The 143383-nt window shown below is 43.8% G+C and overlaps 7 protein-coding genes across 13 annotated transcripts; 2 read left to right on the forward strand and 5 right to left on the reverse strand.

Annotated features, from left to right (window-relative positions):
• Positions 1-937: 937 nt before the first annotated feature.
• On the reverse strand, positions 938-48928 carry LOC109908880 (protein jagged-1b). 2 transcript variants are annotated; one of them, XM_031796116.1, is made up of 13 exons: positions 48081-48928; positions 42310-42642; positions 13067-13124; positions 10034-10288; positions 9081-9141; positions 8860-8990; positions 7884-8003; positions 7514-7627; positions 4693-4806; positions 3419-3532; positions 3111-3334; positions 2875-3025; positions 938-2752 (listed from the first exon to the last, which is right to left on the reverse strand). In XM_031796116.1, exons 1-13 carry the CDS (start codon positions 48228-48230, stop codon positions 2307-2309), a joined length of 2271 nt encoding a protein of 756 aa, XP_031651976.1. In that variant the 5' UTR covers positions 48231-48928; the 3' UTR covers positions 938-2306. The 2 variants fall into 2 exon arrangements, with proteins under 2 accessions (XP_031651976.1, XP_031651977.1); XM_031796117.1 differs by lacking the exon at positions 48081-48928 and adding an exon at positions 45146-45364.
• Positions 48929-65477: 16549 nt separating this feature from the next.
• Positions 65478-68408, reverse strand: LOC109908878 (U1 small nuclear ribonucleoprotein A). The gene is made up of 7 exons (XM_020507636.2): positions 68273-68408; positions 67835-67910; positions 67540-67712; positions 67221-67397; positions 66876-67043; positions 66611-66699; positions 65478-66364 (listed from the first exon to the last, which is right to left on the reverse strand). The coding sequence occupies exons 2-7, from the start codon at positions 67905-67907 to the stop codon at positions 66205-66207; spliced, it is 840 nt and encodes a 279-aa protein (XP_020363225.1). The 5' UTR covers positions 67908-67910; positions 68273-68408; the 3' UTR covers positions 65478-66204.
• Positions 68409-72226: 3818 nt separating this feature from the next.
• On the reverse strand, positions 72227-93307 carry LOC109908877 (inositol-trisphosphate 3-kinase C-like). Of its 2 annotated transcripts, XM_031796118.1 has the most exons (8): positions 93130-93307; positions 85567-86935; positions 77811-77907; positions 76835-77048; positions 76524-76728; positions 76200-76301; positions 76003-76074; positions 72227-74343 (listed from the first exon to the last, which is right to left on the reverse strand). In XM_031796118.1, exons 2-8 carry the CDS (start codon positions 86764-86766, stop codon positions 74134-74136), a joined length of 2100 nt encoding a protein of 699 aa, XP_031651978.1. In that variant the 5' UTR covers positions 86767-86935; positions 93130-93307; the 3' UTR covers positions 72227-74133. The 2 variants fall into 2 exon arrangements, with proteins under 2 accessions (XP_031651978.1, XP_031651979.1); XM_031796119.1 differs by lacking the exons at positions 85567-86935; positions 93130-93307 and adding an exon at positions 81054-85527.
• A 2122-nt stretch (positions 93308-95429) lies between these two features.
• Positions 95430-107333, forward strand: gfm1 (G elongation factor, mitochondrial 1). Its single transcript, XM_020507633.2, has 18 exons — positions 95430-95938; positions 96107-96259; positions 96403-96535; positions 96722-96926; positions 97021-97137; positions 97295-97445; positions 97599-97753; positions 97964-98048; positions 98195-98332; positions 98589-98690; positions 98819-98875; positions 99016-99153; positions 99344-99426; positions 105452-105614; positions 106011-106155; positions 106261-106421; positions 106544-106597; positions 106782-107333. The coding sequence occupies exons 1-18, from the start codon at positions 95864-95866 to the stop codon at positions 106911-106913; spliced, it is 2247 nt and encodes a 748-aa protein (XP_020363222.1). The 5' UTR covers positions 95430-95863; the 3' UTR covers positions 106914-107333.
• On the reverse strand, positions 102090-109906 carry lxn (latexin). 2 transcript variants are annotated; one of them, XM_020507634.2, is made up of 7 exons: positions 109664-109906; positions 104728-104892; positions 104398-104457; positions 103539-103713; positions 103256-103392; positions 102887-102949; positions 102090-102800 (listed from the first exon to the last, which is right to left on the reverse strand). In XM_020507634.2, the coding sequence occupies exons 1-7, from the start codon at positions 109814-109816 to the stop codon at positions 102681-102683; spliced, it is 873 nt and encodes a 290-aa protein (XP_020363223.1). In that variant the 5' UTR covers positions 109817-109906; the 3' UTR covers positions 102090-102680. The 2 variants fall into 2 exon arrangements, with proteins under 2 accessions (XP_020363223.1, XP_020363224.1); XM_020507635.2 differs by lacking the exon at positions 109664-109906 and adding an exon at positions 105124-105249.
• Positions 109907-116036: 6130 nt separating this feature from the next.
• LOC109908874 (coatomer subunit delta-like) lies at positions 116037-123325 on the reverse strand. Of its 2 annotated transcripts, none has more exons than XM_020507632.2 (10): positions 123086-123325; positions 121652-121915; positions 121205-121384; positions 120886-121091; positions 119662-119823; positions 119325-119490; positions 118918-119065; positions 118714-118822; positions 117873-118077; positions 116037-117733 (listed from the first exon to the last, which is right to left on the reverse strand). In XM_020507632.2, exons 1-10 carry the CDS (start codon positions 123086-123088, stop codon positions 117644-117646), a joined length of 1533 nt encoding a protein of 510 aa, XP_020363221.1. In that variant the 5' UTR covers positions 123089-123325; the 3' UTR covers positions 116037-117643. The 2 variants fall into 2 exon arrangements, with proteins under 2 accessions (XP_020363221.1, XP_020363220.1); XM_020507631.2 differs by lacking the exon at positions 123086-123325 and adding an exon at positions 122941-123025.
• Positions 123326-128866: 5541 nt separating this feature from the next.
• hmbsb (hydroxymethylbilane synthase, b) lies at positions 128867-142626 on the forward strand. 3 transcript variants are annotated; one of them, XM_020507628.2, is made up of 14 exons: positions 128867-129089; positions 133788-133841; positions 134283-134355; positions 134511-134560; positions 134722-134777; positions 135375-135452; positions 135688-135765; positions 135871-135946; positions 136106-136219; positions 137998-138036; positions 138215-138334; positions 140122-140175; positions 140274-140360; positions 140485-142626. In XM_020507628.2, the coding sequence occupies exons 1-14, from the start codon at positions 129066-129068 to the stop codon at positions 140656-140658; spliced, it is 1077 nt and encodes a 358-aa protein (XP_020363217.1). In that variant the 5' UTR covers positions 128867-129065; the 3' UTR covers positions 140659-142626. The 3 variants fall into 3 exon arrangements, with proteins under 3 accessions (XP_020363217.1, XP_020363216.1, XP_020363218.1); XM_020507627.2 differs by lacking the exon at positions 128867-129089 and adding an exon at positions 133467-133599; XM_020507629.2 differs by lacking the exon at positions 128867-129089 and adding an exon at positions 133513-133589.
• The last annotated feature ends 757 nt before the right edge of the window (positions 142627-143383 follow it).

Consider the following 143383-nt stretch of genomic DNA (forward strand, 5'->3'; position numbering starts at 1 on the left):
ACATTAAAACCACCCTCTGTGATTTTAACCTTGACCCCCCCCAGTTCATGGATTCAAAGCTGCAGGGGCGGACATACAGGCACCAATGAGACACCAAGTGGACAAATTCTCACTCGCGTACCAGTACACACAATAGGATACATCACCGTAAATGGAATGTGTGATATATACCCTGAAATAGTATGATAGCAAAAATTAATGGATGATTGATGAACGAGGAACTTAAAACTTTGTACAATGAGGAACTTTGACCTTTGCTTGGTTGATGATGGGTGGGTTATGGAGTCATCCTGAGCTGCACAGCAGGTGTGAAGAGGTCTCTACAATGCAGTGGTTTTGTGTGTGTGTGTGCATGCGTGTTGGGTAGAAACTCTATTTCCTACATTTCCTTGTGGCCAGGGTGTGGACGGGAAGCCCATGGTCATTTCCACCCTTTAGCCTGTCTGAGAAGGGCAAAGGTCACATTCGTCATAGCCATAAGCCTGCTCACTAACTGCTCTGACCTCTCACTCACTTTCTCACAACATACACACATATATATCCCATATTAATTCTCACTATTGTGAACCCACTTACAGTATCTCTTGCTCTCTAACATAAACATGCAGGGACTTACACACTAACAATGTCCCTCACAGGCAATTCAATCAAAGCCGGTCAGGTGTTTGTGTGTTGTGTGACCTCGTGACACGGTCGTGGTGGCTTAGAGCCATGCTCTTCATGATGGAATATCCTCTCTGGACTCCCAGTACTGGTGGAATAGAACAGGCGCTACTAGCCATAGAACTGCATGACCCATTCGAACACTTTGAAAATGTCTTTCCTTTCTACCTCCCGTGATGAAAGATCTGCCGCGACAGGATTGCTGAAAGCTACCCGTTCCCCCGATCCATTCGTGTTGGATCTGAGACATACAAATAACTCTGCGACACAAACGTGGATTTGGAAGGTAAATGCACTTTAATTACAATCCACACCCGCTGGCAGCCCCAGACGAACGGAAGGAGAGAGAGGACAAATAAAGCAAAGTAAAACAGCGACATTCAGAGACAAACCACAGTACAAAAAAAAAACATATCAATATGTACAACATATATACACAACAGAGCTATTTTACACACAGGTATAAAAAAACATCTTACATCTTTTGACAACCGCAGTGTGTTACAGAGACCGCACAGGCAACAGTGTCATGTTTTAAATGGATTGGGGTCAGGCTCTACTCTCTTGTCGAACCTTTCCCTCTTTTTTATCTAAAGGTTGCATTTATTGATTCTTTTTTTTCCTCTTTTGTGCCTTCAGTCATTTTCTCTCTTTCTCCTGGCAACAGGCATGAAGCTCTGTAATGCTTATCACACACACACACACACACACACACACACACACACACACACACACACACACACACACACACACACACACACACACACACACACACACACACACACACACACACACACCTCAGACTGACACACGCTGTCCGCCTGTGTCAGAGACACACAGAGACCAACACACACCTCACACAGACACACGCACACGCACACACACACACACAAACACACACACACACACACACACACGCACACGCACACGCACACACACACACACACACACACACACACACACACAATAATTATACCACAGTTTATCCTTCAATAATTAATGTGGAAATGGACTAATTGGAATTAAAACCACTTTGCCCTTCCCTCACATCCCCTGTCGGTTGCTGCCGCCCAGAAGGAAACAGCGCAGGGCTGGAGTTCCTGTAGAGGTCCAGTTACATATGTCGGTGACAGGCCATCCAGGCCTTCCAGGGCAACCAGGGCAGTGGGGTGCCTACAGAGGGACATTAAAACCTGGGGAATGGCTCACAGGGCTCCTCACAGTTGTTCCCGTCTACATGAGTCCCCGTACAACACAGAGACACTTAGACACAGGCCAGACTCTTAACTCAAAGGCCAACCCTCATAAGATTAGCTCCGGGGTCAGCAGTTCAGAAGGGCATGATGTAAAAAGTTCCCCGCCATGCTGTTTCTGGGTGTTGGCAAGGTCGGTCCCTAAAATAGATCTGCTTAGCTACCTCGTAGGCCCAGCATTCTACAACAATAATTTATGCCAATTAGCAGATGACAATATCAGCTCACAAAAGATGAGGAGTCAACTCACAGAGGGATGGGTCGGGGTGAGGTCATCACCACAGGAACCTGTGCAACATGCCACGGCGCCGGGGCCCAGGCCCAGGGCCCGGTCAGAGAGAAGCGGGCGCAAAATAATAAAAGCCTCTAGACAGTTGAAAGGTCCAAAGGTCACACCTCCAGTTCCTGTTTGTCTGAGTAGTGGAAGCGGTTGAGCTTCTCCCTCTCACGGTTGGAGATGTCCTGTTTGGGGGCGTGGTTTGATGGTTTGAGTGCAGGGGAGGGGTGTGAGGGGGCCGGGGAGGGGGGCAGAGTGAGCTCGATCTCTTCGCAGAAGCGAGGTACAGGGACAGGGACAGGGGTGTGGGCGGTGGTGTTGGGGGTGAGAGGGGGCAGGAGGGGCGCGGGGCGGTCCAGGTTTCGGACGAGGGTGACGAACTCTCTCTGGTTGTTGATGCCCTCCTCCTGGGGCCCGCCCTGCATCTTTTTCCGTCGTCGGTGGAGACGGGAGAGGAGGAGGGCGCAGGCTGCGCAGCCGCACGCCGTTACTAACGCTGACACTCCCACCAACACCATGTAGAGATGGACCCCTCCACGAGCCGGGTCTGACATGGCACCTAGTGAGAGACAGAGAGACAGAGAGAGAGGGAGGCATGTTAGTTAGTTAACAAATACACCTGTACACACACATAATGTGAAAAATGTAAATTAAAATCTCCGTAGTCCCACTACGACTCACCTGGACAGTGTTGGCCATGACAAGGGTCCTTAAGGCTCGTGCACTCATTACCATAGTAACCCTCGGGGCAGGCACACGTGTACCCCCCGTCGGTGCTCTGACAGGGCACCCCCTGCTGGCATGGGTTGGGATTGCACAGATCCACCACCATCTGGAAAATATTAACAAGAACAAAATATGTGAGGAAGATTCAGAAAACCAGTAGGAAGATGACGAATCTGAGAATGGAGTCTGACCTCGCAGTACGTCCCTGAGTACCCCATGGGACAGCTACACAGCTCCGCCCTGCCCTCCGTGTCCACACACTGGCCTCCGTGCTGACAGGGGGTGCTGTCACAGGGACTGGGGCCAGTCTGGCAGTGCTTCCCAGAGAAACCAGGCACACACAGGCAGTGTGAGCCTGACACAGAGTCCTCACAGTGACCTCCGTTTAGACATAACCCCTGGCAGCTGCTGTTCCCTACAGAGCAGAGATAAATACAGATGAGCGCACGCACACGCACACTGGCACACATCTTGCTCCATCCTCAAACCTCATACTCACTGACGTCACAGGTATGCCCCGCCCAGCCTGGCAGGCAATCGCACAGGTATCCACCAATCAGATTACGGCAGGAGCGGGCATGGACACACACACCCTTGTCACACTCGTTGGTGTCTGTGGAGAGAGATGGGAAGTAGAGAGAGAGAGAGAGAGAAAGAGAACACATCATTAAAAATGCCTGGTGGGGTCTCAGGAAAATCTTGTAGCTTGGGCCAATTTACAGCAGCAGTCATTTTGTAAGAGCCTGGCACAACTCACACATATGGAGAGCAACATGTATGTCTCTGCGTGTGTGTGTGTATCTGTGTGTGTGTGTGTGTGTGTGTCTCTACATGTGTGTCTCTACGTGTGTCTGTGTATGGGCGTCTCAACTCCTACACGAGACCCCAGGGAGCTGAACCACTTCCTGTGTGGCTATAGAAGTACTCGTGTCTCTGTCCCCTCTGCCAGACTCCAGAGTGTTGGAGCTGAGAGAGGTCTCTGATAGTAAGGCGGAATGAGGGTGTGACACCATCAAATCAGGAGACAGGAAGCAGTCAGGTAATAGAAATCCTGCTGCTGTCAGCCCCATAAGGATTTTACCACCAGGGATGAGAAAGAGCAGAGAGACAGGGAGTGTGGACCTTTGTAGGAACAGCCTGAAGGCAGGGGATTGCCACTGATTCAGCCAGTGAAGACTGGGAAGGAACTCAGAGACAGAACTATGTCAAGTATATTCTCTGTGTGTGTACTGAGTCTGTTTTACCCAGATTTGAGGGTCAGGATTTTGGGGAACCTGTCCTGTGGGTCGGAGTTAAAGCCTGGGCTGTGGTGTGTGTGCGTGTGTGTGTTGAGTGCAAAAAAGTGAATGTGAGCAATGTACCGCGCGCACTGAAGTGGAACTGTAGGGGATTATCAGGTGTCAGTGTGACATATCACTTCAACACAGAGGGATATAAGGAGACTGTCAACCTGAAATATGTCTCCACGGACCTTATGAGCCCCAAGCCTGTCTGTGTGTGTGCGTGCGTGCGTGTGTGCGTGCGTGCCGACCCCCTACTGAAATATCATCTGTCATTAGAACTAATATGCATCAGGGCTTTGGGGAATTTCTTCTCAATACGAGAGTACTGGGGTCTAATGGACACAGTGTAACATTGTACGCATACAGAGTTAGATCTGGTGGCCTGGATTCTCTAGCTTGAAGTGCTTTGTGTGGACATACTACGTATCGACGCCGAAGAGGGTCGCTCTTGCGGACGACTAGTGTTCCATAGCGTGTCCATCTCACTGACCTAGTTGGCAGGTTCTGCCAGTCCAGCCGGGGGGGCAGAGGCACCGGAACCCCTCTGGAGACTCCTGGCACGTCGCCCCGCGCCCACACGGGTTTGAGTCACACTGCCGCGCCGCTAAGAGGAGAGAGAGAGAGAACTCAATGAATGAACCGATCAATCAAGAACATATGTTGATTATACAGCAAACAATAAAATAACCAGTAACTCACACCTCAACATCCCTGAGAAGAGATGGAAAAATATGAATCCACCTAACAACCGACCAATTAATCGACCAACCAATTGGTGTGTTCACCGTGATTCTTACCTACCCTTGTTTGTCCTATTATTGCTTGTTTTATGTGCGGGGGGGGGGGGGGGGGGGGGGGTTCTCAGCTTTCTTATTCGCCCGCGTAATGAGTCGTTCTAGATGACCCGGATATAAATGTTAAAATGCAAATGTGTGCACAGTTGTATGTGCATCAGCGATGCATGCGTGTGTTCCTAACCGTCGCGCTGGTATGTGGATGCTCGCGGCCGGGTTTTCATCCCCCTGTTCTCTTGCTCTGGTTCCTGTGCAATGTTCACACCTCACCGGGTCTCCTAAGCTCGCTTTCCCATCCGGGGATAGGGGGATAGGGGAGCGAGAGATAGGGAGCTAGAGAGTGAGAGAGAGAGAGAGAGAGAGAGAGAGAGAGAGAGAGAGAGAGAGAGGGAAAGGGGGATAGGGGAGCGAGAGATAGGGAGCTAGAGACAGAGAGAGAGAGAGAGAGAGGGAGGGAAAGGGGGATAGGGGAGCGAGAGATAGGGAGCTAGAGAGTGAGAGAGAGAGAGAGAGAGAGAGAGAGAGAGAGAGAGAGAGAGAGAGAGGGAAAGGGGGATAGGGGAGAGGGGGGAGCAGCCACGCCTCGTTCCACTTCTCTGGAGAGTAATTAAAAACTGAGAAAAAAAGGAGGAATATATGGAGAGAGGATGATGGAAAGAGAGAGAGGGAACGGGTAGAAACGACAGGCTGGGAAGGAGGTAGGTAGGGTGAACCCATAGGCTAACATGGCATATTTGTTTAGTAATGCGGTCACTGGTTTTTTCTCTCTCTCTCTCTCCATGCAGAGCCACTGTGGCGTACATTTCTCATCAGTCAGCACCTCTCTCATAGCCCTTTCCCATTTACCTAACCCCATAGTCATACCAGTTTCCATGATCCTGACCCTTACCCCAACCCTGCACAATAAACCATTCAAAGCCACCGCAGCCCAGGGGGCGAGTCAATAGCAAGCAAAGTACCCTCTAATTAATGTCCAGTATATAAATCACGTCGAAAAACTGAGCTGTGTTGTGGTTCCGACATCCATGCCCGAGTACCAGAACCGACAGTCTGTCCCCCAGGGTGTGTGTGTGTGTGTGTGTGTGTGACTTCGTGCTCCCACCCAGTGACAAACAGTAGATAGATAGTTCAGCTGTTTGCCATGTTGTCAACAAACGCTCAATGAATAATAGCATTCTAATTGTCATCATTACTACAATGTAATTGCCTTGAGAATTTCTGTTGAGGGAGAGAGAGAGGGAGAAATTGCTTGAGAGAGAGGGCGAGCGAGAGAGAGAGAGGAATAAATAAAGAAAGAGAGAGAGAGGGAGACAGGGAGGTAGAGAGGGAGAATGTTCTTGTAAACACGGTGTCCATTGAAAGAGAGAGAGAGAGAGAGAGAGAGAGAGAGAGAGAGAGAGAGAGAGAGACAGAGACAGAGACAGAGAAAGAGACAGACAGACTAAATTGCCTTCTTTCTTCGCACACAGCCAGACTCTCATACTTTCCCACACACGTTAAAAGAAAATAAGCAGTGATAGAGACAGGGAGGGAGGGAGGGAGAGTGAGTTTGTGACCTGGGGCTATGGTTCCCCTCTGTCCTCACTGAGGAAGGGAGAGCACCTGCGGCACAGTCATTATTTCCCGCGAGTGTATCTGCTGTACCTGTCTGACTGTCTGCTGACCTACACCATAAACAAACATGGGGGTAAAAAGAGACTAAGTGGAACCCTGCATGTTTCTACAGATAGCGCTTAGAAATCCAGATGTAACATTTATGAATGCATTACTAAACCACTTAGGACAAAAGCGTCTGCTAAATTACAACTATTTGATTATTATTATTATATATATTATCTTACGCTGTGTCTGCGTCGTGCACACGCGCACACACACATACGCAACACACAAACACACAGACACACGCGCACACACACACACACACACACACACGTGAGATCACTAGATCTTTTGATTGTGGCCTCAGAATCAGAGGCCGGACCAGACTGACCCTGTAATCCACCCAAACACTTGTGACCTCAATGCCCTCCCCCCCCGTAATGGTGAAGTGGAACATTCTCCAAGCTGTGTGGGCCCCTGTTAACTTGTGGGAAGAAGGGGGAAGGTAGTCAGTGGTGATTGGTATTCTAACTAAAGACCAAGCACTCATCTTAACTTAAATGCTTAAGGCTGTTAGCTAACTGGCTAATCGGCAAAGATCAAAATACATCCTCCTCGGGCCCTCATATACCCCAAACACACCCCATGTTAACCTGCCCAGCTTAGCAAGCTCTACCTGTTTTGAAGCAACACGGCCAGGGACACACGGAATGGGTAACGGGTGCATGGGGGGGGCATGGTTGACTCCACGTCGTTAATGTGTTTGTACCAGTGGTGTAATGGCTTCTATCTGTATCTGATTACTGTGTCGCTTATGTTCTGTGCAAATCAATCTCATCCTGGACACTGATTAGAATCTTGGCACTGGCTCGGCTCCAATCGCGGGTAATCTCAGCCGTGCTGATTGGCGCTAATTACCGTCGGCGCAGGTGTGTCCGGTCCAGCTGTCCGCACAGACACAGCTGAAACCCGACGGTTCCTCCGCACAGGTGGCCCCGTTCGCACAGGGGGACGAGAGACACGCATGCTCCACTGAGGAACGGGAGAGAGGGGAAGGGAGAAGGGGAGAGAGAGAGAGAGAGAGAGAGAGAGAGAGAGAGAGAGAGAGAGAGAGAGAGAGAGAGAGAGAGAGAGAGAGAGAGAGAGAGAGAGAGAGAGGAGTCAAACTCAGAACCAGGCAAATTCGGTCATGAATCTGGTCACTAAGTGCCCACGTGCTCCAAGTTCCTTCACGCTGATATTATTCTCAAGATTCTCTGCAGAAGTACTGCAGCAGCAAAGAACTCACCGATATCACAGTTGCGCCCGCGGAAGCCCTCTTGGCACTCACACTGGTACTCGTTAGGCTCTGTGTTGGAACAGGTGCCCCCATTCTTACAGGGCCGGTGGGTACCGCAGTAGTTCAGATCTGAGAGGTAAAGGGAGATGGGGGAGACGGCAAGGGGGGAGGGGGGGGGCAGCAAGAAAGAGTGAGGATAGGTAGAGTGGAGGGCAGTTGAAAAAGTGACGGAGAGGGAACGGGGTGAGGAAGAGGGAGAACAAAAGAAAAAGGAATCATCTCCAACCCTTCCTCTTTTCCCGTGTCCTTGAGCCGTCTGGCCTCAGAAGCGCAGAGCGGCACTGCCACGTTAGCGCAAACACACACACGCAACAAAGCGTTCCGCGGCAGTTGACACTGAGGCGTCCTCATTAGATACATAACATTAAACTGATAAAGTTTTATATAAATCACAACCCCCCCCCCCCCCCCAGAGTGAGTGAGTGAATCCATGTCAGTGTGGTACAGGAGAGCGGCTGCCTGCCTGGGGCCCGGGTGTGGGCCCTGTGCGTGGAAGAAGGCAGAATTAAGCCCTACTTTCTAAAGATCTCTCTCTCTGCAGTGTTCGGCTCTCTTTGTGACTGAGCCTCTTCACAGACGACCTGAATGGAGGGACAGGGAGAGGCTCAGTACCCCAAATAGCTAAGCAGGACCCAACCCAGCCCAGCTCACATTCACTTTACCCAAGGCTATCGCCTTTCCCCTCACAATGCTCAGCTGCTGGCCCCTCATGTGGCTCCCGGAGGTTCCCACACTGGGGCACAGGAGGGCAACATTGGGGAATTGTTTGTACAATGTTGCGGTAATGTCACCCATTCCCTCACACGCGGTCGAAAACAGACTGATGCACAAGCACTCTCAAAGCATGACCTTCTTCTGATCGATGGCCTACTCTTCTTTATTCCAACGCCGGTACTGCGCGGACGCAAACACACACAAAAATCACCTTTGTCACACAGCAGGCCTCCCCAGTTGACGTCACACACACACTGCCAGGGTTCAACGCAGCTCCCGTAGACGCAGCCTGGGAACGTCATACAGCGGTGACACAGAGCACCCTCATAGCCGTAGTGACACCTGCAAACACAGAGGCGCGGGGGGGAGAGCTACATGGTAAGATACATGGAAGCCTTTGAGAACAAATGTTATTTTCGACGGCAGACTCACTTGCATTCTCCAGGCACAGAGCAGGAGCCATGGATCTGATGGCACCCCTGTCTGCACACCGCTGTAACACAACACACACACACACACAACATTACGTCACCGTCTGTCAGGTCAGAGGCAGTCCACTGACACTGGGGACCTGCAGTCCCTACGTGCCGACCAAGAGTACAAAACAACACGGTCATCAAAGAAACACAGCACACAGAACCGCAACAGCACACAGCATCACGGACGTCAGGTGGGGTAGTTCCATTTATGGTAACGTTCAGTGCTCGCCACCCTCTACGTCTCTCTGGGGACAAACTCCACTGACGGCTCTCAACAAATGGATGTCTCCCTTCCTGTATCTCTCCGGTCGAAATCAGCGCCCTGCTGAGGAGGAAGTGAGATGAGCCAGAGGAGGGCAGTAGCGGGAGGGAGGGCCACAGGATGTCATTACTCCAGGCTCATATCCTCCAGGGTTTCCGCCATCATTTCCTTGATTTAGTCTCACCTCAGCAACCCTGCTGCTTCAGGTCAGAGGTCAGAGTGTGAGGTCGCCTTAATGATGACTCACGAGCCGGAATCATAAAGTGACTTTGAAAAAACTGTTTTAAGGGGATTTTCCAGGCTTGATGGTTATAACCTTGGTTATTACCTTGGTTATTATCTTGGCATAACATACTAAGAATAGGAATTGACACACAAAGAGCCACGAGTCACAGGCAAGGAGGAGCCATCACTTGGATTCCATCCAATCATTTGTGCTGACCCTAATATGTCTGTAGTCTATAACACCAAGTCCCTAATGCAGGCAAAGCCTGAAACGCGTTGGTTTCCTCAATAAAGAAGCGTTTTCTATCAACTTCCACTGTCCTCTAGGAGCTGCTGAAGGTCCTCTTCACTACCGGAAGTCCAACACAATATCAGACACAAAACAAACCTTTGCCCAGCACCAGGTAGCCCTCGCTCACCTTCTCGACACTCCGGTCCGGTCCAGCCCTCCTTGCAGACCTTGATGCCGCTGACGTCACAGTCAAAGTGTCCGAAGAAGTCGTCCCGGGGCCGGCAGAACTTGTTGCAGAAGGAGCCGTAGTAGTTGAGGTCACAGCGGTACCGCAGGCGGTACTCCAGGCTGAGCGAGCGTCCGTGGTGACGGTACGTCTGCCACTGCTCGCCGGGATTCAACATGGAGGACAGGAGGACACGCTCGATCAGACCAGCCTGACCTGGAGGAGAGAGAGAGAGACAGAGAGAGACAGAGAGACAGAGACAGAGAGAGACAGAGAGACAGAGAGAGAGAGTTAGATTTGCCCTGAGAGAAAGACAGTAGAGAAGAGACGGCGTGTAGGTAAAGAGAGCAGCTAAAGGGCACAGGGTCGGTGTGGCTGCCCTGAAAGAGAGAGAACGAGAAGGGACAGAGTCTCGCTCCACCCTGTATGGTGGCGACATGTTGTGAGAGCTACTGGTAAGGAGGAGAGGACAGGGTGAGGGCAGAGGTGGCAGACAAGAGACAGGGTGAGGGAGCAAAGGGCACAGAGGGTAGAGGGGGCACAGATGGGTAGAAGGGGCACAGCGTTTGGGTGGTGACATGGTGAGAGAGCTGCTGACCCCGGGGGGATTTCCCAGAGAGGCTGTCATCTCCACATCAGTTATAATCCCCCTGACAGGGTATTAACCCACACAAAGCACTGTGTGTGTGTGTGTGTGTGTGTGTGTGTGTGTGTGTGTGTGTGTGTGTGTGTGTGTGTGTGTGTGTGTGTGTGTGTGTGTGTGTGTGTGCGAGAGAGAGAGAGAGAATGTGAGTGGCGAAACAGTGTACTGTGTGAATGTGTATTTAAGAGACGGGGAGATGGAGCAAGAGATAGAAACAGAGAGAAAGAGGGGGCCTGTAAGTGAGTGGGAGAGAGAGAGCATTAGGGAGGGAGGGAGGGAGGGAGGGACAGGGAGGGAGAGCTAATAACACACATAGCAAAAGTCCTGATGGAGGGATGAGATCATCTGGGTTTGAAACAAAAGAATGAAAACAGGGGCACATATTGGCTGTGGGGTTGGAAGGGGAGAGGGAACACAACGGACACTAAGGGTGTTATCCCCCCATTCTCCACACGTGCGGCCATGTGTGTGTGCGTGCGTATTTTGAACTTGCAGCTACAACAGCATATGTTCGTTCCTTACTTTGACGCCTCCGATGAGTCCAACAGCTCATTTCAACGCCCACAGTAAAGTGCTCTACCAGAGAGACAGAGTCAGAGAGGCTGTGTTGTGAGCGAGTGTACAGTATGACTGTTCCGCTGTGGCGAGTTGGGCACAGTTAAGACAGGGACAGGCGGAGAGAGAGGTCTCAATGAGCGAGAACCCACCCAGACAAGGATCATGTCTAGTCTCTAATCCCTTGTGATTGTATCCCACTGCTCTGTATTGGATCTGAAGTGTTTGCCCTTGACCGTGTCTGTGTGTGTGTGTGTGTGTGTGTGTGGGGGGGGGGGGGGGTAGACCAATCCCAGTCAATAGATCAACACACAAACACCTTTTATACCTGTTTCCAAACACACATTAAAAGAGGTTAGGGGGAGAAAGACAAAGGAAGAAAGAGAGACAGAGAGAGACAGAGAGAGAAAGTGAGAGAAAGAGAGAGGGACAGAGAGAAAGTGGGGTGCGGTTGGTTGTTCAAAAAAAGGGGGGGGGGGAGTAGTATTGTTTTTTATTGATTGTATTGCCTTTCATGTGATCCAAGGAAAATGTATTGTTCACATAAAAAAAAGAGGGAGAAAATCACCGGGGGAACACAACTAGCTCCAGAGTCGATGAAGGTCATTAATGTTTTACAGCGTTGTCACTATGTTCTCCGTCTCTGTCCAAGGACTCTGTAGCTCTGTGTTCGACAGATACATTACAGTGTTGTAATCCATCCTGATTAGAGCTGTGGGCCTGTAAGTTGGCCCTGACTGCTCTAGGATGTCTGTTTTTTATTTATTTAGCTAAGCTGGGAGCCAGGAGAGAGGCTTTAAACCCAATGTGGTAAAAAGAGAGAATATTTCAGGAGCTCAGGAAGAACGAGGGATGGCGCAAACAAGACTTACGGCTAGAGCTGTGGAGGGCAGAGGGAAAGAGAGATGGAGGGAAGAGGAAAAAGAGAGGGAGAAGGAGGAAGAGGAGGAGGTCTGGGGTTTGGGACCCAGTCTCTCATTATCTCTCCACTCATCTTTTGGCTGAGTCTGTCTGCAGCCTTTTACTGGGCAGGAGGGGGCAGAGGAACAAGGGAGACAGGATGAACGGGAAAGGCTGGGGAACGAGAGGAATGAGGAAGGATAGTCGCATCTTTGTGTTTGTGTGTCTTAGTGTGTATGTAATGATTATTGAAGTGTTGATTTTGGTTTATGTGTGTGTGTGTGTGTGGTCTATATCTGTCTGTTTTTAGAGAATGCTGCTCACATTCCCTATCTCTGATTATGAGCAGAAACAATAAGCGGAGTGTGAAATTAAAGGGTCTGACTGGGAGACCCTTACACTGAAACACACACACATGCACCAGCACACGCACAGGCACAATTAGAAGCACATGCAGACGCACACACACACAGACAGGCTTGGGGCTCATAAGGTCCGTAGAGACATACATACACCCACCCTGTACGCACAACCACAAAGGCAAACAAATTTTCTACACGGCAAGTGCAAACTGATACACATTCAAAACAGACAGACACACTGGTTTTGCCTCCTTTTCAAGACAGCAAGGGGACCCAGTGAGGACAGGGGGGAACCATAGCCCTGGGTCACAAACAGGAAGGGGGAGGGGCCACATGCACTCTATGTCCCCCTCCCTCCCTCCCTGTCTGTATCACTGCTTATTTAGCTTTTAACGTGTGTGGGAAAGTATGAGAGTCTGGCTGTGTGCGAAGAAATAAGTCAATTTAGTCTGTCTGCCTCTTTCACTGATTCGCTCTCGTGCACACGCACACACACACACACACACACACAGGAAATTCTCTCTCCAGCCTTACCTGATTCGGATGTTTTGTTGTCATGGTCCAGAGCCTCTAACACCAAGGAGAAAGATTTCTGTGGAGGACAAAGAGAGAGAACAAGGTTCAATCAATTCAGTTTAATCTACGTACGTAGTTCAGATCCAAATGGATTTGTCACAAAGTGCTGAGCCACAATCTGGCGTGAAACACCCAAAAGAGCTAGCCAAGAACACGTAGCAGCTCACAGTAGTCCTACTGATGAAATGAAACAAACACAACCTTGCAACCTCACAGTGTGAAGAACAATGTCATTTTTTGACTCACTCCAGAAACGTCCATAAAATCCATAAGGCAGATGGTGATGGTCACGGAATTTTGGATGATGGTAATTGGCCAGCCAAATGACCGTGGTCACCGCAATAACAGTTTGAATAGCATTTTTTAAATGTTTTTTAATGAAATAATAATCCAATTAAATAAATCCTGACAAACATGTTCTCCTATCCTCCGCTCCAGATAAATAGAATGAATAGAACAGGCGTTTTCATTCTAGTCAATGATGGCATAATGGGTGGACTGGCTAACATTGCGAGTGTACCGATTGCAGAGATGGACAGACCATTTTTTCTGGTTCTATTACAGTCAATGAACAAAGTAGGCCACACAAAGCTGCTATTGCACTGGAGAGCCAGAACCTTAAGGACACCGGAACTGACCATTCTTAAAAAAAAAAATGGTAAACAGAGTCTTAATTTATCCACCATCTTTGGCCATAGGAGCAAAGCAGGAAGTAAAAAGCAGGAAGTGTACCCATCAATGTGTGCTGTGATTTGTTGATTCAACTCAGCTGACATTCCAAAAAAAGACATGAGCCACTGAAACGGACGCAACCTCGTGAAACAAAGTGCTCACATCCCAAAGTATAACACTTTTTTGGTTATTACATGATTCCATATGTGTTATTTCATAGTTATGAGGTCTTCACTATTATTCTACAAGGTAGAAAATAGTACAAATTAAGAAAAACCCTGGAAAAAGTAGATGTGTCCAAATGTTTGACTGGTACTGTACATGTATACAGTGTCAATAATTATTGGGAAAGGGAAGCATTTTTTCATCTTTTGTCTCTGTACTCAAAAAGTTTATATTTTAAATCAAACAGTGACTATGAGGTTAAAGTGCAGACTACTTTAATTTGAGGGTATTTTCATCCATATCGGATGAACTGTTTATAAATTACAGCACTTTTTGTACATAGTCCCCCCATTTTAGGGCACCAAAAGCTTTGGGACAAAATCTTATACTTATACAGTTCATTCAGAATGTATTCAGACCCCTTGACTTAAAAAAAAAACTTGCATTACAGCCATATTCTAAAATTGATTAAACATTTCCCCCATCAATCTACACACAATACCCCAAAATGACAAAGCGAAAACAGGTTTCATTGAAATGTTTCTACAACTTGATTGGAATCCAACTGTGACATGATTTGGAAAGGCACACACCTGTCTATATAAGGTCCCACAGTTGACAGTGCATGTCAAAGCAAAAACCAAGCCATGAGGTCCAAGGAATTGTCCGTAGAGCTCTGAGACAGGATTGTGTCGAGGCACAGATCTTAAGAAGGGTACCAAAAAATGCCTGCAGCATTGAAGGTCCCCAAGAACACAGTGGACTCCATCATTCTTAAATGTAAGAAGTTTGGAACCAACAAGACTCTTCCTAGAGCTTGCCACCAGGCCAAACTGAGCAATCGGGGGAGAAGGGCCTTGGTCAGGGAGGTGACTAAGAGCCCGATAGTCACTCTGACAGAGCTCCAGAATTCCTCAGTGGAGATGGGAGAACCTTCCAGAAGGACAACCATCTCTGCAGCACAATCAGGCCTTTATGGTAGAGTGGCCAGACGGAAGCCACTCCTCAGTAAAATGTACACAGCATGCTTGGTGTTTGCCAAAAGTCACCTAAAGGACACTCAGGCTAACGACCCTAAGTACACAGCCAAGACAACGCAAGAGTGGCTTCGGGACAAGCCTCTGAATATCCTTGAGTTGCCCAGCCAGAGCCCAGACTTGAACCCGATCGAACATCTCTGGAGACTGAAAATAATCGCTGCAAAAGGTGCTTCAACAAAGTACTGAGTAAAGGGTCTGAATATTTATGTAATTGTGATATTACAGCTTTAAATTGTAATAAATATGCAAAAATGTCTAAAAAACAGTTTTTGCTTTGTCATTATGGGTATTGTGTGTAGATTGATGAGAAAAAACGATTCAATTTTAGAATAAGGCTGTAACGTAACAAAATGTGGAAAAAGTAAAGGGGTCTGAATACTTTCCGGATGCACTGTATGTGTATTAAAGTAGTAAAAAGTATTTGGCCCCATATTCCTAGCACGCAATGACTACATCAAGCTTGTGACTAAACACATTTGTTGGATGCATTTGCTGTTTTTCTGATTATTTTGTGCCCAATGAAAATGAATAGTAAATCGTGTATTGCGTCATTTTGAAGTCTGTTTTATTGTAATTAATAATATAATATGTTTCTAAACACTTCTACAGTAATGTGGATGTTACCATGACTACGGATAAGCCTGAATGAATAGTGTATAATGATGAGTGAGAAAGCTGCAGACACACAAATATCATACCCATAAGACATGCAAAGCTCTCACCATTACAGTAACAGGAGAGGTTAGCATTGGGGGGAGGGTGCGTCTGTTGTTATTAAATTATTAGAGATACACAAATTGTTTTTTTGCACCCACCGTGCGTCATGCCCGCAATGGTCATATGAGGTGAAATGCGTATATTTTGGGATGTGAGCACTCGGTGTGTTTGACCGGACGAAGATCCGTTTGGGATGGAAACGCTGTCAATAAAGCGGTGAATTGGGAGCTTCAACGGCGTGCGGGCCCTTCTTGTACGACCACAAACTCTTCTCTAACTATGTAAAGAAAAACGTATTTAATAAGAATATTTCATTCAGTCAGATCTAGGATGTGTTATTTTAGTGTTCCCTTTATTTTTTTGAGCAGTGTATATATTTTTATATATTTATTCTTTTTTTTGTTTTCAATACGGTTATTTTATTTTCATGACGATCTTCATCCATAACCATCGTTTACACGGTTATACGGTAATTATGCCAGCCCTATAAAGCAGCACTGATGTGATTTGCCAAGCTAGGCTACCTCAAGGAAGCCGTGCTACCCACATCTACGGATCCTAGATCAGCAGATCCTAGATCAGCACTCCTACTCTGAGACGTTTGTGGATACGGGCCCAGGTACAGTATGCCTGCATGATACGACAGAGTGGGGGGAACCCTTAGGAATTCAGCACCTTACAAACAGCAGCAACACAGAGAGAGACACACAGACATAGAGAGAGAGAGAGAGAGACTGTAGTACTGTATAGACTACTACATCTGGCTACAAAAGGGCCTGTACAGAAGACAGGGACAAACAGCAGATATCTTACGATTTAGGATTTACAAAGATTCTTAAATGTTTTTCCCGCTCAACCTGTCTTTTGGTGCAGATCAGCAATGAATAATTCAGACCCATGTCCCCCCTCCAAAACACACCAGTGGCTGCCATGCAAATCACCCCGCCGTGCATTGTGGGCCGGGTGTCCTCCTAAAGGGCTGGATGGATGTGCAGTCACGCCTCTGCTCTAAGGGCCCACCGCTGAGGGGATGAGTGGAGCGAGGGAGGGAGGGATGGAGAGGCGGACGACGAAAGGTGAGTTTAGATTGAAGAAAAGAGGCCGGAATATAAGTTAAAAGGTAGTGCGCGGAGAGTACATGACATGTGGAAGAATGACGGCAGGATGAAGGGGAGAGGGAGCGGGTATAAAAATGTGTAGAGGGTAGTTAATTAGAGGTTGGGGGGGGGGCATTCAGGAGTGTGGAGGGGAGAGGGAGCGGGTATAAAAATGTGTAGAGGGTAGTTAATTAGAGGTCGGGGGGGGAACATTCAGGAGTGTGGAGGGAAGGACGAAGGGAGGGGAAGGTGCACTTGGAGTGTAGACGCGAAGAGCGCGCGCACGCGTGTGAGACCCGAGGTGAGGGTTGGGCATTGAATAAATAGGTTGGTGGGTCTTAGACCGGCCAGGCATTCAGAAGAACAGGATATAGGAGGGAGAGAACGGGAGGATGGAACTCTGGCGTGGTAGAGGAATAGAGGAAAGTGGAAAGTGAGGAGTTGAAGGTCGAGGGGAGATGTTAGATAAAGAAGGTGCGGAGAAGAAAAGTGCTAGAACAATGGATGACAGCGTAGAGGAGCGGTAAAGAAGAGGTGGGGGGGCGAGGGGGGAGGTGTGGATGTGGAGAGCAGTGCCGAGAGGCGCGCGCGCGCACACACGCCGGATTAGAGAAGAGTGAGACATCCCTCTCTCTATCGGAGTTTTCCTCAGTCCGCCTATTTTACCTGTGGTGTTTACAATCCACCCCCATTCACACACACACACACACACTGAAAAAATCCTTATAGACTGGCGACAAATTAGGATTGAAGAACAGCGACCGTTCTACCTATTCTATTTCTATGTGAGAGGGGACTAGGGAGGGGTGAATATGGGCAAAAGTCATCATTGGTTTGGACATCCTGTCAAAGAACTTCTGGGTAGGAAATGATGCAGCGCCCAACACACACACACACACCATTACCTCAGTGTTGGCCTGCTCCCTGGCTACTAGCTAAGGACACCTTTCCCATCCAATTTCTCTCCTTATCTCTCTCTCTCCCTCTGTTCTCCAACCGCTGCCCCACCCCCTCCACCACCCCTCCCCCATTCTCCCCCACCCTGTACCTGCTCCCATGCCAGCAGCAGGCTACGACCTATGGGAGGCCCATGTGACCCACAAACACACACATGCACGCAGAGCCCAGTTCACACACACACACACACACACACACACACACACACACACACACACACACACACACACACACACACAGCCAGGTGACACACACACTCAGGAAGGGTGTACCTGTGACCAAACCTGTTGCTAAGGCTGGGATCACACCCAGGGGACCAGAGTAACCATGGTTACTCATCATGACATCTGTACACTCATTTCTTTGTTGTGCAATATTTTAGCCCTGCTATTACATTAATTGTTATTTTATTGCTACTGGACATTTTCATGTAAAAGGATCAATGAGCACCAACATGTGAAGTTCATAGGAGCATTCAGTGTCAAATTAAAACTAATAGTCTATATTTTTGAGAAATGAAGAAATCATTTTCCAATCCGAACAACTTGGAATAAGCAAAGGCTTTGATTTCTGGGCAAACAGATGGAAAAGGGTTCTAAGACAACATCTAACATAAAAAGTATTAAAAGGAATTAGAAATACATAAAAACACAATAATGTTGAAGACCCCTGCCAACTAATATCAACACTTATATTTTGTTTTGGAGATATTTCTCTGTATGTTTAAGAAACATTGCCTTACCAAAACACAAATATTTTGAGATATTTTCTACTGAACTCTACTGTAATGAACTCTACTGAACTCTTCTATACTCTACTGTACTCTACCGTAGCGTACTCTACTCTACCATACCCTACTCTACTCTACCATACCGTACTGTACTCTACCGCACTGTACTCCACTGAACTCTGCTGTACTGTACACTGCTGTACTGTACTACACTGTACTCCACTTAACTCTACTCTACTGAACTCTACTCTACTGAACTCTACTGTACTGTACTCTACTGTACTGAACTGTACTGAACTCTACTCTACTCTACTGAGCTCTACTGTGCTCTACTGTGATGTCCAAACTTGTGAAAAATACACTACCGGTCAAAAGTTTTAAAACACCTACTTATTCAATAGTTTTTCTTTATTTTTAATATTTTCAACATTGTAGAATAATAGTGAAGACATCAAAACCATGAAATAACACATATGGAATCATATAGTAACCAAAAAAGTGTTGAACAAATCAAAATATATTTTATATTTGAGATTCTTCAAATTGCCACCCTTTGCATTGATGACAGCTTTGCACACTCTTGGCATTCTCTCAACCTCATGGAGAATGCCAAGAGTGTGCAAAACTGTCATCACGGCAAAGGGTGGCTATTTGAAGAATCTCAAATATAAAATATATTTTGATTTGTATAGCACTTTTTTGGTTACTACATGACTCCATATTTGTTATTTCATAGTTTTGATGTCTTCCCTATTATTCTACAATGTAGAAAATAGTAAAAATCAAGAAAAACCCTTGAATGAGTAGGTGTTCTAAAACATTTGACTAGTAGTGTAGATGTCTATGATTTGTACAGAGTTGGTCCTGTCCGGACCAACCACATTTGGTCTTGTTTGGAGGCGGAGCTCATTAAAAATAATACCCAGTGTGTAGAATAATACCCGAATATGCAAAGGCGAATATTGCATATTTATACCTTTGTGTACCTTTTCAGAATACATCGCCATGTAGAGAACGACATTCATATCCATAATAATGCATTTCTGTGTAGTACAGATCAGGGACCCATGATGAAATTCTGATACCACAATTCCATTACCATGTGTAAATTCACTTCACTTCCTGTAGTTCAATAACCAAAGCGATTTTTTTCAAAGTCAATGTGTCATGTCTTAGCTGACACCCCACTCTTTCTGCAGACATTGTTGAATCTTAATTCAGAGCAGATATGTAACAGAAAATAGAAAAAACGGAGGGAGATTTGACCAAAATCCTGCTACCAAACTTTGCATCTGCACAGTTCTTCCAGTAAAAGTGTTTTTGTCAACAAAACCTGCGTAAATTGTTGAAAATAGTCATTGCGCATAGAGTTGTAGGGTTTGGTAAACATTGAAATGAAATGGTTTTAGTTTGGCATATATTTTAAGTGAAGAATCTGAGTGTCAGCGCAATTCCGTTACCATGGAATTGCCCAATTGTTTAATTTTGAAGGTCTTGGGACTACATTTTTGTATGAACTGTGCTATAAAGGTCATTATAAAAAAACGTATCGCATCATTTTCCAATAATGCCATACTACAAAACAGATACACAGTCCAACACACTTCAAAATGTCATCTATCAGTAATGCAATAAAACACAGATATGCAAAATCAGATGCACAGAAGCATACCAACGTATGCCAAAGTATACACACAACAATAGGACAAATATAAGCACCAACCGAATCATTATTATGATTGTTAAACCACAATAATCTGATGTGAAATATATACTGCAAATTAGAGGTCGACCGATTATGATTTTTCAATGCCGATAATTGATACCGATTATCGGAGGACCAGAAAAAGCCGGTACCGATTAGTCGGCCGATTTTTATATGTATTTGAAATAATGACAATTACAATAATACTGAATGAACAATGAACCCTTTTATTTTAACTTAACATAATACATAAATACAATCTATTTAGTCTTAAATAAATAATGAAACATGTTCAATTTGGTTTAAATAATGCAAAAACACAGTGTCGGAGAAGAAAGTAAAAGTGCAATATGTGCCATGTGAAAAAGCTAACGTTTAAGTTCCTTGCTCAGAACATGAGAACATATGAAAGCTGGTGGTTCAATATTCCCAGTTCTTCAATATTCCCAGTTAAGAAGTTTTAGGTTGTAGTTATTATAGGAATTATGACGCGTCAACTATTTCTCTCTATACCATTTGTATTTCATAAACCTTTGACTATTGGATGTTCTTATAGGTACTTTAGTATTTCCAGCCTAATCTCGGGAGTTGATAGGCTTGAAGTCATAAACAGAGCTGTGCTCAAGCATTGCTAAGAGTTTCTCGCAAACGCAGTAAAGTTCTGTTTGAATGAATGCTTACGAGCCTGCTGCTGCCTACCACCGCTCAGTCAGACTGCTCTATCAAATATCAAATCATAGACTTAATTATAATATAATAAACACACAGAAATACGAGCCTTTGGTCATTAATATGGACAAATCCAGAAACTATCATTTCGAAAACCAAACGTTTTTTCTTTCGGTGAAAGACGGAACGATTCTGTATTTTGTCGAACGGGTGGCATCCCTAAGTCTAAATATTGCTGTTACATTGCACAACCTTCAATGTTATGTCATAATTATGTAAAATTCTGGCAAATTAATTGCGGTCTTTGTTAGGAAGAAACACAGTTCGCAACGAGCCAGGCAGCCCAAACTGTTGCAAACCTTACTCTGCTTGCACTGAACGCAAGAGAAGTGACACAATTTCCCTAGTCAATATTGCCTGCAAACATGCATTTATTAGAAAATATGCAGGTTTCAAAATATATACTTCTGTGTATTGATTTTAAGAAAGGCATTTATGTTTATGGTTAGGTACATTTCTGCAACGATTGTGCTTTTTTGGCGAATGCACTTTTGTTAAATCATCACCCGTTTGGCAAAGTAGGCTGCGATTCGATGAAAAATTTACAGGCACCGCATTGATTATATGCAACACAGGACAAGCTAGTTAACCTAGTAATATCATCAACCATGTGTAGTTAACTAGTGATTATGTGAAGATTGATTGCTTTTTATTAAGATAAGTTTAATGCTAGCTAGCAACTTGCCACGGCTCCTTGCAGCCACAAGGTCCTTTTGACGCTGCACTCGCGTAACAGGTGGTCAGCCTCCCACGCAGTCTCCCTGTGGATTGCAATGTAATAGGCCTTAATCGGCATCCAAAAAGGCAGACTACCGATTGTTATGAAAACTTGAAATCGGCCCTAATTAATCAGCCGTGCCAAATACACACACTCCTAGCACCCGCACATATATCCACTCACTCTCTTACACACTGACAGAAACATACAAACAAACTTTCTTTGACACACAATGTGTCCCTCTCTCCTTGTCACTCGACCCTGCAGCTCCACCACAGCAGACTGGTTCCACTCGCTCTCTTACAAGTCAGGATAGAAACACACAGATACGTCGCTAAGGTCGCTAAGGGGGAACGAAACAGGCATGACTGAGTACACAGTGTGTGCGTGTGCGTGCCTGCGTGTGTAAACAACAGTAATGAGACACAGGGTCACTGATGACATCAGCGACAATGACAATAATGCAGGGATATTTCTACCTTTAGTCACCAAAACAACAACATTGTGATATTTGCGCTATTTGGGACAATAACAGCAGGAGGGATGACAGAGCCGGGGGAGTGACATGCGTGTTGTTTATGTCTGAGAGCGTGGTGTGTGTGTGTGTTTGTCAGGGTGCATTGTCGTTGTGGGAGTGTGTGTGGGAGCGCAGTGTTGTCCGGTGTGTGTACGCAGACTACCACAGTGTGTTTTGTGTGTGTCATTTCATTGTTCACTGTGTGTGTGAGCATGTGTGTGTGTGTGTGTGTGTTTGTGTGTTTGTCAGGGTGCAATGTCGTTGTGGGAGTGTGTGTGGGAGCGCAGTGTTGTCCGGTGTGTGTACGCAGACTACCACAGTGTGTTTTGTGTGTGTCATTTCATTGTTCACTGTGTGTGTGAGCATGTGTGTGTGTGTGTGTGTGTTTGTCAGGGTGCAATGTCGTTGTGGGAGTGTGTGTGGGAGCGCAGTGTTGTCCGGTGTGTGTGCACAGACTACCACAGTGTGTTTTGTGTGTGTCATTTCATTGTTCACTGTGTGTGTGAGCGTGTGTGTGTGCGTGCGTCGTCTAAAGCTGAGGAGAGAGCTCAAAGCGTGTCACGGCAGTGAGTTGAGAGGCTGGAAAAAAGAACATTTAAAACATTTAAAATGTAAGATGATTCGTTCAAGAGGACACTCAACTGGACTTTCCTAACCTCACTATTTCCCCCAGAAAACATCCATGGAATGTCTATCATCTCTTGCAGAACTGTCATTTGTTTCATCTTCTCTTAAACCAGTGTTCTGGAAACATTTGACAAATGTTACCCCTCGTAACCTCTCCATCCGCAACAAGTCTGGGGTTGATGTTGCTGTGGGCTGGAGGGATGGATGGGGCCTTTTTCCATTTGGACATACCACAGCTCCACAGTTCCAGGTCTCTCATGCTATGCCCTCGTTGACCACTCTTCTTAACAGGCTGTGTTAGCATGGAGAGAGAACGAGAGGGAGTTCCCAAAACAAGACGCAATAACAACAAGGAAATGAAACAGCCATAAATCGCTGGAAACTGTCTGATTGTTTCTCCCTCCCTTCCCCTTCAGTCTACCATACATAAAAGAAGGCCTAAGTTAATTATGCCCAGACAGATCCCCATTAATGCCCACAATCCTACGCCTCCACATTCCTTTTCCTCAAAGCTCATGGAGCCAGGTGTGCCCCTCTCTCTCCATTTATCCCTGATGTTTAGTCTCTCTGCCTTTCTCTCTCTCTCTCTCTCTGTTGTGTATTTTATTCCTCTCACTCCATTTAGGATGGGCACCATGACCCTCCCCCTCCAGTCACTCCCCACCTCTCTCTCAGACATGGGCAGGGAAGGATATCCCGGCTGAGCCAGGCTGTACAAACACAGCTCTACGACAGGAAGGACTCCCAGCCCCGAGAGAGGAATTTCCCTTACACACACGCGCGCGCACACACACACACCAAAAGTGCACATGAGAAATATGACAGTCAAAACTATCGACTATAACAGTATTTTTCTCTCTCTCTCTCTCTCTCTCTCTCTCTCTCTCTCTCTCTCTCTCTCTCTCTCTCTCTCTCTCTCTACCTCTCCACCTCCATCACCGCATTTTCTACATGAGCAGCACACCAATCATTCTGCTACCAGGCCCATTACCATGAAAACCCCTCTCTCATACAGATGGCACCACTCTCCTGAAGTATCAATAGCCCAACTGTAATTATAGACACACACACACACACACACACACACACACACACACACACACACACACACACACACACACGCCCCCTCAGTAACAGTGTTGTCATGACAGCGGTGCTTGAAGCTGGATACCACCACACCAGCAACACCCGAATGGAATCACAGCAACAGTGGGTCCATCCCAAATGGCACGCTATTCCTTATATAGTGCACTATACCCTATGGGCCCTGGTCAAAAGTAGTGCACTACGTATGGAAAATAGGGTGCCATTTGAGACACAGCCAGTTTTACCTTTCCAAGACAGACCAACCCGCTAGTGTGAATTTACAACAGGTACATGAATAGAAGGGGTTATGTTAAATAGTAGTAAGAATATGGATTCGCCAATGAGGCAGCAGCGTAGCCTAACAGTGAGAGTGTTGGACTAGTAACCAAAAGGTTGCAAGATTGAATCCCCGAGCTGACACGGTACAAATCTGTCGTTCTGCCCCTGAACAAGGCAGTTAACCCACTGTTCCCAGGCCGTAATTGAAAATAAGAATTTGTTCTTAACTGACTTGCCTAGTTAAATAAAGGTAAAAAAAGAAAATGAGAGTACATCCTGGTGAATTGATTTTGGCACAGCTTTGATAGGCATTTATAATACTGGCTGGAATACTGGCTGCTTTCTAAATAACTTAGAGCATAGAATTAGAATGACTTCTAATCTGACTATTTCTAAAAGAGAGAACCAACACTGAATGTACAAAACATTAAGAACACCTGCTCTTTCCATGACATAGACTGACCAGGTGAACCCAGGTGAAAGCTATGATCCCTTATTGATGTCACCTCAAATCAGTGCATATGAAGGGGAGGGGACCGGTTCAAAAAGGATTTTTAAGCCTCGAGACAATTGAGACACGGATAATGTATGTTCTAATCATATATATGTTTCACCTTTATTTAACCAGGTAGGCCAGTAGAGAACAAGTTCTCATTTACAACTAGAGGAAGAGGGCTCAGGGAAGAACCATATTAAATGCTATCAATATCATAATACTTGATCAAGCCTTACAATAACAGAGGGAAAACAAATCTATGCAGTGTGTGTGGAAATGGACATCCCTCTCCCTCTATTACAAGTTCATATATTGCTCTCATACTCTACCAGTTCCCTCTCCCTCTTTCTCTTCCCTTCCTCATTACGTACTGTGACACGCAGCTCTTCAGGGAAGTTAGGAACCGATATACACAGGCAGTTAGGCAAGCAAAGGCCAGCTTTTTCAAACAGAAAGTTGCATCCTGTAGCACAAACTCAAAAAGTTCTGAGACACTGTGAAGTCCATGGAGAATAAGAACATCTCCTCCCAGCTGCCCACTGCACTGAGGCTAGGAAACAATGTCACCACCGATAAATCCATTATAATTGAGAATTTCAATTAGCATTTTTCTACGGCTGACCATGCTTTCCATCTGGCCACCCCTACCCCGGTCAACAGCCCTGCACCCCCCACAGCAACTCACCCAAGCCTCCCCCATTTCTCCTTCATCCAAATCCAGATAGCTGATGTTCTGAAAGAGCTGTAAAATCTGGACCCCTACAAATCACCCGGGCTAGATAATCTGGACCCTCTCTTTCTAAAATTATCGGCCAAAATTGTTGCAACCCCTATTACTAGCCTGTTCAACCTCTCTTTCGTATCGTCTGAGATTCCCAAAGATTGGAAAGCTGCCGTGGTCATCCCCCGATTCAAAGGGGGAGACACTCTAGACCCAAACTGCTACAGACCTATATCTATCCTACCCTGCGTTTCTAAGGTCTTCGATAGCCAAGTTAACAAACAGATTACCGACCATTTCGAATGCAATCTGGTTTCAGAGCTGGTCATGCGTGCACCTCAGCCACGCTCAAGGTCCTAAACGACATCATAACCGCCATCGATAAGAGACATTACTGTGCAGCCGTATTCATCAACCTGGCCAAGGCTTTTGACTCTGTCAATCACCACATCCTCATCGGCAGACTTAAAAGCCTGGGTTTCTCAAATGACTGCCTCGCCTGGTTCACCAACTACTTCTCTGATAGAGTTCAGTGTGTCAAATTGGAGGGCCTGTTGTCTGGACCTCTGGCAGTCTCTATGAGGGTGCCACAGGGTTCAATTCTCGGGCTGACTCTCTTCTCTGTATACATCAATGATATCGCTCTTGCTGCTGGTGATTCTCTGATCCACTTCTACACAGACGACACCATTCTGTATACTTCTGGCCCTTCTTTGGACACTGTGTTAACTAACCTCCAGACGAGCTTCAATGCCATACAACTCTCCTTCCGTGGCCTCCAACTGCTCATAAATGCAAGTAAAACGAAATGCACCTGCCAGCCCATCCAGCATCACTACTCTGGACGGTTCTGACTTAGAATATGTGGACAACTACAACTACAAATAAACTATGAGTTTACAGCCAACTGGTTAAACTGTAAACTCTCCTTCCAGACTCACATTAACCTCTCTAGGGTAGGGGGCAGCATTCGGAATTTTGGATGAAAAGCATGCCCAAATTAAACGGCCTGCTACTCGGGCCCAGAAGATATGATATGCATATAACTGGTAGATTTGGATAGAAAACACTCTAACGTTTCCAAAACTGTTAAAATAGTGTAAGAAACTGTTTTGGCAGGCGAAAATCTGCGAGAAATCCATTCTGGAAGTTTTTTTATTTTCATTTTGTAGTTTTCCATTCAATGCCATTACATTGACTTAGGACTCAATTTGCAGTTCCTATACCTTCCACTTGATGTCAACAGTCTTTAGACATTGTTTCAGGCTTGTATTCTTATAAATAAGGGAGTAAGACCAGTCTGAATGAGTGGACCCTCCCGTGTCGCAGAGCTTTTTCATGCGCAATCCCGAGAGAGTGCATTTCTTGTTTACCTTTTATATTGACGACGTTATTGTCCGGTTGAAATATTATAGATCATTTAGGCTAAAAACAACCTGAGGATTGAATATAAACATCGTTTGACATGTTTCTATGAACTTTACGGATACAATTTGGATTTTTTTGTCTGCCTGTTTTGACTGCATTTGAGACTGTGGTTTACTGAAGAAAACACGCAAACAAAACAGATGTTTTTGGATATAAAGAGACTTTATCGAACAAAAGGAACATTTATTGAGTAAATTCATGTCTTCTGAGTGCCATCAAAGAAGATCATCAAAGGTAAGGGATTAATTTTATCTATATTTCTGAGTTTTGTAACGCTTTTGCTTGGCTGGTTACTGTTTGTAATAATTTGTCAACTGGGCTATGTTCTGGGCTAGGTATGTTCTGGGCTAGGTATGCTTTCGCCGAAAAGCATTTTATAAATCTGACACCGTGGTTGGATTAACAAGAAGTTCATCTTTAAACCTATGTAAAACATGTTTTGTTTTCTGAATTTTTATAATGAGCATTTCTGTATTTGAATTGGGCGCTCTGCAATCTCACTGGATGTTGGCCAGATGGGACGATAGTGTCCCACATACCCTAGAGAGGTTAAGCATCTCCAATCCAAAATTAAATCTAGAATTGGCTTCCTATTTCGTAACAGAGCATCCTTCACTCATGCTGCCAAACATACCCTCGTAAAACTGACCATCCTACCGATCCTCGACTTTGGCAATGTCATTTACAAAATAGCCTCCAACACTCTACTCAACAAATTGGATGCAGTCTATCACAGTGCCATCTGTTTTTTCACCAAAGCGCCATATACTACCCACCACTGCAACCTGTACGCTCTCGTTGGCTGGCCCTCGCTTCATACTCGTCGCCAAAACCACTGGCTCCAGATCATCTACAAGTCTTTGCAGCTCACAGATCACTGCACCTGTACATTGCCCATCTGTAAATAGCACATCCAACTACCTCATCCCCATACTGTATTTATTTATTTATCTTGCCCCTTTGCACCCCAGTATCTTTACTTGCACATTCATCTTCTGCACATCTATCACTCCAGTGTTTAATTGCTATATTGTAATTACTTCGCCACAATGGCCTATTTATTGCCTACCTCCCTTATCTTACCTCATTTGCACACACTGTATATAGATTTGTTTTCGACTGTATTATTGATTGTATGTTTGTTTATTCCATGTGTAGCTCTGGGTTGTTGTATGTGTCTAAATGCTTTGCTTTATCTTGTCCAGGTCTCAGTTTTCAATGAGAACTTGTTCTCAACTAGCCTAGCCTGGTTAAATAAAGGTGAAATAAAAATGGCTTCTCTCGCACTACCTCTTTCTTTACACATTGTTATCTGTCTCTCAAGCAGAGGATGGATGGAATTGGAGGAGACATACAGGGAGAAAAATACAAAGAGAGTAGCAATGCATATACACTGCGTTTCAAAGGTTTGGGGTCACTTAGAAATGTCCTTGTTTTCCATGACAACATACATGAAATGTGTTGCAAAATGAATAGGAAATATAGTCAAGATGTTGACAGGGTTATAAACAATGATTTTTAATTGAAATAATAACTGTGTCCTTCAAACTTTGCTTTCGTCAAAGAATCCTCCATTTTCAGCAATTACAGCCTTGCAGACCTTTGGCATTGTAGTTGTCAATTTGTTGAGGTAATCTGAAGAGATTTCACCCCAGGCTTCCTGAAGAACCTCCCACAGTCAAGCTGCTCCCACAATGGCTCAAAGGGGTTGAGATCAGGTGACTGTGCTGGTCACTCCATTATAGACAGAATACCAGCTGACTGCTTCCTCCCTAAATAATTATTGCATAGTTTGGAGCTGTGCTTTGGGTCATTGTCCTGTTGTAGGAGGAAATTGGCTCCAATTAAGCGCCGTCCACAGGGTATGGCTTGGAGTTGCAAAATAGATTGATAGCCTTCCTTCTTTAAGATCCCAGTAACCCTATACAAATCTCCCACTTTACCACCACCAAAGCACTTCAGACCATCACATTGCCTCCACCATGCTTGACAGATGGCGTCAAGCACTCCTCCAGCATCTTTAAAAAAATTTCTGCATTTCACGAATGTTCTTCTTTGTGATCTGAACACCTCAAACTGAGATTAATCTGTCCATAACACTTTTTTCCAATCTTCCTCTGTCCAGTGTCTGTGTTCCTTTGCCCATCTTAATCTTTTCTTTTTATTGGCCAGTCTGAGATATGGCTTTTCCTTTCCCAGCCTAGAAGGCTAGCGTCCGGGGGTTGCCTCTTCGCTGTTGACGTTGAGAATGGTGTTTTGCAGGTACTATTTAATGAAGCTGCCAGTTGAGGACTTGTGAGGCGTTTGTTTCTCAAACTAGACACTAATGTACTTATCCTCAGTTGTGCACCTGGGCCTCCCACTCCTCTTTCTATTCCGGTTAGAGCCAGTTTGCATTGTTCTGTGAAGGGAGTAGTACACAGCGTTGTACGAGATCTTCAGTTTCTTGGCAATTTCCCGTATGGAATAGCCGTCATTTCTCAGAACAAGAATAGACTGACGAGTTTCAGAATAAAGCTCTTTGTTTCTGGCCATTTTGAGCGTGTAATCGAACCCACAAATGCTGATGCTCCAGGTACTCAACAAGTTTAAAGAAGGCCAGTTGTATTGCTTCTTTAATGAGCACAACAGTTTTCAGCTGTGCTAACATAATTGCAAACGGGTTTTCTAATGATCAATTAACCTTTTAAATTATAAACATGGATTAGCTAATACAATGTGCCATTGGAACACAGGAGTGATGGTTGCTGATAATGGGCCTTTGTACGCCTATGTAGATATTCCATTTAAAAAATCTGCTGTTTCCAGCTACAATAGTCAAGTACAACATTAACACTGTCTACACTGTATTTCTGATCAAATTGTTGTTATTTTAACCTTTCTGCAAGTAAGGCTAGTTTCCTGAATTTCCTCCAGTCTGACGTGCCCAAAGTAAACTGCCTGTTACTCAGGCCCAGAAACTAGGATATGCATACGAAAACACTCTGAAGTTTCTAAAACTGTTAAAATAATGTCTGTGAGTATAACATAACTGATATAGCAGGTGAAAACCCGAGGAAAATTGATCCGTAAATATTTTTTGGGGAGCTCAGAATGACTTCCAATGCAATGCCATTGAAAGATCTAATTTCCGTCTCCCAGATTTCAGTTCCCATGGCTTCCAGTAGATGTCAACAGTCTTTATACAAGGTTTTAGGTTTAAGTATTTGTAGTCGTTCCAAGTTGAGCGCCAGGGCAAAAGTAGTGGGCGCGCTCTTTGTTCTTTTCCTTTGCTATTGAACATAGTAATCTCCGTCTGAAATATTAGCGTTTATTTAGATATTAGATAACCTGAGGATTAATAAAAAACATTGTTTGTCTCGTTTAGATGAACTTTGCTGGTAACTTTTTGGAATCCTTTGTATGCAAGTTGAAGGACTGGATTATTGAATTCAATGGCGCCAACTATACAGCGTTTTTGGGATATAAAGATGGACTGTATCGAACAATACAACCATTCATTGTGTAGCTGGGACCCTTGGGATTGCAAACAGAGGAAGATCTTCAAAAGTAAGTGATTTATTTTATCGCTATTTGTTATTTCGTGACGCCTGTGCTGGTTTGCAATATATGTTAATGTGAGGTGATATCCTCAGACAATCGAATGCTATGCTTTTGCCGTAAAGCCTTTTTGAAATCTGACAACGCAGTTTGATTACCAAGATTCTAAGCTAAAGAATCATGTATGACACTTGTATTTTCGTGAATGTTTAATATTATGATTTTGTATTTTTTTTTTATTTTACCTTTTTATTTAACTTTATTTAATTTTGTATTTGAATATGGGGCACTCCGATTTCACCGGATGTTGTCGAATTTGATCCCGCTAGTGATGGTGTACACAGTTGAAGTTTACATACACTTAGGTTGGATTCATTAAAACTCACTTTTCAACGACTCCACAAATTTCTTGTTAACAAACTATACTTTCGGCAAGTCGGTTAGAACATAAACTTTGTGCATGACACAAGTAATTCTTCCAACAATTGTTTCACTGTATCACAATTCCACTGGGTCAGAAGTTTACATACACTAAGTTGACTGTGGCCTTTAAACAGCTTGGAAGATTCCAGAAGATGATGTCATGGCTTTAGAAGCTTCTGATAGGCTAATTGACATCATTTGAGTCATTTGGAGGTGTACCTGTGGTTGTATTTCAAGGCCTAACTTCAAACTCAGTGCCTCTTTCCTTGACATCATTGGAAAATCTAAAGACATCGGGGGGGGGGGGGGGGGGGAGCATCGTGACCCTGTCCATATAATTACGCCTCTGTTCCTTTATGCTTTCCACTTTTTGTTTTTCTTTCATTCAGGACATGATTAGTATCAGACTCTTCACCCCCTCCCATTCCACCCCTCCTCCTCTCTCTCTGTCTTTGAGTAACATTCTTAGCAGGTTAATTGGCTTGACAAAGGTATGTGATTCCAGGCTACTTCAAATGCTCTGAAACAACAGAGCCCTTGCGGCATTGGCATGTTCCCTCCCTGACTCACCCTCATCTCCCCATCGTGTCCCCCTCGCCTCACCTCCCCGGCCCACAGCGAGACGCCCCCTCCGGTTTCCGCAGGAAATTACCTTGTCTGGTCACTTGGCTGCTAAAAATCCACACTTGTGTGTTTAGTGTGAGGCACGGCGAGTGAGAAAGTAGGTATGGGGATGGGTGTGTGTGTGTGGTCACTGGATGGCCTCTCAAAAGTTCTCCAGTTTCTACTTTCTCAGTAAACCGGATTCAAGGTTGTGGAGAGAAAAAATCTGTTCATCCCAAAAATATAGACATCTACCCTCAAGTACACATCCCACACACTCTCTTTTCCCAGAGATGAGATGTCAGGTTAGTGAGTCAATCAACCACAGACCGACAGCAGAACAGAATGAGAGCAGTGTTCGTGTGTTAATCATGAGTAGTATGTGTGAAATGCTAGTGTATGTGATGTAAACAGAGAAGTCTACTTTCTTGGGGACCTGAATATTGACAGGTTTTCATCAAGCTGTACACTGAAGAGGAAGCTTCTTACTGTAAACAGTGCCTGTAATCTGGATCAGGTTATTAATCAACCTACCAGGGTGTTTACAAACACTACAGGCACAAGATCATCCACATGTATTAATCCCATTTTTACTAATGCTGTAGAACTTTGTTCGAAAGCTATATCCGTACCCATTGGATGCAGTGATCACAATATAGTTGTTGATAAACATGCGCCTGTAAAGAAACTGACTGTTAGAACTGTTAAGGCTCCATGGATTGATGAGGAATTTAAAAAACTGTATGGTTGAAAGAGATGGGGCAAAAGGAGTGGCTAATAAGTCTGGCTGCACATCTGACGTACTGCAAATTGAGAAATTATGAGACTAAACTCAACAAAAAGAAGAAGAAACGTTATTATGAAGCCAAGATCAATGATATAAAACACTATAAAGTACTTTAAATTAAACTAGGGACAGAAAGACAAATTAAACTCCATCTACCATCAAATCAGATGGCTTATTCATTATTTTAATGATTATTTCATTGACAAAGTGGGCAAATGTAGGCAGGAAATGCCCATGACAAACAGTGATTAATTATATTCATGTATAAAAAAAACGAATAATGATAGAAAAGCATGGCAAGTTTGAATTTTGTAAAGTTAGTGTGGGAGAGGTGTAAAAAGTATTGTTACCGATCAATAATGACAAACCTCCTGGCATTGACAACTTAGATGGAAAGCAACTGAGGATGATTACTGACTCTATAGCCACTCCTATCTGTCATATTTTTAATCTGAGCCTAGAGCAAAGTCTTTGTCCTCAGGGCTGGAGGGAAGGCAAAGTAATTCCGCTACCCAAGACTGGTAAAGCGGCCTTTACTGGTTCTAACAGCAGACCTATAAGCTTGCTGCCAGCTCTTAGAAAACTGTTGGGATAAATTGTGTTTGACCAAATACAATGCTATTTCTCTATAAACAAATTAACAACAGACTTTCAGCATGCTTATAGAGAAGGGCACTCAACATGTACTGCACTGACACAAATGATTGGTTGAGAGAAATTGATAATAAGAAGATTGCAGGAGCTGTACTGTTAGATTTCGGTGCAGCATTTGAAATTATTGATCATAACCTACTGTTGAAAAAAGTAGTGCTATGGCTTTTAAACCTCTGCCATATTGTGGATTCAGAGCTATCTATCTAATAGAACTCAAAGGGGTTTATTTAATGGAAGCGTCACTAATGTCAAACATGTAAAGTGTGGTGTACCGCAGGGCAGCTCTCTAGGCCCTCTACTCTTTTCTATTTTTACCAATGACCTGCCACTGGCATTAAACAAAGCATGTGTGTCCATGTATGCTGATGATTCAACCATATACACATCAGCAACCACAGCTAATGAAGTCACTGAAACCCTTAACAAAGAGTTGCAGTCTGTTTTGGATTGGCTGGCCAGTAATAAACTGGTCCTGAACATCTCTAAAACTAAGAGCATTGTATTTGGTACAAATCATTCCTTAAGTGCTAGACCTCAGCTGAATCTGGTAATGAATGGTAAGGCTGTTGAACAAGTTGAGGAGGCTAAATTACTTGGCGTTACCTTAGATTGTAAACTGTCATGGTCAAAACATATAGATTCAATGGTTGCAAAGATGGGGAGAGGTCCAGCCGCAATAAAGAGATGCTCTGCTTTTTTGACACCACACTCCAAAAAGCAAGTTCTGAAAGCTCTAGTTTTGTCTAATCTTGATTATTGTCCAGTCGTGTGTCCAGTGCTGCAAGGAAAGACCTAGTTAAGCTTTTTGGGATAGGGGGCAGCATTTTCACTTTTGGATGAACAGTGTGCCCAGAGTGAACTGTCTCCTACTCTGTCCCTGATTCCAATATATGCATATTATTAGTTGTATTGGATAGAAAACACTCTGAAGTTTCTAAAACTGTTTGAATGATGTCTGTGAGTATAACAGAACTCATATGTCATTCGAAAACCTGAGAAAAATCCAACCAGGAAGTGGGACATCTGAGGTTTGTAGTTTTTCAAAGCTTTGCCTACCGAGTACATATTGAGCTATGGATGAGGTTGCACTTACTAGGGCTTCCATTAGACGACAACTGTCTTTTGAAAGTTGAATGAGGATTCTACTATAAAGGAGGGGCTCATGAGCCCTGTTTGAGTCAGTGGTCTGGCAGAGAGCCTCGGTCTCATGACGCGCTCCCGACAGAGTTACCTTGCGTTCCAGTGCTTTTTCTGAAGACAGGAATTCTCCGGTTGGAACATTATTGATGTTTATGTTAAAAACATCGTAACGATTGATTCCATACATCGTTTGACATGTTTCTAAAGGACTGTAACAGAACTTTTTGAGTTTTTGTCTGGATGAAATGCTCGCGCCTCATGAAGATGGATTACTGGGCTGAACATGCTAACAACAAGTGGCTATTTGGACATAAATGATGGAACTTTATGGAACAAATCAGTCATTTATTGTCGAACTGGGATTCCTGGGAGTGCCTTCTGATGAAGATCATCAACGGTAAGTGAATATTTATGGTGTTGTTTCTAACTTTGTTGATTCCAAAATGGTAGCTATTCCTCTGGCTGTTTTGGGTTATGAGCGCCGTTCTCAGATTATGCTTTTTCCATAAAGTATTTTTGAAATCTGACACAGCGGTTGCATTAAGGAGAAGTCTATCTTTCATTCTGTGAATAACACTAGTATCTTTTATCAATGTTTATTATGAGTATTTCTGCTAAAATCACCAGATGTTTTGGAATCAAAACATTACTGCACATAAGCCGCCAATGTAAACTGAGATTGTTGGATATAAATATGCACATTATCGAACAAAACATACATGTATTGTGTAACATGATGTCCTATGAGTGTCATCTGATGAAGATCATCAAAGGTTAGTGATTCATTTTATCTATATTTCTGCTTTTTGTGACTCCTATCTTTGTCTGGAAAAATGGCTGTGTGTTTTTGTGACTTGGCTCTGACCCAACATAATCATTTGTTGTGCTTTAGCTGTAAATAATTTTTGAAATCGGACACGATGGGTAGATTAACAAGATGTTTATCTTTCATTTGCTGTATTGGACTTGTTAATGTGTGAAAGTTACATATTTCGGAAAAAATAAAAAATAAATTCGCGTGCTGCCTTTTTAGCGGAATGTTGTCGGGGGCTAGAAAGGTTAAAGTGCAGCTGGCCCAGAACAGAGCGGCACATTTTGCTCTTCATTGTAATCAGAGGGCTAATATTAATTATACGCATGCCAGTTTCTCTTGGCTAAGAGGAGAGGAGAGACTGACTGCATCATTTTGATAAGAAACATGAATGTGTTGAAAATCCCAAATTGTTTGCATAGTCAACTTACACACAGCTCTGACACAAACACTTATCCTACCAGACATACCATCAGGGGTCTTTTCATAGTCCCCAAATCCAGAACAAATTCAAGAAAACATACAATATTATATAGAGCCCTTATTGCATGGAACTTCCTTCAAAATCATATTGCTCAAATAAACAGCAAACCTGGTTTCAAAAAACAGATAAAGCAACACCTCCCGGCACAACGCCTCTACCCTATTTGACCTAGATAGTTTTGTTGTATGCCATTGATATGTAGGCTACGTGCGCCTTTTTAAAAAGGTATGTAGTTCTATCCTTGAGCTGTTCTTGTCTAATGATGTTCTGTATTGTGTCATTCTGTATGACGTATCATGTTTTGTGTGGACCCCAGGAAGAGTAGCTGCTGCTTCTTGTAACAACTAATGGGGATCCTAATAAAATACAGAATACCAAAGTTAGAGACTGTGGCTTCCAAGGCGCCATAGAGAGATTAAAAAGAAGGATATGACTTGGAAGATGACATATAAAGGACAGGGAACTCCACTTGGGACCCAGGGGTTTATCCAATTCACTACGTTGCATTCACTGTGTCCCTGAAAAGGGATGCCCCCAGGGAAACCGTTAATAGTATGACCATTGTTCCCTGCTACATCTAATTCCCACCGCAAAAGAAGCTACAGTGAGCTCCAAAAGTATTGGGAAAGTGAATTTTGTTTTGCTGTTATGGTTCTGTACTCTAGCACTTTGGATTTTGGATTTTAAATGATACAATAGCTTTGAGGTTAAGTTAAAGTGCAGATTGCCAGCTTTAATTTGAAGGTATTGTCATCCATTTTGGGTGAACTTACAACACTTTTTGTACATAGTCCCCCCATTTTAGGGGACCAAAAGTAATGGAAAAATTCACTTATATGTGTATTAAAGTTGTCAAATGTTTCGTATTTGGTCCCATATTCCTAGCACGCAATGATTACATCAACTACACAATTGTTGGATGCATTTGCTGTTCGTTTTGGTTGTGTTTTAGATCATTTTGTGCCCAATAGAAATGAATAGTAAATCATGTATTGCGTCCTTTTGGAGTACCTTTCTTTGTAAATAAGAATAGAATATGTTTCTAAACACTTCCTGTAGATGCTACCACGATTACGGATAGTCATGAATGAATCGTGATTAATGATGAGTGAGAATGTAACAGAAACACAAATGTCATACCCCCCAACAAATGCTAACCTCCCCCGTTGTTGCAATGGTGAGATGTTAGTCTGTCTCGTGGGTATGACATTTGTGCGTCTGTAACTCTCTCACTCATCAGTACTCACGATTCATTCAGGACTGTCGTAGTCGTTGTATCACTTCAAATTCATATGCTGGAGTACAGAGCCAAAACAACAAAACATTTGTCACTGTGCCATTACTGTTGGAGCTCAGTGTATGTGGTTTAACATCAACAGAGGGACAGAAATGAGAGCAAGAGCAGTAACAAGCAAAGGAATGGGTTTCCATGGGGATAAAGAACAGAGAGAGAGAGAGAGAGACAGTAGGAGAGAGAGAGAGTATGAGAGATATGGAGAGAGACAGTAGAAGAGAGAGAGAGTATGAGAGATATGGAGAGAGACAGAGAGAGTAGGAGAGAGAGAGAGAGAGAGAGAGAGAGAGAGAGAGAGAGAGAGAGAGAGAGAGAGAGAGAGAGAGAGAGAGAGAGAGAGAAGGAGAAAGTGTGTGGGAGTGTTGACAGATGAGTGATTTCAGAGGGGGTGGACACATGGGATGGAGGATAGAGTAGTAAAGGTAGAGGGACAGAAAAATGGAGGGGGGTGCTAGAGGGAGCTGGGTGAGGAGTCAATACACTTCTGTAATTACACCTGCTCAACTACTTACAAAGCTGTGTTCCCATGCACTTCTTCAAACACAGCATACTCAGATGAACGCACGCACACGGACACACACACACACGGTCCCTCCAGGATCTCCAAGGTGATCTGCTTCCCCCTCCTAATATAGAAACTCCCATTTCAATCCAATTTGCACACAAATGAAATCATTAAAAGGCTGCCTCCCTAGAGAGACTTGTGTCCTCCAGGTTATTAACTTATCTCTAAAAAACACAAGGCTCAATCCCTGACGGAATCCACTTTCTCTGTGTGTCATGATACACTGCGAGCATGGGGTGCTAATTGACAGCATGCATGCCAGTCGATTTGTGCCTGCGCTCCTGCGCTGTGTGGCTACAGAAGCATATACAGTAGGGGAGTATGAGAGGGCGAGAGAGGAGTGTGTGTGTGTGTGTGTGTGTGTGTGTGTGTGTGTGTGTGTGTGTGTGTGTGTGTGTGTGTGTGTGTGTGTGTGTGTGTGTGTGTGTGTGTGTGTGTGTGTGTGTGTGTGTGTGTGTGTGTCCAATGTCAGCCCCACAGGTGAGCGTGTATGGGAGAGTCAGTGGCGGACAAAGGAGAGGAAAGCACAAAGGAGGAGTAGAGAAAGCGAGTGAAAGAGAGGGAGCGACCCAAATGAAAGAACGCTCCAAGTGAGCTCTCTGTCCTCCTCTCTCCTCTCATAACCCCTTGGTGACTGGGCCAGCCTGACTACCCACACAACGCCAATGCACAGGTAAACCCGTGGTGTGTGTGTGTGTGTGTGCGTCCGAGCGTATTAGAACCAACCTAGAACACAGTAGAGTACTGGCTGAATGACATGTGCGTAAATCCTCTACTTTGCGTGTTTGACAGCAGGGCCATTTTTAGTTTGATATATTTAGACGTTTTAACCACTAACTCTCACGAACCCTTAGTTAACAAATAGTAGTCCTTCCTCAACAGTTCTGTGGATATATGCCTCTTTGTCCGTTCTAGCGTGGCCATCTATTGACAACCCTGAGAACCCTAGTTTGGGAACTATGAGACATATTTCAACTATGACCTTTGACTGCTGACGGTTCCTGGTACTACAGCCCTCACAAGACTGGCCCATATTCACGAGGTTAGTCGTGTAAACAAGTATGTGTGGCACGGAAGGTCTTTCACTCTACAACCTGAACATACAACACAATACTGTACAAGCATGTCTTTTTAAGTAAACTTTATGAACAAATAAGGCAAGTGGTGGGAGAGAATGAAGAAAGAAAAGAAAGAGAGTGAAAAAAAATGGTATTATTAAAGATGATATGGTTACCGAAACACACACACCACACACACATACACGCACGCACTCTGAACGCGAGTCCCGACAGCTGAGAGCTCTCTCCCTCTGGCAGTGAACCTGACCTGGAATCAGATTTAGGGGCTTTAACACTTGAGGTCAGGATTATGAATGATTGACCTAAGATTGGCCTAAGATGAAGAGATGGGGACCACAGCCCGTTCCGTTCTTTTTAATGCCGTTTGTTTAGTGCCTATCACAAAGTCATTTGTCACAGGACTCTTAACAAAAGACTAAGCCCAAGCCCTTCCTCTAAAGCCAGCCCAAGGCAACAACAGCACGATGGGAGAAGTTGTTGGGAGTAGACAGCAAAGCAGGCCACTTAAACAGTTCAGTGTACATCATACTGTAACATTGATGTCAACGGGAGCCCGAAAGTTCAAGTCAGGCAGAGCAGATCTAGAGATATGATTCTTAACTGACTTGCCTAGTTAAATAAAGGTTTAAATACAAATAAAAATACATTTGAGAGGAACAAGACATTAGAGAGATTAGAATGCACCTTTGTCTAAGAGCTGCCTGGCAACTCCTTCTGGTGTACCGCCTATTCACTCCTTCCATTCATTCAGAAACAGTGTAAGTTTCCTCTGCCACATAGACAACGACAAAAAGACAAACCCCACAGACCCCCCCCCCCCTCTTCCACCAATCAGATATGAGGTTGGAAACAACAGCAGAGACCGTGCGACTTGAGAGAGACGACCTCACGGTTCTAAAATGCTTTGATATTTTATATCTGAACGGAAACGCCTTGGCTAAAACGTCCCAGACCGGGCCGCTAGCTGTCCCTGGACTTGGGAGTCAAACTGCAGCCAAATACTTCAGTCCATATGATTAGACAGTGAGGGGCTGGGAGACACATGTGCGCACACAAACACACACACACACTTCCCTGAATAGATGAGTGGAGAGAAAGAGCAAGGGCAGGAGATAAAGAGAGCTCACCTTTCCTCATAATGACTGTGCTCACCTGTTCATCCCCCTCACCTGGGGCAGAGGGATCAGAATACTGCCTGAGCACCCCTCCCCCCCCCCCCCCCGTCTCCCCCCTACGGCCTCTCCCCTACCTCCCAGAGATGGCCAGGTCTTTCGGAGCATGCAGTTGCATGGTTTGCTAACTATCTGTCTGATAGAACTCAGTGCACTCAATTTGATGGGCTTATGTCTGTTAAATTGTTTGTCTTGAATGGTGTGCCCCAAGGCTCTGTACTTGGTCCTCTCTTATTCACTATCTATATAAAGTATTTAGACAAAAATGTCCAAAATGCACAACTTCATTTTTATGCTGATGATACTGTTATTTACTGTTGTGCCTCGTCTCTTACAAAAGCTTTCCAGAACATGCAAACTGCTTTTTATACCGTTCAACATACCTTGTGTCAATTGAAGCTTATCCTCAATACTGAGAAAACTAAACTAATGGTGTTTTCTAATGCAAGAAATAGACCTTTGAACTTTTCACCTATTATTACCTGTCCGGGCAAGGAGATTGAGGTTGTAACCTCATATAAATATCTTGGAATTTTAATTGATGACGGCCTCCCTTTTAAATTGCATATTCAACAACCTACAAAAGATTTGAAGCTGAAATTGGGATTTTATTTTCGGAATAAGGCCTGTTATTCTTTTGAAGTCAGAAGGAGGCTAGTATCAGCTACATTTATGCCTTTACTAGACTATGGGGATATTTTATATATGAATGCTTCCGCTCAGTGTTTGAGATCAATTGACACTCTTTACCATGGCACTTTGAGATTTATTTTAAACTGCAAAACCCTTACGCACCACTGCACTTTGTATACCAGGGTTGGCTGGCCTTCTCTAGTCACTCGTAGGCTCAGTCACTGGTATACTTTTATTTACAAAGCTATTTTGGGTTTACTACCTTTTTATTTGTGCATTTTTATGTGGTGGGTACTCTCTTCGTTCGCTGGACTTTATCCTGCTAACTGTTCCAAATGTCCGAACTGCATTTGGTAAAAGGGCTTTTATGAACTCTGCACCATCGTCTTGGAACGCCTTACAAAATACTTTTAAACTGGAAGAACTTGTCCCGATTGGTGTTTTTAAATCACTGATGAAGGATTTTGAGGCTGATTCCCAGACCTGTCAATGTTTTTAATTTACTGTTTTATACTCTTGTGAATTCAATGGTTTTTACTAGATTACTTGTAGTTTTTCATGTTGTCTGTCCGTAATTTTTTGTAATGACTTGGTGCTGCCTATCTTGGCCAGGGCGCTCTTGAAAAAGAGATTTTAATCTCAATGAGCCCTTCCTGGTTAAATAAAGGTTAAATAAAAAATAAAGCCATCCCCATAGAGATGCTGGCCTGCCTCGGAGTCCCCCCCCCCCCCCCCCCCCCCCCCCCCCCTCCTTCCCCTGCAGCACAGCCCGCCCCACGGCCAGGTCCTGAAACTGTTCCAGACAAGACTTTCTGCTGGAGAATTTTCTCACACTCATACCTGCCACTCACACGCCTCCCCAACATGGAAGAGAGTCACTGATACGGACCGTGTATGAAGACACACTTCCACAGGCGAATGGACTGATACCGATTAACGTGAGGCGGATAAACGCGGAGGCGCTGCGTGCGTGCGCGCCTGTGTTCCAGATGCCTGAAGCCAGGACACACAGACCTGTGCGATCCAACACCAGACCAGCTGGTGAGCATGACCAGCCTTATTCCCGGTCCGCCTCTAAATCTCCACCAGGGCTTTGCACAATATTAAAAACATTATTACTAGGCAATATGAATATAATTACAACCATACCGTCAGCTCTCGTTCCCCATTACTATAATACTTTCATTATGAATAACCATTCAACCTCACGGAGGAGGTCAGAGACGAAGCATTCCAGACCTTAATCAAATATAGGCCGCTCGCATTGAGACAGCAAACGTTGAAATAAACAAGCGCTCCCATCTCAGGAAGGAAGACAATGTGGATCAGTCGTCCTGCGTGTGCCAAGTCATCTAAAAGGGATACTCGCTGTGGCTCTGGCCCTGAAACGACTCGGGCAAACAGACATTAATTATGGTAAAAAAAAAAAACAGGGAACTACTTCTAATGGGCGTGGATGAAGGGATGGAAGGACGGAATGAAAGGATGGAAATGGGGCTGCTCGTTGAGGACTTTAGTGCTCTCTACCACCAGCTAAAAGCGTTCACCCCCCTCCAGATGTCTTTCCAGTCCCTTTCCAAACCTCCCACCTCCCCCCCTCTCACCCCCCTAGCGAACATCTCAGGGCTTAGTAACAGTCAAATAGAACAACATATTTGTGAGCAGCAGCAATACACAAACCTATGTGAGCCAGAACCAACAGACTTGGACAGTCTTTGGTCAGGGGGCTTTTCTATCCCCCCCTCAAGCCCTCCACTCAACCTCAAGGCTTCAAAATTACTCTTTAATTGTATTTGTTGTTTCTATTTTCCCCTCTTCCTGTATTGTTTGGGTCCTCCTTATGGGGGACGGAAGACGAGAGAGATAGAATTGGATTATTGATGGGTCTAATGTGCGATTAATAGGCCTGCTCTTTAATGAGTACACGAGTCGTAGCCCCCAGCCTGGACTCCGTATCTGATACAGACACAGGTAAGTCGATACACGAAGTCAGACAGAGAGGAGCGATATCAGGGACTTTAACGGAGAAAAAAAACGCAACAGGGAAGAGTTTAGGAGGAGAGAGAGAAAGGGATGGATAAAGAGAGACAGAGGGAGAATGAGGGAGAGAGAGAGAGAGGAGGGAGAAAGAGCATCATCTCAGCATCGCACCCAGTGCCCGTGTTTAGACGAGCAGAAAACTGCCACTAGCTTGTGCAAATAGGAGCAAAGCCTCTTGACTGAATGCTAAGAGCTAGTGTCAACACTGTCACAGGTCTCTGTGAGTGTTGACCTACTTGAACCGCAACACGTTACCATGGTAACCACATTGTAGCTCCACTTCTATACTCACCGGCCAGGCGTATTTGAAGGGAATGACAATGTGTCCTGTAGTGACCTCCCCTCCTCCTCCCCCTCCTCCGTCGTGACCTCGATGACGGAGGGACTGGGTGTTGCCCCCCAGGACGGTGGTGCTGCCCGCCCCGAAGGTGCAGGCTCCGGTGGGGACGACGCGGGCCTGGTACTCCTTGAGGCAGGCCTTGAAGAAGGTGTCACACTGGTCCCTGAGAGAGCAGCGCTGCCCCTCGGTGGCCTGGAGGTCACAGCACTCTCCACTCTGCAGCACACCTTGGGGGTTCTGGAAGTGACGGATCTGCAGCTCAAACATCCCCACTGCACACACAGCCTGGAGAGAGAGGGAGACAAGAGAGTTAGGATGAGGTATAACTCACACACACACACACAGCCTGGAGAGAGAGGGAGACAGGAGAGTTAGGATGAGGTATAACTCACACACACACAGCCTGGAGAGAGAGGGAGACAGGAGAGTTAGGATGAGGTATAACTCACACACACACACACAGAATCATTTATACCACCCAAAGAGAGGGTGAATCTACGAAAACAAAAACAACTGGTTTGTTGAAAAAACGTTAATGAATGTGATGAATACACCTGATCAATGGGTGGAGTATCGCATTTCATCCCAGTGCTTTCCAGCAATGGGATTCTATGGATAGCATTTTCTCTCTCTCTCTCTCTCTCTCTCTACTGTCATCCTTTTCTAAGTGGTATATAAAGAGAGGGTGATTGAGAAAGGAAAAACAACATTGATTCACACACCCCATCAATCAAATCCCTTCATCCCAATGGAGAGACACGCCCCCACTCCAGCAATCCCCCCCCCCCCTCTCTCTCTCCGTATCTGTCCATTTATCTCCCTCTATCTGTCTCCATCTTTCCCTCCTAGCTTATTTACCCTCCTCCCTCCCTCGCTCTCTTTATCTTCCTCTTTCACCTCTCCCCTCCCCTGTGTCATGCCCTTCCTACACCTCTCCACCTAGCGCCTTCCTTTCTTTCTTCTCCTGTATCAGTACCCCTCCCTTCTTTTCTCTCCCTCTCTCCCCAGTGGGACTCAGACACTGGGAACCTGGCCACGGTTTCTCGGTCCTTCTCCTCCACTTCCTCCTCTATCTGGGAACAGGCTGCAACTCTTGCCCTCGCTCTTTCTCTCTGCACCAGCTCTTCTTCTCGGCCATTCTTCTTTTCATCTCTTTTTCTCCCTCTTTCTCCCTCTCTCTGTCTCTCTCGTTCTCCGTCTCTCCCTCTCCCTTTTCCCAGAGCCTACAGAGCATATTCTTCTCAGCTGGGGGCAGAAGGGGACAGACAAGCTGGTAGAGCTAACAAGCCCCCCAGAGGGACAGGTGTGTGTTTGTGTATGTTGGTGTGTTGTAGTATGGCAAGGAAATAATGGTTACGATTTCCAACCACTATTAAAGCACAAACCACACACACACACACACATCAAACACATGTCACATACACACACGTCTCACATACACACAATGAAATTATGCAATACCGAATAACGGTGTAATAGTCTTGACAACGTGACTAAAGCCAGTTAGAAGAATAGCTGGTAAGTCAGCCCATTGTGCTGTTGTATTCTGTCCCTCACCTGCCCCTGTCCCTGGGCTAGGGGGCTAAACTCTCCTACATCAAACAGCCTGTGGAGATACAGGCCCACTCATCACTCTGCATCCTCCTTTCTTCCTCTCCCCCCCCTTCTCAGCCATTCCGGGCATACCTGGGTTTCAGCGCTCCATCTGACCGCTCCAAGTGCTCAGCCTCGAGCATCACCATGGAGAGCTGTGGTAATTAAGTCCCCAATGAACCCAAAAACAGGGTGAGACCAGGACCACAACCTGACCCTGGATGAACCCAGTTGGATTGTACACTTACTAACGCTATTGTTAAAACCTCTTAGATGTAATGGCAAAATGTAGATTTTCGCCTAAATAGACATACTCTAAAGTAACTGCTATTCGTGTGTAATTACATGATTCTGACACGCCAAAACGTATTTTAAAGAAGACATCTGGGAGACGAGGAAATGATCAGAAGATAGGAGTTACATAGTTCAGAATACACAAGATCAAGCACACACAAAATAACAGTTTTCTTTTTTCATTTTAAAGTAATCTTTCATTGACAAGCTATAAGTGAATTATTGATGCCCAGAGCTGGAAACACATCAGACGGCTTTCCACAACATGTGAGCAATATCAGAGAAAAAAAATGTGATTGATCGACCTAACAACTAGAAATGGACAGATGTTTTAGTAAGTGATGTCAGGTGTGGACAAGGGACGTTTCCAAGTGTCGCTAAACCTCTCCAAAGTGGCATATGTGTGTAAATTAGATCATTCCAGTGCTATCACATATTTGCAATCCCTAAATGCTATTTGTTCAGTATGAAAACACAATCAATTACCATAACAACCTCCCTCAAACATGGTGGTGTTATGAGGTATCCAGGGGACATTCAAGTGTCCTTTCAACATCTCCAAAGTCTCCTAATGTGGTAATTACACTGTTTTTGCACGCACTGGATATGCCTGAAAAGGTATTGTTCACAATAAAATAAAATAAACTACAGTTCTACAACACCAACCTCTCTCAAACATTGTGGTGGTGTCGGTGGGACATTACAGGGGATATCCAAATGTGTTCATCATATTTTTCATGCGCAAAGATATTGTCACTCGGTCGATATTCGATATTCGTTGCCATCAAGTCATACATCATCAGATAACATTGGAAATAGGCTAGATTTGTTCCTACCAACGTAAGGATTGTCATACCACCTTTGTCGCTATAGCTCAAGCACAGACCAAGTGGAAGCTTACCGTGTAAAATGATGGCTGATTGGTGAAAACGTTGAGTAAAAAAAAAAAGTACTCTCGGGGCTGGTGATCCAAAACGGTAGGTTACGGGTAGGCAAATAAGACATCCTCATGATCTGTGGAGTCCCGGCTTTCGGTGTGAATCCACGTATTAGGTCTTTATTTCGTTTGTGCTTCACAAAGCTAACCCGAATGAAGTTAACAGCCATCTTGAAATTAGGTATTTGGCTCGGCCTGCCCTTATACATTTGTATGCCCATATATGGTAGTAAGTCACACCAAAGATTTTAAGGCACAGATCAATAGCCAATTTATTAAACTTTCCGCAGATACCCTGATTTTGCAGATAGGGGCTACCGTTCTCATAAAAATAAAATAGGGGGTTTAAGAGGTTTTAAACACTTAACTTTTAACACTGTTAAATATGGCACTATCTTGACTGTTCTGTAATAACAGAGTAATATCAGAACAACATAATACACTGTATCAAACAACATTAATATATCATCCGGAATGCTCTTATCTGCATTGCACTGAATTTGACACATCCCCAGACCTCTACTGTTACATGTTATAGTATCTTCAATGCTGAAATGGATGCAGTATATCAACTCTCCTGTGCTGATCCTACATTATAAATGTCCCACAGCACAGTAGAAAGGTCTGCATCGTACTGCAGTAGGGGAAGGGATGTTATATTAGTGAAGAGCTCCAGAGCTGGGTGCAGAGATCCATGTGGATCATTCACATGCCCCAGTGCTACACGGCTGTGGCCGCCGGCCCAACACACACACCCCAGTCCATGAGTCCACACACACACACGCGCGCGCGTGCACACACACACATATGTACGCACACACACACACACACACACACATGGGCATCTCATTTCACATAAATGCACACACACACACACACAGAACGTTCTAATCTTGCCCCTGCACTGAGGGCTGTGTCACTCCGCCAGTTGGGGGCCCTTTTAGGCCGACAACCATAGCCTGGGGGTGGGTCTGGGAGTGGAAGAGTAGAGAACACATTCAGACAAGCGCTCTACCTCCAGGCTTTCCCTCTTGGTCTGTGTGAACTTAAACTTGAATGTGACAGGCTTATGTCCAATTTGACTGAATGTGAATTGGTTTTCTATGTGGTCATAGGGGTTTGAGTGTTGTGTTTTTGAATAAGGTAGCTTATAAGGTAGTTCCTCGGGGTACACATCAGTGACAAACTCAAATGGTTCAACCATTCAGGAGGCTGAAGAAATTTGGCTTGGCACCTAAAACCCTTACAAACTTTTACAGATGCACAATTGAGAGCATCCTGTTAGGCGGTATCACCAGCTGGTACGGCAACTGCACCTCCTGCAACCACAGGGCTCTCCGGCGGGTGGTGTAGTCTGCCCAACGCATCACCGGGGGCAAACTACCTATCCTCCAGGACATCTTCAGCACCCGATGTCACAGGAAGGCCAAAAAGATCATCAAGGACAACAACCACTCGAGCCACTGCATGCACTCGGCTATCATCCAGAAGGCGAGGTCAGTACAGGTGCATCAAAGCTGTGACCGAGAGACAGAAAAACAGCTTCTATCTCAAGGCCATCAGACTGTTAAATAGCCATCACTAGAATATTACAGGCTGATGCCTATATACATAGACTTGAAATCACTGGCCACTTTAATAAATGAAACACTAATCACTTGAATAATGTTTACATATTTTGCATTACTCATCTCATATGTATATACTGTATTCTATTCTACTGTATCTTAGTCTATGTCGCTCTGACATTGCTTGTCCATATATTTATGTATTTTAATTCCACTTTTACTTGGATGTGTGTGTGTATTGTGTGTATTGTTGTGAAGTTGTTAGATGTGACTTTTTAGATATGACTGCACTGTTGGAACTAGAAACACAAGCATTTCGCTACACCCGCAATAACATCAGCTAAACACGTGTATGTGGAGGCGAAAGAAATGCACACCTATTTAGGCGAGGTGCTGGCTGGTGACGTAGAACACTCGAGAAATGAAAGGAGAGCCGCACACTCGAGGAAGCTCAGACGCAATAATTTAATAAGACGCTGGTAAGACCTGACAAGACAAGACGAACGGGTCAACACGTGTACGTGACCAATAAAATGTGATTTGATTTAGATGTATACTATGCTGGACTATTCCTGGTCGTCTGCAGAGCTTTTACATACTGTAGAGAGAGAGGATGGACTACATTTGTGTGAAGAAAGGAAGGGAGGCACTGACTGTAAGACACGTGAATAAACACACACACACACATTACAAGTACACCCACGCAACACACACACACACACACACAGACTGACCAACAATTCCCGTGAATCCCCTTTCATCGTGTGATCGTGTTCATAATGTTCACAAGGTTGACTTTTGCGTGTACTGTAGTAGTAAACACATAGAAGACAGCCTTACTCCATCCACAGACACCATAACGTTTAGCTTGTTTATCTCCCATAAAGGATGTATTTTTACACCATTAGAGCCCACAGGAGACTGTGTTCAGAACATTTCCCTCTGCAGGTTCTGGTTTAAACAATGCACCTCGTGGATGGGTCTTCTAGCATTCTTCAACAGGAAAACAAATCAATTGCAGTGTAATAGTCTTCGAATGCCAATAGCAAACATTGGTGTAATGAAAGGTCATGCTTGGTGAAGGTTTGATCATGTAGCCTATAGAGGAAAGGACACGCCCATGGAGCAACAAGTGGATGACCAAACAATTAAGACGCACAACAACAGGTGGGCACCGCGCTATTAGAAGCAACGGTAGACATATTGACCAGATAAACAGGGAAATAGAATGTGGGCAAAATGATTGACTATGTGGGAAGAAAACACCGACTGTAAAAGTCAGGGCAGGTTTAAACAACGGCCAAAAATAGCGCTTAATCGGTGCGGCTTACCTGCGGCTGCAGAGCGAGGGCGATGAGAAAAATCACGGTCCACTGCTGTCTCCAGCGCCGATCTCTCCTCATCTCCGTCCTGGCGCAGCTCCTCGCACCTCCGCTGCAGCAATCAACCGGATTTCGTCCGTGCGCTCTTTCTCTCTCCATCTCAACGTCACAGGATCGAGGACAAACAACGAGGCAGTATCCCCTCTTCTCTATAATATCCCTTTCTCGGCTATCTTTAAGCGCCAGTTCATCGTTTCGTACTAGGCTTGAGAGAAAGCATTATTGCCTAACTTGTATTGTTCCCCTTGTGGAGTTCCTCCTGCCTGCCCGCCCCGCCTCGACCCCTCTCCCCGGCTTCTCCCTCTTGGTGCGGTGTCCAGGGTGGGTCTCTCCTCCTCAGAAAAAAAACACTCTCACTCCACCAGGTCGATCTTCCCTCCACCTGCCGTTAAGAGGCTTTGAATGTCAGACCTGCTGGCTCCCTGACTTGAGCTCTCATCCCAATTACACTCTCCCTATGCGCAACGCACTCGCCCTTCAAACTAAACCCATACGCATACACCCTTTCCTTCTTTGCGCCACGGACTCAAATTGATACCCACATGAAATAGGATCTCCCTCTCTTCCAATCCAGACTCTACTCTCTCTTGTTTATCCACTGCATGCTGCGTCCCTCACTCTTTCCGTAGGCTTTCCAACCCGGTATGGTCACTTCGCTCAGGGCTACGGATCCGAATCACCCAGGTCCTGGGCAAGGCTCTGTGCGTATCGGCTGTGGGAAAGAACTCGGCGAACAAGGATGCCAGCCAGTGACGAGAGGCTGTGTGTGTGGGGGGCGAGGAGGGTGTGTCCTCAGGCAGGGGATATCCGTCTTCTCTTTTTATGTGCACGCGGTCTGTGCGCTTGCACTCCTGGACGGTTCCTATGGGTTCCCATCGTTGCTGGAATGCCTGTCCTCTCCTTTCTGTCTCTCACCATCTCACAGAGCCATTAAACAAAGGAGTAGGTAGGTATTGATTAAAATTATACTGTTTTAATTACCTTTGTAGAAAAGTGTAACTGCATGAGCAGGCTTTTGATAGCCTATAAAAAAAATGGGCATATTGAACCTCTTTTCAAATCATTTCTCTCGCCTATTTGACCATGAAATTAGATATTGTGTAATTCAACTAGACTCTATAATAGAATAATGGGCCTAACCCCCGTTTCGGGCCTCGGTTAATCCGGTATAGATCAAAGCGCCGCTGTGCCAATTAAGTAGGCTATCGGCCATAGTCTGCACTGTCTGTAACTGGTCGGGAAAACTGAAATAGTTTCTATGGGACTACCTCAGCGCAATTAGGAGACCACTTATTATGGTAGTGGAGAATGTATTTACTAACAGAATCCAATCAGGCCGGTGTGCAAAACAAATCGGAGAGAGAAGAAAATACACGAAAGTTTGAGAGTGGCCAAACGGGTGGCAAAGTATGTGGTGTTTATGCTGTGCTATTCTTACATAGCCGGACCGCAGCTGACGATTGGACGTTTAAAATCGTTTGATTATGCGTGTACACGAAAGGACATGACATCATTTCTTCCAGCTTTGGCCGTCTCGTGTCTGTGTGTGTCACTGCGTATGCGCATTTACAATTAAACTGGACGACTACACAGATTCCACCGGTTCATTATACGGTCAACTGTAGTTGCCATATAGCCATAACAAAAGTGAACAAATCATTTCCTCTAAAATGAAATAAAAAATAAAAAAAACTACAGCCTAGTTAAAATAAACTCTGTCAAAGCAACTCAAAATGTTATATGGTCACCTTCAATTTTGAGTTTATATCCAATTTAATTAAGAGTTTCATGCATTAGTGCCTTGACTTTGCCCTCTGTTGTTACATTATAATTTAGGTTAATGTAAAGGTTTATTGATTCCCAAATAGACAATAATGTTGTTGGGGTTTTTTTTCAAATGAAAAACACGATGTTCTTGATGATAACCAAGTGTCTTGCTATTACATTTTGGGTAAGATTCACAGTGATTACACTAAACCTTGATTAAAAAGCAATGATCTTACTTTATGTATTACCATAATGTTATCTGCTTCATGCTTAACAATTATTTTAACATTTTGTCCAAGACAACAAGTTTTTTTCCTTTAATTTGGGCTATTGGCTTCACCCCATAAGACATTACGTCCCACCGATGGACAATACACAAAAGACAGTCAAAGTGTACTGTTTAAACATAACTAATGACACATTCAGAAGTTTCTGACCACTGTAAAAATTCTTCAAACATCCGTTCTAAACATCCGTAATGGATCCTCATTAAAGGATTTGAAGTGAAGCCTACTCGTTCCAATTGCAGGAACACAAAAGAGTCCTGTTTTGTTATTTTTTCGCCGCTACCTCCCTGAAGCAGGAGTGGATCATTTGTGTGCCTGCTACCTCCCTTGGATGTGGTAGCCACTGCGAAATCTAACCCTGATTCCCGTTACGCATGGTCAGCACAGAAACTCCCATTTAAAGTTGATAAGGCACACATTCCAATGATAAGCCTGTGCCAAAAGCGAGAGCACCCACGTCTGCATAGCCGCAGGAGTAGAGGTGCTGAGAAATGCTGCAGTACCACCTAAAATAAATTATTTTAAATATTTAAAAAAATTCTCTCTTCACAAAAGTAGTGCACTGTGCCTTTGCTAGTCCTGTATTAGCGGACCAATATACTGCCCAACCAAGCAAAAAGGCAGTAACTGCTCATATCATGTAACTGAGAAAAATGGCTTTTATTTACCTTGGTTTCACAGTAACCTTATGCAGTTACTGCAAACATGACCCCCATTTTGTCCAAAACACAACACCAATAGAGGCAGGATACTTGTCCACATGATTAAGCTTGCATGTAATGTAGAAAAAATGACTAATTTTCGACCAAATGAGAAGTTACTGCCTTCTTGCTTGGCAGGGCAGTATAGCTGTCTGCAGTGGACAAAAAAATAAAAACAGTGATGGAGGACACCCAAGCTCACGTGTGGGCAACCGAGTGGTAGGCCCCAAACAACCCACAGCTGAAGCCACTCAGGAGGTGTTCTATTGGAGAGTTTATGGAGTATAACCCCCCCCCCCCCCCGCAGGCAATGTTGCGTAGGCGTGCCATGCCCCACACCTGAACGCAATCAGAGGACCATGAGACAGACGGGTTGACTGGGTCTTGCTCGGAATGAGGCCAGCCGGGTATATTGGAGTGCAAGGGGGAAGCTGACGGGGGCCCTCCCGAGGTGGATCACGTAGGCCAATAGGTCAGGAGGAGTGACACTGGTAGGATAGACAGAGAGGGACCAAGGGGATGGATGGTCTAATGCAGGCAGTGAGAACCAGGAATAGGAGCACCACAGCCAGCCCCCAATATCTGCCTGCACCATCACTGGGGCCAGGTAAAATAACTAGACTCTACCCAGAGGGCAGAGACAGATCCAGAGGTCAATGTTCACCTGCCAAGAGTGAGAAACCAGGCGTGGGTGAATGAATACATAAATAATGCACTCAGAACCACTTAAAAGGATAAAAATTGCAACAGAATACAGATTTATTTTATTAATTGGTTATGTCCCCTGGATTGACAGCTATTTCCTCTGGTGTGACACCAACTTCCTTTCACACCAAGCAAACAAAGCGGTCACACTGTTGGAAATCTCAGGCCGTATGGTCCATTTTTGGGTCTTATTGTTTTTTGGGTCTTACAGTACAGCCACTCATTTGACAATGCAGCCATCCACAACATGTTTCCATTGTTTTTTATACTTCAATTGTCCAAAAAATAAATAATGTTATATATACAGTACTAGTCAAACGTTTGGTCACACCTTCTCATTCAAGGGTTATTCTTTATTTGGACTATTTTATACATTGTAGAATAATAGTGAAGACATCAAAACTATGAAATAACACATATGGAATCATGTAGTAACCAAAAGTGTTTAACAAATAGATTTTATATTTGAGATTCTTCAAAGTAGCCACTCTTTGACTTGATGACAGCTTTGCACACTCTTGGCATTCATTTCAACCAGCTTGGCCACTTTAATAAATGGAACACTAGTCACTTTAATAATGTCACTTTAAAAATGTTTACACGTCTTGCATTACTCATCTCATATGTATATACTGTATTCTCTACTATTCTACTATATCTAACAATGCTGACCACACCACTCGAGTGCCGTACATGAGAGTTGCAAAAGTTGGAAGTTTACATACACTTAGATTGGAGTCATTAAAACTAGTTTTCAACCACTCCACAAATTTCTTGTTAACAAACTATAGTTTCGGCAAGTCGGTTAGGACATCTACTTTGTGCATGATATTGCTGCACTGTCGGAACTGTTGGAACTAGAAGCACAAGCATTTCGCTACACCCGCACCAACATCTGCTAAACACGCGTATGTGACCAATAAATTGGATTTGGTGTGCCATGCCCCAAAATCTCAAATTTGGACTCATCAGACCAAAGGACAGATTTCCACCGGTCTAATGTACATTGCTTGTGTTTTTTTGGCCCAAGCAAGTCTCTTCTTATTATTGGTGTCCTTTAATAGTGGTGTTTTTGCAGCAATTAGACCATGAAGGCCTGATTCACGCTGTCTCCTCTGAACAATCGATGTTGAGATGTGTCTGTTACTTTAACTCTGTGAAGCATTTATTTAGGCTGTAATTTCTGAGGCTTGTACTTCAAATGAAATTATCCTCTGCAGCAGAGGTATTTCTGGGTCTTCCTTTCCTGTGGACGTCCTCATAAGAGCCAGTTTCAACATAGTGTTTGATGGTTTTTGTGACTGCACTTCAAGAAACTTTTAAAGTTCTTGACATTTTCAGGATTGACTGACCTTCATGTCTTAAAGTAATGAAGGGCTGTCATTTCTCTTTGATTATTTCAGCTGTTCTTGCCATAATATAGAATTGGTCTTTTACCAAATAGGGCTATCTTCTGCATACCATCCCTAATTTCACGCATCACAACTGATTGGCTAAAACGCATTTAGAAGGAATGAAATTCCACAAATTAACTTTTAACAAGGCACACCTGTTAATTGAAATGCATTCCAGGTGACTACCTCATGAAGTTGGTTGAGAGAATGCCAAGAGTGTACAAAGCTGCAAACAAGGCAAAGGGTGGCTACTTTGAAGAATCTCAAATATAAAATGTACTTTGATTTGTTTAACACTTTTTTGGTTGCTACATAATTCCATATGTGTTATTTCTTAGTTTTGATGTCATCACTATTATTCTACAATGTATAAAATAGTAAAAATAAAGAAAAACCCTGGAATGGGTAGATGTGTCTGTCACGCCCTGACCATAGTTTGCTTTGTATGTTTCTATGTTTTGTTTGGTCAGGGTGTGATCTGAGTGGGCATTCTATGTTGTGTGTCTAGTTTGTCTGTTTCTGTGTTTGGCCTGATATGGTTCTCAATCAGAGGCAGGTGTTAGTCATTGTCTCTGATTGGGAACCATATTTAGGTAGCCTGTTTGGTGTTGGGTTTTGTGGGTGATTGTTCCTGTCTCTGTGTTTGCACCAGATAGGGCTGTTTAGGTTTTCTTGTTTTGTTTTGTTTTGTTTTGTTTTGTTTTGTTTTGTTTTGTTTTGTTTTGTTTTGTTTTGTTTGTTTGTTAGTTTGTTCATGTGGAGTTGCTTTATTAAAGAACCATGAATAGAAACCACGCTGCATTTTGGTCTGCCTCTCATTCACCGCAAGAGAACCGTTACAGTGTCCAAACTTTTGACTGGTACTGTACATTCAAAAACTGTCACACTAAGAAATGTACCCTTTTATGACAATGGCAGATAAGTGCAATATTTTGCTAAATATTTCTTATAAAGCTTACAACCTGTTCATGCCATGTGCTCCAGCCATCTGTTCTGTACTTCTGTCTTGCAAGAGAACCCTCCCCGGTGCAATGGTGCCCAAATGCTGACTTGTTAAATCACAGAATTGTGTCACACACCAAGTGGACATTACTTTTAGGGTCAAAATGTTATCAATCAGAACTATTTGGAAATGTCATGAATAGACTCTCTTGAAATATAACTATAAAATGGCAACTGAAATGGTGAAGGGAATGTTATTCATTTAAAATAATATAATTTACTTAAGTTCAATGTTCCAAAACCTTACCTGGGACAGTCACACCATTGGACAATTGTCAAGTTTGGTAAAAAAATTGTTAAACAAATAATGCATGAATTTACAAATGATCCAAATGATCTTTTAGTATTATAGGCTATTGTAATTTTAGCCAATTTAATTTGTTATATTTGTGTTTGACATCATGGTAAAAAAAAGGGGTGTCACGTCAACTACCCAAAGCATCCAGTTTCCTGTATGTGCATAAAGGTAGCGTTGTATGTAGCCATCTTGACATTGAATACATGTTATACAAATGGATGAGAAGCATAAAATGAAAGAGAAGTGTGGGTTGCGTCTTTTTGCATTTTGGCACTAGTTCCAGTAAATATTTTCCACTGTCCATCTAGTTCCTGTCCGCGCGTCCGTTGGAACCAAGACTACAGGACAATGTGTCCGCTTCATGCCTGAAATATAATGAGCCAATTTTAGTGACCCCAGTTCTCCCCCTCTCTTTCTCTCCCTTCTCTGTGAGAGCAGGGATGGACTTGTTGCTTACGCTGACGCCCCTGGCAACCAGTAGGCCTAGTATCTCCGTTGCCACGTGCTGCGCCGCGACCCGTGGACAGAACAGAGGGCTCTTGAAGCGCTCTGTGCTCATTAGCATAGAGCAGCAGTGACCCCGAGACATGTGCTGAATTTGAATCATCCTCCCTCCCTCCAGAATGAAGCGATCTGCAGGTCGTTTCTACATTGTTGGCACCTGGTGAAGAGTGAAGGGCCTGTTGTTATCATCTACACTGCCAGCTGAATGTACAAAGTGACTCGGTCAATAATTGCTTTGAATACCCAACATTAGTGGTTGGGTGGTTGGTGCCATCTGATGGTGACCGTCTTAATGACACATACATAAGTAATGAGAGATCATCAAGGGGCCCTTGACTATCTACGACTTGAACCACATAGTCATTCTAACTGATGATGTTTTAAGACATTTGATGGGCACAAATGAAGGATGTGTATATATAGGGTCCATGCATCATTGGAGGCTGTTTTCAACAGGATCTAGGCTATCCTTATAATAGGTCTAGTTGTCGCTAAATGACCATTCAATTATCTCCATAGTCTACTTCACTTCAAAGCAATAACAAATGTGCACAATCACATTAGCCAGTTTACTGTTAAGTGTCAAAGCATGAGAACGGCCAGAGAGCTTTAAAGAGGGCTACAGCCACAGATAGATTTACTCTGGATAGTGAGTGATGGCCAACCAGTACTCCCCAATGATACAGCAAGCCCTACAGAGATGAGCAGTAGGCTTTGTGTGAAAGACCCTTCAACAGGACAGGAGTAGCCTACAGTAAACACCCCTTAAACATAAAAAGGTGATTTACTTAATTCAGGGTTAGCCTAAACTGTTATTGTCTTTGGAATGCTATTGATGTTCTGATCTTAATATACGTAGATGTGCTTGGAGATGTCCCACGCAGATGGCGGATAAGTTGCCTCAGTTCCCTGGCTGAAAGATCCCAGTGTAGTGAATAGGGAGTGGCATGTCGCCAAGAGCATGGGACACTGACACACACACACACACACACACACAGTGCCCGAGCGGCTAAGGTCAGCGCTTTCTCAAGGCAAAATAAGGGAGTGTGGAAAAGCTTGGGAAACTGCAGAAGAATAAGCATTTTGTGTACACTGAAGAGCTGACCGAAAGACAATTATTCAGGGAACAGTGGAAGTCGACAACAGGAGGCCCTTGTTTGCACTGGATACGGTTGATGGTACAGGCCTAAATGAACCCTTTCAAGCCTAATTCACAAGTCGCTCTGCTCTCCCTTCTTAAATCCATTTGGAGAGGGGAAGGTGCTCCTTCTTGACTAGCAATTACACTCCACTATCTTTTTAAGGGCCTGCTATGGCTAAACCAGGGAAAAAATCATGGGTCCACCAATTCTAACTCATGAATAAACAAACTTGGGTAACTGATATGGTTCATAACCATAAATGTGTCATAAGCACAGGTAAAACAGTGTGGTTGATGTTGCCTTGGAATGATCTAAAATTTAACCACAAGCACTTAAGACGCTTAATGAACTACACACTTTGGAACAGCTATCGTTAAAGATAGAGAGCAGTGAAACATTTATAGTTTTGCGGGAGCAAAGCTGTCCTGGAAAGAAAACAAATTATTTATTGACAGTAGGACACCAGTACAAAGCCAGTGACCACCGGTGTGCTAAAAATACCCCTTAAAGGCCTTGTCTGGCTAGCTCCCAGTGCTATGAATTAATAGTGTTTAATTAGGGGTTCACCAATTATTATTATCTGAAATCTCCATTTTTTTGACATGGTCAAATAACCAAAGCATAGATTGGTAACCTTTTTTCTAATTCGGCACACAGAAACTAGAGGCCATGAGCAACTTCGTCAAAAAGAATGGAACTGAAACGGAATATTATCAATTCACGTTTTGACTATGTAACACTAATGCTTAAAAGAATCATAAAGAATCATCTTCTCATGGACTGAAAGTTAGATTCACTCCGAATGTGGTCTTTGGACACAATAGTCCCTAAAGAGTTTGAACAAAGAGTTTGTTCATTTTCATCTTCTGTTACATCTTTTGATATGTATCCAACATAGATCTAGTTTTGTCCCATAGGAAAAAAATATGGTGGATCTAAATGTTTGTCCTCATAATCCTGGACTATCGGACCAACATCTTACGTTTGCAATCGCAACAAATAATCTGCTCAGACCCCAACTAAGGATTATCAAAAGTCACTCTATAAATTCTCGGACAACCTAAAAATTCCTAGATGCCCTTTCAGACTCCATCCACCTACCCAAGGACATTGGAGTACAAAAATCAGTTAACCACCAAACCGAGGATCTAAACTTTGCCTTGCGTAACACCCTAGATGCAGTCGCACCTCTAAAAACAAAAAACATTTGTCACAAGAAACGAACTCCCTGGTAAACAGAAAACACCCGAGCTCTAAAGCAAGCTTCCAGAAAATTGGAACTGAAATGGCACTCCACCAAACTGGAAGTCTTACGACAAGCTTGGAAAGACAGTAACGTGCAATATCGAAAAGCCCTCACTGCTGCTCGATCAAACAGCATTTAGTTTTGATACTGTCGCAAAACTGACTAAAAAGAAGCATTCCCCAAGTGTGGATGGCCTTCACTTCAGCAGAGATGAGTTCATGAACTTCTTTGACGAAAAGATAATGATCATTAGAAAGCAAATTACAGACTCCTCTTTGAATATTTCTCTAAAACTCAGTTGTCCTGAGTCTGCACAGAACTGCCAGGACCTAGGATCAATGGAAACACTCAAGTGTTTAATATCCTGTATCTCTCCACACATTCACGAAAATAATCATGGCCTCTAAACCTTCCAGCTGCCTACTGGAACCTGTTCCAGCTAAACTACTGAAAGAGCTACATCCTGTGCTTGGCCCTCCTATGTTGAACATTATAAACGGCTCCCTGTCCTCTGGATGTGTACCAAACTCACTAAAAGTGGCAGTAATAAAGCCTATCCTGAAAAAGCCCAACCTTGACCTGGAAAAAAAAATAACATTGTCCTACAGTACACTGAATCTCCTATTCCTCTCAAACATTTGAGAAAAAGCTGTTGCACAACAACTCACTGCCTTCCTGAAGACGAATAATATACACGAGACACTCCAGTCTGGTTTTAGACCTCATCATAGTACTGAGACCACACTCGTGAAGGTAGTAAATTACCTTCTTCTGGCATCAGACCAAGGCTGTGCATCTGTCCTACTTCTCTTCGACGTTAGTGCCGCTTTTGACACCATCGATCACCACATTCTTTTGGTGAGATTGGAAACCCTAATTGGTCGACACGGACAAGTTCTTGCCTGGTTTAGATCTCACCTGTCGGAAAAATATACATTTGTCTCTGTGGATGGTTTGTCCTCTGACAAATCAAAGGTAAGTTTTGTTATTCGTCAAGGTTCAGTGTTAGGGCCACTATTGTTTTCACTGTATATTCTATGTCAACTTTCACTGCTATGCAGACGACACACAGCTGTACATTTCGATGAAACATGGGGGAGTCCCAAAATTGTCTACCTTGAAAGCTTGTGTTTCAGACATAAGGAAGCGGACGGCGACAAATGTTTTCATTTTAAACTCGGAGAAAACAGAGATGCTAGTTCTAGAGCCCAAGAAACAAAGAGATGTGTTGTTTGATCTGACAATTAATCTTGACGGTTGTAGAGTCATCCCAAACAAAACTGCGAAGGACCTTGGCATTACTCTTGACCCTGATCTCTCTTTTGACGAACATCCCTAAAAACATTTCAAGGGCATGCTTCTGTCACTTCTAGATTAGGCTACAGCAATGGTCTACTCTCCGGCTACATGGATAAATCACCAAATAAACTTCAGTTAGTGCTAAATAAGGCTGATAGAATCTTGACTAGAACCATGTGATCATTATACTCCAGAGCTACCCTCTCTACACTGGCTTCCTGTTAAAGCTAGGGCTGGTTTAAAGATTTTACTGTTAACCTACATAGCGTTACATGACCTTGCTCCTACCTATCTCTCTGATTTGGCACTGCCGTACATACCTATATGTACGCTATGATCACAAGACGAAGTCCTCCAAATTGCTTCTAGAATTTCTATGCAAACAGCTGGAGGCAGGGCTTCCTTTTATAGAGTTACATTATTATGGAATGGTCTGCCTATCCACGTGAGAGGCGCAGACTCGGGCTCTACCTTTAAGTCTTTACTGAAGACTCATCTCGAACCACCCTGTCTCTGCCTGGCTGGGCTCCCCTCTCTCCACTGGGATTCTCTGCCTCTGACCCTATTATGAGCGCTGAGTCACTGGCTTACTAGTGCTCTTCCATGCCGTCCCTAGGAGGTGTGCTTCATGTGATGACAGGATTTTTTCGCTATACTCGACTTGAGTGGGATGAGTCACTGACGTGATCTTCCTGTCTGGTTTTGCTCCCCCTCAGGCTTGTGTGGCGAGGAAAATCTTTGTGGGCAATACTCAGTCTTGTCACAGGTAGTAAGTTGGTGGTCTGTTGTTGATATCTCCAGTATCTACGCTGCAATAGTCTACGTGCTGGGGGCTAAGGTCAGTCTGTCCAATTTGGTGTAATTCTCCTGTCTGATCTGGTGTCCTGTGTGATCTTAAGTACTGTATGCTTCCACTAATTCTCCTCTCTCTCTCTCTCTCTCTCTCTCTCTCTCTCTCTCTCTCTCTCTCCCTCTCTCTCTCCCTCTCTACCACACCTACTGTCTCGACCTCTGAATGTTCAGCTATGAAAGGTCAACTGACATTTACTCCTAAGGTGCTGACCTGTTGCACCCTCAACAACCACTGTGATTATTATTTCACCCTGCAAGTCATCTATAAACGTTTGAACATCTTGAAGAACGATCTGGCCTTAATGGCCATGTACTCTTATCTGGTGTCCTGTATGTTCCCTCTAATTCTCCCATCTCTCTCTCCCTCTCTCTCTCTCTCTCTCTCTCTCTCTCTCTCTCCCTCGCTCTCCCTCTATTCCGCACCTGCTGTTCTGACCTCTAAATGGTCGGCTATGACAAGCCAACTGACATTTACACCTGAGATGCTGACCTGTTGCACCCTCTACAAGCACTGTGATTATTCTTTGACACTGCTGGTCATCTATGAACATTTGAAAATCTTGAAGAACGATCTGGCCTTAATGGCCATGTACTCTTATAATCTCCACCCGGCACAGCCAGAAGAGGACTGGCCACCCCTCAGAGCCTGGTTGCTCTCTCGGTTTCTTCCTATGTTCCTGCCTTTCTAGGGAGTTTTTCCACCGTGCTTCTACATCTGCATTGCCTGCTCTTTGGGGTTTTAGGCTGGGTTTCTGCATCAGCACTTTGTAACATCTGCTGAAAAATACATTTGATTGATTTGATCGATATACTGTTAGCCTGACACAAGATACATTTCTGAAGTCCTCAAGATGTTTCCTAATCATACAAAAAAGCTAATGTTAACATATTCACATGAGGCATGTCACACCTATTTGTGTACACTGAGTCAAAACCATATTTTCAGAATGCATTTGGTAGACTGGGATAGCAGGTTTGATAAACTGGGACACCATTATTATATTCCTAAATGTACCCAAATGACAATTAACTTTTGTGTGATATGGACACATCTGACTATTTCAGAAATCTATCATGTTTTGGGCTAATACAGTGACTTCAGAAAATATTCATACCGCGTGACTTTTTCCAATTTTTTTTTGTTACAGCCTGAATTAAAAATGGATTCCATTTATATGTTGTGTCACTGATCTACACACAATAGCCCATAATGTCAAAGTGGAATTAGCTACAGTACCAGTCAAAAGTTTGGACACACCTACTCATTCAAGGGTTTTTTCTTTATTTGACTATTTTCTGCATTGTAAAATAATAGTGAAGACATCAAAACTATGAAATAACACATGTGAAATCATGTAGTAACCAAAAAAGTGTTTAACAAATCTAAATATATTTGAGATTCTTCAAAGTAGCCACAAGCTTCACGAGGAATGCTTTTCCAACGCTCTTGAAGGAGTTCCCACATATGCTGAGCTCTTGTTGGCTGATTTTCCTTCACTCTGCAGTCCAACTCATCCCAAACCATCTCAATTGGGTTCATGTCGGGTGATTGTAGAGGCCAGGTCATCTGATGCAGCACTCCATCACTCTCCTTCTTGGTCAACTAGCCATTATAGAGGCTTGAGGTGTGTTTTGGGTCATTGTCCTGTTGAAAAACAAATGATAGTCCCACTAACTGCAAACCAGATGGAATGGTGTATCGCTGCAGAAAGATGTGGTAGCCAGTCTGGTTAAGTGTGCCTTGAATTCTAAATAAATCACAGACAGTGTCACCAGCAAATCACTCCCACACTATCACACATCTTCCCCCATGCTTCATGGTGGGAACCACACATGCATAGATCATCCGTTCACCTACTCTGCGTCTCACAGATGCAGCAAATACAGGTGTGCCAAGCTTGTAACGTCATACCCACGACGGTTGGAAACAAAAATCTCAAATTTGGACTCATCAGAACAAAGGACAGATTTCCACCTGTCTAATGTCCATTGCTCGTGTTTCTTGGTCCAAGCAAGCCTCTTCTTCTTATTGGTGTCCTTTAATAGTGGTTTGTTTGACCATGAAGGACTGATTCACGCAGTCTTCTCTGAACAGTTGATGTTGAGAGGTAACTCTGGGTCTTTCTTTCCTGTGGTGGTCCTCATGAGAGCCAGTTTCATCATAATGAAGAAACTGTTTTTTCCCACATTGACTGACCTTCATGTCTTAAAGTAATGATTGACTGTCGTTTCTCTTTGCTTATTTGAGCTGTTTTTGACATTATATGGAGTTGGTCTTTTACGAAATGGGTCTATCTTCTGTATACCAACCCTACCTTGTCACAACACAACTGATTGACTAAAACACATTAAGAAGGAAATAAATTCCACAAATAAACTTTTAATAAGGCACACCTGTTAATTCAAATGTATTCCAGGTGAATGAATACCTCATGAAGCTGGTTGAGAGAATGCCAAGAGTGTGCAAAGCTGCAAGGAAAACAGTGGCTACAGTGGCTACTTAATATAAAATATATTTTGATTTGTTTAACTCTATTTTGGTTACTACATGATTACATATGTGTTATTTCAGTTTTGATGTCCAAACTTTTGACTGGTACTGTATATATATATATATATATATATATATATATATATATATGTCCTTGAGTGGTCGAGCCAGAGCCCGGACTTGAACCTGATCGAACATCTCTGGAGAGACCTGAAAATAGCTGTGCAGCAATGCTCCCCATCCAACCTGACTGTGCTTGATCTGCAGAGAAGAATGGGAGAAACTCCCCAAATACAGGTGTACCAAGCTTGTAGCGCCGAGGCTGTATGGTGCCAACGGTGCTTCAACAAAGTACTGAGTAAAGGGTCTGAATACTTTGGTAAATGCTTTTTTTTTATAAACTAGCAAGCATTTTTTTAAACCTGTTTTGGCTTTGTCATTATGGGGTATAGATTGATGTGTAGATTGATGAGGGGAAAAAACGTTTTTATCAATTTTATAATAAGGCTGTAACGTAAGAAAATGTGGAAAAGTCAAGAGGTCTGAATATTTTAGTAGATGCATATTAGCACATATGCTAAAATGCTAAAAAAATATACTTTAAAATACTTATTCTCGTGACCCAAATAACACCAAATTGAAATGTAGGCCCAAGGTACATGTCTTAACTTAGTTTGAGAAAAACTAAGGGATTGGTCGAAAGATGGCTGAGTTAATGACAAATCAAAAATCAGATTTCACATGTCCATTGAAACCACTGTAAATCCACTTCCCAGGGCCCTATCAACTTGAAACTTGCAATCACTAATATGATGAACCACCCTGAATAAAGGTATTGATATATAAAAAAAGGGAAACTATTAACAACTCTTTCTTTGCATATGTAACGTTAATGCTCAAAATCATCTGCAATCATCTTCTCCTCATGAACCATACTTCAGATCCACTCAAGATGTTGTATTTAGACTCATTACATCAGTCTTTAATGGTTTATATATTTTTTGCTGCACTCAAACATGGCTCTATAGATGCACATTAGCACATATGCTAATGCTAAAATAACTGTTTTCTTTCTTATTCTCATGACCCATAAATCAGATTGACTCCTGAATTGAGAATGATTAGTTGTTGCATTCAAATTTGGCCACGGTACACCACAAGGTAGCACCATATAGGGCTATAAGGGGTGAACCGATGGACATGAGGCCATGACATTTGGAGTGTAAAACGTATGTATATGCGTTTAGAAGATCACCTGCCGCGTTCAAAGATAACCAACCTACAGCACTGGACTAAAATGCATATGTGTTGTCCTTGTAGAATTGAGATAAACACGGTCGTGCTTTCACTCATTGCACGTATAGGAAGAAGGTTCGTACGTGATAAAGTGTTTTCTTTGTTATCCAACTGTTCTTCTGTCCTTTCTGTCATCCTGTGAACCCAACTCATTACTTTCTTCTTATCAAGACCTTTCAGATCAGCGGTCATTAAAGGCATTAATACGACGTTTTGGCAACTAAGACCTTTTTTCGACATACCCAGAGTCAAATGAACTTGATGAGGACCACAATGGAAATAATTCTCTGGGCTTCATTGTGTTTTTCTCCTCGATAATGTTTAAATGTGTGTAATGTTGTCTCTGGCTGGAGCAGTCTACTGCTTTTAATTGTGTAATAAACTCCATCAATCATTTTTATGTCACTGAATGCAAGTTTGTAGAAAGTTGAAGGTCGTTTCTGGAGCCAAGGCTAATAGTGTTAGCGCAATACTGGAAGTCTACAAGAACAGCTAGCAGTAGCTCTAGAAGCGACCTTCAACTTCCTGCAAACATGTACATATTCCCAATTCTAGCTCCAAGACAGCGGCAATTTGAAAAAATGAAAAAGTAGGTTGTGCTGATTTATCGGCTCACAATCCCACAGACACAATCAATGCTAAAGACATTCAAAGAGGAAACGTCTTAAATTAAATCTCCAAAACGTCTTTAAACGAAGTGAGCACAAAGGGAAAATAGCATTGATGAAATGGGCTATCCAGGCATTGCTGTCCGATTCATGCTAGGAATTAGATTAAACTGCAGTGGCTGAGGCCAGAAAGGGCAGAGAGTGAGTCAGCAATGATGATTTACGTGGTAGCACAGAGACATTTGATTATGACACAACGCTCCAGAAAGAAATCGCATTACTTTATAGGTTATAATAATCAAATGGAAACGTTATCCCAAATAGTTTTAATTGATAGCAGAATTATCAAGGGGAGTGCACAAACTCAAGTTCTTGCAAAAGTGTAGACAAGAGGCCAAATCAAAGTTTGGACTACAGTCTCACCAGTGTGCCTACTGCAACATGTTGGTTAAAGCATAATATTTCTCACTGCATTAGTTAGTTAGACACATAGAGGACACAACATTGTATCTGTCCCAGTATAGTGTCTGTGAGAGCATGGGCATCGACATTTTGATGTAGTCTATCTTCTTCTTCTACTACTACTTCTATGAGATGGTAAACAAACTGAAAGGGTACATATTGCCAGCTGGAGTGGGATGTTTGAACAGGTATGAAGCCACGGTTGGCAATTTACTGCCACCTGCAGTTACGGAAGGTTTGCTCACAAGTATAATTCATTGGCTGATCCACAGAGATGGAAAGAGGCCTCATTATTATATCTGTGCCATTGTAGTGTCTGTGACAGCCTGAAAGGCGCTGCACATCCTATCTCCATTTTGAAGTGGTCCATTTTCTACTTCACAATTGGCTGATCCCTCCTGATGACCCAGTTGGACATGCCTCCAACAGGGTCACCAGGAGGAATCAGCCAATGAAGTTGGAAGTCCCACCCAGTTGACTACATTCAAATGGTGGAAGCCTTCAATGGCGCTGCCACTGTTAAGTCTTTTGGCCACTAGAGGCCTTGATCATTCTCTATAGGCTGATCCCTCCTGATAACCTGGATAAAATTATGTTATCCTTCCTTAACCCATAGGAAGGCCCACCCAGTTCACTACTTCAAAATGGTGAAAGACCTCAATGGCACTGCCCATGCTGAAACTGGCTTTTGGCATGAGAGTCCATCATTCAATGTGGTTACAGACACACCATGGAAAACTCAGATAAACACTGCCCTCATCAGGGTGTTAATCATCATTGCAGCAATAGTGGTGGTTTTGATACTGAAACAATGGTTCAGTGAAAGATGTTCATGAAGTTACAGTAGGCCATTTGAAATCACTATAGATATAATTACATCCGTCTCATCTAGAGACATTAATGCGCAAGAACCCATATCTGGGGCCATGTGTAACAAACATCTCAGAATAAGTGTTCGGAACTAAGACCAGGGGCTGTATCCACAAAGCATATTAGAGTAGGAGTACTGATCTAGGATCGATCCATATAATCATAGTCATGATCGAGAAGGAAAACCTCACCCCAGATCAGCACTCCTACCAAGATGCTTTTGTGGAGTTGCCCAGGTCCCTCTTCATGTAATATTAAATTGTGCTCGATTAGGAAAGGCTTAAATCATAAGACAAGTTGGCTGACATTACAAAAAAGATGCGTGCGTTGATGGAGCCGGCAGACATGCGTTATGATTTTGAACAGTCAGCCAGCAACAATGAGACGCTGCCATGTAGGGAATCGTAGGTGGCTCATTTCAATTGGTTTGGAGGCGTTTATAATATACAACATTTGCTAGTTAACCAACAACGTATTTGCGAGAAGTGCACATTGAGCAGAATGTATTTGTTTTCAATAAACATTGACACAATATATAGTTGTCAATCTAAAGCCAACCCGGCCCGGTTTGCTCCATAGTTTTGTTTACAATACAGCCCCTGGCGTCTCCCCAGACATAAAAGCAGAAACCACCCACAGCATTAGACATTAGAAAAGGCAGGTTTTAATCAAACAGAAACGCTCCAGGTACAATGTCTGGGTGAAACAGACCCCGGGTGCAATGCTTTTACAACATACAAACAGTAAAAATGTAAATATACTTACGAACACCAGATATTATCCTCAAAGAATGGGTGCAGAAACTGACTGAATTAAAAATGTTCTCAACCAGAGCTATGGACACGCAAATGTTAACACCAAATCACTATACCAATATATTCCTTACACGTTATCGTTTGAGCCTAGCGCCAGCATTGCAATCATCAAAATGCTGACCTGTCTACGCCTGTGCTCTAAACCGTCGGTACCCTACAATCAGACACAAGGTAAGTCATCTCCAGTTATTCTGTGTGTGTGGACAAGTAACGCACTGCGCCTTCTTGGCAAAGGACAGGTTAGTAGTCAGCTATGTGCTGGTATAGTGTAAGGTGAGGAGGTCTCTCTGGTGTGTGTGTGAGATTGTAAACCATTTAGGAGCGTACTGATGTGTTATTTCTTGGCGAATGAGATCTTCATGGCATTGGTCTGGGTGATCTTGAAGCCCTGTAGTGCCTCCCTGGCCGCTCCAGCCTGCACGTCATTATCAAACTCTACAAAGGCGATGTCGTGGCGACCAGGTACCAGACGCACCTCTTTGAACCCAGGGAACCTGAAGTGGGAAAACAGTCAACATCAGGACAGAACTTCAGGCAGACTTGTTAAAGAGACACACACATCAAGGGTCTATACTTGTCAACATTCACAAACACTAGTAGATAACATAACCACAATATTCAAAGCTGCAAACAGAACAGAGGTGTTCCAATACTACAGAACATGGAAAAATAAACATTACATTTTCACACTGCACCAAGGAGTACATGAGCAGGGGGGAATACAATGAAGAGGTACTAACTGGTTGAAGAGCATAGACAGCATGAGCTCGTTGGTCTCCTCTGGGAGGTTGGTGAGGAAAAGGATGTGGTTGGGAGGGTTTTCTGCAACCTGGAGGTAAAGAAGATCACATTTATCAATGTAATGAGTTAGTGAGATTATACAGTAAGATGAACTTCAAACAAATTCATGATTACAGCTTTCCACTAAACAGATCCGCTGTTTAGTTAATAAAATGGGCGCTGACAAGATATAAACTAACACTGATAAACACACGTGATCCATACCTGGGCGTGGGGCATTTGCCCTGGCATCATCCCACCCGGAAGCATGGCACCAGGGGGCATCCCCCCAGGGCCCATCCCAGGAGGTGGCATCATCCCTGGCGGGGGCATGTAAGGGGGCTGCCCTGGCATTTGCATCATACGAGGAGCCCCGCTCATGGGTGGCATTCCCTTCAGAAAAAAAAAAGAAAAAAATCATGTTCAATGAACTCAGCCACATTATCAATTAGCGATACATGTGGAATAACAATCTGCCATTCTAGATAGACATGTCTTTAAGAAAACATGTTACGTGCAATGGCTAACAGTGGCTACAAAGGTGGTTCTGTCTCACAGTAGAACACTTACAGGCATGGGTGTTGGAACTCCTGGGCCCATGGGTACTACAGGGGTTCCTGGCACACCCTTCTTGGCCCCTGCAGCCTCTGGGCCCTTGACCCTCTTCTCCTTCTTGCGGTCGCGCTCCACGTAGGTGCCCTTCATTTTAGCGATGATGTCAGAATCCCCTTTGGCGTACCCAATACGCTGTGACGAGAAAGAGGTATAGTTGATGACAGGACTATTTAAAGGACAGGGCTGCATTACTGGAGAATCATCATTCTCTAGATAAATCATGTGTCAGGCAAAAGCTAGCTGATCTGTACCACGTGTATTGGCAGTAGCTCACCATAGGTTTGTCATAGAATGGGAACCCCTGCATGGAACGCAGAGCATTGGAGGCACTGTTGACCTCCTTAAAGATGACAAAGGCCTGACCCCTCATCTTCAGGGAGCGGGCAACCAAAATGTCAAGGATTTGACCAAACTGAGAGAAAATGGCATACAACGACTTCTTCAGTTCTGGGGGACAAAGGGTACAAACAAGACATGTTTAGGCAAGGAGCCGTCGGCATGGTTGATGGGTAAACAAATAGACACGAGGGCAAAATAGTAACAAAAATGAGGGGGTTGCCAGATCTAACCATCTTTTTTAATCTTCTCGTTGAGGTTGTTGATGTATATGGTGTGGTTGAGACGCATATCCGGAGCAGCCATCTTCTGTGAAAAGAAACAAATGGGTCATTTAGAACACATGTCAACTAACGATACTTTTAGCGCCCTATAAGCTCCTTAAAGTAGCTAGCTAACTTACGTAGCTATATGTAAAATAAGTTGGGAGCTAACGTTAGCTAGTTTTAACCATTAACCACGTGTTTTACAATTAAAAAGTAGACAGTTAACTAACTAAAAAAGATAACTAGCTAGTTACCATTTGTTAATGTTAGCTGCTGGCTAAGTTAGCTACTACAGATAAGTTAACGTTAGTTGGCAGACGCAAGCCATCAATGTCCACTCATTTTCCCAAACTGGTGACTTGCATATTAGAATAAATCAATCAATAATTGAGACGTTGTATTTACCTTTCAGTACTGAAATGCACAATATAATCGGCCTCGAAAGAAATGAATGAAACGAGTACCCGACAACCCACTTTTTTATTTCTGCTGGAACTTGCTACTAGCTAACATCGTATACGTATAAAGCCTTAATAGCCAACAATGCCAAATATTTTTGATTGGCTGGTGTAATTTCCGGATCCTGTCCAGAATAGCTTTTCATTGGATTATTTTAGCCACCCCGTTAACATCATTGGATATGATGTGCTAAATGTCAGACGCTCCCGCCCATTGGTAACATTGCTGCTCATTCACGAGAGTCAACCTAAGCAAGATGCTGCGCAGATGCTCAAATCTGTAAATCATATTGATTTACTTTTACACATCCATAAAATATCCTTATGATATTATCATCGTGCAATCTACTGCGTTTGAGAGCAATCTGTATGTTTCAAACAGCTATTATTCGCTTCAAAAGATGAACTACTTTTCAATTATTTTGTTATTGATAGCTAGCTAGCTAAGTAGTTCTTCTGTTCTGTAAACCTACTGTAGGAAATGCCACATTGTAGCCGCTTTCAATGAAAGCCGTGTGTGTTACCAAACATGGCTTTATTCAGCTACCTAGCTAGAAGCTACTAGTCCTAACGTGTAACAACTTGAAAATAGCTCTCAGGTCTGCACTTGAAGTCGTCTCATTACTAAACTCAACTAAAACAGACATGCAATAAAGTCAATGTTAATCAAACTGCATGTCATATGCACATATTTCAGAAACGTTTTTTGCAACTTTAGTCATGATGTAACATACAGTGCATTCGGAAAGTATTCAGACCCCTTCCCTTTTACACATTACATTACTCCTCATTCTAAAGTTGATTATTCTTTTCCGTCATCAATCTACACACAATAACCCATAGTGACTAAGCAAAAAAACATTTTTTTACAAACAGAAATACCTTATTTACATATGTATTCAGACCCTTTGCTATGATACTCGAAAATGGGCTCAGGTGCATCCTGTTTCCATTGATCATCCTTGAGATGTTTCTACAACTTGATTGGAGTTCATCTGTGGTAAATTAAATATATTGGACATGATTTGGAAAGGCACACACCTGCCTATATAATGTCCCACAGTTGACAGTGCATGTCAGAAACAATGTTCTCTGGTCTGGTGAAACCAAGATTGAACTCCCTGGCACCATCCCTACGGTGAAGCATGGTGGTGGCAGCATCATGCTGTGGGGATGTTTTTCAGCGGCAGAGACTGGGAGACTAGTCAGGATTGAGGAAAATATTGTTTTTTTGTAAGGTTCACCTTCCAACAGGACAACGCAGGAGTGAGTGGCCTTGAGTGGCCCAGCTAGAGCCCTGACTTGAACCCGATCAAACATCTCTGGAGAGACCTGAAAATAGCTGTGCAGCAATGCTCCCCATCCAACCTGACCGTGGTTGAGAGGATCTGCAGAGAAGAATGGGAGAAACTCTCCAAATACAGGTGTGCCAAGTTTGTAGTGTCATACCCAAGAAGACTCTGGACTGTAATCGCTGCCAAATGTGCTTCAAGAAAGTACTGAGTAAAGGGTCTGAATACTTTCTGGATGCACTGTATCTAGACATTAGATGTAGAAGCTCTGACAGTAAGTTAAGCAATAAGGAGCTCAATTAATAGGCCTCCTACACAGTAAGGTTTTATTTTTTTATGTACACAAATTAAGCAAATTTCACTAAATCATTAATGCAACTTTACTGTTTCTGTCCATGAAAGCAGCACTGTAGTGATCATGTGGGAGTTGCCACTACAAATAGAACACAAATGCAAGAAAAGAGATGACGCTCTGAGCTATCCCATCAAGACCAAGCTACAGACTACTGTGATATATCCATTGTTCAATAACTCATTTGTTACCAGCTGGCAGTAAGAAAGTCTGTTTTGTGGTGTGGCTGACTGTTTACTGGTTGATGTAGTTTCAGGAAAGACCTGCAGTGGATGCTGTTCAACAAGTATGTGCCTTCCCTCATCCAAGACAGCCCACATTAAGTCACGTAAAGCTTGATTTTGTCTTTTCAAAATGTAGCATTCCTCCATTGAAGGAATCACTGATCTAATACGTGTGAATGAATCTTTCTTGATGTCTTTTGTTGGTAGTTTTGTCATTAAATGTGATGTTATACTTCCTAAGGTACATACCCCTGTCTGAGGTGTGTGTGTGTGTTTTTACGTGTAGATGTGGTCTGGTGGATCTATGGATGGCAGGTCACCTACCACAGCCCCCCCAGTGTTTCCATGGAGACCATAGTCCAGACAGCGATGGACAGGGGCTACACAGTACAGGGGGAGATGTTCTCAGGTAATGCTTTAGCCATCTGTGCTGCATACACTGAACAACCGCAGAGCTGTACTGTATTAGTGAGGCTAGTGTGTGTGCTTTATCCGGGGTTACAGCACCCTGGCTTCCCCCCCTGTCTGCACTCACCTCTCCCAAGGTTCCGTTCACTTGGTCCCCAGCTGCTGACTGGGCATTCTGGGACCTCAAGCTCCGCTTCTCCCGTCGCCTAAATGCCAGGAGAGGAACTACGATGTGGGGAATTGTGAGCTTCTCGCGGTGATGATGGTGTTGGAGGAGTGGAGACACTGGTTGGAGGGGGCGGAACATCCGTTCATTGTGTGGGCGGACCACAAGAACACGTTGAGCGCTTGTTGGCTGCGTTTCCTTCACTCTGCGGTCCATCTCATCCCAAACCATCTCAAATGGGTTGAGGTCGGGTGATTGTAGAGACTAGGTCATCTGATGCAGCACTCCATCACTTTCCTTCTTGGTCAAATAGGCCTTACACAGGCTGGAGGTGTGTTTTGGATCATTATCCTGTTGAAAAACTAATGCTCGTCCCACTAAGCGCAAACCATATTGGACGGTGTATCGCTGCAGAATGCTGTGGTAGCCAGTCTGGCTAAGTGTGCCTTGAATTCTAAATAAATCACTGACAGTGTCACCAGCAAAGCACTCCCACACCTCCTCCTCCATGCTTCATGGTGGGAACCACACAGGCAGAGATCATCCTTTCACCTACTCTGCGTCTCACAAAGACACGGCAGTTGGAACCAAAAATCTCAAATTTGGACTCATCAGACCAAAGGGCAGATTTCCACCGGTCCAATGTCCATTGCTTGTGTTTCTTGGCAGAAGCAAGTCTCTTATTAGTGTTCTTTAGTAGTGGTTTCTTTGCAGCAATCCAACCATGAAGGCTTGATTCACGCAGTCTCCTCTAAACAGTTGATGTTGAGATGTGTCTGTTACTTGAACTCTGAAGCATTTATTTGGGCTGCAATTTGAGATGCAGTGAACTCTAAGGAACTTGTCCTCTGCAGCAGAGGTATCTCTGGGTCTACCTTTCCTGTGGCGGTCCTCGTGAGAGCCAGTTTCATCACAGCGCTTGATGGTTTTTGCGACTGCTCTTGTAGAAACTTTCTGGATTGACTGAGCATCATGTCTTAAAGTAAAGGCCTGTTTATCTTTGCTTATTTGAGCTGTTCTTGTCATAATATGGACTTAGCCCTATTTGGTAAAAGACCATCTTCTGTATACCACCTCTACCTTGTCACAACACAACTGATTGGCTCAACACATTAAGGAAAGAAATTCCACAAATTGGCACACCTGTAATGGAAATGCATTCCAGGTGACTACCTCATGAAGCTGGTTGAGAGAATGCCAAGAGTGTGCAAAGCTATCAAGGCAAAGGGTGGCTACTTTGAAGAATCTAAAATAGATTTTGATTTAACACTTTTTTGGCTACTACATGAATCAAAGTGTTATTTCATAGTTTTGATGTCGTCACTATTAGTCTACAATGTAAAAATAAATAAACACTCAAATGAGTCGGTGTCCAAACTTTTGTAGGGGAGTGTAAAAACATTTTCTATCAATACGATTCATACTTCTGATGTTTGGTGTTGAATGAGACGACACAGGGTTTCAGATTAGAAAGACTTGAGCTCTTAGTTCCAGTTTATTGCAATCAATGGTATTCTAGACAGAGAGCAGGGACCAGTCTCAATCCTCTGAACATTCGTATTTGTGATCTTGCAATGCACTGTCTCCTGAAGTACAGCACAGAGGAAAGGCTTATCCAAACTATAACATCTTAGGCTTTCCCAACCCTATTACAGTCCAGCGCTCAGCCTCACACAAACAACCCAAACAGTCAAAGCCAGTAACTATCAGGTTAAGATGAAGAAGAGGATACATGGTACGTAAGATATAATACTTTGTAAACAATATATTGTTCCAGAATGTGTTTTTATGGTGTGAGATGTCAACAGAAGAAACATAATTCCATGATGTCAATGCTGACGGTCACACACAGAGCGCCTCCATTTTCTAGACATAGAAATCTACACACACACCATAAATACACAAACAGTGTTGTCTATGTAGGAAGACTTGGATGGGAATGTTGGCTGACAGATCTACAAATCCAGTGACAAGTCTGACGTGTGGATGAACGTGTCATAACAAACAGTAGGTCATTCATTCCAGTTTCAGGTGACTTGTTCAAATAGTCATTTCAGTTGTCAGGCCAATCGTTGCCCATTCCAGAAAAATGTATGAACCGAACTGAAGGAATAAATGGTCACAACTATGCAGATTGATTAACTTCCATTCACCAGAAAATGGTTTGCTTATAAGAACCATGGACACTAGAGTGAATCCATATTCAGAGACACAGAGGCAGGGCTAGCTTTGTTCAATGGCTTTTGTGAGGAACCCATTTGTGCAATACAGTCTAGTTAGCCATGACCACCAAGTCATGTGCCCACTAGGAGAGAAAATAAAGAAAAAAAACATTAATAAGATCCATTAGTCCAGTGGTTCCCAATCATTTGCGGTTACTATAGCAACAGCTGAATTTTGCTCTGCCCAGAGTACCCCCTCATGTACTTTTTACCAGTAAGCCTATGGTAAAATATTCTCAAGTACCCCCCTGTGGATTGACCAAGTACCCCCAGGGGTCCTAGTAACCCTGGTTGGGAACCACTGTTAGTTTATCTGCTGGGTCAACTCTGCCAAATCAGACACCACACGGGGTCAGACAGAGCCAATCAACAGTCTCCAGGTTTCACCAGGTGTCAATCCAACTTACAAAAAACAAATTGTTACAGACTTTGGGTCAATTCTCCAGCAAACTTTGGAATGATATCTAAAAAAAAATATCTGCCTCCAATCTCAAAATCTAGGCACAGAAAAAGTACAAAGTGTAAAGAGGCTACTCGTGAAGGGAAACAGATTAAATAAAACTGTATTTACATTAAAAGGCGAAGTACCAGATAAAGTTTACATATACCGCTTTTTTTCCAGTGTTTCTAGTGTTGACAAATATATAAAAATTGTTTAAAAAAAAAAAAGCATAAAGTCAAGTGGTCCATAATGAAAATAAAAATGTTCTCCATTGGTCACTTGAGGAGGATATATCCCATTGGAAAGGTTCAGTACATTATCATCATACTCGTGATAATATGAAGGAACAGTAGTGTGTCCGTGTGTGTGTCCGCGTGTGTGTGCTGCAGTGATAGTTGACGTCATAGCTCTTATAATGAGAGAGATTGAGGGATGACAACACTAGTTGTGTGGACAGGTTTCCTCACTCTGACTAAAGAGTGTCCACCATGTTCTGTGCGCTCCTCCATTTGCCTCTCTTTCACTGTCATCCTTCTTTCCTTTCCCCTCAATCTCACATCTAGTTTGGGTAATGACCCTTTCCATTTGTTCTTCCCCACTTTCATTCTCCATCTGTGACTAGGATGAGAGTGTTCTCTCCATCCTCCTCCTCTCTCTCTTCCAGGCCATCCTTTTGTGCTCTCTCACACGGCCCGCTCTTTCTCAGCGGCTGGAGGGGAGCATGGTACTGAGAATGTCTATGAGGTTGTCCAGACCCCACAGGTAGCCATCCTCGCAGTTGCCCTCGATCCATGGGGTCCGGTGGTCCAAGGTGAGGGGGGCAGGCAGGGGCACCGTTTTCCCAAAGTCTATCATCCACACACGGGCCTGGCCTGACGCATCGTGCACAAACAGCAGGGAGCTGCCCACCACCTGGGAGAAAACAGGTCATTTGAGTTCAGTCGGTCAGTGAGAGTGTTTGTTTGTTATTTAAAGCTGCACTACGCAGAAATCGCTCCGCCATGTCCTGGTTACTAAAATTCTAATAGTTCGCTTAATTTGGAAGACACATTTCAGTTGAATGCATTCAGTTGTACAACTAACTAGGTATCTGCCTTTCCCTTAATTAACCTCTTGAAGCTAGGGGGCACAATTTTTATGTTTGGAAAAATAACGTTCCCAAAGTAAACTGACTATTTCTCAGGACCAGATGCTAGAATATGCATATAATTGACAGATTGGGATAGAAAACACTCTAAAGTTTCCAAAACGGTCTAAATATTGTCTGAGTATAACAGAACTGATATTGCAGGCGAAACCCTAAGAAAAATCAAACCAGGAAGTGGCTTCTATTTTGAAAACTCCATGTTCCATGGCCCCCCATTGCTCCATTTAAAGGGATATCAACCAGATTCCTTTTCCTATCGCTTCCTCAAGGTGTCAACAGTCTTCAGACATAGTTTCAGGCTTTTATTTTGAAGAATGAGCGTGAACGACCACATTGTGTAAGTGGATAGGTGGGGGCTCTCAGATTGAATTGTGCGCAAAAGAGAAAGGCGGCCATTGTTACTCCCGGTCCTAGTGAAAAGCCAACTGTCCCGGTTGATATATTATCGAATAGATATTTGAAAAACACCCTGAGGATTGATTATTTAAAAAAAGTCTGACATGTTTCTGTGGACATTATGGATATAATTTGGAATTATTGTCTACGTTGTTGTGACCGCTCTTTCCGGTGGATTCCTGGGCATAACGCACCAAACTAACGGAGGTATTTGGATATAAAAAATATCTTTATAGAACAAAAGGAACATTTGTTGTGTAACTGGGAGTCTCGTGAGTGAAAACATCCGAAGATCAAAGGTAAACGATTCTTTTGATTGATTTTCTGATTTTCGTGACCAAGTTACCTGATGCTAAGTGTACTTATTGTTTTTTCGAGCGATCGATAAACTTACACACGCTTGTATTGCTTTCGCAGTAAAGCATAATTTGAGATGACAGGTGGATTAACAAAAGGCTAAGCTGTGTTTTGCAATATTGCACTTGTGATTTCATGAATATGAATATTTTCTAGTAATATTATTTGACTGTGGCGCTATGCTATTCAGCGTTGCTGATGACAATTATCCCGGATCCGGTATGGGTGGAGACAAAACAAGCATGTATAGTGTAGAGAATCATTGTAGCATCTAAACCACTGAAATATATTGTCTATAACCAAAAAATATTGTATTTTAAGCTGGTGTACAAAACTGAAAGTAAAAAACTAAATTTAAGAATGGGATGCATCAAAATAGAGCACGTAGAACAGATCTACCGCTTCTTAGACTTGCTTTCAATGAGGATGACAGATCTATAACTATTTCTATTTGGTCCGGCAGCCCATAAAGTAACATATTTCAGGTTTAATAAGGAATTTGAATCATGTTCATATCAATCACATTTAATCATAATCCAGCAAACAAGTTTGTTGAGGGAAAGTACTCATGCCAAACTTTACTATAAATATCGTCTTCAAGTAAAGCAGAGTACTATGGGTACAGAGAAGTGGGAAGTAGTATAGGATGTGAGTGAGTTTGTGTGGGTTACCTCATGTGTTCTGAAGAACTGTGACTTCTCCAGCACAGATCGCAGCTCCTCCAGACGTTGCAGGTAGACTTTCTACCAGAGAGAACGGGAGACAAACAGTCAAATAGACAGTCAATCTGAAGGGACTGAGTAGGTCCCCCTAGAACTCAAGTTCCCTTATGTGCCACCCGACTAAATGTCCCTCTAGAAACACGTACCAGGATCTGAATGTTCCCATCAACAAAATCTCCCAGGGCCTGCATGACCTGCTCCCGGTGTTTGGTCTTCTTAAAGTTGGTGTTGCACGTCCCATCTGCTCTCTGCAGATAACAAAATACACACAAGTAATTATTGATGAAGTGAAACTATTATTCGTTTTTTTAATGAAGTAAGCTTTATGTGACATCTTTTTGAGTGCTGAACCATCACACCCATTTCCTTGTCTCATTGTTAATTTATTTTGCCCATAAGTTTGAAACACGAAAAATAATTTCTCAATCCCCTCATTTAGACCCCGAGTTGAACCCAGTGGGCCCCCTGACCTTGATGCCCTCGATGCGGAAGCCCAGGGTGGCAGTGGAGCTGAGGGTCTCTCTCCACTGCATGTATCTGGGCTTCAGGATGCCTTGTTGGGCCCTCTCCTGATCCGTAGGGGCCCCAGGGTCCACGGCCACCATCTTCTCATACATGTCCCTGCGGAGCCGTGGACGCTCCCTGGCCTTCAGTAGCTCCTCCGCCAGGTAAGTCCTGATAGGACAGGGAAGACCGGGTTAGTGAGCCAGTTAATCATCTAACAGCGGAGTTATCCAACAATAGTAATCTCCTCTCCAGCATTGGTCCTGGAGAGCCTCACCTGCTGCCCATCTTGCAATCCATGATGGAGGGAGAGTCAAAGTCAGCCAGGAGGTCGTCCATTAGGTTGTAGTCCTGTTCGTCCCTCTGCACCACGCCGTAGTAGCCAGGGACATAGGGCCGCAGAATGTCCCCCATCAGCTTAGACAGGCACAGCTGCTCACACTCACAGTAGCGCTTCAACAAACGCCCATACTCCCCCGCCTGGAAGTTACCTACGAGACAGAGGGAGGGGACAAGTGAGTGACAGAGGAAAAGAAAGTAAGAGAGAGAGAGCAAGAGAGAGAGAGAAAGTGAGAGCTAGAGAAAGAGAGAGAGCTAGAGCAGTAGAGAGAGAGAGAGAGAGAGAAAGAGCACTAGAGAGCGAGAGAGAAAGAGAGCTAGAGCGAAAGAGAGCTAGAGAGAAAGAGAGCTAGAGCGAAAGAGAGCTAGAGCGAAAGAGAGAGAGAGAGCTAGAGCACTAGAGAGAAAGAGAGAGCTAGAGCACTAGAGAGAGAGCTAGAGCACTAGAGAGAGAGAGAAAGAGAGAGCTAGAGAACTAGAGAGAGAAAGAGAGAGCTAGAGAACTAGAGAGGAGAGAAAGAGAGCTAGAGCACTAGAGAGAGCTAGAGCACTAGAGAGCTAGAGCACTAGAGGGAAAGAGAGAACTAGACCACTAGAGGGAAAGAGAGAGAGCTAGAGCACTAGAGAGAGCTAGAGCACTAGAGAGAGAGAGAGAAAGAGAGAGCTAGAGAACTAGAGAGAGAAAGAGAGAGCTAGAGAACTAGAGAGGAGAGAAAGAGAGCTAGAGCACTAGAGCACTAGAGAGAGCTAGAGCACTAGAGGGAAAGAGAGAACTAGACCACTAGAGGGAAGACAGAGCTAGAGCACTAGAGAGAGAGCTAGAGCACTAGAGAGAGAGCTAGAGCACTAGAGAGAGAGAAAAAGAGAGAGAGCTAGAGCACTAGAGACAGAGTGTGAAAGGGAGTGGTGTATACCTGCATGCCCGGCGAGCTGCACCCAGGGATAACGCTTGTTCAAGGACACGAAGGGAGACCAGTGCACCATAGTTTTCAGCTTCTGCCATTGCTTGGTCTGGGAAGGAGAGAACCAACAAAATGGGTTACACACCACCAGTCAGCTAAACTAGTGGTTTACATATGGTCATCCCGACTCATTCTTACTTGGCCACAGCAGACAACTGGATAGAATTGTTGCATCGCTTATCAGTGGGTCATAAGACCATTTGAGGTTGATCTAAAAGGACAGACACACACACACACACACACACACACTCACACTCGACCGGAGGCACAGAGTGAGGTCCCCCCCCCCCCCCCATATTCGAAAACATTGACCAGAAACGTCACACTGGTTCCGCGGTAACAAAAATATAACGTTCCTGGCCTACACAGGAACACTATGTGCGAGTTTGATTGAGTAAGTGAGTGAGTCTGCGGATGTGTGTGTGTGTGTAGTTAGTTTATCTTTATTGGAAAAACATAGCAAGGTCACTATGCAAGAGAGTTTGACGCAAGCAAGCAGAGAGGAGAACACACAGCATCGATTGCACACACACACCACTGATTAGGAAATGATACTATGTGTGGGAAATCACTGGAAGGAGACAGAGAGAGAGAGAGAGAGAGAGAGAGAGAGAGAGAGAGAGATAGGGACAGAGAGACAAGGAGAGAGCAAAGGTAGGGCATAGACAAAACGTTTGAGGGGAAAAAAAGAGAAGAGAAAGAAGATGGGAGGCAGAGGTCATCATAGAGGTAATTGAGTGGAAGGACAGAGCGTCATAAACCCATATTTTATGATCATTTACAACCCTCGGACTGCTAAAGAATGCATGCCCCACTACACTCCAGCCCAGTACAACCAACCAACCCCAGCCAATGTTTGTCTGTCTGCCTCCTCCGCACCCACACATTCTTTACACTGGACTGCTGAAATGTTGTGCTGAATACAGAGCGAGGGAAGATGAGAAACACAGGCCAGAGGCCGTGTTCATTAAATATCTGAGCAGCAGTGCTGATCTAGGATCTGTCCATATAATCGTATTCATTATTAAAATCGGAGTCGCTTTGTGGATACGGCCCCTGAAGTTGTGCTGAATACATGGTGAAGAACAGAGACAGCGCAGGCTAGTAGTTTGAGTCCCGGGTCAATGTCAACAGAGACTTCCGAGCTCTAAAAGCTCTTTACCAGCTTAACCCAAACATAACCCTGACCTCAGAGCAGAAACACACAAAAGTGTGCAGTCATCCACAGACACACCTGCCAGACTGAAAACATTGCAAAATGAAGACAAAGCCCAGAAGGAAAAGTGCAAAGAGGCAGAGAATAATGTGACAGGTGAACGATGAGCTAGCTCCACGGTGGCACAGCACTAATCTGCAGGGGGAATCAAGTCAACCACTTTATCATTTTCTCCCTCTGTCCCTCTCGGAGCTGAGCATTGGATGCTGGGTGTCACTACAGGGGGTCCGGAGAGGAACGGGTCATCAGAGCAGGGCTATACCTCTCCTAAATGGCTCTTTTACTCCTCTCTCATCCACTCATTTATCTCCCTCTCGATCTCTCTCCAGCAGTTCAGGCCAGACAGTTTAATGAATGGCCCGGGGGGGGGGGGGGGGGGGCATGTAACTCAAGTCCCCTCTATTCGATTTCACTGCCTCCTCCCACCTCCATTATTACCTGACCTGAATGACCCCGGAGAGAAGAATCTGCCCTTCCTTCTCTTTTTACTTCTCCTTTTCCCTTCCTCAAAAGTATTACTCCCTTTCTCCTGCCTTCACTCACTGCTTCCCTCTGTTGTTATCCTAATCCCGCTCTATTTTCCTCCTGCTCCTCCACTACAAAACAGCAGAGCTCTGTTGTTATCCTAATCCCGCTCTATTTTCCTCCTGCTCCTCCACTACAAAACAGCAGAGCTCTGTCCCTCTGCCGCCTCCCTCCATCCTTACCCCTCTTTTCTTCCCTTCATCCTACACTACGTTCTTGAAATGTGTCTTGACTCCTGTCATAATGACAGTAGCCATGAAACACACACACACATCATCAGTAGTGACATTCTGGATGTCAGTGTTGGCCGCAAGAGGAACACAAAAAGCTCTGTTCTGACCACGAGGTCAAGAACTAAAGGTCGTGAAGCTGTGACCCTACTGACCTACAGCCCTAGTGTCTATTCTGACAGCAGCCGTCATCATAAATCTCCCTGGCTTACCACCGCCTTAGCCCAGATAGAGACAAAGCAAACATCAACTCAGAGAACCTTACTAAAACACCCACAACAAAAACAGCTTTTCATAATAAAGACAGATCCTAGGTGTTAAACCTGCTCAAATAAAGATACAATCATCAAATTGTGTGTTGAACTTTAATGGACCCAATACACACCTGGCCCAGCCTACAGACACACAAAGACAACTCTCCTTCTACCTGTCCATACTAGCTAATGCCAAAGCAGCTAGATAATCCTTCTACAGACAGAAACCAACATCTGCCCAGACCTGCCTCAACTGGAGAGGACAGGGTTTGTAGCAGCACTTCCACACATACCTGTGTGGATCAGCACAGAGAGAGGAGATACTGTGTACCTGCCCACCTCGTACCTAATCCTAGAGAGAGAAACATAGCCTTACATACTGGATGTACACCAGGGGCGCGTTCAGCAGGACGCAACGTTTTGGAACGTTCAGTTAGCAATGCGCTATGTAGAACAAACATGCCTCTCTGACTAGTACAATAAGGAATCACGTCGGCTCTATTTGTGGCATTTCTATCTGCAACGTTCAATGTGGCCCTACATTCCAGCCCACAAGGACAGTCTTCACCTGTTCACACCTAAGGTTATTATATCTATGACTAGAAGATTATTGTTATCGGACTTCAACTCCTCGCTATACTATACTTAAGCAATAAAGCCGGAGGGCGTGTGGTATACAGCCAATAGGCATGGCGTAATGCAGATGGCATATACCACAAACCCCCGAGGTGCCTTATTGCTATTATAGACTGGTTACCAATGTAATTAGAAGAGTAAAAATACAATTGTGTCATACCAGAGGTATACGAGCTGATATACCACAGCTTTCAGCCAATCATTCAGGGCTCGCGCCACACAGTTTATGTTGTATGTAAACCTGTCCTCACCTGTTGTCATCCAGCTCCAATCTCAACTCTTCCCAACAGTGTATCTAATCTAGTATGTCTAATCTGTTTGTCTAATCTCTTACCTGGCAGACTGAGCAGTAGTGGAGCAGCAGACCGGCGCTGACACAGGCACACACAGACACAGAGGGGAGATGAGAGTGTAGCCAGTCCCACACACTCCGCGCCATCAGTACAGGTTCTCCAAACGAGACCGCCACGAGCATCCGGCGCTCCATCGGACTGTCCCTCAGTTAGCCTAGAGGGGTTAGCATTTAGCCTTGCCCCTCTGTATGTCCCTGTTAGCCTAGCGTGAGCATTTAGCCCTACCTATGACTGTTAGAAGGGCTGTAGCTCAATGCTACAGAGGCCATCTGTCCCTCAGTTAGCCCTGCAGCATTCGCAGTCAGCCAATGCAATTGCCTGGCTTTGTTAACTTGTGTTGTCTGGTAAACATCCCCTCTCGTGTGAGGTTACATTATAATCCCTCTCCTACTGAGCCCTCCCCCCTCTGCCTTCTCTTTAACACCAACTGATCTCTGTCCTCTCTGCAGCATTTTGTCACTCCTCTCTTACAGTCTCACCGTCTCCCTACCTGGTGTTACTTCTCTCTCCCAGGTCTCGTGCTCGCTCGTCAACTCGTCACTCTCCCTCACACTAATCCCTCACTCGGCGCTACATTTTCCCCTCTCCCCAAGTTTGGTGACCTCTGTCTCCCCTTTTATCAACTTTCCCCTCTCCATGTTTCTTTCCCCACCACACCAACTGTCTTTCTGATATCAGAGTCCTCTCACAATCTGCTTATAGTAGTCTGTAGCAGTCTCTCTCTAATCCCCCCAATCAGCCTGTCCTGGGCCAGTGTCCTCAGAAAGACAGAGTCCCCAGTGACAGGCACGTCTGTAATACCCAGAGAGAAAGGGCCTCTTTACTCTGCACTACTTTGATGACACACACTAGTCCCAGGAAATGTACTTCTGTAGTGTAGAGAGAGACAGAGCGATTCAAGATCTCTCTATGAGAGATGTCTCCCACACTAGCTCCGGAGGTAGCTCTAGCTCTCAATGGCTCTCCCACACCACATGTCCCTAAAATAAATACCTTAACCAGCAGACAGCATTTTTTCCCCCCTCTGTTAACTAAACTGAAAATTAAAGGATTTCAAAATATCGAAACATTTTAGACAGACAGACAGACAAAAAAAATTGTGGGGCAAAGACAGCTTTCAAGTGTGAGTATGACGCAAAAGACATCGACCTAACGTAGCCAATTCTGTTTTGTGGGAGTCATCATGCTGGAGCCAAAGTGAATTACTAGATTGGATATTCAGAGGAATATCTGAACCTCACTTTTGCTGGCTTTCTTTTTTTTTTTTTATGGATTCTATGGAACCCAGGACTCCTTGGAAAACAGTAGCATTTGTTACAGAGTGGGCTATCCTGACTAAATAAAGACTATTTAAATCCACTAGAGTACTCCCCTATAGCCCCCTCTAAAACCTTCCCCCGCAGTCCTGTTTCTCTTTGTCCCTCAGAGAAACTCCTCAGACATATAAGCCCAGAGAGAAAGAGAGAGAGAAAAAACACAGGCATGTGGCTATTGTAAATAGCTTTTGATTTATTAAGGGGGTACGCCCTGTTTTACTGCTCACAACACCAGCGGGTCACTGCTGTAGTCTTTTGGTCTGATGGGAATCTGTGATGTTGCGGCCTTCCCCCTTGCTTGAGGAACAACAGAGAAGCATTAGAGAACAAAAGAGAAAAGCCTCTCTCTCCACTTGTGCCATGGCATGACTGACCTGGACCTGGACCCCCTATGTGCCTTTTGTTCAGTAAATCTTGGGATGTTGTTTATCCACAGTAAAAAGTTGAGTAAAAGGACATCTTACTCTTAGGTGTGATGCTGCTCTTTTTCCAGGCCTCGTTTACATGTAAACCACATCCCCTTCATTCTGCTCTCGTTGGCATGAGCAGCACAGCTCAACCACAGCCCAGTTAACACACACAACAAAACAAAGTCTGACACAAATGTGTGCTTTAATGCTTGTGTGGACACTTACAAGTATGTGTAAGAGTGTTTGTGTGTGTGTGTATGCATGTTCGAGTGTGGCAACGTTGCCATCGTGACTTGCATAATGTGAGATTATCAACGAGTTGTTCTTGTGTGTGTGCGCGTATGTGGAGTATGTGCTGTACGTGTGTTGTGGGATATATTGTAGAGTGTGTGTAGGGAGGGTACTTTATCCTCCTCCACTTATTTATATTTTCCTCTGCCTTCTGTTCCACTGCCTGTGTATCAGGGGAAAACCTTGTGCTGTGCTGTGCTGCAAGGCTAAACAGGGGGGGGGGGGGGGGGGGGGGGGGTATTGTCAGAGAAATGAAGGGATGATGCAGGCAGAAAGAGACTATGAAAATATGTCAAAAGTAATGTGTAATATTTAAGAAGTTACATTCAAAATACAGACCAGAGAGAAGAAAAAAAAAGAAAAAAAAGAGAAACAGCACCATATATGGCAATGATGTCGCCTAGCAACACAACTGCCTGCAGCCCAATTTTCCATGACACTCTGAGATGGCATCAGAGTGTGTAGTGTCTGAGTGTGTGCCTTCAACTCTAAATATGCAGTGTGAGCAGGCAAGTATCTACAATGTACGTCATTGAGCAATGTGTAACAACTGGTTTGGCCACACTTTGAAAGTGTACAATTAGCCAATAACAACCAATACTATCACAACCAACACTCGCCTCAGTGCTGCTGTATCACACCAGCTAGATCCAAAATGGACATCCAGTGCACTCACTATGTTCCATAGATATTCAATTATAACAGTGGTGTGGGAGGGCTCTATAACATGGGAACTGCTGACATGCCCTCTCATCCAGACTAAATTCATACATTAACATGACACACACACAGATATGGAAATATCTGGACTCACAGAAGATAAAGCAAATTAGAGAAAGCAAATGAGGGAGGAAAAGAGAGCGACAAAGTAGATAGAAAGAGAGCTATGGCTAAGTATCGGAATTCAGGATGTTTGGGTACATTATTTTTAAGGCTCACTCTCTCCACACATTGACTCACACACACAGTATAGAAACCCACTGGAGCACACACAATGTGAGAGTGAGTCACTCACAGCAATGTCATCTAAATAGGTCAGTCATTATGTGTTATTTGGAAGACCATCTCCCTTTCAGAGACATGAAGAAATGAAGACGGAACATGTTCTCCTGAAGTAGTTTCTCTCATAAAACACGTTGATTACAACTATGCACTCAGAGAGAGAGAAAGTAACAGAGAGAGAGAAAGTATGTGTGTTGGTGAAATGTAACATGCATGTATACATTCTAGTATTTTCACCCAGTGGTGACTTCCAGGATTCACACCATTCTTGTTCAGGGAGAGAGCTTGCCCGCATTTCAATTGGTCCATTTCTAGGAAAGACATCCTGTTTTTGAGCTCATGTCATTCCAAGCATTTCTGGTCAGGGCGCATCAAAGGCCTCTGACTGGGGAGGGAAACATACCACTGTAAAAAGCTGGTTCGTACACGGGTCAAAACAAGAACATCTTGGGGTTCAGCAAATGACCCTGTGTTTATCAAGACGAGCTCATTAGTGACAATCTCAGCTAAGGGTCATAGTGGTGGGAGTCATGGGTAAAGGGTCACTTAGGAGTGAAAGGGACTTCATTGGTGAACCTATTTATTGGCTTAGGTGTATTATGTAAGCAAATCCACAGGTTCACCTAGCTCAGCTGATTTCCACCATATTGTTTACACCCAACTGATCTATGTGTAAATACAATTGTGCTCCAAACTCCTTCAGGCTAAATATTCACCACACACCCTGTGGTAGGAGCACAGGGGCTTGGTGGCTTGGTGTGTGTGAGACGTTTGAGTTTCAGATATGTTATCTAGGAGTTGATCTGACAGAGAATTGTGTGTGTGTGTGTGTGTGTGTTATTGACATGCAGTCTGTAAGTCAACAATGGAGTTGTGGTTCTGGAACATGCATTATCAGTGAATGTCTGCTCATTAAGGGCATCATTTCAAATCATAGTGCATCTCTTCTGCATAAATGGAAAAAGACTATGCCTTATATCAATAGCATGAGTGCATACAGTAGGCTACAAATGTACCATGGAAGTGTGTGTACAGAAAGTAGTCTAACAAAAAGCATGCGCTGGTGTACACCCAGAGAAATTATTTTGTGTAGAGGTGCTCACTTACACCATATAAACTGCAAGCTATAAAAAAATATATAGTGTTCATATAAAAGCTGATTGGTAAACCAACATTTTACCCTGAAGGGGGAACAGCAATGCTGAAATGTTGGTGGTTTACCCAATCAATTACTGGGAGTTTATATAGGTGCTATGCTCTTGATTTATTCGTGTGTAGAAAGTAAACAATAGGGCTGTGTTTAAGTATGTGCCCATCCATGGCACTTCTGGCCAACATTTAGGACCGATTATAGCCAAAGAGTTTAACATAATACTAATGGGTGTTTTTGTTATGCAACTTCATACAGAAGATAAACCTCTAGTCAGCACACCACCAGATTTTATGCACAAACAAATTAAGGATGACACACTCACCCCCATTCCTTCGTCTGGACTGCCCAGCATGTTGCAAATGACTGGGGACAGGCTGGACTCGATGTCGCTGCCGGTGAAGTCATCCTCGGACTCCTCAAACGACGAGGCGGAGGATACGCAGCCGGCGGAGGACGAGTTGGAGAGCTTTCGGCGAAAGCGCATCAGCGCCGGGGAGCCTCCACAGCCACTGTCCGAGCAGGGGGACTCATCGTCGGCGTTTGGATCCAGGGATGATCCACCGACTCCGAGTTCCATGGTCCTCGGGTCTAGTGTTTCCTGAGTCCGACTGGGGCTTGGATCTCTGGTTATAATAAGCTTTGGGATAGTACCAGGGAAACGTTGGCTACCTAGTGGACTTTGGACCTGTCCGTGTGGCTGTTTTGGAGAGTTAATCGAGGGGTCCTCCTGGTTTCCCGACTCAACCGGACAACCGCTTTGTTCATTTTTCCTGACAGCTTCGGGCTCACAAGAAGCAGCGAGAAAGTTCGATTTGGTAATTTCTAACTCTGTGTGTGGTATATCATACCCGATCGGTTCTGACACGCCACTTGTCAGAGGCTCGTCTAAACGCAAGCTCAGTGATGCCAGGGTCAGTTTTAAATTCTCCTCTCCAGATATGCGCCAATGGACTGAACCATCCGGTGGTACAGCCCCCGATATCGCCCTGACCTCGGAGGCAACCCCATCCTGTTTATCAAATCCGAATGGCTTGTTTTCCATGGCCCAAGCCGGGGCATTCCAGACATGATCCTCCCCAGTTGTTTCTGGGCTGCTGCGCTGCGTAACCACGCAGCGGGTTCTTTCGAATCCTCTGGCCAGCGTTTCCAAGCCTTTCGCATCGAAGGAAGAGTCGGCCGCTCCCTTGCTCACAGCGTCACTGTCGAGAGCCTGAATATTTTCATAATGAATTCGAGATGGGTATTCGGCGACCGGGGTGGTGTAGTCCACTACCTCCGACTCTGTCTGGCCTCTAAACAACTTTCCTCGCCCGTGACCACGAAGGGTTTCCGAATCTCCAGATCCTATTACAAGCCCTACCTCCGGTTGACCTGTGCCCGGCGAAGGCAACTGCTTCGTTTTCATCAGATTCCTGTAAAACCGGTCACCCCTTCGCTCCACGCTGGTAAATCTGCAGATAGGGACTCGTTTGGCTGTCTCAGTTGGTTTCCAGTACGAGAGACCAGAACGCGTTTGACCCATTCTGTACACGGTAGTAGTAGCGCACAAGTCACACCTTCCCGAGACCTTCCAATTTGAAACAATTCTCACTGTGCTACAAAGTAACACATGAGTCACGTGCTCCACTCATTGTTGCCAATGGTAAATGACAATTATAGGAAAATGTTGAAAGTGTTTGAATATTCCATATCTGCAAGAAAAAACAAAAAGTTTTAGAATATTTTGCCAAAACACTTCACATAAGCTACTGTACTGCTTTCCATTTGGTCTTATCTATGTCATATTGCAATAAACAACTTTAAAACAAGCTCATAAAAAAAAAAGGTACAAGGTGCAAATTTTAGCTTTTATTAAAAGAGATGTGAAATTGATGTTCGTTGTGAAGGGTGAACATGTCAATATGCTACAAAAACAGGAAAACTTTATTTTTTGTGCCCTTTGAGGCCAATAACTTGAGCTATATTGCTTTGCTCATGTTTCTGTATTTAGTATTTATTATGGATGGGGTCGGCAGGTAGCCTAGTGGTTGGAGCGTTGGGCCAGTAACCGTTAAGGTTGCTGGATCGAATCCCCGAGATGGGAGAAGGTAAAGAAAATCTATAGTTCTGCTCCTGAACAAGGTAGTTAACCCACTGTACCCCGGTAGGCCCTCTTTGTAAACAATAATTTGTTCTTAACTGACCTACCCCATTAGCTGCTGATAAGGCATTAGCTACTCTTCCTGGGGTCCAACAAAATTAAGGCAGTTACACAATGCAGCACTCCATCACTCTCCTTGGTCAAATAGCCCTTACCCAGCCTGGAGGTGTTTTGGGTCATTGTTCTGTTGGGGGGAATAAATTATATCCCATCTGGTTTGCACTTAGTGGGACTGGCATATCTCTGCAGAATGCTGTGGTAGCCATGCTGGTTAAGTGTGCCTTGAATTCTAAATAAATCACGGACAGTGTCCCCAACAAAGCACTCCCACATCTCCTCCTCCATGCTTCATGGTGGGAACTATACATGCAGAGATCAACCTACTCTGCGTCTCAAAAAAGACACGATGGTTGGAACCGAAAATCTCAAATTTGGACTCATCAGACCAAAGGACAGATTTCCACCAGTTCAATGTCCATTGTTTGTGTTTCTTGGCCCAAGCAAGTCTCTTCTTATTATTGGTGTCCTTTAGTAGTGGTTTGTGGCCATGAAGGCCTGATTCATGCAGTCTCCTCTCAACAGTTGATGTTGAGATGTGTCTGTTACTTGAACTCCGTGAAGCATTTATTTGGGCTGCAATCTGAGGCTGGTAACTCTAATGAACTTATCCTTTGCAGCAGAGGTAACTCTGGTTCTTCCTTTCCTGTGGCTGTCCTCATGAGAGCCAGTTTCATCATAGCGCTTGATGGTTTTTGCAACTGCACTTGAAGAAACTTTCAAAGTTCTTGAAATTTTTCAGATTGATTGAGCTTCCTGTCTCAAAGTACGTCATTACTTTATTAAGAGAGTGTTATTTTATTGTCCCCAGCACAAGGTGCACCTGTGTAATGATCATTCTGTTTAATCAGCTTCTTGATATGCCACGCCTGTCAGGTGTGGGATGTAAACACATTTGTGCACAACATTGAGAAATAAGCTTTTTGTGCATATAGAACATTTGTGGGATCTTTTATTTCGTCTCATGAACCCAACACTTTGCATGTTTCTAAGCACCTAGAATTTCTAAGCAAACAGCTGGAGGCAGGGCTTTCTCCTATAGAGCTCCATTTTTATGGAATGGTCTGCCTACCCATGTGAGAGACGCAAACTCGGTCTCAACCTTTAAGTCTTTACTGAAGACTCATCTCTTCAGTGGGTCATATGATTGAGTGTAGTCTGGCCCAGGAGTGTGAAAGTGAATGGAAAGGCTCTGGAGCAACAAACCGCCCTTGCTGTCTCTGCCTGGCCAGTTCCCATCTCTCCACTGGGATTCTCTGCCTCTAACCCTGTTACAGGGGCTGAGTCACTGGCTTTACTAGGGCTCTTTCATACCGTCCCTAGGAGGGGTGCGCCACTTGAGTGGGTTGAGTCACTGATGTGATCTTCCTGTCTGGGTTGGCGCCCCCCCTTGGGTTGTGCCGTGGCGGAGATCTTTGTGGGCTATACTCAGCCTTGTCTCAGGATGGTAAGTTGGTGGTTGAAGATATCCCTCTAGTGGTGTGGGGGCTGTGCTTTGGCAAAGTGGGTGGGGTTATATCCTTCCTGTTTGGCCCTGTCCGGGGGTGTCCTCAGATGGGGCCAGTGTCTCCTGACCCCTCCTGTCTCAGCCTCCAGTATTTATGCTGCAGTAGTTTATGTGTCGGGGGGCTAGGGTCAGTTTGTTATATCTGAAGTATTTCTCCTGTCCTATCCGGTGTCCTGTGTGAATTTAAGTATGCTCTCTCTAATTCTCTCTTTCTCTCTTTCTTTCTCTCTCTCTGAGGACTTGAGACCTAGGACCATGCCTCAGGACTACCTGACATGATGACTCCTTGCTGTCCCCAGTCCACCTGACCGTGCTGCTGCTCCAGTTTCAACTGTTCTGCCTGTGATTATTATTATTTGACCATGCTGGTCATTTATGAACATTTGAATATCTTGGCCATGTTCTGTTATAATCTCCACCCGGCACAGCCAGAAGAGGACTGGCCACCCCACATAGCCTGGTTCCTCTCTAGGTTTCTTCCTACGTTTTGGCCTTTCTAGGGAGTTTTTCCTAGCCACCGTGCTTCTACACCTGCATTGCTTGCTGTTTGGGGTTCTAGGCTGGGTTTCTGTACAGCACTTTGAGATATCAGCTGATGTACGAAGGGCTATATATAAATACATTTGATTTGATTTGATGTTGTGTTTACATTTTGTTCAGTATAGTATCTCTGCCTAGAGGATCTCCTGGAATACAAGCTAAATTGGCTTCAGCAAGGCCACAGGAGCCAGGCCCAAGTTGATGTGACTTCACTTCATCTAGATTGATCTATCTGACGATTTTCGTAAGCAGCATCAGGAACCTAATTAGGCAGCTGTAGCTAATATCACCTTCTACCAAAGATGGAAAAGGAAGCGAGACATCCCACTGTTTTTCAATGGAAGTCAATGAACTAAGCAGAACTAATCGCATTCGTTTTTAATGGGAGAGCCACCCTGTTAAGTAGACCAGAACTTACTATTTTGTACAGTGGTAAACGGCCTGAGTGAACTATCTTAAGTTATCCACCATTGTTGCTTCTACAATGCTGCCCACATTTCTGCTGCCCCTCCAGTAACCTTAACGGAGCAGGCGTAAAAGAATGGCGTTTCTCTCTTTCTGGTCCTGACTTAAACATTTTAGGCAGGTTCTCTTCTGCACTGTTCAACCAATCCAGTAGATTTGGAGCAGGAGTTAAGTTGGATTGTCGCCTTGTTGATGTCCAAAAGTGGAAGTCACGTCACAGGCTCTCTTTCGATTTCACATGAAAACCGGACGCATCCGGTTTTTGTGGCCTTTCGGTGTTGCAATGTCACAATACATAGCATAATAAAGCTGTAAACCATTAGACTATAAGGAAGATCTGAGGGGGTTTTCACTGTTCCATGTATTTTCTTTAACATGAAAAGCTTCTAAGTGGAAGTTAATGAGATGAAACAACAATGCCGACAGGCAAAGATGACATGTCAATTTCCCCTAGCATCAAATCAGCAGAGAGAGAGTGAAGTAGTAGTTTGCGTCACACCGAATCTAAGTTTGCGTCACACTGAATCCCCTACAGTAGGGATGGGCAATCTTGATGGGGGGGGGGGGGACCACAAAGAAACCGAACTCATCCGTTGCCCATCCCTGCCCTACATAATAGACAGAATCTAGGACATTGGAAGGAGGTCAGTTCAGTTTCTAGTTTGAGACTCATTGTAACACTGATGTGTCTTTTACCACACATTGTAATAGGGAAATGTAATGTGACTAAAGTTCATATTTGGTTTGTAGTGATCAACACAATGTTTAGCATATTTGGAGTTTCTGTTAATCACCATTTCCAGTGTTCTGTTTGTGACACTCAAGATGCGGATTGATGGTCACTAGACTTGATTCTAAAAGTTATGGATTATACTCATATCTGTTGATAGCGATAGACGCCAGACTGGAGGTACAAGGACACACAGATTATTCACTGTTGTATTGATAACATTTTGTGAACGCTGATTCTGTAGCAGTTGACAAAGTCACTGCCTTTTTGTTGACTTCCTACAAGCCTCTCGGGCTGGTGTTTGATTAATGGATCAACTGTTTGTTGCAACGTGACCTGCTGACCCAGGTTCCACAATAGAAAAGAGACCTGCGTTTTTCCACATGTGGATTTGAATAGTCCTATGCATCATGCCAAGACAATACACTGACTCATAATCATGTGGTCTGACTAGATTGTCCAGACCGAATGAGAGCAGAATGACAGTAGAAACCCTGTCAAGTCAGGAAGGAGTGCTTAGGCACAGGAAATGAGATGGGATGGAAAATAATGGAAAGATTTGCTCATGCAACCTCCACACACACACACACTCACAAACCACACACACACACACACACAAACTGATCTGGACATAATGAATAAGTGGCAGTGAATCACACAAGGATGACAACAACACTGTGCTGCGTTGACACACCCCTCACGGATAGGGATGTTGCAATGTCCTTTTAGGGAAACTGTTCATTCCATATTGCTGCGTGTGGAGGAAACTCCAGAGATTAACACACATCACCGATGGTGAGATAAATTTAGCAACCAAACAGCCACCACAAAATAACCCAGTATGGTCTTAAAGATTAATGATGAACACAACCAGTTAGCCTAATGTAACAGGTTGAAGGTTGTAGCCACTACGCCACCTTGTTTAACAAGGTGAGGTCCTCGGATAAATGTATATACTACTAAACATTAACAAAACACAGGTTCTTCACATCAGGGGTGGAGCATGGAAATGATAAGACATATTGCACATGTCAAACATGATCTTCAGCGCTATCGCTCGAACATCAAGCTCTCCAATAGTTAGATTCAATAAAAATTTGAAAAGTACATAGTTGAGGAAGGAATGCTCAGGAAGACCGAGAGAGGATCTGGAGGGAGAAGGGCAGTAAGTACTCTCTTCACTGCCTCAGCATATGACACCTTCTGTACTACTCTGATCTTGGCAAACCTCAAACTGCCTTTCTCTCACCGGACATTTCTGATGTCCAGCACCATGGGTTAAAACACACTTATTCCATTTATACTACACCTTCCTTTGTCTCGTGCCCTCTTACACACTTCTCATATCTAGAAATATCCCTCTTACACACTGCTGCAACATGACACCTAAAACAACGTAATGGATTTGGGACAAAAGCTCTCATGGGATAGCTGACACATCCTAACTTGACCTTGTCAGCTTGATTCGGCATCAAAAGTCAGGACAGACTGTGTCTTCTCTGTTTTACTACCCTCTCCACCAGGTCTGCTTCACACGAAAAGGCGGGTGTCACAGACACCGGGAATTCTCCATTATTAGTTGATCCTCCTTAACGCCACCCCAGTTATCACTCCTTTCAACTGAGCCCTGCTCCGGAGAGCAAAGCAAGTCCGTTTTTTTTGGCACGTGATGCGGAGCGCCTGCTCCCTCTGGAGGGAAGAAACAAAGAATCATCACGAGTCCACTTCGAGTTACTTTCACCGAGTCAACAGTCCCCACCCTCTTCATCACCCAACCTGACACCACATATGGATCAGTCAGAAGGAAAGGATCCATTCTCTCCAAAAAAATCTCTCTCCCACTGGGCCAAAAAGCATCTTTATCATCATCGGGATGAGGCTCGAACTCCGGTCTTCACCGCACCTGCCACTGCAGGTAATTCATCCTCACTCTCGTCAGGTTAAACTTCTGAGCTACCGAGTACATCATTTTTTGGGGGTACCTACCGCCAATCTTACACACCACACAGCTTCCCTCTACTCCTTTTCCTTCTTCCTCTCTTTCCAAAAATGTCCAAATCTCCACGCTCCTTCTGATCCTTCAGCCACTGTTGTAGCAAAATAGTTATTGCGGCCATGTCACGTCAACACAAAAAGCTCGATCACCGGGCATTTATACTCAAAACCCCACCCCACACTCACAGGAAGCACCTGGAGCTAATTACAATTAAGTGACGCATGTCACTCTAAGATATACACACTATGATGATCACAATAAAGGTTATAAGATACATATACAAGTAGGTTACAGTAATGGAAACACATGAAATCCATGGTCAACTGGTATACTGATGAGCAGAGAGCCAAAGATCAATAAGAGATAGAATAGGCTACAAAGCACCATGAAAAAACAACTACTTCTCCAAAGAGCATCAGACTTTCTCCATAAACTGAAACAAAAACTTACCATCAGTCAAGTGTCTGCCAATAACCTGTTTGTTGTATAAAAGTGCCTAGCCTGGTTGTGTGATGCCAAACCAATGATGCTTCTCTTTGCTTGTTAGGCTGGGAACATAGAGTCTCAGTGTGATGTCTACTGTATTTGTATCTGGGTGTGGAAGGGATGTCAATGCGGCTTATCTGTTTGCTGTGAATGTGCAATATGGTGAGGTAAGAGCATGTGGTTAAAGTGATAGAGGAAGCACATGTCAAAATACTTGCTCACTGAACATGGAGTGTTTAAGTTGCTCTTCTTCTTCTTCTATGGTATTATGGCGGTCCGCAAACATATGTTAGAGGTGCACGCTGTCACCCACTGTACAGGGTAGTATACGAGATTTTAAAAAAAATTATACTAATATTGTTCCCAAATAACTAACAAAGAAACAAAAGCAGAATTCAATGTACTTCTTCAGTCACTGCCATATCTTCAGTTCCACTAGCTCCTATTTTGTGTACCTCCTTGTAGGAGACCTGCTGTACAGCCCTGACTCTTGCCAGTTCAAACTCCTTTACCCTTAACCGGGCACTCCGGGGAATTGGGAATGTGATTTCCAGCACAATTGCAACGCCGTACATCCTCAGATTCTTCATTCCTTCGACACACACTTGATACGTGGCCATACCTTTTGCAATTTCGGCAAAACACGGCTTGGACATGAAAGCACACACTGCATATCTCACATATCCCCGCTTCACATGTGAAGGGAGATACTCTTCGTCAAACATCAATAATACCAACAGGCTTTCCCATATTTTTCAATCCACTGCACGGTTCAGACAGCGTGCTCCAACTACTCCTGATATGTTCCTCCGTAAACCACAAGGCCTCAAAATCCAATGCGACATGAGAGATTACACCTTTTAACGATGCTCTGCTCCAAAAATCCAGACTCTCCACTTCATTTGTCGATACTTTATAGAGCCTTAATGCCTTTTCCTTCTGCTCTTTCGGGCACAGAAGAAGTTTAAACAAAACCACTTCTGGTCTCTCTGACCAACTCCACCTTTCCTAATGCATCTTTTACCATCCTTGATACTTCAAAATGGATCTCCCAAAAAAAAGCATTATTGCTAGTGAATCGTACTCCAACCAAAAACCTATGCTCATTTACAATTTTAGCCCCCTTTTGTTCAATTTTTTCAAATCACAGTCTTCCATCATATTCAATATTCCTCCACTCCAGAAACAGTCATCCTTCTCGTCCTCTAGTTGTATCTAGTGAGCATCTCCATTCTGTCCGGCCATGCTGGATCCATCTTCCTTCCGGTCCCCAAGGCTCGAGTCCTTCCGTTTAAGTTGCTCACTGCACACCACACATTTTATGACATGGAAAGAAAGACACACCCTCAACGGATAAAGCCAAGGCCACTCTCATAATAAACTCTGCCCAAGTCATAGCCAAACAATAGCCAACGATATGCCCTGTGTGATTCAGTTCAACCAAATACATATTATAGTGAGTAATATTCACGACATTATACGTTATAAACTGAACACTGCAACAGCTCACGGAATAATCTTCTAAAAGCAGAAGCATACATGTTTTCCTGGGTAGGCTGGAGTACTGTATTTCATCCAGGGCTCGAAATAAACTTTGTAAAATTGGTAGCACTGTTGCTCTCCACTTTAAAAAGTTAGGAGCACATAACATGATTTATACTGATCAAAAATATGAATGCAACATTCAACAATTTCAAAGATTTTACTGAGTTACAGTTCGTATAAGGAATTTAGTCAATATAAATAAATTCATTAGGCTCTAATCTATGGATTTCACATGACTGGGCAGAGGTGCAGCCATGGGTGGGCCTGGGAGAGCATAGGCCTACCCACTTGGAATCTATGCCCACCCACTGGGGTACCAGGGCCCAGCTAATCAGAATTAGTTTTCCCCCACAAAAGGGCTTTATTACAGACAGAAATACTCCTCAGTACCCCCTCAGACGATGCCGCAGGAGAAGAAGCCGGATGTGGAGGTCCTGGGCAGGTTACACATGGCGGTTGTAAGGCCGGTTAGACATACTGCCAAATTCTCTAAAACGATGATGGTAGAGAAATTAACATAAAATTATCTGGCAACAGCTCTGGTGGACATTCCTGGAGTCAGCATGCCAATTGCACGTTCTCTTGAGACATCTGTGGCATTGTGTTATGTGACAAAACTGCACATTTTAGAGTGGCATTTTATTATCCCCATTACAAGGTACACCTGCGTAGTGATCATGCTTTTTAATCAGCTTCTTGACATGCCACACCTGTCTGGTGGACAGATTATCTTGGCAATGGAGAAATGCTCACTGACAGGGATGTAAACAAATTTGTGCGCAGAATTTGAGAGACATACGCTTTTTGTGTGTATGGAAAATGTCTGGAATCTTTTATTTCAGATTATGAAACATGGGACCAACACTTTACATGTTGCATTCATATTTTTGTTCAGTTTAGATGGCTTTGCCTGGGGCTACGTTTGGATTGAGTGAACTAGCACACGGTTGTCCGCCTTGCCAATGTGAGTCACTATTACATTTGGCAAAGTGGATTTGTCGATCCCCCCCAAGTTTGACTCCTCAGACATGCCGTAGTCCAGGAAGTAATGTTTCACAACGAACCGGCGTGCCGTACCGTGACTTTCACGGGTTGACTGACATCCAGTGGGGGTTGTGTAAACGGAGCTAAACCCGTCCTGTCTACCACCAAAATGCGACTTCTAAAAGCAGGACTAATCTTAGGTCAGACACATTTAAGGAAACCGGGAACACTAACATTAAAAAAGGTAAGAAAATACCCCAAGCCGTTGAGAATAGGACAGGTGAGAAGGGATGGGAATGGACACGCTAGGTTAGCTATCTAACAACTGGATGTCCTGTCTCGCGTTGTATAACGTTAGCTAATAATATAGAAACTATTCTGAAAGATGTCCATTTTTTTCTTCATTTTATAGGTGTTGATGAACAGTTGTCGGTCGTGCTCCTCTGATATCGTCCCCAATGAAAGAATCCGCAACATCGGAATCTCGGCGCACATCGACTCCGGGAAGACCACACTCACGGAGCGCGTCCTCTTCTACACGGGCAGGATAGCAGAGATCCATGAGGTGAGTTAATCATGATCATAATCTTGCTCTGATTTATTGCAGTAGCTAGTTGAAGTGTGTGTTTGCGCCCGCCTCCCTGCGTGTTTTAGAGGGAGACAGACTAATACTATTAGTACATACTGTGGTTCCCTCTAACTCTATAGGTAAAGGGAAAGGATGGAGTCGGGGCCACCATGGACTCAATGGAGCTGGAGAGGCAGAGAGGCATCACCATCCAGTCAGCTGCCACATACACCGTCTATAAGGATTACAACATCAACATCATCGACACCCCAGGTATGGTTGTACCTGGCAGAAAGATTTCCATTAGTGGCAACACAGATCTTGTGACCAGGTTCTTTCTTTTTTGACGGATATACCATAGGTCACATATCGATGCTAGTGTAGCCAACAGCAGTTGAACTTAGGATGTATTTTTGCTTTTGACTTTAACCCCAGTTTCCTCCTCTCTGTCCTGTCTAGGCCATGTGGACTTCACCATCGAGGTGGAGCGAGCCCTGCGTGTTTTGGACGGGGCGATCCTGGTCCTATGTGCAGTTGGAGGGGTCCAGTGCCAGACCCTGACCGTGAACAGACAGATGAAACGCTACAATGTTCCCTTCCTCACCTTCATCAACAAGCTGGACCGCATGGGAGCCAACCCCAGCCGCGCCCTGCAGGCCATGAGGTCAGCAGATATACGGATACTGTGGAGTAGACGGATCGACTAATCTGGTTTTCCATAAGCTCTGTTCTGAGTCCGACTGTGTTCCCTCTGTCAGGACCAAGCTGAGCCAGAATGCAGCCTTTGTGAACATCCCCATCGGTCTGGAGGGGAACATGAAGGGCATCATAGATCTCATAGAAGAGCGCAGCATGTACTTCGAGGGCCCATTCGGGTAAGAGAATGGAGAATGTGTGATAACGGCAGGCATTTAGAGATGACTTACATCTCAGGCCTGAAACATTTCCATAGCTAGCATAACCCTCTTAACTGGAAGAAGAGAAAATGTACGAAAAAAAGACGAATCCTCCTGTCCTCTGTGGTTCCTGCAGACAGAATATTCGGTTAGATGAGATCCCGGCGGAGTTCCGTGTGGAGGCTGCAGACAGGAGACAGGAGCTGGTTGAGTGTGTGGCTAACGCTGACGAGACCCTGGGCGAGATGTTCCTGGAGGAGAGGATCCCCACCGTGCCAGAACTCAAGGTTTGTGTGTGTGTGTGTGTGTCTCTGTTCATTATGTCTTGGGACATGGCAATAAATTATGTAATTTGATCTTCCGCATCAGTCATGTTTTTCTGCTATGACCTGTGAACTCTGCCTCTTGGGCCCTGACCTCTCCCGTCTCTCCTACCACAGACAGCCATACGCAGGGCCACAGTGCAGCGGCTCTTCAGCCCCGTGCTGGTGGGAACTGCCCTGAAGAACAAGGGGGTCCAGCCTCTATTGAACGCAGTGCTGGATTATCTGCCCAACCCCACAGAGGTCAACAACTACGCCCTCTTCAACGATGAGTGAGTATGAACTCTGTGCCTAGACAGTGGCACGATTCAATATGACACGACCGTCTTTGAATGATGAATTGATATGCCAAAATCTGGTCAGAGTATGGGCTCGGGGACAAACTTGAACACTGCATGCGTAACTTGACGTTTTGTGCCATTGATCTATTGATGTCAATGGAAGATTTCACCACTGTCCTTGTGCTGTTTCCCCTGTGTCAGGGAGTCCAGTGACAGTACTAAGATCCTGATGGATCCCACCAGAGACGCCTCGCAGCCCTTCGTTGGCCTGGCCTTCAAATTGGAGGTGAACACATCACAGCGCTCAAACACTGTGTGGCAAACCATCTTCAGCAAGTAATCTGGCACATTTACTGTATACACTTTATTTGTGTGATAAACCGTATATGGGGATTGTGGCCTTTCTCTCCTCTCTTCCCCTTACTGTTCTAGGCGGGTCGGTTTGGTCAGCTGACGTACGTGCGTGTGTACCAGGGCTGTCTGAAGAAGACCGAGTATATCATCAATACACGCACTGGCAAGAAGGTCCGTGTGCAGAGGCTAGTGCGTCTCCATGCTGACCAGATGGAGGTGAGAACCAGGAAGTGAATGTAAATAGAGTAGACCAACGGATTCAGTGCTATGAAAGGCACAGCACTGTGATTGGTTAGAACGGTAATGTTCCGTATTTGTTTTTTAGTTTGTTTCTACCACCCAGATCCAATTACCCAGATCCCCCTACCTGACTTATCCTAGTGATAACATCTCACGATTTACAAGCAACTTTATCTATACCTTTTTATAATTGAAACAATCTTAATTTGGTGTCGTCAAACTGTTTGGTCAGGATGTGGAGGAGGTGTATGCAGGGGACATCTGTGCCCTTTTTGGGATCGATTGTGCCAGCGGAGACACCTTCACCTCCCGGACCAGCGCCAACCTCTCCATGGTACATCCCTATGGCCATTGTCCAGACTAGATAAACAACCATTCAGCACTCACTAACATGTATTTAAAGACGCGATCTGTTATAATGTAATGACCTTGGGCATCATTCAACATGTGTTTCTCCCACAGGAGTCCATCCACATTCCAGAGGCTGTCATCTCCATGTCTATGAAGCCGTCCAACAAGGTGGGCCCTTCTCATATTCGATGTAGTATGAGGAGTCTAAATGACCATACTAAGGCTCGATACTATTTCAGTAGAGTATATGAGCATGTATTATCAGTAATTAGCGTCTCTCTATAATAAACTCTCTTCCTGTGGATCAGAATGACATGGATAAGTTCTCTAAAGGCATCAACCGCTTCTCCAGAGAAGACCCCACGTTCAGGGTCCACTTTGACACAGAAAGCAAGGAGACTATCATCTCTGGCATGGGAGAGCTGCACCTGGAGATCTACTCACAGGTACAAGTCTAGGGCTCAGCTCTCCGGAGATCTGAAGATCCTTCTGTCCGCAGTGTTTTTGTTTCATCCTGTTTTTACAGTGGCTTAAGTTGTCTTGAATGTATTAGACTTCCAAACATCTAGAATCTTTAATGGTATTTCAGTGCAGTAAATCAAGCTGACCTTTTACTTTCTCGCTGTCTTTCTGTAGAGGATGGAGAGGGAGTATAACTGCCCCTGTGCGATGGGAAAACCAAAGGTATCCTTCAGGGAGAGCGTGACCAGTGCGGTACCGTAAGTTCCACTCCTAACAGACACACAAATGCCAACGATGTCAAAATGAACCACTCTCAGAAGGATTCAATTGTTTACAGTGATGGCTTCATTCAGGGCCGGTCCTGGACGTTCTGCCGCTAAGACAAAAATCTGCCCCACCCCCAATATGTTTGGTATTGGGCCAATTCTTTTCTCAGCTAAAAGTCGGAGGCACATAACATAATAGCATCCCAATTAATAGGCCTATGCTACAACTTAAACAATGTAACACATCTGGTTAGTAGGCTATATAAACAGTTCAATAACATAGCCTAATATTTTCAATCTGATTACATTGACAAAATCGCCAATGCCCTGCACGTTCTGCCGCCCTAGGTGAGACACATAATTACATCTTAGACATCCTTATGAATCTGAGCATGGCACTTTCAAAAGTTACCCAGACAGAGGCTCTACTGACGCAGAAAACTGTAAACTTCAACTGCTTGCGACTCGTCCGTTGTATAACCCAACAATAGAAGTGCTTCCCTAAAAGCTGACTGGGTTTAAACAAACATCTACTCTTTTCAGAAAAAGAAAGGCTCAATTAATAGGGACAGAATAGTTAAATCAATTCTTTTTTTTATCTCCTTGAATATTATAGCCTGCAGTTTAGCTTCAGATTGTCATAGAGAAGAATCAATATATCCCCATAGGTAGCCTAGTGGTTAGGGCGTTGGGCCAGTAACAAAGGTTGCTGGATCGAATCCCCGAGCTGACAAGGTAAAAGAAAATATGTCGTTCTGCCCCTGAACAATGCAGTTAACTGTTCCCCGGTAGGCCGTCATTGTAAATAAAAATGTGTTATTAATTGACTTAACTAGTGAAATAAAGGTTAAATTTAAAAAAATAATAATAATAACAATGTATCACAGAGTTAAGCATTGTTATAGAACGCTTGATATAATCTGGATACGTTTTATGTATTTATTTCAAAATATAAAGCAAACGATAGATATCCTTTGGCCCTTTTCTTTAACAAAGGGTATGTGATACCCTCAGTCAATTTGAGCCCTGGTTTTAGTCAAACACACCAAGCCCTTCCCAGACACGGAGGTATTTAATCAGTGCATGCGACAGTATTGGAGTATTTGGCCAACATCTATGGATAGGATAAATGTGTTTGTCAAACAGTTAGGCATACCACTTATTTTTTGGAAGATGAAGAAATAAGCTCAAATTGCCTATGTAATTCTATGTTTTTGCCCATAAAAATGTTTGGTGGCCGCGTGCACATATAGGAGGTCCTTTACCAGGCAGAAGGGAATTTTACTTTAACCCCCGCATCGGAGAGTTACATTGTCGCTATCACTATGCAACCTACTACCTATAGTAGGAAAACAAGTTTCTTATGAATAATATCTCACCTGTTATCACACATGGCACGACCCCATAATTGTTACAATTAAAATAACACTTTTATAGAACATACTTAACATGTATTTTAATATTCCTGTAGAACTGTAAAACAGAGATCCTTTGAGCTTTGGAAACAAGTGCTTTCATAAATGCATGGTGGGCCGCGTTTCGCTGGAGCAGTGTAAAATAAGCTTTATGTCAATGACCCAGCCTTAACGAATTTAGTTTATTTACATATCCAATTTGATTGTCCAACATCAGCATTTATTTATTTAGTCTCCACCTATAGTGGCCTCTTTCCTTTTGCTGTGGTGCTGCATTGCAGTCAGCGACGTTCTTTCTCGGTAGCTGTCCATGGTCCTGATATCAAATCGTCTGAGTTTGCTTGAACACAAGCCTGATCTCCAGCTCCTTCCACCTCTGGAAACTATCTAGGTGGTCATGTGACTTCTCATGCGAGCTGAGAAGGTGGCACTGATTCTTCCAGTCCCCGGTTCCTTCCCTGACTAGAGCAGATTTGCACTCTTGTGAAAAAAGTTAGCATCAAAAACAGAAGGCTGCATCGTTTTGCTTGGAATAGACAAGCCTTGGTCTCTCCCCGTTCGCTATCCTTGTAGTGGGCCACCGATAACTTTCGTTGCTCCTCGTCTCTTGGGAAATTCCCCTCCTTATCCTGATGTGGCCCAGCCTGCACTAACATATCCCGTATAAAGATCCATTCATATATTTTGGCCTCTCAGCGGGATCTTTTATGTTTTTTGCCTAGGAGTTGGATTTAGCAGCAGCACCACCACTGTCGTCGGGGACAGGGAGCGACGAATCTGGGTCCAAGATAGTAGGGTCTTCGCCGGCATTGTTTGGAGGTGTGACCACCTGTTCTTGTCCAGCCAGAGAGCTGTCATCGTCGGTGGAAGTGCATGGCTCGGACTCCTCCGGTTTGCCCTCTTCCCTGCTAGAATCAGCGAACGGGGGCTCGTTGTTCTCGGCGAATGAATGGCCTGTCCTCGTGTGCTTGTCATTCTCCACACTGATACATTTCACCAGCGAATTTCTTTGGTTTAGTGCCACTTAAAAAAATATATATATATATATATATATATATTTGCTTCCTGATAGTTTCTTTTAGACATGGTAGCAAATTGTTTCAAATCTCTATAGATTACTTTTCGCTAAAATGATATCCACTAGTAGTAGCTAGCTAACATTAACAGACTAGTTTAGGCTACTGCCTTAATTAATCACTGATCGTCTTCGTCACACACAAACTTTAAAAAATACAATCATTTATTTGGCAGATAATTTTTTATTAATGTTTCACAATTGGATAATCCCATATAAACACACACATCACCATAGCTACCAAGGATAATGGGAGTGAATTTCGGGAGAAGCGGGAATGGAGTGGGGGTGAGAACTGCGTCAACGCTATGAACTGATGGCCGGGGTGTCGGAGGGCGGTGTAGTAGCCAATCAGGGGCGCCGGAGGGCGGTGTAGTAGCCAATCAGGGGCGCCGGGGGGCCGACCCTGGATTTATTAGACCCCTTTACTTCATCAATAGAGTATATTAACAGAAAACGCTTTTACAAACGTGTTATAAATTACCAAGCGTCTTACAAGCCGACGCCGTAAAAGCAGTGCATTCGCATAGCTGCAGTAAGGCCATTGGCGTGTGCCCTATCCTCTCCTCTGACGCAGTAGTGGCAAAGGGAAACCTTATTACTAAAGCTAAGACGAGTGTGATGTGTAAAGCTCAGCTTTTCAAAGCAGGTAGAAAGTGGCTTTTTACCCTTTGTTTCAAGTCCTAAGAAAAGATGTGCTATACTTTTCTTTGCAGCACTTTGAGTAAGGCTGAGGAGTATTTTTGCCGTGTATCTCAGTTGGTGGTGTTTGGAGGAGCCTCGCAGTTGTGGCACTTTGGCTGCAGCTCAGTCTGCAGGACTTGAACTCCCTGTTCTGGGGACCAGGTGACTAGCAGCTTCCAGTGGATGATCTCCTGCACACACGCAAGAATGTTCCTATATAATAATAAACATGACGTCCGATGTTCTGTTAAGACGGGTTGCAGAATGTTTTAGTTACCTGGGAAATCATTTCATGCAGCAGGACATGGTAGTTAACCCTCAGCTGGTCCTTCTCGGTCTCCTGTTAAGGGACGGACAGAACCAAGTGTCAGAAGGATGGACAGAAAGTGTGTGGGTCGGGAGTTATGGGTCAATTTTGAATTGGGCAGATGTCTCCATGGTTACACTGAGGTAGTAGTCGAGTTACTGTCCGACTACATTGCAGACGCATACCAGGCCTGGATAGGTATTTAACATATCAGCTAACCACATGGTATAGCAATCTGATGCCAACTGCACAGTCGATGGCGTGGCACGTAACCATTGGTTGATGCAATGCCTGCGTATCTAGTCGGGCGGGAACTCGACCTCTCTCTTAGCTGCTCACCAGCTGTGTGAAGTTGGCCACCTGGGCCATGTTGTAAAGCGTGCTCTCATTGGACTCCCTCAGCATGATGAAACTGGAGGCCACACCCCCAAGGTGCCAGAAGGGCTTCATGTTGGGCTCCATGTGACCGTAGCTGTCTGTCAAAGAGACCACAAACACATAACGGTCAGAAAGACCACAAATGGACCACAGTCTGAACAAAAATGGTCATTTGAGTGGCTGTCATGTTTGGACATTATGCTAAGGCTGACGAAGTTGTGTGTATTTGTGTCTCTATATCTACCTGGTATATCGTTTCCTGACACCATGTTATTGCTGGCTCTGTGTTGCTGGTAGAAGGCCTCTTCCTGAGCCGTGGTGTTGCTTTGAAGCAGTCCCTCACAGGAGGCCTGGACCTGGGGAGCACTCTGCCCCTCTCCTCCTGGAAAGAGGAGCTCTGCAGAGCACTGCCCCGAAACCTTTTATAGGGAGAGGAAAGGGTGAGGGTTTTTTTTAATTTATTTTTATTTCACCTTTATTTAACCAGGTAGGCTAGTTGAGAACAAGTTCTCATTTGCAACTGCGACCTGGCCAAGATAAAGCATAGCAGTGTGAGCATACAACAAAGAGTTACACATGGAGTAAACAATTAACAAGTCAATAACACAGTAGAAAACGAAGGGGGGGTCTATATACAATGTGTGCAAAAGGCATGAGGAGGTAGGCAAATAATTACAATGTTGCAGATTAACACTGGAGTGATAAAAGATCAGATGGTCATGTACAGGTAGAGATATTGGTGTGCAGAAGAGCAGAAAAGTAAATAAATAAAAACAGTATGGGGATGAGGTAGGTTAAAAGGGTGGGCTATTTACCAATAGACTATGTACAGCTGCAGCGATCGGTTAGCTGCTCAGATAGCTGATGTTTGAAGTTGGTGAGGGAGATAAAAGCCGGGTTGAGGTGGGGAGGAGAAAATGGAGTGTTTGGGAAAGGAATGATGTTGCAGTATTTTAGGAGAAGAGGGGAAGATTCAGGAGAGGGGAATATAGGTTGTCTAACACAGGTGTATTTATCACCGTGGCAGTGTAGCCATGTATTTATTCAGACTGCTGTTGTCTGTGCAATAGTGAGTCACTCAGAGAATGTGTGTCGGATCTTACGTTACTGATAATTTCCTGCATGGTAAGCTCCAGTTGATACTTCCTCATCTCTGCCACATCCTGAGAGAGAGAGGTAAACCACTTAATTAAAACAGTCGTCAAAATAAGCCGTATAATCAATAGGAAACCTTAAGGCACATAAATATGATATACCCAAGTCTGTTAATGTGCCGTTTGTGCCGGCTGTTGATAACTGACTTTATCCACACTGACCTCCCATATCCATCCTCTTCAAGGATCCTTCCTAGCTTTATAATATTAACTCCCCCCCCCGACACACACACACACACACTCTCCAAGGTATGCTGATCTTCCCATCTCCACTCTTACCTCTGCGCTGCCGCTGTGTACTTTGCTGAGAAATATCCACCTGTAGGGTGAGCCGTAGCGGGTGTTCAGGTAGTGTTGGACGACCGTGGCTGCCCGGCGGGCAGGGTAGTGACTTGGGTTCAGCATGCCAGTCATCATCACTTCCTCCACCACCACCTCCCTCACCTAATCCACACCGGAGAGAAGAGAGGGGAATGAGAGCGAACAGGAGGAATGAGAGAGAGCAAGGAGGGTTGGGACAGTGTCTGCTCTGATGGGACTTTGACCTCTGTGGGTGCAGGAAGTCTGGTCCTGCCCTAGTTCTAGATAAGGAGACGACCAAGGGGGAGAATATAGAGAAACATAGTGAGTAAGGGGAGGGTAGTGTCGGAGGAAGAGGGAGGAAACTGTTCTTGCCTGTGCCTGGAAAGTCCGAGACTCCCTGCCTGTTGAGAGGCTGTTGCTGGCAGACACTCAGACCGCTGGAAGAGCAGCCACACGCAGGGGTAGAAACTTCCTGCTTCCTCCCAAGCCAGGAATTCAGTTAGGACTGCCCCTTTTTAAAGAGACAGGCCACACATTTCCCCCCTCTACTGTAACATAAAAGCATGGCAAATGACCATACAGCTACTTTGTTTGTAAGTATTGATTGTTTGGGCAACTATAGCAGTTATTTACCTAGCAATGCTTTAATGAAAATCCTCTGAATGAATGACTGATTTTGACTATATGCTTGTCTCTGCAGGTTTGACTTCACCCATAAGAAGCAGTCTGGTGGTTCTGGGCAGTACGGTAAAGTGATAGGAGTTCTGGAACCTCTGGACCAAGAGAACTACACAAAAGTGGAGTTTGAAGACCAGACTGTCGGAACTAACATCCCCAAACAGTTTGTGCCGGCTGTTGAGAAGGTAAGCATGTCTGGCTGTATTCTGAAAATCACCTAGGCCCTTTAAAAAAAAATCCCATTTAAAAAAAGATAGATATATTTTAAAATCCTGTTGCTTTATTCAGGTAGAAATTATAGTAGAACTCTTATCTCATTCCCCAAGGGTGGGCAATCTTTTTGGCTCGAGGGCCACATTGGTATTTAGAAATTGAGGGCTGCACATATTAGTTTGTCAAAATCAATGTGGCCTACAAAAATTGCACACAGTTGAAAATATGTCGGTCCATTATCCTTTCTAAATTTTAACTTTTTTAAAACTCAAACCTCCCGTGGATCGGCTTGAACAGGCCTGCAGGCCATAGTTTGCCCACCGCTGTCAGTCATTCTCCATCTCCTCACTCATCATTCTGTCCTGCAGGGATTCAGAGAGGCCTGTGAGAAAGGCCCTCTGACTGGTCACAAGATCTCAGGTATCAAGTTCCTATTGGAAGACGGAGCGCATCACATGGTGGACTCGAATGAGATCTCCTTCATCCGTGCAGGGGAGGGTGCTCTTAAACAAGGTGGGTGTCAACCAACCAGAATACACCCTTGTTGTTCTCCCTCTATACTTTTTCCATGCTTCTCAGCTTTTTGACAAACCTACTGAATGTCTCCTCTCTCGGTAGCCATGGAGAAGGCCAACGTTGCCGTGCTGGAGCCAATCATGTCAGTAGAAATTGTGGCGCCCGATGAGTTCCAAGGGACTGTCATCGCCGGGGTCAACCGTCGCCATGGCGTCATCAGTGGGCAGGATGGGGCGGAGGGCTACTTTACTTTGTATGCTGATGTGAGTGCAGCTCTGTCCTACTCATACTTCCTATGCCTTTTTATTTCTGGAAAGACCGGATAGGTTAAACGTCTGTCCAGTCACTGTGTATTTGATGGTTAATCTCCATTTCCTCTCCCCAGATTCCACTGAATGACATGTTTGGTTACGCCACAGAGCTCCGGTCCTGTACAGAGGTAAGGCACTGGCTGCTCTAGTCGGATGTCAAGACGTCATAAAAATAAAGGACACAAAGCCATATATTTTCAATGATATTGAGTTTGTATTTCCAATGTTTTTGTTAGACTACTTACTTTAGTCCAAAGAAATTAACTATGATCCTTTCTGGAGAACTGATGTGGGGGTGTGTGTTGTGTCCAGGGGAAAGGAGAGTACACCATGGAGTACAGCAGATACCAGCCCTGTCTGCCTGGCACTCAGGAGGAGCTTATCAACAAATATCTGGAGTCAACAGGACAGCTGCCTGCCAAGAAGGGGAAGTGGAAGAACTGAGCGTGGACCACCCCCACACACACAATCACTGAATTGTAAACACATTGCAGTACTGCAATGGAATGCTCGACAAACACAAACAGCACTCAACCTGCTGTAAACATACTGGGCCCTGCCTTACCAAGGTGGGTGTATTATATCGTATGTGCATTCAAAATGCTACAAATGGTCAGACAGATGACCAAGTGATTTCCTTGATTCACCCTCGTTTTCCGTCATACTCTCGTCCTAAAGTATCTATTTTCATTTGGCCTCGGCTCTCCAGCAAACAGCCTTGTCCCCACAGCCTAGCAGTTATTATGAAGACTTGAGGCGAGCTCAAAGTTTGGACTTCAACTTGGGCATGTATATTAACTGGTTTTGTACTATGTACAGCATGTTGTTATAATGAAGATGATTAAATAAGATTTATCTAATTCAGTGGTTCCCAAAGTTTTTGAAGTCCCGTACACCTTCAAACATTCAACCTCCAGCTGCTTACCCCCTCTAGCACCAGGGTCAGGGTACTCTCAAATTTGTTTTTTTGCCATCATTGCAAGCCTGCCACACGCACACACTATACGATACATGTATTAAACTTGAGAATGAGTGTGAGGAGTTGTCACAACCTGGCACGTGGGAAGTGAGGAAGTGCGCTTATAGGACTAGGGCACAAATAATCAATAATTCTGCTGTCTTAAATAAAACGTTATTTGTTCATTGAAAATTGTGAATAACTCACAGGTTAATGAGAAGGGTGTGCTTGAAAGGATGCACATAACTCTGCAATGTTGGGTTGTATTGGAGAGAGTCTCAATCTTAAATAATTTTCCACACACAGTCTCTGCCTGTATTTAGTTCTCATGCTAGTGAGGGCCGAGAATCCACTCTCACATAGGTACGTGGTTGCAAAGGGCATCAGTGTCTTAACAGCGCGATTTGCCAAGGCAGGATACTCTTGAGCGCAGCCCAATCCAGAAATCTGGCAGTGGCTTCTGATTTAAATTACATTTTAACAGAACCAGAGGGAACCGCTTGTTGCAATTTTGATGAGGATCTCTTGCTCAGATATCGGTAAGTGGACTAGAGGCAGGGCATGAAAGGCATAACGAATCCAGTTGTTTGTGTCATCCGTTTCGGGGAAAGTATCTCCGTAATTGCGCACCCAACACACTCCGGTGCTTCGCTGTATCACATTTGACATTGTCCGTAAGCTTGAGTTCATTTGCACACAAAAAAATGATGGAAAGACATGTGTTGTCCTTGTTAATGCAGACAGAGAAGACCTCTAATTTCATAATCATAGCCTCAAATTTGTCCCCCACATTGAATATAGTTGTGGAGATTCCCTGTAATCCTAGATTCAGATCATTCAGGTGAGAAAAACATCAGCCAGATAGGCCAGTCCTGTGAGAAACTCAACATGCAAGCGGTCAGACAAATGAAAATTACGGTCAGTAAAGAAAATTATAAGCTTATAGCTCTTTTTTTTTTTTTTAAACGTGTCAAATCTTTGCCCCTTGATAACCAGCGCACTTCGGTATGTTGTAAAAGCGTTACATTGTCGCTGCCCATATCATTGCATAGTGCAGAAAATACAGGAGTTCAGGGGCCATGCTTTAAAAGTTAACCGTTTTCACTGTAGTGTCCAGAACGTCTTTCAAGCTGTCAGGCATTCCTTTGGCAGCAAGACCCCCTCGGTGGATGCTGCAGTGTACCCAACTGGCGTCGGGAGCAACTGCTTGCACGCACGTTACCACTCCACTATGTCTCCCTGTTGTGGCTTTTGCGCCATCAGTACAGATACCAACACATCTTGACCACCAAAGTCCATTTGATGTCACAAAGCTGTCTAGTACTTAAAAAATATAATCTCCTGGTTTCCAGAAGAGGATGTCTTCCTTAATTGAACCCCCATAAACGTAATCGACATATACCAGGAGCTGTGCCAGGCCCACCACGTCGGTTGACTCATCCAGCTGTAACGCATAGAATTCACTGGCTTTTAGGCGAAGTGGTAATTGTTTCAAAACATCTCCTGCCATGTCACTGATGCGTCATGAAACAGTGTTGTTTGATGAAGGCATTGTCTTTATAGTTTTTCTTGGCCTTTCCCCCAGCATTGTCCCAGCCATATCCGCAGCAGCAAGAAGAATGAAGACCTCCACAATAGTATGGGGCTTGCCTGTCCTAGCCACTCAGTAGCTCACCATATAAGACGCTTCTAGCTCCTTCTTATTAATGGTATCTGTTGCTTTTATACATGTCTTAATACCCGAAAGTCATCTTAATTCTCGCTCAAAAAACTCCTTTGATTTATTTTTCAAATTGACATGTTTTGTTTCTAAATGTCTGCTCAAGAGTGAAGGTTTCATCGAGGGAGGGGAAAACTCACCCAAATGTATAGCCCAGTTGAAAAAATATAAATGGGCTGTTTAAAAATTTGATTAAAAAAAAAATTATAATAATAATATTTTATTTTTAATAACAGTTTCACCAGGGTGTCATTGTTCCTTCATTTATTTAGCAGATGGTTGTGTGGTTGACGTTAGAATTTTGTTGCCTGAATTTGATATAATCTGGAAGACAGGAAAGCACAACTTGGTTGTGAAATACTATCTAATATGTATCACAACAAGAAGCTGGACAAGGTTAAGTCAAAGCAGTATTTTCATGCAAAACAAACTGGAGACTCATTCTGCATGTTATGTAGGCCTATGCTGATGTGCCTCCTCTGAGTAGTGGATTCTAGGGGTTTGTAGCTCACTCACCTCTGTAGTTGTCTGTGTGTCCTCGCTCAGAGGAACACTGTTTGGGTGTTGATTAGACCCCACTGGTGGTCCTGACCCAGTTCTGACAGTCACTGTCGGGTTCCCATGGACCACGGTCGGAACAACCAGAAGGATAAGTAGCGTCCAGTCCATACTCCACACTGTAAGATCTGAAAACTAATGCCAGAGAGGATTGAGGAGTCCTCCTAAGGAATGCAAACTGATCCCAGTTCAGGGTTATGTAAGAGGAAGGATATGGAGTGAGAGGAAACAGACTGTCCAGACTCAGCTGCCTGTTCTGTTTACTTGGCCTTTATCAAAACAAACTGCTCTTCTGCAATTCTGAGTCTCATATAGGCCTACACATTTAACACCGAGTAGAGCTGTCCTCTGGATAAGTTATTTCTGTAAAGGTGCAGTTCAGTAAGAACTGGGATATTCCAGTTTAAAGATATTTCCACACTGATGTTGTGAAAATAATGCTATTTTAAAGTAAGAGCTTTTTGTAAGAGAACTCCTGGGCCTTCATATCAACATTGAGTAGAAACTATTCTAAAATACTACTTAAACGGAATTTAGAATGGTCATACCCATAGAAATTGTGTGACTTATCAAACAACCCTACAAGCGTCATAAGCACACCAGTAGGAGGTAACCATTGATAAATACCAATTGTTCTCAGCCTCAGTGCTAGTGCACGACCTTGGCTGTTTGCATGTAGAAACGCCCCTAATGAACCATATATGGTCAAAACCATCCATTTAAAGCCTGTGGGGAATATACAACGCCATACCATGAAACATAAAGGCGCAACCTATAAAAGCTAATAGATTTATTTCAGACTGAAATAGAATGGGCTAGTGTCAGAGATTGAGTACAACCAAAAGGTTTTATTTGGCTCGCTCAGTTATTGCTTGACCAGTAAAAAAATAAATAAACATCTACAAAGAGAGGACCATTAGGACAAGTCAAGTTGCTTTAGCAATGGCAAATATACTTGAGTAGGCAACACTCACCAATAAGCCATCCATCCTCAACCGCTCCCACCTGTAGGCGTATAGGCCAACAATACTGTTGTGCGTTCCACCTAGCCACCTTATTCAGCAGCGTCTTTTGGGCATCACATGCACATAAAGAGTGGAAGCCTTTGCTGTTTACATATAAATCGTTTTAAGATGGTGATTTTTTTTTTTAAACAAAAATATTTTATTTTTAATAACCGTTTCACCAGGGTGTCATTGTTCCTTCATTTATTTAGCAGATGGTTGTGTGGTTGACGTTAGAATTTTGTTGCCTGAATTTGATATAATCTGGAAGACAGGAAAGCACAACTTGGTTGTGAAATACTATCTAATATTTGTGGGTGCCTTCTATTGCTCCGTTCGTATTTGGGAACCCATTGATGGCATGATGGCAAAGAAACCCCTCTTGACTTCAACCTGTTGTGCGATATTGTATGCGTTACTGTTCGTTTTGCTGATGATTGCATCCAAAACATTGGACCGAGGTAAAAACAGATTCAAGTTGGATATTCGCCTGTAGATTTCCTTACGTCCACCAACAGTAGTTAGGGGCCGTCAACATAGTGACAAATCACATTTTTCAAATTTCAATAGCTCTTTAACCATTACTCATAAAACATTCAAAACTGGTTCGAGTTAATCCGATGGCATCGACACACATTGCACATACTTTTATTTTGGTTGGTTTACATCTCACACTATTTTAAATAATTGATTTACATTTTGGAAATTCAATAGTGCCTTGGTAATGTGACCCACACACCTCAAACAAGGTTCATAGTGTACACTCAGTGGGCCTACACATTGGACACACTATTGTTTGTCCATTTGTACCTCATCAGATCTTTGAAATTTCAATAGCTCCTTAGTCTTATGACCTACAACCCTCAAACTACTTTCAGAATATCCACTGAGTAGCCTTATATGTGGCAAACCTTTTGTTTGTCCATTTTCATCTCACATGATTTTACATCAATTTTCAATGTTTTTAATGTTTCTAATTTCAATAGCTCCTTGGTCATGTGACCTACAACCCTCAAACTGCTGTCAGAATATCCACTGAGTAGCCTTATATGTAGCACAAACTTTTGTTTGTCCATTTTCATCTCACACGATTTTACATTAATTGTTCAAACTTTCAAATGTCAATAGCTCCTTGGTCACGTGACCTACTGGACTCAAACCAGGTTCAGAATGTACACTCAGTGGGCCTACACATTGCACACCCTGTAGTTTGTCCATTTTCATCTCACACGATTTTACATGAATTTTGTCAACTTTAAAATGGCAATAGCTCCTTGGTCATGTGGCCAACTGACCTCAAACAAGGTTCAGAATATCCACTGACTAGCCTTATACATGGCACACCCTTTTGTTTGTCCATTTTCATCTCACACGATTTTACATTAATTTCCTGTTCTGTTCCCCTGAAGGATAGTGTCAAACACACCTATTCACTTGGGCCTTCTCCCTGGGGCCTTCCTGACCTACAAGCAGGGCCCCATTGACCTGGTGACCTCTGACTCCAGGTTTCTAGGACTACACTCCCTGCCCACCTGCCTGCCCTCTCCCTGGGCCTGAGAGTGTATAGCTCACTCCCTGGAACTACAGACCTCCAGGCCTCCACACCTGCTCTCAACACCCCTCTCACTGGGCATCACCCATCACCGTGTCCCTGCCGGGAATCAGCCATTTCCATAACCTTGCCCACCAGGCGAACCGGGGCACCCACACTTAAGCACCAGAGACTAAGTCGGGCTCCCGAGTGGCACAGCTGTATAAGATACCGCATCTCAATGCAAGAGGTGTCACTGGAGTACCTGGTTCGAATCCAGGCTGCATCACATCCAGCTGTGATTGGGAGTCCCATAGGGCAGCGCACAATTGGCCCAGCGTCGTCCGGATTTGGCCGGGGTAGGCCGTCATTGTAAATAAGAATATGTTCTTAACTGACTTGCCTAGTTAAATAAAGGTTCAATTAAAAGTCCCCTTTCCAACCTCCATGGCCCCCGTGTCCGGTCGGCCCCGGCTCGGACTCTGGGTAATCCCCGCCTTGATGGAGGTCTCCTTGTGTAGCTGGTGACCCTTCGACTTCCAAAGCAAGTCCCCTACGGGCCGGGAGGATGGGCGACCACCTAGCCCCCTACCTATCCAGAGCCCCATGTCAATGTCTTATGCCTTCTACCCGCCTGCCTGGGCTCTCTCAAACTCTGTGTCTAGCCCCTGGCCCTTCTGCGTGCACCTGTTAACCCTTAAGTAAAGATGGTGGAGGAAGACAAAAGCTTGGACCGAGGGCTTTCAATAAATCGCAGCGAGTGAGCTGCTCAGCTACGTACGAAACCCTGACCCAAAATCAGATCGTCTATGAATGATTTAGCACCAGGTTCCCCACAAACATGCGGTGCGCATCAGGAGAGGGGCGGCAACTCACCCGGCCGCACCCCAACTCCATCACGAATGGCTCTACTCACCTGAGGCAGGCTATCCCGGGCCAACCGAAGATCCGTGGTGCTACGGTATCGTTACGTTTAGGGGGGATTCTGACTTCGAGGCGTTCAGTCAAAATCCCACAGATAGTAGCTTCGCACATATACCAAATGTGCTGGGGTGATTTGAGTGAGACCGTGACAGGTGGGTATGCTCCTTTGAATTTCATCAAGTTGACATTCATCAGATGTCAACCTCCTTCCCCAGACAAGCTGGAGATACCTCTAGATTCATGCAATGCCTTATCACTGCCGGGCCAATGGGTTTACTCTCTGCCTCAAATCTTATGAGTGTTGTTGTCCTGTCAAGGTCAGGATTTGTTTACATTTCATTGAATTTCTTCACTTTGACATTCAGAGCACTGGGCAGAAATCACATCGTGTCAACACCCACCTCGGGCCTTTGCGATGCTTTGTATGAATTAAACAGTCGGATTCCCTTGGTCCGCACCAGTTCTAAGTCAGCTGCTAGCGCCGTAGCTGGAGAGATCCGTGAGAAGGGCCCGGCGTGCATCCAGAGTCGCCGTCACCAACCACCGGACCCAACCCCCCCACCAGTCTGCCTTCGGCCCGCCGACAGATGCCACCCCAATGTACCCCCGCACGCAGCCACTTGTGAGACCACGCACGAGAGACCGCGAGATGGGCAGCACAACGAACATCCTACGGTGGCGAGAGGAGGGCGACAGAGTGACTGCTCCCCCAGCCGCGGCTCGAGCCCCTCTTTGTACCCCAGCCCGACCGACCCAGCCCTTAGAGCCAATCCTTATCCCGAAGTTACGGATCTGACTTGCCCACTGAGTGTACATTCTGAACCTTGTTTGAGGTCAGTAGGTCACGTGACCAAGGAGCTATTGAAATTCTAAAGTCTACAAAATTGATGTAAAACCGTGTGAGATGAAAATGGACAAACTAAAGGATGGGGAATGTGTAGCCCCACTGAGTTTACATTCTGAAACTGGTATGAGTCCAGTATGGTTACATGACCAAGGAACTATTGAAATTAGAAAGTTTGATTGTCTCTAGACTCTAGAGCAGGGGTGTCAAACTCATTCCATGGAAGGCCAAAGCTGTGTTCGAATACCCATACTAACATACTGTATACTACATACTTAATGAGTATATACTACATACTTTAAACTATTAGTTAATTTTAGTATACTGTAAACTAACAGTATGCTTTCAGTTTGCATGTAGACTCTAGAGCAGGGGTGTCAAACTCATTCCATGGAAGGCCAAAGCTGTGTTCGAATACCCATACTAACATACCGTATACTACATACTTAATGAGTATATACTATATACTATTAGTTCATTTTAGTATACTGTAAACTAACAGTATGCTTTCAGTTTGCATGTCTACTGGATGTTGATGCTGTTACTATGCAAACACTTGCAAACATCAGCAAAAAAGCTAATTGTTGCCAGCAGCACAATTACAGTCACCAATGCTCTGGATAACATGAACACTGCCTAACCAGCTCTGCTAGGGTAAGTAAAATAGTCAGTGGTCTCATGCAAGGCTCTTATACAATCAAACAGCGTATCTGTTCATGTGCACGGGTGCGCTTCACACCGCTACGTGGTAGCTACGGGACCAAAACAGTGGCAAGAGGTGACATCCCAAAAAACTAACTATACAACACGTCTCCTAGCCTCCCACAGACGACTTTCTGTCCCTATCACAAAAAGAAGTAATATAAAAACTAAATATAAATATTTTTATAAAACTTACTCAAAGAAGTGGGGATTCCTTAAAAGTGTTGGTTGTCATTCAACGAGAGACGACTAGTTTACATGCACAATTTTTTACTTGAGAAATACTGCACCAAACATCTTAGATGTAAAATTGCACAACTAAGACCTCCCTGGCAAAAATGTATTGATTTATCTTAAATTCATTCATACTATACTGGCTGTTGTTGCTACGGCATCTCAAGTGGGACAAAGAGCAATATCACAGTTCTATTTTTTTCTTGTTTTTCTAGCAAAGGTCTTTCTGCTAGGAGCAAACTGAACCTAGTACGCTGGCGCCTTTATATATATATGTATAAAAAAAGGGTTAGTTGACAGTCAAACGATGCACACGCTTCACTGGGGCAGAAGTTTGTGTGTTGTGATTCATTCTGAATGGCCATGTGGGGTATGGCTCATTTCAGCTAGTTTTATCTTGTTCATGATACCATGTCTTGTTTTGAGGTGTTTTGACTGATGTTTAAAAAATTTGCTAGATGGCTAACCAACAACTGTAATGGTGTATTTGAGACAAGTGCTCATTGTTCAACTGTATATTTAGAGACTTAATATAGTTTACATAAATCTAAGGGCGCGTTCGTAAATTCACCCTGGCTTTCTACGCTGATTTCAGATCGCTCTCGTCTGAGTGTGCCAGAGTGCAGAATAACTGATGAATTTACAAACGCTCAACACCCATCGAATATGGCTGGCGTCAGTAAACATCTGCAAAAAAAACTTCAATTGTTGCCAGGGGCACAGTTACAGTCACCAACTCTCTGGATAACATGAAAACAGCATAACCAGCTCTGCTAGGCCAAGTACAATGGTTCTCTCGTTTGTCTGGAACTAGCTAGCTAACTTTAGCCAATTAGATTGGGTGTTTGAATGCCATTGGGAGGTCAGAACGCTCAGTTAAACCCTACTCCCCAGCCAACATAACACTCAGAGTGAAACACTGAATTTACAAACGCCCAGGGCGAATTTACGAATGCACCCTAAGCCAAACCTGTCTGTTTTGCCCCATAGTTGCGCACGTCAACCTACCTGTCTATAACGTAATTGAAATGTATTGATGAACATTGAAACTACCCCCCCCCCCACCAAAAAAAAATCAAAAATAAAACAATGACCACAAAATTGAATACACTTTAATCAATTAAAGATCTTTTTCATCAAATAGTGGAATGTTATGATTCCCTCTTTCTTTACAGTTAAATGTCCCATCTAGCCATCTTCAAAACCCATTATCCAACCAACCACATTGAAATTCCAGGAATACAAACAAAACATAAAAACAAAAATGAAACCCCTACATGTTGTTCTTATGATGAAGTGGACTTTAAAAGAGACCATTCGCTCATCGTGGGAGTAAATGACTGACTGGGGTCATGAGAGGGAGGTGGTGTCACTGGCAGCAGAATCATCCTTGCAATAGGACCAAAGTATTCCTTCTATTGATGTTGGTATGATGACTGAAGGCAGAAGACAGAACTGATATGGACCACAGTATACTGATCGGATCTCCCTTTTCAACAACAAGTTTGTAAATAGTATTGAGCTTTCAGTTGGTTACTTTTCAAGAACTCCTATAGCCACAAATGCCGTGGTTAGCCTTGTGAATTGGCTGTTCTTTTCATGGGTTGTCTTTGTCTGGTTTTTAATAACTATGCCTATGTTGGGAAGAGATGAACAGTTCGTCCTTGAGATGAGTAGAATTTTGAAAGGGGGGAAAGAAAATGCCAAAAACCATTTACAGTGCTGATGTTTACTGCATTTCTAGGTATGTCTACAGAACACAAAGGGACAAGTTAAAACACAATGAGAGAACAGGTTAATGTCAACTGCTAGAGGACTAGCTGGACAGGTCTACACAGCCATATTGGATGCTTACTCTTTTCAATCTTAAGTTTCTTAATACCACAGCCAACACCTGAAGCTACATATTGAGATCAACCAATCCAATGAAAAAAAAACCAACAACCTGCCTTTAGTGGGTAAACAGGCGGCATTAAAATTGGTTTCTGGTGAACATGTAGTTATGATTAGAAACATGAAAGACCACATGACTAGTCCTGCTTTCTTAAATCTGGTCCAATGTTTAATGTTCAATGTATAAAAGACGAAATGGCTCTGGTAGAGGATGCATGATTCTTTGGGGTTGGGGATGACTAATTTCTCAACCTCAAAAGTAGGGCGATGAACCAGCTGAATAGTGACCAGCTCCTCAGCCACCAGGGTCATGTTCATTAGGCACCAAACGGAAGGAAACTGACTGAATCAGTAGAATTAGAAAAGGCTCACTTTAGTTTTCTGCAAATGAGAAAGGATACATTTTTTGTTGCAAAACGGTGGGATTTTCTCTCTCCCTGTTGTGCGTCCTAACGAACATGTCACTGATGCTTGTTTGTAGCTAGTACCGCCCCCCCCCCACCACATAATCAAGAGTACCACCTATCCCCCTCCTCTGCTGCCAATTTAGTCATGGTTTGACTCCCCGCCTCTCCTCGGCAGACAACAGCATGTTTCGCTGCCTGTTAAATTTTTTTTTCTATATATATTACGCACACACACAGTAGATTTCTCTCTCATACAAACATAAATACACCAATACTGCGCTCCGCCGTATTGGGGGGCTTTTGAAGAGTTGAGTCCAGTTGATGTGTAGTCTCAAATGTTACACAGGCGGGCAAGTATTTATTTTGTCTTCTCCGGAGCTTGACGTAGATTTTTGTTTTTTACAGGATCTCGTATTTGTCGACAAGGAACGAAGTTTCTAAAGAGAATTTTACTGGTGCGTCTCCTTCTACGTGAGTCACTTTGGCAACCTGAGGGAATAGGAGAAAAAGGTAATGTGATGAGTGAAATGCAGGGATAGCAATGTCAGCAAGAGCATTGTGTTCCATCTTTGACTGTAGGCCTAAATGTGCATAGTTAGTAAGCATCAACGTAAAAAGGGGAACTTGCCTGTATGTCGCAGTAATTGCGTATGGATACGAAGGACACGTTGACAGGGAAAAAGTCGTTGGGTTGCCCGGCGACACTGAACTCGAGGCTGCCGCTTTTGTTTTTGGCATCTATGACGGGTAGGCTCCACTCTAGAACGTTCCGTCTGCTGTCGTGCTTATACTCTCCATCCACATCTCCTACCACAGGTGCCCCAACTCCAGACCTACACCAGGATATACACCCATATACTGTAAACAACGCATCCATCAACTTCAGGCTCTCTCTAACTCTCAATGATCGGCTATGAAAAGCCAACTGACATTTACTCCTGAGGTGCTGACCTGTTGCCCCCTCTACAACCACTGATTATTATTATCTGAACCCGCTGGTCTCTATGAACGTTTGAACATCATAGCCATGTTCTGTTATAATCTCCACCCGGGAACAGCCAGAAGAGGACTGGCCACCCCTCAGAGCCTGGCTCCTCTCTAGGTTTCTTCCAAGGTTCTGGCCTTTCTAGGGAGTTTTTCCTAGCCACCGTGCTTCTACACCTGCATTGCTTGCCGGGTAGGGTTTTAGTCTGGGTTTCTGTACAGCACTTTGTGACACCGGCTGACGTAAATTGGGCTTTATAAATACATTTGATTGATTGGTTTACCGGACACAAATGAAGCATAGTCTTAGACTAAAAAACACCTCAATGGAGGAACTCCATTGCACATGATTCTTAGTCCAGGGCTAACTTAAATCTGTCTCTGGGAAACCAGACAATAGAGAACCCAGCAAGGTTGTTATACAGTCACAACAATACAATAAAATACAACATTTTATCGTAACATTTTATCACCCATGCACTCACGGTATAGGGATAGCAATAACTACATCGTTGAGTTCAAGGCTCTCCTCCTGCAGTTCATATTCAATGTTCACGTCGCAGCCAGTAGCACTCTCTGAAGGCCAGCAGTTTACTACAGACAAAACAAAGGTGCATAAAATAAATCATACCACAATAACTGCAGATTACAGATGGTGCCGGCAGGACGACAGGTTGAATGAGACTCACTGGTTAGAGGTATGAGGGCCTCATCTGTGCTTTGGAGTCTCCACTTCAGCACCCCCACATCATTGTTGAGGGGGAAAGACTTCTCTGGGTTCTTCAGACCAATCACAGAGTCTGAAGTGAAGAGCTTCTTATCCACATTGGGATGTGTCTAAATACCAGGGGAGATGAAATCAATTTCAACAGTGGACATACATTAATATCTGATATGGGATGAATTGTTACATAAATCTAATACATAGGGCCGTGTTCAGTAGGAGCACACAGGGAGAAACATTTTGAAATGGAATGGTGCTGGGGTTACTAGTCAAATAAGAACACTGGATTTTTTTGCAACATTGTGCCCTAATGAACACCACCCATGAGCCTTTACAAAAGGTCATGGGTCAGTCTGGATTGGAACAACTCACCTGCAGTTGTACTCCCTTCTTGTCGTAGTTGTTGACCATCAGGCGGATGCGGCCAACCTTGTCGTCGGTCACTCTCAGCGTGATCATGCCCAGGAGCTCCATGTTCTGTAGACCTCCGTCACGTCCACAGGTCAGACTGATCTTCTCCTCAACTCTCATGTGGACACTGAGGAAAACATATATACACAGGTGTCATCAAGGTTAAGATTGAGGTTTTATCGCCACACACGGGAATTGTGTCAATAGTAAAGCACAGACATTGATTGCAAGATAAAGACCGATGCAAAACCTTGGCTTACTATCAAAAATGAACATTTGAAGAACAGGAATAAAGTACCTCTCCACATTAACTGGTGGCGGTAGGACATTGGATGCAAGCGAAGGCATTTTCCCTGTGTTGGACATGATGGTTTCCCCCTCCCCCCTGAGCTTGTCCACAAAGTTGTCCACCTCTTTCCCCCTGGCGCCCAGCTTGAGGGCTTTGCTGGATCCGGTAGGCCTGTGGGAGACACATGATCGTCAGTACCAGCCTCTATCTGTGGCCCAGAGTTTTTCCTGGTCAGGTCACGTTCAGGGTGGGAAATTAACACCCGCCAAATGCGGGTAGAAGGGCATTGGTGGGCAAGAACGTCTTTCACCAGCCACGTTGACGGATGGTTACACACCGCATTTGGTAACAGTTTTTTTCAATCCAAAGCCAAAATGTAAACGGTCGAATTCACGAAAGGCTACCTCAAGTGTGACACTATCCTCATGTTTCTTGTCTAGTTACATAGTTTTGTTCACATGCTAGGTCGTTTTCAATATTAGTTTGAGTTTGCTGCAACTGTCTGCTGCTAGTGCAGAGATTCTCAATCATCTCTGAAAAACAGAGTGCCGTTGCCATAGTAATGGCCCAGCCTTTAAAGGGGCAGCTGAATATTTGTCTCACTGAATGAATAAAATATTTCAGGTTACATTGTGTTTGAGCATGGAACACTCAAATCCTTTTCATAAAACTTTTAGTCACTCATAATTGAATTGTGCTCCTCAATTTATATATGTTCTCATAAATATCAACTTACGTACTCCTTGTAAAAATGCCAGTGTTAGAGGCCTGAACTAATAATAATAAATAAGTCGTATCACTTAGCATTTTGTACAGGGCAGGCACTTTGCTGATTCTTAAAATGTTTAATTGTAGAACTGTTTATTTGTTTTACTATTCTAACTAAAGGATTGATTTGAACATATATTGGATAAAGACTTGGGTCACAAAAATGAAATTGAATGGAGCAATATACCACATTATTTCTTTCTAGTAATACATTTCTTGTTTTAGAAACATTATAAAGCATACTCGTCTGTCATGTGATTTTTGGTGTAATTATGTGTAAAATATTTGGGCTGGTAAAAAAAGAAACTGAGTGGCTAGAAGATTCTCATCTACCTGCCAGTGGTTGTTGGACCAAAAAGTTCATTTCCAACCCTGGTCACATTATCAGGAAAAACTCTGGGGCCTATCTGCCAATCACAATTATACACAATCAAATTCAACACCTAAATTCCATCATTTGCGTACCTGACTGGGACGGGAGCCATCTTGGGTTTCTCAGATTCGATGATGGTGTCTGTAATGATTGACCCCGAGGACATGCTGCTCATCCCGGTGCTGCCAAACCCGCCGAAGGCCGGCACCTTCTTCCCAGAGCGCTCGGCATCTCGCCTGATCTGCTGCAGCTCTTTGGCTTTTCGCCGCATCTCTGCCTTGGCCTCTCGCTCCTGGGTCTGTGGGGCCGAGCAGATGAGGAGGAACGTTCAAATCATGGTTACTATAAGCTAAAGCCACACACATAAACGTCCTCTGGATGGTATGGGCGCTTTAGCTACAAGTGTCTCACCTCTCTGACTGCCCGGAACACCTTCTCCTCATGAGAGTCCATCTCGGTGAAGGTGCGGATCTGGGCCAGGTTGACGTTCTCCCTGTAGCCCAGGGCCACGATCTCGTCGAAGGCGAATATCAGGTCAAAACAGTGGTCTGAGATCTCCCCTTCCTCCAGCACACGGCAGTACTCCGGGATCTGGAAAGAGAAAAACACAATTGAACGCTTCAATACCAAACCAACAGTCATACGTTTATAGTGGGATATGATCCCATTTGTAGTTATTGGTGGGATGGATGAATTCTGAACTCGGAAGCAGCAGTGGGCTGTTATAGCATTGGGTTATCCCCTGTGCTGCTCCCAGCCTGTCGTGTGTGTGTGTCCTAAGTACTATGACCACAAAATGATACATTTCCATTGTCTCTGTGTAATGGACCAATAAAGATGTATTGGATCGTATCATACCACGCGTGAGAAGAGCCGCAGCGTCTCCAGATCTTCCAGGATGTTGCTGTTCTTGGTGGTGACCAGCACCATGTAGAGCTTCTCCAACGGCTGGTAGACGTAGCGCACGCTCTCCGTCTCCACAAACGTGTGCTGCTTGCCCATGCCCATGAGCTTGGGGAAGGCGGCCAGAAGGCCCTCGACACGCGTCCGGGTCATCTCTACAAACTGCCGTGACACGATTGCTTTGCCTGCCTTGGTGCACACCGCCGCTGCCAAAAGCACCTGCAGGGAGGACAGAGAGAATCACAAACATACGTTCACAAGTGGGATGTCTTCATTATGATGACAGAGTGATAGACAGGGTTACCATAAGTGGTATAAGTCTGTTGGCCAAGCAAGGTAGTTATGTGCCAATTTACTCAGATTCCGACGCTACCAATACTTTTGTTTACACTGAACTGACTGGCTTCAGAAACCAATCATGGTTACATTAAGACACCGTGGAGCCGGCATGAGATATGGGTCGGAAAACATGGGAAAACATGGGTTTAGAATGCCACTGCGCTGGCTCCTAGCTAGCATGAGGACGAAAGGACAGTTTTCTGGGAAAAATTGCAGTATTTCAATTCTCTATGTATCAGTGTGGAAAGGTACAATTTGGAGTACAGTGGCATATTCCACCCCTGCATTGAGGTACGTTTTCTAACCCATATCTCACGCCAGCTCTATGGTGTCATGATTGTGTTCTGACCCCCAGTGCAACTCAGTGTAAACATGTATAAAGATGGGGTCAGAATATGCTGGCTACAATTTACTACAGGTGACAAAATAAAGTATTTTTCAGTCACTTACCATCCCAGAATACCAGGACCAAAGCAAGGCATGATAACGCATTGATCCAAGCGACTTCATTTACTAGATTACCGAGTGCAAATCAATGACAAGGTCATACAGCCACGATCCATTGGTTGATATTTATTGATAACCATCTAGCTAGTTAACGTTAAATACTTGGCCTTGCTAGGCGAGTTATCAGTAACAGTAGCAGCCAACCTGTACAATGCAAAGATCTATCACGATTGTTAAATTGTAGCTAGCTACCTAGTTAACTTACTTAACTAACGTTAGTTATCCAGCTAGCGTTATTATCCAGCTAGCGTTAGCTAACTGAACTAACAACGAGCTGACATTTGTAGTAGTTAGTTAACGACATTAGGTAGCGAAGTTACATTAACTAGCTGCTAAATAATAGTAGTATTCACGTTATATTGTTAACTTAGCTAATAAAGTTGACTGGCTAACATTACCTTTGTGGTTGTCTGGCAAGTGAAGTTTGATTTGCTTTTCATTTCATTGTGCCAAGGGGCTAACGTTAGCAAGCTAATGTTTGTTGTTATGATCAAGCTAAAGCGGAAAAGAAGATAAAGCCTTGACATGTGACACGGTGCTCACCATTTTTAGTTTCTCTTTAGGAAAACGATCTTGAATCCCCGATGGTGTTTGCTCAGTCGAGTTCCAGTGTTTCTAAAGCGCCGTTAGAAAGAAAATATAGTTGAATTGCTAGTTAAGCTGTGTGTTGCTAATGTTCAATATGGCAGCCGGGCAGAGCCACGTCTCCAACTAGATGAGTTGCTTCCTTGATAAACCACTAGCCCGTCAAAAGTTGCGCGCTGTGTGCTTGATCCATAGAGATAGATAGAGGACTCTTCTTTGGGATTTGGTTGGCGGATCGCATCCAACTGCTAGGCGCATACACTGCCACCTACTGTACTGGTGTGTGAGGCCATTCACGGCCAACCTACATTAATTAAATTATTTGATGTGGTAATACAAAATTATTCCCATCACTCTCTCTTTTGGTCTCTGCCTACTCACAGGAATGCGCTCAGTATCCCTCAACCTGTACCCATCTTCCTCTACGACTCTATTCACTGTTTCGGCATACAACAGTTTCTGTACTCCTCTAACGCTGGCAACTTCAATCTGCCTTTCTCTCACAGGACACCTCTGATCTCCAGCCCCATGGGCACCCACAACTAACACACATAACTTTCTCCACCGATACCACACATTCCTTCGTCTCATGCTCTCCGGCACACTTCTCACACCTAGGCATCCCCCCCTTACACACTGCTGCAACATGCCCATAAACTGTATCAGAATGTATCAAAAACTCAGCAAGACAGACACTGTCTTCTCCACTTCCCCATGCTCTCCACTGGATCTATATCTCATCAAATGGCGGGCGTCACAGACATAGGGAATCTTCAATTTCAATTGATCCTCCTCAACACTTAATGTAACCCTCATTATCACTCATTTCAACAACACCCTATCCTGAAGATCAAATCAAGTCACAATTTTTGTCCCTAATTGCGTTTTCCAGAGCGCCCACTCACTCTGGGCGGACGAAACACAATAAATCATCACGAGTCCACTCCAAGTTACCTTCACCAACCACTTCTCCACCCAACCTGACACCACATATGGATCAGCCAAAATGCAAGGATCCATTCTCTCTATAAATCTCACTCCATTGGACCAGAATCATCCTAATCATCCTCGGGACAAAGCCCGAACTTCATCCTCTCTCTCGCCAGTTTCCATCTCTGAACTACGGGAGCACATATCCCTCTTTTTGCACTTGATGCCAACCTCCCACACCACACCACTTCCCTCTACACTCAACTCCTTAAAGTAGTCATCACTGCTTTAAATTCTATCACAAGAATTTGTAGACAATTGGCCCTCTTTCTGGGACTCACCCACAAACAGGACCAAGCCTGGCCTGTTGAGGAGTGACGGACTCCATCCAAGCTGGAGGGGTGCTCACATCTTATCTACCAACATAGACAGGGCTCTAACTCCCCTAGCTCCACAATGAAATAGGGTGCAGGCCAGGCAGCAGGCTGTTAGACAGCCTGCCAGCTTAGTGGAGTCTGCCACTAGCACAGTCAGTGTAGTCAGCTCAGCTATCCCCTTTGAGACCGTGTCTGTGCCTCGACCTAGGTTGGGCAAAACTAAACATGGCGGTGTTCGCTTTAGCAATCTCACTAGAATAAAGACCTCCTCCATTCCTGCCATTATTGAAAGAGATTGTGATACCTCACATCTCAAAATAGGGCTACTTAATGTTAGATCCCTCACTTCAAAGGCAGTTATAGTCAATGACCTAATCACTGATCATAATCTTGATGTGATTGGCCTGATTGAAACATGGCTTAAGCCTGATGAATTTACTGCGTTAAATGAGGCCTCACCTCCTGGTTACACTAGTGACCATATCCCCCGTGCACCCCGCAAAGGCGGAGATGTTGCTAACATTTACGATAGCAAATTTCAATTTACAAAAAAAACCCAGACGTTTTCGTCTTTTGAGCTTCTAGTCATGAAATCTATGCAGCCTAGCCAATCACATTTTATAGCTACTGTTTACAGGCCTCCTGGGCCATATACAGAGTTCCCTGAATTCCTATCGGACCTTGTAGTCATAGCAGATAATATTCTAACTTTTGGTGACTTTAATATTCACATGGAAAAGTCCACAGACCCACTCCAAAAGTCTTTCGGAGCCATCATCGACTCAGTGGGTTTTGTCCAACATGTCTCTGGACCTACTCACTGCCACAGTCATACTCTGGACCTAGTTTTGTCCCATGGAATAAATGTTGTCGATCTTAATGTTTATCCTCATAACCCTGGACTATCGTACCACCATTTTATTACGTTTGCAATCGCAACAAATAATCTGCTCAGACCCCAACCAAGGAGCATCAAAAGTCATGCTATAAATTCTCAGACAACCCAAAGATTCCTTGATGCCCTTCCAGACTCCATCTGCCTACCCAAGGAAGTCAGAGGACAAAATCAGTTAACCACCTAACTGAGAAACTCAATTTAACCTTGCGCAATACCCTAGATGCAGTTGCACCCCTAAAAACATTTGTCATAAGAAACTAGCTCCCTGGTATACACAATGTACCCGAGCTCAGAAGCAAGCTTCCAGAAAATTGGAACGGAAATGGCGCCACACCAAACTGGAAGTCTTCCGACTAGCTTGGAAAGACAGTACCTTGCAGAATCGAAGAGCCCTCACTGCTGCTCGATCATCCTATTTTTCCAACTTAATTGAGGAAAATAAGAACAATCCAAAATTTATTTTTGATACTGTCGCAAAGCTAACTAAAAAGCAGCATTCCCCAAGAGAGGATGGCTTTCACTTCAGCAGTAATAAATTCATGAACTTCTTTGAGGAAAAGATCATGATCATTAGAAAGCAAATTACGGACTCCTTTTTAAATCTGCCTATTCCTCCAAAGCTCAGTTGTCCTGAGTCTGCACAACTCTGCCAGGACCTAGGATCAAGGGAGACACTCAAGTGTTTTAGTACTATATCTCTTGACACAATGATGAAAATAATCATGGCCTCTAAACCTTCAAGCTGCATACAGGACCCTATTCCAACTAAACTCCTGAAAGAGCTGCTTCCTGTGCTTGGCCTTCCTATGTTGAACATAATAAACGGCTCTCTAGCCACCGGATGTGTACCAAACTCACTAAAAGTGGCAGTAATAAAGCCTCTCTTGAAAAAGCCAAACCTTGACCCAGAAAATATAAAAAACTATCGGCCTATATCAATTCCATTCCTTTCTAAAATGTTAGAAAAAGCTGTTGCGCAGCAACTCACTGCCTTCCTGAAGACAAACAATGTACACAAAATGCTTCAGTCTGGTTTTAGACCCCATCATAGCACTGATACTGCACTTGTGAAGGTGGTAAATTACCTTTTAATGGCGTCAGACCGAGGCTCTGCATCTGTCCTCGTGCTCCTAGACCTTAGTGCTGCTTTTGATACCATCGATCACCACATTCTTTTGGAGAGATTGGAAACCCAAATTGGTCTACACAGACAAGTTCTGGCCTGGTTTAGATCTTATCTGTCGGAAAGATATCAATTTGTCTCTGTGAATGGTTTGTCTTCTGACAAATCAACTGTAAATTTCGGTGTTCCTCAAGGTTCCATTTTAGGACCACTATTGTTTTCACTATATATTTGACCTCTTGGGGGATGTCATTCGAAAACATAAAATGTTAACTTTCACTGCTATGCGGATGACACACAGCTGTACATTTCAATGAATCATGGTGAAGCCCCAAAATTGCACTTGCTAGAAGCCTGTGTTTCAGTCATAAGGAAGTGGATGACTACAAACTTTCTACTTTTAAACTCGGACAAAACAGAGATGCTTGTTCTAGGTCCAAAGAAACAAAGAGATCTTCTGTTGAATCTGACAATTAATCTTAATGGTTGTACAGTCGTCTCAAATAAAATTGTGAAGGACCTCGGCGTTACTCTGGACCCTGATCTCTCGTTTGACGAACATATCAAGACTGTTTCAAGGACAGCTTTTTTCCATCTACATAACATTGCAAAAATCTGAAACTTTCTGTCCAAATATGATGCAGAAAAATGAATCCATGCTTTTGTTACTTCTAGGTTAGACTACTGCAATGTTCTACATTTTCCGGCTACCTGGATAAACCACAAAATAAACTTCAGTTAGTGCTAAATAGGGCTGCTAGAATCCTGGCTAGAACCAAAATAATTGATCATATTACTCCAGTGCTAGCCTCCCTACACTGGCTTCCTGTTAAGGCAAGGGCTGATTTCAAGGTTTTACTGCTAACCTACAAAGCATTACATGGGCTTGCTCCTACCTATCTTTCCGATTTGGTCCTGCCGTACATAGGACTACCTGGCATGATGGCTCCTTGCTGTCCCCAGTCCACCTGACCGTGCTGCTGCTCCAGTTTCAACTGTTCTGCCTGTGGCTATGGAACCCTGACCTGTTCACCGGACGTGCAACCCGTCCCAGACCTGCTGTTTTTATCTCTCTAGAGACAGCAGGAGCGGTAGAGATACTCTCAATGATCGGCTATGAAAAGCCAACTGACATTTACTCCTGAGGTGCTGACTTGTTGCACCCTCGACAACTACTGTGATTATTATTATTTGACCATGCTGGTCATTTATGAACATTTAAACATCTTGGCCATGTTCTGTTATAATCTCCACCCGGCACATCCAGAAGAGGACTGGCCACCCCTCATAGCCTGGTTCCTCTCTAGGTTTCTTCCTAGGTTTTGGCCTTTCTAGGGAGTTTTTCCTAGCCACCGTGCTTCTACACCTGCATTGCTTGCTGTTTGGAGTTTTATGCTGGGTTTCTGTACAGCACTTTGATATATCAGCTGGTGTAAGAAGGGTTATATAAATACATTTGAGTTGATATTCACTGCACCTGCCATAACAGTTAATTCATCCTCACTCTCGTCACATTCATTTTCCTCCTTAAGCTCTTCCAAAAGTTCTATGAGATCCTCCATTCCATATTCACTCAAAACATATTCCACTTTTCTCCTTTTCCACCATCTTCTCCTTCACCAGATCTCCCAGAAGGCTTGTGCAGTCCCCCATTCCATATTTGTTCATAACGTTCCACTTTCTTCCTTTTTCTTGTCTGCCATCTTACCGCATCTCAGCTCATCACCATCCTTCCCTGCCTCTTCGATAAAGGACTCATCTTTGTATCTGTGCCATTATAGCATCTGTGATAGCATGGAAACCTAGTCAGTTGCATTCAACCAAAATATGTCTTCCGCATTTAACCCAACCACTATGAATTGGAGAGGTGCGAGGGGCTGCCTTAATCGATATCCAGGGCAATGCCATTGAGGCTATCTCCATTTTAAAGTAGTCAATTTTCTTCTTTTTTAGTGGCTGATTGCTCCCAACTTATAGGAATCACCATTCAGTTGACTACTTTTAAATAGTGGAAGCCCTCAATGGCAAAGTCCATGCTAAAACAGGTAATATCCATGATGAGTCCTCTATCTATCTCTATGGCTTGAACAAGTTCTGGTACAGAGAAAAAAAACGAGAATTTAGCTAGATAGATACTTTGACATTTAGGAGAAGAGTATCAGGTTTGGCCCTTCATTTTATAGCTCAATGACAAGGGTATAGTAGCTAGAAGACAGTGGTCAGCTGCGCACATGTTACTTATAAATTGTCAATGTACAAAAAATGCCATTGTTACTAAGTTTGCTCATTTTGCTAGTGAAATGTACTTTAAATCGATAAAACAATAATAATAAAAAACTAATTGGGCTGTTTTCAAACGGTTACTGTGTGACCAATAACACATTTGCATGTAGCTTTTTTAGATGTTCGTGAACGCAGCCAAAGCACACGGAAGTGAAATGACATTCCGTGGAGTGACGTCGGAAGGGCACCGGCAGTCAGCAGAATTGACCCTAGTTTACAAATGCCCCTTTCATCCCTGATTACAAGGAATTAGTTATAGTCTCATGGGTTGAACGTCGGGAATAACTGACAAAGACAATACTCGCTGATCATCACTGTATCACTGAGATGTCGGGAGAGACGAGTTCACAGGTGAGAAACGTGGCTAGTTAGCTAGCACTCTGCATAGCATAACGTTCATACCTCAGTGATAACGTTTGGCGGAGTGAGGCATGCGCCATTTTTACAGCCAAACCGGGCCGCGCTGATTGGTTTACTGTCGCGCCCTCCTGCACCTCGGAGCTCTACCATTGGAGAATACATCTCATATATCAAATAATTGACATTACAAATAACGTCTGCCTCGACAGTCACCATTAGCAGCTACATCCATTGAACATGTAGATTAAAAACTGTTGTTTTAGTTTTCCCTTTCTAATGACAGATTGGCCGTTCCCGTAGTAAAAACGATGTGTGTTAATTCATTAAATAACAGCATAATATGATGTTCCTGCCGGTCAGAGCTTCTCTGGCTGCTGTTCAATGCCTGCAACCAATGTTGCCTGTGTAGTAGTCCCGAGATTGTCGAGCAGCTCCCCTTGGACTGCCTCGCAGGAATATCAACCCACAGAGAGAAGAACTAGATTGAATTTCACTTCATTTTCTAGGGCAGTTGTCGACTGGTCGATCTCCAAGGCATTCATATTCGATCGCAGTTACGGATTTAGGTATAGGCGACATGGGCAGCGGGAAACCCGCACAAAAAAAATCGGAATAGTGACAACACAAATCGGTTTTCTATCGCTTATTTGCACGTCACGTCAATGATATCATGCCACCATGTGGGACTGTGGGTCAATTAACCTGGTCGGAGTGGGCGCCCTGATTCTAGTTTGTGAGCTAGGCAGGCGACTGCCTAGGAAGGTCTCTCTATGATTATTTATTTGTGTTGTTCCAAATGTCTGAATAAACGTTACATTTAGTGCAGAATTGTGCTTTTTTTGGGCGGGGGGTGCCAAAGGGGCTGTTTTCCCAGGGAGGCATACAAGCTAGAACCGCCACTGCTCGATCGCCAAACATTTCTGTAAAAAAAAAAAACGATAGATTTTTCTTCCGTCTGGGCTGCTGGCGTTAGGTGTACACTATTCAGCTGCCCTGCGCGCCGGGTAGGCGAACTGTTGCCATTTTGAACCTTTTCTTATGACTCAAGGTACAAACGCTGCCTTCCCGGAGGGCCCAGAGAGCAAATCAAGTGCACTATGGGAATACTGCGGGCCAATCGGATGGCTCAGATTACCGTGTCTGCATTAATGTAGCAGGCACAATAAATCTACAGCCAAATTGATACTGAGATTTCAAAACGTTTAAAACCATGACTAGAGAGACTGTCAACGAATAAAGCAAAGAACTGCTGTTTTTATGATTGAGTACATTCTTACTCAGCACTGACAACACTTTGTATTCAATACGTTTATAAGCAATTTCAACTCAGCGCTGCAACAAGAACTGCATCGGTAATGAATGAGTAGGAAAGTGTATCTATAGGCTTGCGTTGATATTATTAGCGGCATGGGTCTTTTTTAATATCGAGGAATAAATTACTTTCTCTGTTCATAGAAGTAACAACATGAATTTGTGCATGAGGCAGAAATAATGTGGTGCGACTCGGGTTTCGCCAACAGCTGGTAGACGGTGTCCCTTTTTGGCCAGTGTCCCTTTTTGGTCAGTGTCAGTGGAGGAAAGGGAGAGCATGGGGCTGTTGAGGCTCATCCTCAGTCTGCTGCTCTCTCCCTCCGTTGAGAGGTCGACCGATTAGGATTTTTCAACACCGATACCTATTATTGGAGGACCAAAGAAAGCCGATACCTCTTAATGGTCGATCACTTTAGTATTGCCAGCCTAATATCGGGAGTTCATAGGCTGAAGTCATAAACGGTGCTGTGCCTCAAGCATTGCTAAGAGCTGCTGGCAAACGCAGTAAAGTGCTGTTTGAATTAATGCTTAGGAGCCTGCTGCTGCCTACCACCGCTCAGTCAGACTGCTCTATCAAATATCAAATCATAGACTTAATTATAATAAACACACAGAAATATGAGCCTTTGGTCATTAATATGGTGAAATCCGGAAACTATAATTTTAGAAAACAAAACGTTTATTCTTTCAGTGAAATACGGAACCGTTTCGTATTTTATCCAACGGGTGGCAACCCTAAGTCTAAATATTGCTGTTACATTGCATAACCTTCAATGTAATGTCATAATTATGTAAAATTCTGGCAAATTAATTACGGTCTTTGTTAGGAAGAAATGGTCTTCACACAGTTCGCAACAAGCCAGAAGGCCCAAACTGCTGCATATACCCTGACTCTGCTTGCACTGAACACAAGAGAAGTGACACAATTTCCCCAGTTAATATCGCTGGCTAAAATGCATTTCTTTTAACTAAATATGCAGGTTTAAAATGTTTTACTTCTGTGTATTGATTTTAAGAAAGGCATTAATGTTTATGGTTAGGTACATTTGTGCAACGATTGTGCTTTTTTTCGCGAATGTGCTTTTATTAAATCATCCCCCGTTTGGCGAAGTTGAAGTAGCCTGTGATTAGATGATAAATTAACAGGCACCACTTTTTTATATGCAACACAGGACAAGCTAGTTCACTTAGTAATATCATCAATCATGTGTCGTTAATTAGTGATTATGTGAAGATTGATTGTTTTTTATAAGTTAAGTTTAATGCTACTGTAGCTAGCAACTTACCATGGCTCCTTGCAGCCACAAGGTCCTTTTGATGCTGCACTCGCGTAACAGGTGGTCAGCCTCCCACGCAGTCTCCTCGTGGATTGCAATGTAATTGGCCATAATCGGCATCCAAAAAGGCAGATTACCGATTGTTATGAAAACTTGAAATCGGCCCTAATTAATTGGTCGACCTCTAGTTGAGATCAGATGCTCGCTCAGTTGTGCCTCACAAGTAATACAACAATGGATCTATTGCCGGTGTGATCATATAGCCTACCTTAAATTTTAAAAGATAATTTTAAGAAATGGCCTGAACAACAATACATTGGCAGGGCAATTTATGCACAGCCAATATGCAGTGAAAATGTATTGGGCCATATAGCTTACTGCACAAACCTCATTGCTACAGAACTATTTTTAATTGGTTAATGTTGCACAGGTGTACGTTTTTTTACTCAAAAAGTGATCTTGACTCAGAAAAGGTTGTTGACCACTGTTCTAGAGTTTTCCTGTTAAGACGATCAACGTTTCCCTTCATTGTGGCAATTGGGATCGAATCAACGCTATATTAGCCACTTTCAATGCAACATACCGAAACAAAACGAACTATGCAAGAGATTTTGTTGTAGGCAAAACACATAGGATTCCATTAAATTGACACACACTACTCAGCCCGAACTTTACACAGACCGGTGCGGCATAAACAATTAGAGCTGCATATGCAAATAGACCATTGCCATATATGGATCTGTGCCATTTACTTTGAACTGGACTGTGTTTACAGCATGAGCGGTTCTGAGTAGATGCCTTGTTTTGAGATCAAAGCGAGAGCTGCGTCTAGCCACATCTCCACATTTTGTTCATATCCTTTGCTAGTTAGTGAGTTATTAGCCCAGTTATAGATCATTTGTAGTCAGCAATAGGGGAGTGATTGCTTCTTACAAAAGCATAAAACATTCACAGACATCTTTGAAAAGCGAGTCGGGTAAAGAGCTTCCCTGATTCCCTGTAATAATGGGAATAATAATGCATTTTATTTTGTAAAGTGGTTTCTTGCATCAAACAACACAACATTTTCAGTCACCTCCTTGTCTGAAGGGCAAGTGGATAAACAGGTTAATGTCAAGCCCTGCATGTTTTGTTTTAAGTCTCATGGAATGTAGGCCAACATTGAACATCACACATTGCTACTGTAGGCTGAATGATATAACAGCTATTCCCATGTTAAAATGTTATGGGATGCATTTTATCCATTGTTTTTGATAGTAGGCCTCTCTGTCAGGCCTACATTATGATCAAATAGCCACAGTAGCCCTCATGGCCATTGTTAAAACTGTAACTTAAGGCAGGTACAGCCTCAGTGTTGACAGTAAATGCGTGCTGGAAGTTGCACAGAATTTTCACAACATTCAAGTTTGTGCTCAGCAGACCTGTAATTTGCTCAGTGTCGATTTTTTGTTGTTGTTGATGAGGGAACAGTGCCTACAACATCCAGTGCGTCAACTCTTGTCTTGTCCTATAAAACCTAAAGGTTGTCAGCTTTGAATGGGATCAGATTTAAATGGAAAAATCTATCCTTTTTATATCGGTGCTTTCCACATACATACATGTCTATTTCATGGCCATTTGGAAGATGCCAATAGGCAAATGATCTTACAAAAGACCATCGCTACCCCTCACTGCTCATAATAACTGACACAATGAATCGGCACACTTGACTTATCAGCTAGGACCAGGGAAATGGGGGTGTAGGAAATTGAGGCATGGTTCAGTATCTCTAGGGCTAGGCTGTATGACTTGCCACTGCTCCCCACATAGACACAGCAGGCTTTCACAGCTCTACAGACGACACAAAGTGCTGCTCTGCGTGTAGAAGCTAAGGTTTCCTGAGAACTATGGAGGGACCTTATAAGTATGTCAGGGTAAGAGGAAAGCAATTCAAACAGAGTTTATTTTATGATATGGAGCAGTTATATGTGGCTTACAGTGAAAGGAGTTGGGACAATACGAAGGGAATCACTGCCATGAACTGCAACTACATGTAGAAATGGAAAAACTCTGTTATTGGAAAAATGGCTGTTGCAATGTATTGCTTGTGTTTTTCCAACAGAATGCTAATGGGAAAGTTAGCCGGGTCATAAGAATTGGAACCCGAAAGAGCCAGGTAAGATACCTTTGGTGGTTGAGTGGAACTAAATCGCATGTGATTTTAGGTTTAAGGTAATGTCATTTTTCACTTTAACAATTTTTCCCGGTGTCAGTGAAACTACTGTGGAGTTTGAATAGGTTAGCGCAGAGTGTGGCAACTCTTTATCAGATAAGCTTCCCTTCTCTGTTCCCTCAGTACAGCAGTCAGGGAGGTCTGCTCCTCCTGCAACAGAGATAGTCCATTCACTGCTCCAATAATGTCTAGCCTTTTACTACAGCTTCTTATGTTCACGTCCCAGTGATTTGATAACGCACGGCTGAACATTTGCTTCTTGAATAGACTATGATAGTCAGTATTATCCAGGAAGTGAACTAGCTAGAAACCAACCATCCAAAATGTGCACACACACAAGTTGTCATCCAAATTGCATTAATTCTGTTAATTTATTGACCTCAGCTGGCTCGTATTCAGACGGACAGCGTTGCAGAGAAGCTGAAGAGACTGTACCCCGATGTCCACTTAGAAATAGGTGAGTCCAGATACACTCGTAGAAAAAAAAGTGCTATCTAGAACCTATAATGGTTCTCTTCCTTTGACTATGGAGATGCATCACAATAAGATATGTACAATACAGTAATTCAACGACTATATCACTTTGTATATGTCCTTGTCTTTCTGTGTCAGTTGGCATGACAACTACAGGGGACAAAATCCTTGACACAGCGTTATCAAAGGTAAATCTGTTTATAAACTAAAGGCGTTTCTCATCAGAACTAAATTATTGCCCAAATTGTTCATTTTACTTGACTCAGTAGTATTCGAAAACACTTTTAAGTTCTGAGCTAAAAATGTAATGGGGTTAACAGTTAGTAACCTATATGCTTTCTAAATGCAGATTGGAGAGAAGAGCCTTTTCACCAAAGAACTGGAGACTGCTCTGGAGAGAAACGAGTAAGTCTCATTTTGTCTTCTGGATCCACACAATCAACTCCTTATTTTCAAAGTTAAAGAAAAACTATAGAAAATGTTCCAAATGAATGAAAAAAAGTTGTTGATGTATTGATTGCGTATGGCTTCACCTTTGACAGTCGTCACAGCTGTAAATCATTTTTAATAAGATTCTACCAACTTTGCACAACTCTTAAGGCAACATTTATTCATATTTTTTTGTCAAAATGGCTCAAGCTCAGTAAGTTTGGGTGGGGGTTATTGATGGACAGCAATATTCAAACCTTGTCTCTGTTTTGCAAGCAAATTCAAGTCAGGACTGAGGCTCGACCACTCATGAACAATCGACACCTTCAAACACCACATTCAAACTGTAGGCTACATTACTATTAGTCTTAATGTGAAAAGCCACTGGAATGGCGGTCGAGGTACTTTCTTTATTACAATGTAATGGCATGCATTTTGAGTAGCTTCAAAATGTCATTAATGTCTTCAAGACTTTGATTTGTGCAGGTGTTTAATGTCCAGTTTTTTTCCCCCTCAGTCTTTGCTCTGAATTGTTGCAAAATAAATGACTCTGTTGTGCTGTGTCTCCTATAGAGTAGACTTGGTGGTCCACTCTTTGAAAGACTTGCCCACGACTCTACCGCCTGGCTTTACCATAGGAGCTGTGCTAAAGTAAGTCGGCACAATAGTGCCTCTGTAAGGATCCACAGGGAAATCAAACACACTGTCCTTATTCATCTGGGCTATGTGTATATACATTTATTTTGAATACTCCAAGCGCGCCAGTGTATAACCTTTTGAATATCTACTATTGAAGTCGGATTCTCTTCACCACGACTGTGGAATGAAGTAGCCTCCGATATTTTCATGGTAAATCGTTTTTTTTCCTCCTTCCTGTTCATTTAAGGCGCGAGAACCCCCATGACGCAGTGGTCTTGCATCCCAAAAACATGGGAAAATCCCTTGACACCCTGCCCGACAAGAGGTACAAAACAGTTCAATTTTACTCATGACATTGTTTGAAGATTCTTTTCCAATCTGTTTTAAAGGAGTGGCTTGACATTGATCTTGATGGGTTTTTTTTTCATAGTGTGATAGGCACAAGTTCCCTACGACGGGCTGCTCAGCTAAAGAAAAGATTCCCCCATCTGGAGTTTAAAGATATTGTATCCTTTCTCTCAGTGCTACGTTCACTCACTGCCACTCTCACAGTATAGCGAAGGATTAAAACAGGATCTTCATTTCAAATCCAATGCACATCATATCAGTAATGAGCACCATCTGTAGAGGGTTGTGAGTTTGTTTCCTTAGTGCATTTTTTCCAGCGAGGAAACCTCAACACGAGGTTGAAGAAGCTGGATGAAAAGGACGACTTCTCGGCCATTATACTGGCTGCAGCTGGACTCCGTCGCATGGGCTGGGATAGCCGAGTCAGCCAGGTACAGTTGAAGTCAAAAGTTTACATACACCTTAGCCAAATATATTTAAACTCAGTTTTTCACAATCCCTGACATTTAATCCTAGTAAAAATTCCCTGTCTTAGGTCAGTTAGGATCACCACTTTTTTTAAAGAATGTGAAATGTCAGAATAATAGTAGAGAGAATGATTTATTTGAGCTTTTATTTCTTTCATCACATTCCCAGTGGGTCAGAAGTTTACATACACTCAATTAGTATTTTGTAGCATTGTTTAACTTGGGTCAAACGTTTCGGGTAGCCTTCCACAAGCTTCCAACAATAAGTTGGGTGAATTTTGGCCCATTCCTCCTGACAGCGCTGGTGTAACTGAGTCAGGTTTGTAGGCCTCCTTGCTCGCACATGCTTTTTCAATTCTGCCCACAAATGTTATATAGGATTGAGGTCAGGGCTTTGTGATGGCCACCTCAATACCATGACTTTCTTGTCCTTAAGCCATTTTGCCACATCTTTGGAAGTATGCTTGGGGTCATTGTCCATTTGGAAGACCCATTTGCGACCAAGCTTTAACTTCCTGACTGATGTCTTGAGATGTTGCTTCAATATATCCACATAATTTTACTTCCTCATGATGCCATCTATTTTGTGAAGTGCACCAGTCCCCCCTGCAGCAAAGCACCCCCACAACATGATGCTGCCACCCCCGTCCTTCACGGTTGGGATGGTGTTCTTTGGCTTGCAAGCCTCCCCCTTTTTCCTCCAAACATAACGATGGTCATTATGGCCAAACAGTTCTATTTTTGTTTCATTAGACCAGAGGACATTTTTCCAAAAAGTATGATCTTTGTCCCCATATGCAGTTGCAAACCATAGTCTGGCTTTTTTTTATGGTGGTTTTGGAGCAGTGGCTTCTTCCTTGCTGAGCGGCCTTTCAGGTTATGTCGATATAGGACTCGTTTTACTGTGGATATAGATACTTTTGTACCTGTTTCCTCCAGCATCTTCACAAGGTCCTTTGCTGTTGTACTGGGATTGATTTGCACTTTTTGCACCAAATTATGTTCATCTCTAGGAGACAGAACGCGCCTCCTTCCTGAGCGTTATGATGGCTGTGTGGTCCCATGGTGTTTATACTTGCGTAATATTGTTTGTACAGATGAACGTGGTACCTTCAGGCATTTGGAAATTGCTCCCAAGGATGATCCAGACTTGTGGAGGTCTACACCTCCAATTGACTCAAATGATGTCAATTAGCCTATCAGAAGCTACGAAAGCCATGACATCATTTTCTGGAATTTTCCAAGCTGTTTAAAGGCACAGTCAACTTAGTGTATGTAAACTTCTGATCCACTGGAATTGTGATACAGTGAATTATAAGTGATGAAATCTGTCTGTAAACAATTGTTGGAAAAATTACTTGTCATGCACAAAGTAGATGTTCTAACCGACTTGCCAAAACTATAGTTTGTTAACAATACATTTTTGGAGTGGTTGAAAAATGAGTTTTAATGACGCCAACCTAAGTGTAGGTAAACTTCCAACTTCAACTGTAGCTACCTCCAACACTCCACATCACAACACCTTGTCCATAACATAGAGATAAATCAAGAGTCATCTTAATTAATCAAGATTCATTGTATGTGGTTTTTAGACTATGTAAGCCTATATATAGCCTATAACTAGGGCCCTGAGTTTTTCCAAGCGGTCACATGGTCATGGAAAACCTCCTGGCCCTACATAATGTATCCGCCTACCTAAAATATTGGGCAGTTACCTTTCATTTGTGTCTTTGCATTTGCAGATCCTGGGCCCTGAGGACTGCATGTACGCTGTTGGACAGGTAGGTAGAGTTATTTTATGAAGGAGAAATGGGCAACTTTAACTCTTTAACTCTCATACCTGCGCCTAACTGTTGTTAAAACGGAATATTTTACCCTGAAAGGCTCTGTGTATGTGAGGATTAGAATTTTCAGTTGGGTCTTAACAGACTGAGGGTCCATTGCGTGGCTGTGTTCCAGGGGGCTCTTGCCATCGAGGTGCGGGCCAGAGACGAGGACATCCTGGAGATGGTGTCTGTTCTGCACGACCCCGACACGGTCCTGCGCTGTATAGCAGAGCGAGCCTTCCTCAGACGACTGGCAAGTCTCACTCTGTCTCCTAGATGTTTTTGTTATAGTGTTTTGTCCAGTGTATCTGTGAATTGTTGGCTGCTAGTGCATTGTCAATGCTACTTAATATAAATACTCATAACGGACCAGTTTCCCCAGACACAGATGAAGCCTAGTCCTGGACTAAAAAGCATGCTCAATGGAGAATCACCATTGAACGTTTTTTTTTAGTCTAGGACGAGGCTTAATCTATGTCTGGGAAACCGGCCATTTAAGGTGCAATTGCAAGTGAAAAAAAAGAAAAAAAGAAGTAATGATAGGCTTTATAACTATGTCACATAAACAGTACTAAAAGGGGCAATCCGGAGTTGAAACAATCACAAAGCGTTTACCCCACCTCTATTTTGGTAAAAAGCTGAGGGATGGGCCTGGAAAAATGTAACTACTCCCAAACTTGTAGACAGAGCTATGAATGCAAGGACTGACCATCCACAATATAAAAGTTATAGTTTTAAGCTTGTTTGGAGGCAATACAGTGTTTTTTTTCAGCACATCACTGGGGACGAGCACCTTGCCATTCAGGACTTCTATACCAGGCAGTGTCATAGGAAGGCCCTAAAAATTAATGCATCCAGCCACCCAAGTCATAAACTGTTCATTTTGCTACCGCTCGACAAACGGTACCAATGCACTGTCTGGAACCATCAGGACCCTGTACAGCTTCTACCCCCAAGCCATAAGATTGCTAAATACACTGAACAGAAATATAAACACTATGTAAAGTGTTGGTCCCATGTGTCATGAGCTGAAATAAACGCAGACATTTTCCATACGCACAAAAAAGCTTATTTCTCTCCATTTTTTTGCAAAAATTTGTTTACATCGCTGTTAGTGAGCATTTCTCCTTTACCAAGATAATTCATCCACCTGACAGGTGTGGCATATCAGGAAGCTTATTAAACAGCATGATCATTACACAGGTGCACCTTGTGCTGCGGACAATAAAAGACCACTTTAAAATGTGCAGTTTTGACCTCGACAACGTGACACTTCCGTCTTCTTCACCCGCGGGATCGTCTGAGGATTATGGGAGGGGGACTATTTCTGTCTGTAATAAAGCCCTTTTGTGGGGGAAAAACTCATTCTGATTGGCTGGGCTTGACTCCTCAGTGGGTGGGCCTGGCTGCCAAGTGGGTGGGCCTATGCCCTGCCAGGTCCACCCAGGGCTGCACCCTTGCCCAGTCATGTAAAATACATGCATTAGGGCCTAATGGATTTATTTCAATTGACTGATATCCTTATATAAACTGTAACTCAGTAAAATCTTTGAAATTGTTGCACGTTACGTTTATATTTTTGTTCAGTACTGTTAGTCCAGGTAGCTATTGGCTAACTATTTAATTATCTGCAGCTTCTGCTGCTGTTTATTGTCTGTCGTGCTGACTAATCACTTTATTCCTAGTTATATGCACATATCTACCTCAATTACTTCGTACCCCTGCGCATCGACTTGGTACTTGCACCCCGTGTATATAGCCAAGTTATCGTTACTCATTGTGTATTTATTATTACTTTTATTATTATGTGTAGTTTTTTTCTTTTTCTTTTCTTTTTCTCTTCATTGCTGGGAAGGGCCCGTAATTAAGCATGTCACTTAAGACTAATGTCTTCACCTGTTGTTTACGAAGCATGTGACAAATACGATTTGATTTGATTCATTTAGAAAATGGATGCAGCAACCTCAGATTACCCCCTTTTAACCACTGCACGTCTCATTATATTTGAAACTCCAGTGTAATCACTTTCGCTTCTTGTAGGAGGGTGGTTGCAGTGTACCGGTTGCTGTCCACACTGAAGTCAAGGACTCTCAGGTAAGGGCTTATGACATTTGCTTAAGTGTGAGTGTGTGTCGTTGCATACCCGTGGTTACGTGCGTGCCTTTGTAACTGTTGTGTTCTGTTTACCAAAGCTCTACCTGACGGGAGCAGTGTACAGCCTGGATGGTTCAGACAGCCTCAAGGAGACCATGCAGACCAGCATTGCTTCAGACAATAAGGTCAGACTAATGATTTCTCACCCCCCCAGTCATCTCTTCCAATTAAACATATCAGCTCATCAAGGGGCTCCCTTCTCAGGGCGTATTTATTTGGTTTATTTAAGCCGTCTTTCCTCTGTGGTAGGTGGAAGAGCGAGTGGATGAGCGGGTCCAGCGTGTTGGCGTAACAGCGAACAACATGCCAGGCCCGGCCCAGGATGCATCTGAGAAGCTAGGTCTAGACTTGGCCAATCTACTGCTGAGTAAAGGGGCGAAGGAGATCCTTACCGTGGCCAGGCAACTTAACGATGCGCGATAAACTCACTTTGTGCCCCCAGCTGGGTCTGGAGGTGTAACCTGCACTCACCGGTACTCATGATATAGAATAGCACTGTCAGCACCACCAGACGCTTGAGTAGTATTAGTTTTCGTTCAGTTTGATTGAGCCTGCTTGACTTGCCAGAACATTAACGCACCGGTAACTGCCAAAATAATGTAAACGCTTGAGTAAATGAAGAATGCAAAGCATATTAAGACGGGTGCTTCCACAGAGGTTTGGTTCCTGAGTTAATTAAGCAATTAGGATCCCATCATGCTTAGGGTCATGTATAAAATGCTGGACAGGCCATAGGATCACAATTCCCTCATTCACAGGGCATGAATGTTCACTCAATGGTTTGATGAGCCTGAAAACAATGTAAGCCATATGACGTGGCTGTTTCAGTCACCAGATCTCAACCCAATTGAACACTTATGGGAGATTCTGAAGCGGCGCCTGAGACAGCATTTTCCATCAGCAAAACACCAAATTATGGAATTACTCGTGGAATAAGGGTTTTGCATACTGCTAATAGAGGCACGTTGAAGCTGTCATGGCTCGTGGTGGCCCAACACCGTATTGAGACACTTTATGTTTGTGTTCCCTTTATTTGGGCAGTTACCTGTGCACACATTGAGGGACTCCATTTCTCACTGGGGTTCATGCTACCTCTTTCATCAACAGAGCTCTGAAAATCTTGTTTGATGAATGACGCGTGTGACACATTAGCGATGTCTGTTAAACAGACCCGGAACATGCAGGCAGGCTACAGTGACAAACTCTAGCTTATGAGGACTATCAGACCGAGTTCCAAGGCCACCTGTCTAAAACACCAGAGCGTCTATTATTATTACTACTCAGCGTATATCTATTTTTCTATTTCCCATGATCGATGTCAAGACGATAAGGAAAAAACTGCATATAAAATGCAGATGATGAACACTGGATGCAGTACAAAAACTAAACTCACTGTCGGATACCTGTGGCATTTTCCTCTCACTGTGTTCACAAGTTCAATGTGTTTTGATCCTGAGAGGATTTTTATTGCTTGCTTGCTTTTGCTATACCAATTTTAAGAATATGAAGCAGTGTAAAATAACACCCAACAAATGCCATCTGCCTACTTCAAAACGGCCTCCATTCATAAATCGTCTCAGAGTAGGAGAGCTGACCAGGTACTCCCCGGCCATGTAATCTTATTCATTATGGCAAAACTGATCCTAGATCAGCACTCCTATCCTGAGAAGCTTTCTGAATACTGGCACAGGTTTGGTATGATCCAGCCTACTACTCTTCAGAATTCAACAAGTAATCCATAAACATACCACTAGATATGGCTCCAATGGTAACTATATGTGTGTATTATGAAAGAAATAGAGGAAATAATTGAATGTAATGTCATAAGCTACCTTTTAGATCATTTGTGGGTTTTGTTGACAAACCTTATGCTGTCAGATACCATCATTTTGTGCCTTACTTTAGTTGTCTATGGGGCTGCTGTGCGTACAGCTTTGCTTCCAACCTAATACAACCTTATTACCTTGAACTACACGTATGCCTTTTCTGTTTTACCCCTAGAGCCTGCACAGGTTTTCCTGAGTGTCGCCCCATTGTGACCTCTCCCAACTTATATTTAGCAGAATGCGTTATGTAACATATGTTGCATTACGTGGTGTTTTGTTGTTTGACTATCGATACTTCGAAGGTGAGAGGGTGGTTGTGCCATATTTCTGTTTGGCAGCTTTCTGCTTTTCCACTGCAGTGCCCAAGACATTTTTTAAGAAGATGCTGGTCAAATGATACTTGCTATACCATCTATCTATTTATTGTTGCAGCAATCATCATGACATGACAGAATGTGGAAATGTAATGCAATCTGGAAGCGTCACGCTTTGCTTTGTCACTTTCATGAGTTCTGTGTCCATAAAAAGGAGCCAGCCTCAAATAAAAGCCACAAGTTGCTCTCTAGTTTTTATTACTCTCTAGTTTTTATTACTCTCTAGTTTTTATTACTCTCTAGTTTATTTTATTTTATTCGTAGTTTATTATTCAATCAATGTTTGGTAGAACACCCGTGTTTTCATTTTCTTCGTTCTTCTCGGTCTTAAAAGGTGCAATCTGTGGGTGCTTCATCCATTTTGGGACTTCTGAATTAAGGAAATGTTCCCATTGGTTCTTGAAGAATATAACTTAGAAATGCCTCATGAGCTTAGTTCAACTGTCATGCCTCATCAGAACCCAAATTATAAGCTTCTTTCACTCCTATGTTTGTAAACAAAGTAAATATAAACAAACATGCCTCAATATGGTTAAAACTATAATTGTAATATCATGGTTGGTCAGTTCTTGCATCCATAGCTCTGTCTATGAATTTGAGAGATTTTTACTGAAACGGGTGGGGAGATCACAGTTATTGTTTCAACAGCTTTAAAGGGAAAGTTCAGTTTACAAAGTAATGTTAGATGGTTGGTTCCTCACCCTGAAAGCAATCTGGCCTAGGAGAAACGAATCCATGTTTCAGTTTTCTTTAAATAGTCACTACAAATTTCAGCTAACTTTGGCCTCCGTAGTGGAAATTCCACGGAAGTCGTTCTACCACAGCAGGTTCATCCCATCTGTCCTTCAGACTTCAGAAATGCTTGTTCATATTGGCAGTTTGAAGTGACTCAAAACGTATATAGCTCAGGACCTCAGACTGGTGCAAAGGTTCACCTTCCAACATGGC

Source organism: Oncorhynchus kisutch, linkage group LG18, assembly GCF_002021735.2.
Source record: "Oncorhynchus kisutch isolate 150728-3 linkage group LG18, Okis_V2, whole genome shotgun sequence".
Classification (NCBI taxonomy): domain Eukaryota; kingdom Metazoa; phylum Chordata; class Actinopteri; order Salmoniformes; family Salmonidae; genus Oncorhynchus; species Oncorhynchus kisutch.

Bases quoted from the DNA above. Each gene is read 5' to 3' on its own strand.
- hmbsb (XM_020507627.2), top strand. From the start codon at position 133,573: ATGGAGGGACCTTATAAGTATGTCAGG. The intron at 135,766-135,870 runs GTACAAAACAGT...TTTTTTTCATAG, and splicing joins GACACCCTGCCCGACAAGAG to TGTGATAGGCACAAGTTCCC. The intron at 136,220-137,997 runs GTACAGTTGAAG...TTGCATTTGCAG, and splicing joins GGGATAGCCGAGTCAGCCAG to ATCCTGGGCCCTGAGGACTG.
- LOC109908874 (XM_020507631.2), bottom strand. From the start codon at position 122,982: ATGAAAAGCAAATCAAACTTCACTTGCCAGACAACCACAAAG. The intron at 119,066-119,324 runs GTGAGTTGTTCC...CCTGGTATTTAG, and splicing joins AGAAGGGAGTACAACTGCAG to ACACATCCCAATGTGGATAA. The intron at 117,734-117,872 runs GCAAGTTCCCCT...CTATTCCCTCAG, and splicing joins GCAATTACTGCGACATACAG to GTTGCCAAAGTGACTCACGT.
- gfm1 (XM_020507633.2), top strand. From the start codon at position 95,864: ATGCGACTTCTAAAAGCAGGACTAATCTTAGGTCAGACACATTTAAGG. The intron at 95,939-96,106 runs GTAAGAAAATAC...TTCATTTTATAG, and splicing joins GAACACTAACATTAAAAAAG to GTGTTGATGAACAGTTGTCG. The intron at 98,876-99,015 runs GTGGGCCCTTCT...CCTGTGGATCAG, and splicing joins CTATGAAGCCGTCCAACAAG to AATGACATGGATAAGTTCTC.
- LOC109908878 (XM_020507636.2), bottom strand. From the start codon at position 67,907: ATGGCTGCTCCGGATATGCGTCTCAACCACACCATATACATCAACAAC. The intron at 67,044-67,220 runs GTAAGTGTTCTA...TTTTTTCTGAAG, and splicing joins GAGTTCCAACACCCATGCCT to GGAATGCCACCCATGAGCGG. The intron at 66,365-66,610 runs GTTAGTACCTCT...TTCCCACTTCAG, and splicing joins CTGTCTATGCTCTTCAACCA to GTTCCCTGGGTTCAAAGAGG.
- LOC109908877 (XM_031796118.1), bottom strand. From the start codon at position 86,766: ATGGGTCAAACGCGTTCTGGTCTCTCGTACTGGAAACCAACTGAGACA. The intron at 77,049-77,810 runs GTATACACCACT...TCTGTCTCGTAG, and splicing joins GCAGCTCGCCGGGCATGCAG to GTAACTTCCAGGCGGGGGAG. The intron at 76,302-76,523 runs GTCAGGGGGCCC...TGTTATCTGCAG, and splicing joins TCCGCATCGAGGGCATCAAG to AGAGCAGATGGGACGTGCAA.
- lxn (XM_020507634.2), bottom strand. From the start codon at position 109,816: ATGGACTGGACGCTACTTATCCTTCTGGTTGTTCCGACCGTGGTCCAT. The intron at 104,893-109,663 runs GTGAGTGAGCTA...GGTGTGGATTAG, and splicing joins ACACACAGACAACTACAGAG to GTGAGGGAGGTGGTGGTGGA. The intron at 104,458-104,727 runs GTAAGAGTGGAG...TCTCTCTCTCAG, and splicing joins TACACAGCGGCAGCGCAGAG to GATGTGGCAGAGATGAGGAA.
- LOC109908880 (XM_031796116.1), bottom strand. From the start codon at position 48,230: ATGGAGAGAGAAAGAGCGCACGGACGAAATCCGGTTGATTGCTGCAGC. The intron at 10,289-13,066 runs GTAAGGCTGGAG...TCTCTCCTCCAG, and splicing joins CAACAAAACATCCGAATCAG to GTCAGGCTGGTCTGATCGAG. The intron at 2,753-2,874 runs GTGAGTCGTAGT...GTCTCTCACTAG, and splicing joins TCATGGCCAACACTGTCCAG to GTGCCATGTCAGACCCGGCT.